The following is a 105,371-nucleotide window of genomic DNA, read 5'->3' as shown; positions in this document are numbered from 1 at the left end:
CCCCTGGGTTTGATAATCAGATAAGATCTTACAGATCACATGGTGGTAGCTCGTGTCTTCACACGGGAGGATTTCAAGACTCAGACTTGGTAAAGTATAGCAAAGTTTTAGAAGAGAAAAAAGGAAGGAACACCCTCAAGGAAGAGAGTGGGTCCCTTTGGAGAAGAGCAACAACTCATGTCCAGGTTTTATTGGGGTAGGAGGGAGACTGTTAAATCCCACCTCAGTATCACCTCTGGGCTTTGGATTGTCAGACTGCATTAGCTAACAACCTAGGGGCAGCTCTTGGTCATGCTGGCCTGGCTGACAGGACCCAATTCGCACTGGTTTTATAGAATTCATGGTTGTACTCTGTTCTTATCCTGCTTTCCTAGGTCTGGGAATCTCTGGTCTGTTTTTTGTTAGGGTCTTGCTGAAGATGTTTTGACAAATTACACCCTTTTGAGCAAACATTCTGTTTTTCCTCTGAATTTATCTATCTTCCTGCTGTTTTAAGAGGAATCTTATACAGCTGACATTAAGCAAGGATACGGAAACAGCTATCTTGTCAGATCTTGGGGCACTACTGAGGCAGCACTGTTGATAATTTGCTCTGTACTATTATTTTTTGGAGGTGGTGGGGATTGAGCTCAGGGAAGGTGCTCTACCACTGAGCTACAGCCCCAACCTGTACTTATTTTCTTAAACTCCTGAGCCATTGCTCATGTCTAACTGCTATCTAACAGGTTCAACCCCAGTATCAGGATAAAAAGTATTACATATGCCAGCAAGCATGTGTCACACAACTTCCATGCAAATTGAAGAGGTTAAAGGAGTCAACTCTTTGCCCATGAAAAAAGTGAGTCCCCAATAACATGAACAAGGTGCAGTTAATCACATCTCAGTCTTCAGGCTCAACATCTAGTGCCCCCTTCCTTTATAGGAAATGGAATTGGCTAAAAACTCACTCACACACAATGGGGGAGCAAGGGAAGTGCAGTGTCAATGGCCCAGGCCAATAGGATCTCACTATGCTGACAGCTGTCTTACCAACAGCCCTCAGCCAATGACTGGAAAAAAAGTGTTAAGATTTCTACTGGCACACTAAGGTTAGCAACCCCACACACAGGACTATCCCAAACAGTAGTTCTGTTTTAAATGTTTTTATTGAAATGACAATGAAATAAAAAAGAACAGTGACCATTTTAATCAAACTCTTGCTTTACAAATATAAAAATATAACCAAAACTTCAAACCATTTCTTTTATACATTTCCTATAAACAATATCAGAAAAATTCTCAAAGCCAACCTATAAATGGTACTTGTATACCATGACATGAATACAGTAAACAAAAGTTCTTGTCCTTTGTTATGTTTTGTGGTGCTGGGGATTGAACTGAGGGCCTCACGCATGCTGGGCAAGTGCTCTACAACCAAGCTCCATTCCCAGCCAAAGGTTTGTTTTTAAACACATTGATTCTTCCCTCAATAGAACAGTATAACACAACATTTTATTTTTGGATACTGGGGATTGAAACCAAGGATGCTTTGCTACTGAGCTACATACCCAGTTTTTTATTTTTTTAATTTCAAAACAGGGTCTCACTAAGTTGCTCACTATATTGCTGAAGCTGGCTTCAAACCTTTGATCCTTCTGCCTCGGCCTTCCAAGTCACTGAGATTACAGGTGTGAATTTACACCTGGCTGTTAACACACTTTCCCAATTTACCTCTATTCTTAACAATTCCTAGGATTAAAAAGTATACCTAAGCTGGCTTAATTTAGACTTGTAGGTCTTAGTTTCTTTTCACAAAACAGGATTGATAATTATGAGCTAATATTAAAATGCATCTTATGGGGTTGGTAATATAACTCAGTGTTACAGTGCTTGGTTGAGGCCCTGGGTTCAAACCCCAGCATTTTGCAAGACAAAACAAAACAAAAAAAATGATAGAAATTTAGGGCTAGGGATGTAGCTCAGTAATAGAGCACTTGCATAACATGAGCAAAGCCCTGGGTTCAGTCCCCAGCACAGAAAGGGTAAAAAAATAAAAGCATGGCTCAAGTCAAATCACAGTATTATTCATTGGTTCTCATTACACATATCTTTTCTTTTTCTTTCTTTTTCTTTTTTTGGTACTAGGGATTGAATGCAGGGGTGTTTCACCATTGAGTTGTATCTCTGATCCTTTCAATTTTTTATTTTGTGACAGGGTCTTGCTAAGTTGCTGAGGCTAGCCTTGAACTTGCAAACCTGCTTCAGCCTCCAGATTGACTGGGAATCTGCGTGGCTCATTATATAATTAAATAACAAAAACAAACCCCTTGAAATGAGTCTTACCCAAACAATAAGTGATGTGAAAACAAGTGAAATAAGTATGGGAACATCAAATCTTACATTACAGAAGCTGACTTATATTATAGTCAAAACCCACTAAGTCATTTTTGGCAATGCAACCAATTCTCTGCAGCAGTCTTAGCAATCAGCACACATTGTTCCAAACATACTAGTAAAAACATTAAGTTTGAGGAACTAAAATATGGAAAAGCTACTCCAAGAATTTTATCTCAAGTGACTGAGTAGGTAGCTGAAAAAGCTGAGGACATAAGTGTCACATCATTTAAGAAAGGAAACTGTAAGCTGACGGTTATAATGTAGAAATTGTAATTAAAATCTTTGAAATATACTGTTAATAGTACAAATTATGGACAGAATTGTGCCATTTTAAGCATTGCCTACTTTTTTTTAAAGAGGAAAAAAATGTAAATGCTTAAAATGGCATAATTTCCTCCTCACTGAAGTGGAAAAAGGAAATTTCACTTTCCTCCAAAGGGATGTCAATACTAAATAAGACTTCAAACAAAAACTAAAACTAAACTAAAAAGTTCCTCCCCTCTACATCTTGGATTACTCATTAAAAATAAGATGGCATAAATTGTGGTTATACAATTGCAAACCTGGGACATAGTAAGCACTCAAAAATATGCCTGTTAATCAAGAGCTTAAAACCTATCCAGTATTTAGTATGAAGATCATTGGAATGCAATGAAGGAGTGTGGTAAGAAATTATGTATCAGAAGATCTTAATCAGTGCCCACATCCTCTTCTAAGGCTTAAGAGGAACAAACCAAATTTTAATCCCCCTAGTTCTAGGTCCACCAGGATCCAAGTTTTAGTTGGTGTTTGTGCCGTATGAACTAGATCTCTTACATCCCGAGGTCAATAACACAGCCAATTTAAATCAAAGGTTTTGCTCACTAGATTCTGGTGCACAGATGACTGGCTCAGGCATTTGTATTGGGAAAAAGTGACCAAGACTTTCTAGGTCGAAGTTTGAGTTACAAAGTACAGTAACTGGCCTTGAATCAGATGACTTTAATTCAAACACTCCTTAAAACTGACAGCATGTTTCAATCACCACCCTCCTGGTATTGCAATAGCTAACATCTGAAATGTTGTCTTTTAGATGCCAAAGTAATCATGGAAAGTGAGCTGGGTCAACCCATCTGCATCCCTCAACGTGAAGGATCAACTGAAGGACTCTTAACCAGTAAAACTATACTACATTAGAAATAGGCTAACATAAATCAGAGGGACAAGACTGTTAACTCCTGAGGGAAGAGGACTATTCACAAGATTAGTGGCTTTTTCAAAGGAAATGACTTGTCACTCTTGGTCAGGGAGACTGGTGCTCTCCTATTACAAAGCATGAGCACAGGTATAGTCACTACTTCACAACCATGTGAAGATTTGAAATGACTCCAATTAAATAAATGTGAATATTTACAATTCCTCAGCCACTCTTGGCCCAATCAGGTCTAAATAGGGAAGAATATGACATATCTTTGACCACTCCATATTCAGAAGACCAGCCTTGTGATCAGTACCATAAAAATATAGGAACTAATCAGAAGTTCATTTCTACCTATCAAAAACTTACCAAACCTTTTAAAATTTGGTACTTTTCTCTTATCCTGACAAAATTTTTCTTCTACCCTGCCCCTAGAGTTCAGCTGATTTCAATTATTCAAAAAAAAATTTTTTTTTAAAGGCTTTTGTCACTTGCTAAAACCAAGTTTCCATCTCTATGGATACAAACTCAAGTTAGTTGAGATAACTTTGCAAACTAAGACTTCATAACCTAATAGTATTACCATGGCTCTAAGGATAATTAAAAAACAATTTCACAATACTACAAATAATCAATAATCCCACTGTATGAAGAAACAATACTACATGAGCTCTATCTAAAAGGGTCCTATGACTTTGCTAACCTAGCTAATTTTAATGGTTTCCCATATGTTTAAAGTCTGTTGTTACTAAGACCTAGATGGCTGTAAAGCATACTGGTGAGTTAATATCCTAAGAGTCCTCAGTAAGAGAACTCAGTAAAATGTGGTACAGGAATTGCACCCTGGACTCAGACAAATATAGTTCCCAAAAGTAATGAAACATCCTCATCACAAATATCCTAATGGGTTTGGAGTATGTGCCCCAAAATGGTATTGGAACAAGGGTCCCATAAACCCAACTGATCTAAACTGCCACTGTTTTAACATTCACCAGCCTAAAGGAGGGAAAGAACAATCCTCAACTTAAGAGATTTTGAAAGTTTAATGAGAAATTAAAAAAAGAATACAAATAGAAGTTTGCTTTCTTTAATGTTGTACAAAAATGCATGAGTAGAATCAAAAGTAAATAAACACTATCACATTTGTTTACACCACTCTCTAGTTCCTCATATGAACTTTACTATTCAAACAATAGAAAGTAGGCGACAATTTAGGGATTGGGAAAGGGATAAAACCAAAAAAAAACTTTACTAAGACATTTATTCTTCTACACTGTGTATAGCTGTGCTCACAGAGACGGCTTCTTTTTCTTCTCCTCTGCTGCAGATATTCAGTTGTATATAAAATTGAACCTGAATTTTAAAAAGAATAATACCTTTATTAAAAACAGTATTAGTTACATCGTTCCCACTTTAGATGATAAGGGAATGTATCAGGATGTTTCTACCCTCCCTTGACATGTTTACCATTTTGTACACCAAGACACATTTCCCCTCACCAGTCATAGCTTCTACATTAAGTGTTGCTGGATATTTATAATGGAAAAAAAAAATTTAAGACTGTATTTGATTATCAAGTTCCTTGGAGGCAGAAAAAGTTTTTCCATGTCCTATATGTCTCTGTATTTGATCACTCAGCACAGTTCCTGCACCTGACAGTAGGATTTTAAATGAACATTTTTCTTTTTTCCATATATCATACTTCAACTTATAACTCATCAAGAGGTCAAAGTGAAGGAACAAAAGGTCAAGTTTGATTAGTGACAAAGTAGACTGATTTCATATTCAGTAAGCTTTCATACAAGGATACAATCACTACTTAAGTTGTTTTTAAACTAACATTTATTCAGTACTTACCTGGCACTGTTCTAAATATCTTATGTATTGCTTCACTTGTTCCTCTCACAACTATGAAGAAGAGACCACCATTCCCATATTCAGATGAAGAAACAGGCAAATAGGTATAAAAGTTTGTCTAAGATCACATTACCAATATTGAGGGTGGAATTCAAATCTAAACACTGATGTAGATTCTATACCCATAATCACAATGGTATTATGCAATTCTTATCTATGATTCTAAAGACTGCAACCAATATAACCTTTTAAAAAATCCATTTCTTTAACAAAATCAACTTATCTGTCTAAAAATTCAAATTCAATGTAAAAAGTTGGAAATGAATCTCATATGCCCCAATTTAAGCCAAATACAGTAAATTCCAAAAAGGAAAGAGATCATACCAAGAGATTCAATTTCCAGTTTTATACAGACAACTCCCTTAATTTACACAGTTGACTTATTTCACCAACTCTTTTTTGAATGAAGCCCTCAAGCTTAACTGTAGAGACTATCAGGTCTCAGGAAGGACAATTACACAAATGTCAGAACATCATGCCAATTGGCTTACGCTTAACACGTGTCCATCTACTGTCTTCGTTTCCTTACACACTAGATTTTGTGAACTGCCCCTTCTCAAGTGGCTCTGAATATTTTAAATTTAACAATTTATATGGATGAATCAAAAATGTTCAACTTTCCATACCTGCTCAACAGCTGAGGGAGACTAGAAATGATGGGTCCATATCCTGGTGCATTGTCATATAACTCAAACAATGGTGCAGCTACCAGTTTATAATTTTTAGGGACTGCAAACAATGCTAAAATAAACAAAACAGGATTCATTTTCTGTAACTTCTCATATAATCGCTGATTCTTTTTCATTTCAAATTAATACACAATTTTAAATCTGAAAAACACTTCTAATTTCTCATTAATACATTTTTGGTTGTGTCTTTTAAGCTAGAGATCAGTCACACATTTCAAAATGATTCTCTTAAGAGATCCATAATATTAACAACACGCACACCTTGATTATAAGTACTGCTCTGGGAGAAAGGAGAAAACAGCCTTAGGGTTATAATTCATTCTGAATCCCATTATAAAACTATTTTAAGAAATGGAATCATTCCTTGTTAAATCACATGACAGGCCTAAAAAAAATTTTTTTTTTTCCTGCGGTGCTGGGGATTGAACCCAGGGACTTCTACCAACTGAGCTATAGACCCAAGATTTTTTGTTTTTTGATAGAACCTCTCTCAATGTTTTCACAATAGGAAAATCAATAACAAGAGCTGAATAATTATTAAAAATACCATAATCTGCAGGGTACAGTGATGCTGACCTTAAACCCAAAGGCTTTGGTGGCTGAGATCAGAAGTTCAAGGTGAATCTCAGCAATTTAGTGAGGACCTAAGCAACTTAGTGAGACCATATCTCAAAATAAAAAATAAAAATGGCTGGGGATGTGGCTCAGTAGTAAATTGTCCCTGGGTTAAATCTTTAGCACCCACCACCCAAAGAAAAATACTACTAAAACCTGGCATATTAGGCTCTAAATTTACATTTCCCTCAGTACCATGACTGGCATAATTAAGAGAAAGTAAAGTCTGCATGAACATCATGCTACGTGTTTTTGGTTTTACAATAAATCAGAAAAACCCAACTAAACACAAATAGAAATCTTGAAAACATTCTGCAAGTGTTTAGATACATGCCTTCAAAAACAAAATAATTTACCTTTCTCTTGAAGTTGAACCAGAAACAACTTCTTATGTTCCTTAGGCTTCGTAATGTGTGCTGGAATATATGGATACTAAAATAACAAATGAGAGTAATTTGTAGTTTTCAAGACTGACAATTCTTTCTACCTCCCTGCCTTTCATTATCAATTTCTCACATTTCAGACACTAAGGTCAACTATGAACCCTTCTCAGACTAAGTTCCTTGCATTCTGAACACATTTTTAATTTAACATGTCTCCATTATTTGCATTTATTCCTTTATGTTTACTTCCCAATACAGTGTAAACTGATGATAGAATACTACTTTCTAGTTTTCCATTCACTGGGACCAATACCTAACAGATGTACTAGTAAATGTTTTCATACATATAAAATAACAAGTTGTAAATCAGTCAACCATTCAAGGCAACTAAATATGTAGTCACAGAATTTATGGCCGTGAGAAATTTACAATATGATGAAGTTATTTTAGTGTCATTACTGTTTTAAAATATCATTACAAGGTTAAATGCTCTAGAATCTTACATGGAACATGTTTACTATGGTAAAAGTTTAAATATAGCCTGTGAGGTATTTGATGAGATGCTGTGTGTTCCTTCCCACAACAACCCTCCCAGCTACACATACATAGCACATGAGCACATGCTTCAGAATCACTAGATTACCAGGTAAGTAAAGGTCTGCCCGTTGGACAAAGTATAATTGCCTGGTAAAATGGAGACAATATTTTAGATGATTTAAAGGGATAAAAAGAATCAGAGAAGGAAACTACTATTCAAGAATGAGTAATTTTAGGGATGGGGGCATAGCCCAGTGGTAGACTGCCTGACCAGCATATGCGAGGGCCTAGGTTCAATCCATTAAAAAAAAAAAAAAAAAAAAATCCGACATAAAGAACCAAAAAAAAAGATGGGATTTCCTCCCCCAACCCTACGATGTATATTTTATTAAAACCTCTGCTATGTCTTCCCACAATACATTCAGAAATCTATTTTGCTTCTGGAGTTGTATTTGAAGGCAAGAGAATGAAAAGTGCTCAAAATAGACCTAAAGGGAAGGTGGGATAAAAGCAGAAGCTGCCAAAAGGAGGTATTATCATCATCTACATTTTATATAGGAACTTCTACTAAAAAAGACCAAGAACTTTCCCAAGATTACTCTGCTAAATAGTGAACCAAAATTCAACAGCATCTGTTCAACCCTTATCTAATTATAAAAGTCTATGTTGCTTCTCATTGTGTCACTCACTGGCACCTAACCAGAATTCAGGTTAGGTTCGTTATACATCACAGCCATCCCTAAAGTAAATGATTTGAGGCAATGCCCAAGGCTTTGGAGGTCCGCTACACTATCATGAAAACTAGACACATTAGCAGCAGAAGGACAAACACATTAGCAAAGAGCTGAGAAGTAACTTAAATAGCACATACTGGGGCAGAGGGGAACACCAGTGGTTTACATAGAACAAAATCTCCCAAACCATGACCAAACTAAAGTGAGTGCCATTACCTTAATTTTGCCCCTTAGATGCTGCAAGTTTAAGTCTTTCTTCTATAGTCCTAGATTTAATATCTAATCCAATTACACTCTACATGAAAAGACTGTAGGGAGCAGATGTTATAACTTCTTCCCACTGAGGCCTAACTAAAATTCCAGGTTCACGAAATAGTCATACAATCCTGTTGTATCTGATACTGCCAGGGTTTCAGCAGAGGGAATGTTCTAGGACAAGGGTAGGGGAGATGGATGAGGGTATTCAGAAAGCAGCCTAGAAAGCACTTTCAATTAGATCAAAGAATGTTCAGAAAACAAAAAAAACCAGTGAAGAATAATTGCTCTACACATTTTATTCTTTCCACATTTTTCATTGGTGCATTACAGTTGTACATAATGATGGGATTAGTTTGCTCTATGTATTTTTGAACCAGAAACTTTGCTATTTCTGTATGGAATTATAGCCAGGACACAGATGTATTCATGGCAATTCTCAGGCAATGTGCACAAGCACTGGCTCCATGCTCTGTGACCTCCTATCCCTCTGCTACACAAGGCAGTCAAATGGAAGAGGACAGACTCATTTTTCATTTGGCCAATGTTTTGTATAATACTTGACCTAGAACATTCTGTCATGCAAAGAAGCTATCTGCCAAAAGAAATCAAGATCCAACTTAAGATGTTCCCTCCCTAGCCAAAGTAGGAAAATCTAAGCATCAATAACAGTATCAATCATTACAATAGATCAAAATACATCAAATATATTAAAATCTTAAGGTCATACTGACACTTCAAAAGGTTGCTGAAACACATTTAAAAAAAATTTTTTTTTAGTTGTAGATGGACACAATATCTTTATTTTTTTAATGTGGTGCTGAGAATCAAACCCAGTGCCTTACGTATGCTAGGCAAGCACCACTGAGTCACAACCCCAGCCCCTGAAACATGCTTTCTGTGCCCAATATGACAGTATCTCATTCTTCCTTAGATTTCAGGAAAGCTGTGTTTGGAAGTGTTGGAAAATTCCCTGCTTGCTGCTATTGTTCTGCTCCCTGTTTTTCAGTGTCTGAGCTCTTCCAAAGCCTGGAACATCTCTCAACTCATGCCAAGACCCAACATGAATGTGCAAGGGAAGGGAGTTAACGTTAACTCTCACCCAATGGGGAGAGAGATCTCTGGCCTTTTATCTTTCTTTTCCTTCTTTCTTTGTGTGTAAACCAAAACTTTATTTGCTCATTTCTTGCATTTGAAGTACTCTTTAAAGACATCCTTGACCTGAGATTCTTTGCCATAGTCCTTAACCACTACAAAACTGCAATCAGCCACTTTAAGAGATTTGCCTTCTCAGTCAATTTGACAGAAGCCTACCTATTCCCCTAGTTTCTTGTTCTCATTTACCTTTATCAGGCTGACATTACGCTCAGCACAAAGGGCCTCCGAGAATTTGACATACATAGGCTCATTACAGTTGGATGCAAGCACACAAAGATGGGCTTGTGGCTTGTCTAAGGCTCTGGCAGCTTTGCAAATTCCATGTGAAAGGCCTTCATGGATGAAGGCAGTATTCAGTATTGATGTCCATTATACCTCCAGCTATAATGCCTTCCCCGACCATGGAAGTAGGTTATGGGTAAAGCCAATCTTGAATGTGCCTGAGTCTCTATAGGACTCATCAGCAGCAGGGAAAGTGTCTACCCTCCATATTTCTGATGGGCAATTATGAAGTACATTCCACATGGCTGCTGATAGTCCTTAGCAGGATTCATTTGGCTGCCCTCAGTTGTAATAAAATCAATAATGTTGGGTCAACAGCCAGCAAAAACTGACGGCTTTAGTCCCCTCCCCCCCCTTTTTTTTTAAAAAAACTTCTGCAGTTGCTACTCTCCCTCTCCTCATTTCTGCTTCCTATGATCACTTCCCAGAACTATTTGCACCCAAGTCTATATCTTTATTTTGAAGAAAGTCATCTTTGGAGGATGCTAAATAATGAACTCATTCTTCTGAAAACTGGTAAGTAAAAGCAGCAACTATTCTTTCTTATACAAATTATAGACCTCTTTATAAATAAAAAGAAATTTCTCTTTACATAAGCATTACAACCCTAATGAATTCACAGATCCAGGAAATTATCAATGAGCTAAACTTATTTACCAGCCTCTAAGATGACACCCAGTGATCTCTGTCTCCTGACAGTGACACCTTGGGGAGTCCTCTCCCAATATGTAGAGTGTGCTCAATAACATACATCAGAATCAGTGGAATTCCACTGTAAAATAAGGTATAACAAACTGTAAGCTTCCTCTGTGGGCACTTTCACTGTCACTCACCATCTCTTGAATTACAAGCTCTGAGGAAGCCAGTTGCCGTACTGGCAGTTATCCTTTGGAGATGTTCTTAAACAGGGAACTGAGGGAAGCCTTGGGTCAACAGCCAGCAAAAACTGAAGTCTTTAGTCTAAAAGCCCAGAAGGAACTGAGCAGTCAATTACATGAGAGCTTGGGATCAGAGCCTATCTCAGTTTAATCTTGTGATGCAGTTCCGGTTGCCAATTTAACTTCATGAGACCCTGAGCCAGAACTACCCAGTAAGACCCAGATGCATAATCCTGGGAAACTGAGATAATACGTTTCTATTGTTAAGTCCACTAAATTTTGAGGTATAGGTTGAGTATGCCTTATCAGAAATGCTTAGATCAAAAGTACTTCAGATTTTTCAGATTTTTGGAATACCATTAAAGACTTTACCAGTTGAATATACCTATTTAAAAAATCCAAACTTCGGGGCTGGGGAGATAGCTCAGTTGGTAGAGTGCTTTGCCTTGCAAGCACAAGGCCCTGGGTTTGATCCCCAGCACCACAAAAAAAAAAAAAAAAAAAAATCCAAAATTCTAAAATCTAAAACGTTTTGAGTGTCATGTCAACCATAGCATCCTGGACTTAAATGTTTGGATCAGGAATGCTCAACCTGTAATCTGTTAAACAGCAATAAATAAATAATAATTTATCACCAGTGATAAGCCTTGTTGCTACCTCTTCTCCCCACAATAAGCCTGAATTCAATCTTTTGATCAAATTATCAATTTATAGGACATATAGGAGAAAGAATTACATGCTCAATGATAAAAGGTGGATGCAATGAGCAAAGGAAACATTAAGACTTTAAATAGCCTGTTTTCATTAACGAATTACAAGGAAAAGAGATGAACAACCTGCAGGTGTTAAAAAAGAAAAAACTATGCTAATTGGAACAAATATAAAATAAAATAGAAATAATCAGAAGAAGTAAAAATAGTGTCTACATATTTGATATTATAAAACTATTTCTCATTTTTTAGTATAATAATGGTAGTATCATGGTTATATTTAACAGGTCCTTACCTTTTATGATTCAAACCGAAATATTTACAAGTGAATTAGCTAGGATTTGCCTCATAATTATCTAGGTGAGGGCAGGGGGACTGGGGCAACAGGAGGAGAGAGCTGATGAAAATATGTTTGACCATGAGTTGCTGGTAAAGGTGAATGGCAGTAACAGAATTCATGTATTACTAGTCTCTGTACTTTTGTAAACTTAAAATTTCTTCCTATAAAAGAAAAAAATATGTGGCTTTGTCCTTTGTTAACTAAATAAAGGAGGGGAGAAAAGAAATTTCAAGTCAAATAGTACTTTGATAATTTTTTAGATGTCTAGAATTTAATCAGCTTTTTTGTTTCTCCAAATGCCCAGCAAATATAACTGAACACTGACCTGAGGAGGTTCAAAATTTGGCCTCCACCAGTTACCAATGCAGTCATCAATGACCCAATCTTGCAGGACTCCATCTTGACGACCCAGTATCTGTCAAAAGAAATGATACAGCTAGTAAACTAAATATACGTACTCATGAACACCCTTCTTTGATGAAGAGACTATTTCTGGCAGCAATCCTAGTAGAGACATACAGCTAGTTAATGTGTCTTCCTTATGTACTTCCTCTCTATAATTCCTTGTTTATTATTAACCATGTCACTCTGCCCAAGGTATACACTGTTAGTTCAGAATTAGCATTCTAGTATCAACATAATGTTATAGGCCAACAAACCTGTTGCTGTGCCCTGGCTATACACAGAAAACCCAAGGTCATCAATGACATCAACCAGTAATAGAACAGTTTCTCTAGAATCAACAGAGCTTCTATAAATCTCTACCTAACCAAGTTACAGAAATATTTTCAAAATACACAATTTTCATTTTTATTATTCTGTAACATTAAACTTAATTTGATCGAAATTGTAATCTCCACATTTTCAATGGTCAAAAATGGTTCTAGGGCTGCGGATATAGCTCAGTTGGTAGAGTGCTTGCCTAGTTGCCTAGCTATATTCCCAGCACCACCAAAAAAAAAAAAAAAAAAAAAAAAAAAAAAAAAAAGGTTCTATAAGGGTTCTATAAGATTTATAGTAAGAAAGGGAAGTACCTGTCCCGCTTCACCTATTCCCACTGGCTACAACATTCAACTCAGCTGTTTTTTTTCTCTGTTGCCTGTATATTTTAAATATACTGTTTAGACTTATAGGAAACTTGCAAAGATAGTTCAGAGACTTCCCATGTGCTCTATACCCAGTTTCTCCTATTGTTAACTAATAAACCAATACCAATACATAATTACCAAGTGAAATCCATACTTCATTCAGAAATCCTTAGTTTTTTCATCTAATGTCCTTTCTGAGTCCTAAGATCCCATTTAAGATATCACAGTATATTTGGTTCATCATTTCTCCTAAGGCTCCTTCTAGACTTTGCCAGATTTTCAGACTTTCCTTGTTTTTGATGATCCTGACAATTCTGAAGTGTACTGGTCAGCTTATGTAGAATGTCTCTCAATTAGACTAAGGTTATGGATCTTTGGGAGAAGACCACAGAGGCAAAGTGCCACTCTTAACCACCACATCACGGGTACGTGCTATTAACACCACTTATCACTAATGCTAACCTTGATCATCTGGTTGAGGTAGTGTCTGTCAGAGTTCTCCAATGTAAAGTTAAATTTTTAAAAACATTCTTTTATGACCATTTCTTCATTACTTTTCATTTTTATTTTATTTGGGTGAAGGGGCTAGAGATTGAACCCAGGGGTGCTTAACCAATGAGCTACATCCCCAGCCCTTTTTATTTCTGTTTTGAAATAGGGTCTCACTAAGTTGCCGAGACTGGCTTTGAACTTGTGATTTTCCTGCCTCAGCCTCCAGAGCTGCTAGGATTATAGGCATACACCACCACATGGGGCTTACTTTTCAATTTTAAAAACCTAAAAGAACCCTATTATCTCCCTCCATTATACAAGAGAATTTAGGTATTAAAACCATATCACCCACTCATACTTTTCCTCCCTACATCCTATCCTCTCATTATCAATAAATTAATATACCTAGGTAGATCAATCACAAGAGTGATTAGTAAAAGACAATTATAGTTCCTTACTTGTACAACTATTTTTATCAGAGTTGATAACTGACTTCATTTACTATCGCTACATTCATTCCCACATTAAGAGCTCAAATTTCTTTTCAATTTAAGCATCAAATTACACTATCAACTGCACTTTTTCAGAGATGATCTGTTCCAATCTGTACTAGATGCACTCAGCCCTGCTTCACAGCAGGAGTTTTAGGGCTTCCCTTGGCCTTTCTCCTACAAAGCTGGATGTTCTCTAATATTCTGAATCCTATATCTTCAGTCTTAGTTTCTCTTTCATTTTGGTAGTAAAAACCCTCTGTAGTTTCCTAAGCAAAGGTAAACAGAATAGCTTTTGAAACTCTGCATGTCTGGAAATAACTATTTACCCACACCCTTGACTTATAATAGTTAAGACAGGAAATTCTAGGATGGAAATAACATTCTCTCAGAACTATGAAAGCATGCTCTAGTATCTTTTGGCTTCCAGTATTCTTTGTGGGCAGTCTGATGCCATTTCTGATTTTGATGCTTGTACTTAATGTGTCTGGCTGTCCAGCCACTCCCCTCCATTTTTGGAAGCTTTGAGAACCTTCTGTCATCATTGATCTAAATTTTCAAAATGATGTACCTTTGGATGATTTTTATAAATACTCCTCATAGAGGGCAGCCAGGAGGTCTTTTCAGACTCAAAACTTACGTGCTTTGGGCTTGGGACACTGTCTCAAATTATGCTTTGCTAATTCTTATTTCTCAGTTCTATATATCTATTGTTATATTGGTCACTTTAGAATGAACCCAAATTTTATTTTTTTCTCATCTACATCCTTTTTATCTTTTTTCTTTCACTTTCCAATAGCATGAACTAACTTTTAATGAACCACTGAGCTTTTCTGTCCTAACATTTTTAAAAATATTCATGAGGTTTTATTTGGGGTTGATTAAAGTCTTTTTTTAAACAACCTTTGTCTCATAGATGCAACATCTCTTATTGCACCACAAAAACTAATCAGTTTTGTCACAATTTTCCACTTGAATTCCATTTTTTTAAAAAATGTATGTATGTAAGTAGTTTTGTAGTACTAGAGATGAAGTCCAGGGCCCTGCTCATGCCAAGCAAGCACTCTGCCAATGAGCTACAGCTCCAAACCCCCTTTTGCTTCTTTTTTTCTCTCTTTCTTGTTAAAAATCTTTTCCCACAAGCCTCGCATACTTGGTTATCTGCTCACAAATAAGGGTAAAGCATTAAGAGGTTTAATTGACACCTCTGGGTGAAGGAATGGCAGGGCTATGCTATTTCTTTAGGAAGACCCCCAAACAGCATCACTTGGAAATTTTCCTTGGAATGGTCACTCTCTCTAGAAACAAAATCTTCAGCCTTCTGCCTGGGTTTATAAGCCTAATTATTAACATTCCATCAGCTGGCAGAAGACTTTTTGTATAGTTCTCTGATCCAATCTATACTAGATGCTCTGAGCCCTGCTTCAGTGTTGGAGACCAGAGTCACATTATTCAACATGGAAACTTCTCCTTATCTCCTAAATCTTTTTATTGATAGGCATTCTCTGATTCAATTGCTACACAGAATCAATCCCCAGCCACACTGCCTAATTGTACAGAGAGAGAAAGACCATCTAGGTATATAAATACATCTTATATAAACTTTCAACCTGTCTAGCTTTCAACCCATTAAGGTATCCACCTTGAAAAATAACCTGACACCTCTAACTCCTCAGACTGGTGTTCTTCAGTCCTGGATTCTACTCTGCCCTCCTTCTGGGCTGAGGATTCTGCTAAGTCAATTATGATTTGCCCTTCTGCTCTCCAGCTTCTCCAAAGATGTTGTAATCTTACATTGTCTCATTTTGCATTCCTTCAATTCTATTGGATTTATATATTTTTAAAGATATCCCTTTCCTATCTTTTTGGTGGGGTTTTCAGAAGAAGCAGAGGTACACAGACAGATTCAATCTACCATATATAGATAAGTTCAAGCACAGGAAATTAAGTTATAATGCCCTTAAAAACTACTAGGAAAAACAAACCAGTAAGTTGATCGTGACAAAGTAAAGTTCTCCTTTACTTTTCTGTGCATCAAAGGTTTTGCAGAAGGTATGGATTGATTTTGCTATTTAGAGGAAGACTGAATGTTAAAAATAAAAAAAATTAATAATGAAAACAATCTACAGTCTCAAAATTCTTCAGTATCTACATATGTGAATTCAACTATGAAGAGGCAGACATTAGAATGATTTTAAAAAGCACAATTTGGGGAAAATTTAAAAGATATATACACACACATACTATATAAAATTATTCAAATTTTAAAGACTTATTTTGGAACAAAACTATGTCCATTCAAATCTCCAGCTCCACTACACACTAGTTGTACAATAGCAAGTAAACTATTCAAACTATCTGTATCCCAGTATCCTTAAAATAGGATTAGTAATAATAGTACCTACTTCCCAGAGCTGCTGAGATGATTAAAGGAGCTACTGCATGTAAAGCATCTAGAACACTGTTCAGCACAGTTAGTTCTAGGTAAATGCTGGGATTTTATTTATCATTATTGTTACATCAACACCTCAATTTTTAAAATATTAAGATAAACTTTAGGTGTAAGTTCAACTTTCAGAAAATAAACATATACTAACACTCGGGTTTAAGCTGTATTTATTGAGAACTATGTATTCAAAATAAACATCCTTCTCATAAGACAAGACAAAACCTAATTATATGTAAGTTGATGGTATTCAGATGGACAATTAAACTGTCAAAGTGGTTAAACAGAAAAATACCTCTGTCATTAAGCGTTTCAGTCCTTCAACTTCATCTTCTCCTGGGTTAAGTTCACCACCTGGTCTGTATAAAGGTTAAGAATTTCAGCTTTCAACTTAATACAATTTGGGGATAACAAGAATATAATAGTAATTATTTATCTCTGTGTCACATAAGGCACTCGGAACAAACAAATGTCAAAAGCAGAGGTAAGAACATTCTGGAAAGTCGAATTCGTAATGTTAATTCACTTAACTCACCAGAATAACAGTATATAGTGCTGGTTTTAAACAGAAAAAAATATAGAAAACAGTATAAACATAAAGGTAACTACTGAACACCAATTCATCCCAATATTCTCTCTAAAACCTATTTCATAATGGAGTCTAGAAATGCCCAGAAAGCAATAGATCACATTCTTTTGATCTGGACATTTTTCAAGAATTTCAATCTAAATTTCTAAGAACTCTCTTTTTGGTATAATCAATCAAAAAGCTGTGGGCCAAGTAAACATCAAAAGATTTATGAGATCAAATGACTGTATTAAAATGAGACTAGAAAACATCATTCTAAGAAAGAAATAACATCAATTGCTCTTAGTAATGCTATAGTGACATCTGGAAACTGAGCTTGAACTAGTCTGTTTCATGGGGTTTCCATCATTAACATCAACAATATATAGAAATGTGCAGATTTCTGGTTAGAAAAATAAATGAACACTGCCCTGGAGAAAGCACATGTGGTTATTTTCTTTCAAAAGACTACACTAAACAGTGTTTATTGAAATGAATAAATGACTAAGGATTAAAACTGTTGCATAAAACATCCAACCTATTAAAAGTTATCTTGCTGTTAATTCAAACACCACTTACAATTTGAAGAAAGTTGTTCCCAGCTGTAGCAGTAACACATGGGGTAGCCGGTGCTCATGTACAATCAAAACCCCTTCTACAGTCCTTCTCATTCCAATTTTATCAAATTCCTCCCTCATGCGCTGAAATCTGGCTGCAACAGAGCTGTCCTTCTCATAGAGAGGCTCTTTTGTACCAAAAGTATAATTGGTAAGAGGGTACCTGCAATCCAAAAATAAACATCTAGTTCGAGAACTGATAACCATAATTTGCCATAACAGATACCAACTACATCATAATAAAACATGATCAAAAGTATATCTACTGTGCTCAGAGACATAGGTTTTGTCCAAAGTTACATAACCAACTAATGAAACAGCAGAGAATAGAATATTGCTCTTTGAAGTTTTGAAGTCAGAGAACCATTATGATCAAGTGGCTACTCCACATATGAACTTTCAAGCATAGATAATGCTATTCTAAGATCCTTAAATGCTCAGAGAGTAGTTATCAGAAATTGATAATACTTTGGTTTCAGATCATGGCTGCTATACCAATAATTGCCATTCCTCTAATGCTCTAATCATAAATTTTATTAATTATAGAATTTTTCCTAGATACTGAGCATTTCTCTAATTATTTTCCATTTCTCCCAGTCAACTATCCTCAGATTTTTCTAGCACCAAAACCTTTTCCATATCAATTTCCCTATGTTCTTTTCTTTCCTCTCTAAACCTACTGAGAAGTCTTCTTAGCCTTCTGCAATTATACTGTTCAGTCTCCTTATTCTTTCCCTCTTTGAATCTTCTACCCATTGTATCTAATCTGAAAACGCTCTTCCTTTATCAAGAACTCAAAATATGGCTTATACTGTTGAAGACAGCTGTCATCTTACCTAGTACAGACCAAATTTTTCCTTAAAGAGTTAAAACTCCACATGTATATCTTATCACAAACCACCTTGGAATACCTTGATTATAAAATACGTTTTTTATAAAAATGTCTTGGCCACATTTGACTATTCCCAAGTTTATTCATTCTATCAAAAATCCTTGACATTAATAGTCAACTATAAACCCAATCCACTCAGCTGTCCTTTTAGTTTTTTGGGTTTTTTTTGTTTTGTTTTGTTTTTGTTTTTTGTTTTTTAAGGGAAATGAGCCCAGGGGCACTTTATCACTGAGCTCCATCCCCAGCTTTTTTTTATTATTATTTTGAGACAGGGTCTCACTAAGTTGGTGAGGTTGGCCTCAAATTTGTGATCCTCTTACCCTCTAGGGTAACTAGGATTATGGGCATGTGCCAATGGGCCTAGCCACTCAGCTATTCTTGAAAAGGAAAATCAAATTTACCAAAACAAAAAGTTACCTTAATTCCAGAAGCCAAATTCTAGGCAAAAATGAAGTAGCTTTAAAATATCAAAAATATGCCACTCCCAGTTTGCACTAAAGATTATAAGGAACTTTTTCCAGTAGACCCAATGATAAATCTAACACTGTCAATATTATCAGGAACAGTTATCTCACACAGCTCCATGTCAGGTAATTTTTTTTAAAAATACTTCACATTTAGTTCTCACAAGCTGAATTAGAAGAATAACACATCTCTATTGAAAGAGCCAGCTCCCATATCAAGAAGGAGATGTCATCTAGATGAAATGTTAGAATTTTCAGCTATAAAATCAAAGTGCAGCCCAGATACACACTATCTACTATAAGCATCATAAAACAGGAGCTGGCTACATCTTCCTTAACACTCTTTATTCTGTATTAGGCACACTGTCTGGTACAAAGTAAGCATTCACACAGTATTTCATAAATGAAAATATCCTGGGGAGAGGGGATGTTTTCAATTGAATAGATCTTTACTCAGCCAGGAGAATTGATGTTTAAAACACAAGGATTCTTTCTAAATATAGCATTTTTACAAAAGGAAAAGTATTGTAAATCAATCCATAACCTTTTTTTTTAAAAAATATACTGAGGATTTAACCCAGGGGCACTTTACCACTGGGCTACATCCTCAGTCCTTTTTATTTTTTGAGACAGGGTCTTTCAATCTACTCATAACTCTACTGGAGCAAAAATTAAAACATTCTGTTCAAAGCACCAATTCTACATAATGGTCTGTTGCAAACTGATCCAGTAATCAAGTAATCAATGCAAAAAAAACCAAAACCCCAAGTGGGTCCTAGTTCACATGACTGAAAGTAACCCAGAAGCTGTGCCTTCGTACTTTTTTAAAAGAACACTTGTCTTCTCCATTTCATAGGAATCTTATGAGAACTTTTAACGTGTCATCCAATTAAAGTGTCACTACATGTTAATGTAAGAGCTAAGAAGGTTTTAACTTGTATACACAACTATCAACTAATTCCAAATTTTACTAACTTTTTTTTTTGGGTGCTGGGGATCGAACCCAGGGCCTTGTGCTTGCAAGGCAAGCACTCTACCGACTGAGCTATCTCCTCAGCCCTAAACCTAACATTTTTATTATCTAAATTTCCAAACCAGCAACTGTTTTGCCAAACAATAAAAAACATCTTTTCCATTTCAAGACACTTGTTTTTAGGAGGCAGAGGTTCTCTCACAGAGAAACACCTATATTGTTTGGTAAGAAAATCAGCAAATCCTTGCACTTTTAAAACACAAGCCAGCATAAACTGGTTACTTTCCTCCATTTCGGTCAGCACCACACTGCCTCAAAACCAAACTCTAAAAATCAACCATAAAAAGCATACTGACCGCTGGGCATGGCACATGCTTGTAATCACAGCAGCTGGAGAGGCTGAGGCAAGAGAATCTTGAGTTCAAAGTCAGCCTCAGCAACTTATCAAGGTCCTAAGTAACTTAGTGAGACCCTGTCTCTAAATGAAATATAAAAAGGGTCGGGAGGTGGCTCAGTGGTTAAGAGCCCCTGGGTTCAATTCCTTACACCAAAAAAAAAAAAAAAACATACAATTTCTTGAGCAAGACACACCTCAAATGCCAATTACTTGTACAGCAAGATTATTTTTGAAAATGATCTTGAAATGCAAATGTTTGCTTAAAGAGAAGAGTGTGCTAAAAATAAAACAGCCCACCATGTGTTCTCTGGGGCAACACTCTGATTCCTTCCACTATCTAAAAGTCCACAACCGCACCAGCGACTCACAAACTGAGGCCTACTGGTGCCGAGGATGCTGTTGCTGGGTTAGACAAGACATGGGAATGCACAGGGCAGGCCAGGTATCCCGAGCAGATAAATAAAAGGAGGTGTATTCGTAAGGCGAAATACTATACAGCACTTAGAAGGAAAAAAAAAAAAAATTAGACTTTTGCATACAGGTCCATCTCGAAATCTTACTATGTTAAAGTGAAAACTGCAACAAGGATGCTGTTACACCATTCGTTTCCAATAAAACATACAAAGCAATACCCTGCACGTGATGTGAAAGTATAAACACTGAACCGGAAGGATAAAAGCCACATTTGAAGCTGGTTACTTCTGGAGAGGTGAGGGGAAAAAAATGAGTTCAAAGCAAACTTCGATTTCACCCAGAATGACTGCATACAGAGGAAAGGGAACAAGCCCTGTTTTCAAATGAAGGAAAACTCTTCTAAGTAGGGCTCTAAGCACCTGGAACGCTGAGCCCAGGAAGGGGCCTGAGGGTAGAGGAAAGTGGCATCCCCGAGCGGGCGTCCGGGCGGTGGGGAGGCGTGGAGCCCGCCGACCCGCTGAAGGCGCGCGGGAAGGAGAAACGTCTTTCCGAGCGCTCCCAAGGGCAGGGATGCCGGCCAAGGCCGCGCCGCACTTACAGGTTGATGGTGCGCTCCAGGGTGAGGGGCTTCGTCTGCTGGATATACTTGTTGCCGAACTGGGTAACCCCCCGGGGCCAGCCCGTCTGTGAACGATTGGGTGGAACCACCGACATGCTGGCGAGCTCCGGAAATGGCGGGGAGAAGAAAGCAGGAGTCAGGGGAGACTTTCCCCGTGAGGGCAGCGGTTATCGGAGTCCCGCTCAGCAGCCGCCGCCCGCCATTAACAAATGAGCGCAATAGAAGGCGAACGCACGCCGGAAGTGAATCCGGGCTCTCTGGCGGAGGGAAGTAGAGAGGCGGAGACCTTCCAGGCCGAGTGCCACTGAGCCAATCGCTGACGAGATAGTCGCAGTATCTGAAGCTCCCATTGGCAAATTAGATTGTGGGTTCCACCTCCTCATATTTTGGTGCCTCCCATTGGGTAGCGCTGGGGATCGCGGGGGCATTCTGGGAATTGTAGTTTCCGGAACGAAGTAGCTACTTCATCGATGTGGCGTGGTTCTTAAGCCGTGTGAGATGAATGGAAAGCGGCCTGCGGAGTCCGGCCCGGCTCGGGTGGGGAAGAAGGGAAAGAAGGAGGTGATAGCAGAGTTTTCCGACGCTGTCACCGAGGAAACCTTGAAGAAGCAGGTGGCTGAGGCCTGGAGCCGTAGGACGCCGTTCAGTCACGGTAACCGGTTCTGGGCGGGGGGGAATCGCCGCGCAGGGGTCCGGAAGCCTCTGTAAAGGTGCCGGGCCACCGGGAAAGAGGTATGCGGAGGACTTCGGTCACCTCCGACCCTCCTGCCTCAGCTGCTGCTCCTTGTCATTTTAAATGTAGTGTGAAGTGAGAATCTGAAAAGAAAAAGCGTAGGCCGGAGAGTGTCGGGAAGTAGACACGCCAATTGATAGTTGAGTTCTGGAATCCGAGATTTCCGAGTTAGGAGCCTCCCTGACGGTGCGTCGTTGGGCAGTGGATCTTTTTTTAAGCTTTAGTGCCTTTTCTTTCTTTCTTTCTTTCTTTCTTTCTTTCTTTCTTTCTTTCTTTCTTTCTTTCTTCTTTTTTAATAAAAAGGAGCGATTAATAGTATTTCTTTATAATAGTATTTATTATACTATCAGTAATAAATAGTATTTATTAATAGTATTTATTTCGGGAAGATGTCGAATGGCAATAATAGACCAATGCATGCTCGCATCATAAATGTTTCCCCAAGGACCAGTAAACATGTGGACAGATGTTCTAATGGCTTCCGTGATGTTTCCTGCAAGGGCTATGCTCGATCGTCCCTTGATAATTTAGCCAGAGCATGTGCTGTGAGCTGCCAGAGAGGGGACACCTGAGCTCACTTGTTTTGACGAGTTGGGATACTGAGAAGAAAATGATAGCTTAGTATTTAAAGTGCAGGGTTTGGACACTGACAGACTTCGCAATCCCCCTCATCTGTAAGATCGGGATCGGGATACTTTCCCCAGACATGTCGAGGTTAAATGAGATAATAATGCATGAGCAGCCCCACCGAGCCAGGCACCTGTAGGAGGAGGTGGTGGTGGTTAGGGTTGGAGGAACAGTCATCTAGCCTGCCAGAGATAGTGGGTACAATGTTGGAATAGAAATCAAGAAATCAGAAGTTATGCCTGAACTGATTGGTTTTTAAAAAGTAACTTCCTACCACAGTAACTTGGGGAAGGGATGGCAGGATTGAAGAGAAATTACCAGCCAGTGTTGCTCTCATTGTTCTATTGTAATTTTAGATTTTGGGGGAGAGAATCAGGAATCTAAAATATGTTCAATAATCATTATACTGAAAAACTAAAATTTTAAAAAGCAGGAACTTTGATTTAATGACATCACCTATGTTTATCTTAAGGACTAGTATTTTAAGCATTGTCTTTAAAAGGTATCATTGAGACAGGCATAGTGGCACAGACCTGTAATCCCAGCAACCTGGGAGGCTGAGGAAGGAGGATTGAAAGTTTCGGACCAGCCTCAGCAACTTTGGGAGACCCTCTCTCAAAGTAAAAACTAAACAAGGGCTGGGATGTGCCTCAGTTGTTAAGCACCCCTGGATTTAATTCCTGGCACCCAAAAAAAGGGAAGGAAGAAAAGAAAGGACAGAGCTTATAATCTTCCTTCCATCCCCCATCTTAGATATTAAGAATCAGGTCCCCTAAAAATTCATGACCCACCCCCTTTTATATTCTCCCTGCTATGTTACTTGGGGGTCAAAAATACAAAAGAAAAGAAAGCCATGGAAAATATTTTCCTTCCAACAGAAGCCATTGCCATGGACATGGACCCCTTTCTACATTGTGTGATACCAAACTTCATCCAAAATCAAGACTTCTTGGAAGGGCTTCAGAAGGAACTTTTGAATTTGGACTTCCATGAAAAGTATAACGATTTATATAAGTTCCAGCAGGTATTTATTCTTTGCTCACATTAGCTCTTCCACCTCAGAAATTTATTATCTGTAAAATCATTCAATACCCTTTAAGACTTGAGGTTAGATTGGATTTGCCTTGATAGGGGTGGAGTGGGGAGCAGTCCTTACCTTCCTGTCGTTAAAAGGCATCCCTTTATTTAACATAGTCTTACTTAGTGTTAATACCTGGGTGTCAGGTGCTATAATCATAACGGAGATTTTGACATTGTCTGCTGTGTAAAACATTTTAGTCTAAAATAATAGGGGTGATAGTGACAGAGATCTTGACAGAGATCTTGACAGAGTCAAGAATAGTCTAAATACATGCCAGTATAAATACATATGCCAGTAAGTTCATTATAAGCAAAAGCATGAATTATATATTTGGGATTGGTATAGTAAAGGGAGTTGTGCATTAAAAGTTAATAACCATTTAAGATTTTGCATTCATGTCTTTGTTTTAGGTGTGCTTTTTGTGTTGCAGTATACCCTGCATTATACTCTGTCCAGTTAAATCCATTCCTTTTTGGTGGGCAATTTAATTTGACAGAAAAGAGTATCTCAAAATCAAGACTGTTTTTTCTACTCTTAGAAGTTACAGCCCAGACTAGTATAGAAATATGCCATTGGTTTCCCCAGTTTGGGAGATATCTTTCATTACAGGGAATGTATCACTGTTGGTATCCTTTAGGAAAGCCTCAATGTCATCAGGGCCAAAGTGTTCAAAAAATAGATGAGAAAGATGAAAAATAACTTTGTTTTCTTTGCAAATTCCTTTTGATTTTATCTGGGATAAGAATAAATAATGGCTTTCTGTTGTTTTTATTATTTTACACTAGAAGTGTCTGGTCAGTCAGCTGGCAGTATTCTGCCCCACCTCAGTCTGCCTTTGGACCTCATACATATGATTGAATTAACCAGGATAAATACATGAATGATCAGACTCTTAAATCAGAAAATCTAATGAAAATTAAACTTTTTTTCTATACTAAGATTACTCAGATTAATGAAAAACCAGTTGTCTTCCTTTATAAGGCCTCATACTTCTGTCCAAAACTGAACTTCTGATCTTCTCTGCCTACATCTCCATTTCCCCATCTCAGTTGATCTGCAGTTTGATCTTTCTAATAGTTAAAACCAAAAATGAGTCATCTTTGATTCCTTTCTCACCCTTCATTTCCATTCCATCAGGGAAATTTTTCTGTCTTTACCATCAAACTATATTCAGAAGAAAAAACACTTCTTACCACTTGCACTGCAAGTAGCCAACCCTGATCCAACTTCTTTGTCTCTTACCAGGATCTTTCTATTAATGTGTAAACCAGCCTTCTGCCTCATTTACTTATACATACCAGCTATTGTGTTCTTTTGAAATGTAAACTGGCCCAAGAGATTGAAAAATATATGTTCACAAAAACTTGTTCACAGATGTTCATAAGCAGCATTATTTATAAAAAAATTATTTATAAAAAAAGCCAAAAAGTGGAAAAAACTCAGATGTTCATCAACTGATGAATGGATAAACAGTAGTTTGTTCATTCCATGGAATATTATTCAACTATAAAAAGGGATCCACTGCTGCAACATGGTTGAACCTTGAAAACATTTTATTAAAAGAAGCCAGACAAATTCCTCTTACATGTGGTATCCAGAATAGGAAAATATATCTACAGAGACAGGTACAAGATTTCATTTTTGAGTGTTAAATTCTGGACCTTGATTGATGGTTACTCCACATCTTTAATACATATGCTGAAACCATTTGATTTACACACTTTCAAATGGTTAAAATGGTAAGTTTTATGTGAATTTTATCTAAAAATGAATAATGTAAGTGGAATCATGTTACTCCTTTGCTTTAAAACTCCAGTGGTTCCTCATTTCTTTGAATAAAAACCAAATGACATAAATTGGCTCCAAGGCCCCCATTATGTTTTTTGCCTCATCTACTACTGCTCCCCTCCCACTCTGTTTTAATCCACAGTATCCTTGCAGCATCTTGCTTTGCCTCACTAAAACCTACCCTGGTCCCCTTATTTATAATCGCAAACCTTTCCTCATTCAGCACTCCCCACTCCTCTTTCCCACCTTTATACCAATGATGTGCCCTTTATTTACCTTGTCTGTCTACCTCAACAAACATATGAACTTCTCTGTGATAACTACTTGTTTATTGAATGAATGAGATACAGACAGGCCAAAGTAACTTGCCCAAGTTAGAACTGCCAGATGGAAGGGCCACGTCGCCAAGCCTAGGCAGTCTGGTTTCCGAGTCCAGGCTCTTAGCCACAATGCTCTGCTGCCAGATCCTCACTAAACTGCTCTTCTCTTTGTGTCTAATAACAAAGAAATCCTTGTTTTCTTCTTTCATGATCAAGTCTGATGATTTGAAGAAGAGAAAAGAGCCTCATATCTCAGCAGTAAGGTAAACAAATAATCATGTTTGTTGGATGCCAATTATGTGTGAGGCAGAGTAGTAAGTGCTTTAAATGTTGTGTTGGATAATCTTTGTTTACATTATTATCCCATTTTGTACAGGAGGAAACAGACTGAGTAATTAAACAACTTCTTCAAAGCTCCCCAGCTAAAACAGCTAGAATACAAACACAAGCCTGTGATTGATTCTTAAGCCCAAATTCTTGGGCATGCACAAAGGTGTGGAAGGGCCACTGGGGATCAAACTCAAGGCTTTCTATATGCTAGAAAAACATTCCACCATTGAGCCCAAGGCCCAAATTCTTAATGATAAAATGTTTAACTTTGTTAGTAACTGGAGATACCATTTTTCCACACTGTAGCTTTTGAAATACTGAAAACAAAACCCCATTGTTGACAGTGTAGATACCTTTGTACACTGCTGCAATCTTTTTTTAGAAGATGATTTGGAAAGTTGTATCAAAACCTTTAAAAGTATTCAGATCTTTTTGTAGAGTAATTCTATTTATAAGAATTTATTGCAGAATAATTAAGGATATGCTCAAAGACTACATATAAGATTATTATATTATTCATTATAGTAAAAACTCAGATTTAAGTAGTTACTTGCGGAGATAAGGGTACAAAACATACCTTATACAGATATAAGAATGTGTGTGTGTTTATTTATTTTTTACATTTTAACATCTCAGATCCAATGTCTCACATAATCACTGTTTTGTCCTAGTTTAATTGGCAACATATTTTCTTAGGGATATATAAAATAATACTTCTTAAAATCAAAGGCATCTTAGATTCACAGAAATACACTTTCTTTTCCTTGGCATACTAGGGCTTGAACCCAGGGGTTCTCTACCATTGAGCTGCATCCTTGGTCCCATTTGTTTTTTATTTCGAGATAGGATCTTCCTGAGCTGCCTAGGCTGACCTTGAATGTACAATTCTTCTACCTCAGTCTTCTGAGGAGCTGGGATTATAGGCATGTACCACTCCACCCAGCTGAGATACACTTGTGTCAAGAAGAAAAAAAAAAAAAAAAAGTATATATTGGAGTCTTGTATTTTTAAAAAAGATGCACACATATACTTGGATATCCACGTGTACAGAATTAAGAGAAGAATGGAGTGTTTAACTAGTGAGATTAGGTTGTTTTGGGCTAGTACTTTACCCCTGAGCTATATCCCCAGACCTTTTTTATTGTTTGTTGTCTTCCTAAATTGCTGAGACTGGCCTTGATCTTGCGATACTCCTGCGTCAGCCTCCGGAATCACTGGGATTAATGGCATGTACCATGATACCCAACTAGATTTTTTTAAATAGGTTTTTGGGGGTTGTTTTGTTTTGTTTTGTTTTACTTCTATAGGATTTTTTCCTATATCAAGCACATGTTGCTTTGGGATAGCTGTTTATGATCTATCTGGTATGAACTATTTTTTTCTCCTCTACTCTGAAACACTTTCAAATATGGTGCCAACCTATATAGGTTATTTCTTCTGAATCTCCCCCCCCTTTTGCAGTACTGGGGATTGAACCCAAGGGTGCTCTCACTGAGCTACATCCACAGCCCTGTTTTATTTTTTATTTTGAGACAGGGTCTTGCTCAATTGCTGAGGCTTGACCTCAAGTGTGATGTTTCTGCTTCAGCCTCCTGGTTCCCTGGGATCACAGATGTACATCACCATGCCCAGCCTGTTTCTTCTAAATCTTAAACACAATGTTTCATATTTGTGTAGACTTTTTTCCACCCAAAGAGAGACTGTCTCATCTCATTAGTTCATAGCACCTGTCTGGTAATTATTTAAACTGAGACTTAGTTATATTCCATACCTAAAGGTTAACAGCCAAAGAGTGTGAGAGCCAGAATTCCTTGATCATTACTAAGAGTTGATCTTTTCATTTCCCATTTGAGTTCTAGGACTTCTCTCATCAGTACTATTGACAAATGCTAATGATGACCATGACATAAACATGTCCCTATGACAAATCATAGAGTAGAAAAGCCTTTTATGGAATAAATTGGTGGAAATGTATGTTATCAGTAAAAAAAAAAGTTTTAAAGCTTTAATGATTTTAATTGTTTAAAGTATCAAGACTTTGCAGAAATGTTTATCACACAGATTGCCTGAATCATAGTTCAACAGCTTGTGATCTTGACCTGCCCATTTTTTATAATGCAGGTACATTAAAATTTACAGAACACTTGTGACTGAACTAACCAAGCACAATATTATATAGAATATTTTTGTTTAAGTAATATATAATATAAAATGGTATTTAATAATGAAATCTTAACTAAATATCTACCTGGAGACTTGATATTTAGTTGTGAACATTTGTGCATTTGAACCAGGATAATCCAAAAAATATTTATCAAGTATCTTTCTATGCCTATTCAAACTAATGTAAATCCTTTAAAAATGTTTTGGGGCTGGGGTTGTGGCTCACAGGTAGAGTGCTTGCCTAGCACATGTGAAGCACTGGGTTCCCCCCTCAGCACCACATAAAAATAAATAAATAAAATAAAGGTATTGTGAAAAACTAAAAACTTTTTCAAAAAATGTTTTTAACTCATTAAAGTTAACATAATTTCACAGCCAAATGAGTTATAAATTGTATTAAAGAAATTTCTTTAGAGAACCAATTTAGCCAGTAAATGAAAGTGTGCACCATCTTATATTGGTATCCTGTTAGCATCAGAACTTCAATGAAGAACTTTATTTATTATTATATAGTTAGTGTAGTACTCATTGTTAATTTGACTTAAAGTCATGATCTACAACAGTATTACCCAAGGGTTCATTAAATGGTGGTGCTAGTATTAGTGTTTGTGATATTGCTGTTATAACAGGAAATTATATATATATATGTGTCTGTGTGTATATATATATACACACAAATTATATATATACATATATATATATATATATGTACATATATTTGGTACTGGGGACTGAACCACAGGCCTTGTGTATGATAGGAAATATATATTTGATCTTAGTCCCCATTCCGGGCACCAAGCTCCTAATGGAGCTTCTTTTTTTTTTTTTTTTTAAACAAATCCCTTTCAACCATATTTGAGTTTATGTTGATAAGGTGACCTTTGAAAAGCCCAAAAGCTGGGGAGGAACCTAGTTATCAAGGAAGCCAACTGTGTGATTGGGCAATTGAAACTTTTAGCCTAATCATCCCTCTTTTCTTGAAAGGAAGAAGGGATGGCACTTTGTTGTGTTAATCAGCAAAGTCTTCACAAAATTTTCCAACTTGAAGGGGTTTCAGTACTAAAAACATGGAGGTACTGCAAAGGTAGTATCCTGGGGAGGACGTGGAACTTTCTGCTCCTTCCCCAGTCCTTTGCTCTATGGTTCGCTTCCATCTGGCTGTTCTGAGTTGCTTGCTTTATAATGAATTAGTAATACAGTAAGTAAACTGTAGCAAATGGTCAATATTGAGGAGAGTTGTAGGGACCTCTGATTTATAGCTAGCTACAGGCACTTGGAATTGGTATCTGAAGTTGTGTGTCAGTCCTGTGGGACTCAGTCCTTAACCTGTGCTAACCTCTTATAGATAATATCAGAATTGAACTGAATTGTAGGTCACCCAGCTGGTTTCAGAGAATCAGTCAGTATGGGGAGAAAACCAAACGTGTTTGGTGTTGGCAGTAAAATGTATGAAGAAAAACTGTTGAGGACAGGTGTGTACCAAAAAAAGAAAAACAGTTGAGTTTTTCATTTTATTGCTGAAAAACATGTCTGAAAATCAGTAATTAGAATGGAGCAGTGCTGTGATAAGTTGATATGACAAAGGTCCAAGTGCTGCCATTGAAGGACATACTTTAAGAGGAGGAAATTTTGGGAAGAAAGAAATGAGACTTTAGAGCAAAAATGTGCTATAGTAGGTAGAGATTTACATTTATTTCTCTGGGAATATTAAACTGTACAAGTTTAAACTGAGAAACATTTCTCAGAATGTCTTCAGCGAAATAAGAACGGATCTATTTAAAATCTGACCTCCAGGAAAGGAGTTGTGGCATGGATCCTCTTCAAGTCCACACTCTGGCATAACAAGTTATTTTTGTTTATACTTCTAGGAAACTTCTGTTTGAAGATTTCCGGACCTGGCTTTCTGACATTTCTAAAATTGACCTGGAATCAACTATTGACATGTCCTGTGCTAAATATGAATTTACTGGTAAGGAAGATAAAGTCCTGATGTCTGTAAGATTTAAAGGCTTTAATTCCACCTGGATGGAAGGATAGCAGAATACTAACCTAAAATGCCCCTGTATAACGTCAGGATCTTCCTGAATAAGGACCCGGCCCACATACAGAAATAGCCACCATGTTGGAGGGGGTAAAGCTGTTGTTCTCTTTGGAAATATGATGAAAGCTATTGACCATATTTTCAGGAAGAAAAAAATTCTCATAATGCACATATACACACAAACCTTGCTGGCAGTTTCATGAAATTCAAAGGTAATAGTATAAATTCTGTTCTTAGACTTCCTAAGAAACAACTCTCTCCCTCAGTGCTCTTTCTCCTCTTTATTTTCAAAATAAAAGGTGAATGCCATGATAGTCCCTGTCACCTCCCTGCCCCCTCTTCTGTTCAGAGGCATTCATTATCACCAGTTTGAGGTACATTCTTTCAGTTCTCTTTGAGGGCATATAAATGTACTTTTGAATACAAGTTTAGCTTTTAATGGTATTTTCTTTTTTTAACTTAGTAATACATATGAAGAGACAGGTCATATACCATTATTTTATTAATTAATTAATATATTTTTTTATGGTACTAGCAATTAAACACAGGACCTCACATATGCTAAACAAGTGCTCTGCAACTGAGCTATAGCCCCAGCCCTTTTCATTTTGAGATAGGGTTTTGCTATGTTGCCTGTGCTGGCCTTAAACTTTATGATCCTCCTATCTTGGCCTCCCAAGTAGATAGTATTACCAGTGTGTGCCACTCCGCCTGGCCATTGATATTAATATTTTTTTCCTTTTTTTTTTTTTTTTTTTTTTTGTGGTGCTAGGGATTGAACCCAGAGCCTTGTGATTGCAAAACAAGCACTCTACTAACTGAGCTGTATTCCCAGCCCTTCCTTTTTATTTTCAGGTAATTTTGAAATTAAAGAAAAATGGCAAGCACAGTTCAAATAATTTTTTTCTTGTTTTACTTGAAAGTAGGTCATAGTCATAATGGTCCATAACCCCTGAATACTCAGTAATTCCTATAACAAATATGTTCTCCAACATGATAGTAATAAATCATCAAAATCAGGAAATGAACATTTGTACATTGTTCCCATCTAATCCATAGGCCCTGTTCACATTTCATCATTTGTTCCTTGATAGCAAAAGAATCCAGTCAGGGGTTGCACATTGTACTTCCTTGTTGTGTCTTTTTAGGCTCTATCAGTCTAGAACAGAAGTTCTCAGTCTTTCCTGGACTTTCCAAATCTTGAAGCTTTTGAAGATTTACAGATGAGTTATTTTGTTAACACTTTCCTCAGTTCGGATTTGTCTGAAGTTTTCTCAGGATTGGATTCAGTACTGAATTCAGTCCGTACAGCTTAGGCAGGAATATTATTAATGCTGTGTTCTTGTCACTGTATCCTATGGTAGTACACAGTTTCTGAGTGTCACATTATTAGTGATATTAACTTTGATTACTTGATTAAAGTTTCTTTTTTTTGGGGGGGGGGGTACTGGGAATTGAACCCAGGGCCTTGTCCTTGTGAGGCTAGCACTGTACCAACTGAGCTATATCCCCAGCCCCAAGGTTTCTTAAGAATAGGTTTGGCCACAGTTGTTTTTCTCTTCAACAGTGTATGTTTTGAGGAGAGATACTTTAAGATTAGGTTATTATCTCTTTTCTCACCAAACTTTGATTCGCTCTTTTAGTAGTGTCTTGCTAAATTAGTGCTGTGAAGGTTGCCAAATGTTCATTTTATGATACAATCATTTCTTCTATGTTTATAGTTGTCATTTTACTGTAAAGAAAATCTTTCTCCCTATTTTTAATGGTTTACTTATTTATATTGGTATGGATTATGTAATGGGTTATTATCAATTACCGTTATTGTGTTGATGCTTATATCATCCTTGATCAAGGAAAGTATCTTCAGACTGACTTCCATCTCCTTTCCTTAGTCCCCATCATTCTTTCATTTCTTACTTTCTGCAAAGTAAGATTTTCCATGCTAATATTACTGATGCCCAAGTCCTAAAACAACCTAGGGTCAACCATTCTTCCAAAGAGCCTTGGTTCCTTTTAGTGAAGAATGATACTTAAAAATCAAGATCTGGACTGTAGGTGTCCTTGCCACTATGGTGCATTGTTCCCAATCCCTTCCATTGCAAAGAATAGCCCATACATGTATGCATATCAGGACACACATGGATGCATACACGTACATTTATTTACATTTGTATGTCTTTCTATACTTATGTGTCTATATAGATAGAGGAGACTGAATTCACATTGATTCCTCCAGTTTCAGTGGAACATCCCAGTGTTTCTTCTAGATTTCTTCTTTCCCATATTTATAATTCCCTTCTTACACAGTGAGAAGCCAGGTTCTCATTATCTTCAATTTATTTATTTATTGGAACAATCACTTCCTGTTTATATGATCTCATCCCCTGAAGCCTTTTCTTCCCTTCTCATCCCACATAGATACCTCGCTAACGCTAAAAGCCCATCAAATGGCAAATTTAGATTAAGGAGTTAATGTGAACCAGTACCAAAAGATCTGTATATAGTTTTTAAAAATCTTTTAGGTGTTGATAGACGTTTATTTATATGTGGTGGTGAGAGTTGAACCCAGTGCCCCACACATACTAGGCAAGCCTCTACCACTGAGCCATGACCCCAGCCCTCATATAGTGTTTTATTAAAGTGTTCTTCATAATAGCCAAGAAGAAGAAACAGCTTAATTAACAAATAGGAAACTAATTAAAAGTGGAAGAAGAGGACCTGGGGTTGTGGCTCAGTGGTAGAGCACTTGCCTGTCATGTGTGAGGCACTGGGTTCGATTCTCAGCACCACATAAAAAAAATGATGAAACAAAGGTCCATAACATCTAAAAAAAAAAAAAAAAAAAAAAAGTGGAAGAAGGTAAATCCTATGTAGATTATGTGCAGCCATTAGAAGTGATATCAGATGTATGTGTTGATGTGGAAAAATTCTTGCCATGTAATAAAAAATGTAGGCCACACACAACCACTGTAGGATACCATTTTTTTAAAAAAAGTAAATTGCACACATTTAAGAAAAATACTGGAAGAATACATATAAAAATACTGTGTGTGCACTTTTCAGTGTTTATAGAGTTTCTATACTGTCAGTTTTATTTTTATACTTACAAAAGGGAAGAAATATCATTTTAAAGGCAGAGGACATTTAAAACTGCAGCTAGCATTAAAGATGAATGTCAGGTGGACTGATAGTCAATACATAGTAAAATGGCAGCTGCTCATTGTCTACAGGGATCTGAAGTGTGCATTCAACTATTGCAGATGCCCTACTCTGCCATGATGATGAGTTGGAGGGGCGTCGAATTGCCTTCATTTTGTACCTCGTTCCTTCCTGGGACAGGAGCTTGGGGGGCACCCTGGACCTGTACAATATTGATGGTAAGATAAGTACTTGCTCATCACTACCAGTGACCACTTCTAAATTGAACCCAGTTGATTCAGCACCAGCATTCTTACATACAATGTGTGTCTTCCCTAAAGGGCATGGAAGCCATTCATTACAGTGACTGCCTCAGGAGGAATTAATGCCAGCCCTGACAACCTCCTCTTGAAATTATACTTAAAATGATCATTACTCTGAAAGAAAATTAGAATTAATTTAAGGTGAGAAATAGATCCTGCTTCTGATACTATGGAAGGATAGAAAGCACACACAGCCACCTGTGGCTGGTCTATGTGATAGGTCATCAGGGATTTTTTTTGAATGATCGTCACCATAGGTTGACACCAGGAAATTTTCAGAACCTTCCCCAGCCCTTATCAATAGCAGATGGGTGATGCAGTAAGAATACATGTCACATAGCAGAACTAGCAAGCATGAGTGAAACAGATGGAGGGGGTAATCTTTCAAAATCTGAAAGATTTATAAATGTAGCTACTTTTAGAAATTTGAGGACGAGGCAGCCTGGGGATGGTTGATGATAATGAACCACCTTTGTGGATGTGTTCTCTCCTGGTGCAGAACACTTTCAGCCGAAGCAGATTGTCAAGTCTCTTATCCCTTCATGGAACAAACTGGTTTTCTTTGAAGTGTCTCCAGTGTCCTTTCACCAGGTAAAGATCGTAAGCCACAAACTACATAGAGTACTAAGGATCATGCTTTTTCGTCACCTGTTATCTAAATGTGACAGCTTCCTGTTGGACTTAATAGCTGACCAGGTTGTTTCAGTACCTAGCTTGAAGGATCCTCAGATGAATATGCCTTAGCTGGTGCCCTCTTTCCTCATCCTTTGCCCTGATGTGCTGCTGGTCTTTTCCTTTCAGGTGTCTGAAGTTCTCTCTGAAGAAAAGTCGCGTTTGTCTATAAGTGGCTGGTTTCATGGCCCTTCATTGACCAGGCCTCCCAACTACTTTGAACCACTCATTCCTCGAAACCCTCACATCCCACAAGACGTAAGGATAAATTATTGGAATTCTAATCTTGGAGCTATAGTATATGATTGGTCTTTCTGATTTTAAAATGAGCTCCTCCTGATTTTGAAACTAGGTTTTAGGCTTGCCCCTTCCACTTTTTTAAAATAGCGTGTATATGTGTGCATATAGTGTGGTGGATTGAACCCAGGGCATTGTACATGCTAGGCAAGCAGTCTTATCACTGAACTATATCTCCAGCCCTTTGTACTTAATGTTCAGACAGTGTCTCACTAATTTGCCCAAGTTGGCTTTGAACTTGGGATCCTCCTGCCTTAGCCTCCTAAGTAGCTGGGATTGCATGTGTGTGCCACTGTGCCTCACTGTTTAATGGGAGAAACTTATAAAGTGAAGATTTGCATGTATCTTACTAATGTGAAATAATGTGAAAACAAATGCTGCAGGAATAATTAACTCATCTTTTGCACCTGTGACTTCTCTGAAAGCATGAAATTTTATACGAGTGGATCAACCCTACTTACCTTGACATGGATTACCAAGCTCAGATTCAAGAAGAATTTGAAGAACGATCTGAAATTCTCCTGAAGGAGTTTCTTAAGGTAGGTCAGCCACTGAGCTACATCCCTCACCCTTTTTTGATCTTGAGACAAGATATTGCTAAGTTGCCCAGGCTGGCCTCAAATTTGTGATCCTTCTGCCTCGGCCTCCCAAGTAGTTGGGATTGTAGGCATATACCATTGCACTCAGTCCTGTTTTGTATATCTTGTTTGGTATACAGTCTTACTTGAATGGGTAAATAGACAAAATACCAAAACAGTGATGTTGAACATTGGTATAAGTCATAGGTCTAGTGGGTTGAATCTCCCCAGTTCCCTAACCTTAATGATCCAGACGCACAAAAAACTTCTGCCCTGAAAAGGAGTTGTATCTAGTTGCCTTTCTATTCAGTTGATGAATATGGTGCTTATTATTATTTTGATAACAGATTACTAATTATAGTTGATAAACACTTACTAATGAATGTTCAACAATGATGAGGCAGCTTCTAATAGTGGAAGGAGATCTGAAGTTAGAAAACTATAATCATGTCCTGGTTCTAGTTTTACTAACCTGAGCAAATCACTAAATCTGTCTGTATATCTATTTTATCTTTAATTATACTGGGATAATACCTGCCTTGCATTTCTTGCAGAGTTATTGTGAGGGCCCATGAGATAATGTGTTGATAAGGTGCTTCACAGTTGACATGGGTCCTATAGAGCTGTACTCCCCAAAGGAGCTTCTCCTCCATGACAAGGGGAAGAAGGATTTTACATTCTCTTGCACATAGCTTTCTCTCATTTCTCTCTCTCTCTTTCTTCCTTCTCTCTCTGTCAGATTCTAATAGATGACTTTAGAAGATTATGGAATTTGAGAAGAATTATAGTAAATAAATTTGTTTAACCCTATTTAATTGAGCTTACTTAAACATGCTGTCCTTTATCTTTTATATGTTTACAGCTGATAGGATTCCCTGGGAAATTGCATTAAACAAAGAAATTTAAAGTTTCTCATGGATATTTTAGTATATTAATGAACTTTTTGTATTGTACTTGTTTTTTTAAAATTTAGAAAGCTTATTGAATGAGGCAATAGCTGAGCCTGTATTATGATCTTCATTTTATAAATCTAGGAATTTGAGAGGTTTAGCAATTTGACATAGATATGGGAAATGGCCCAAATTGGCACTCTAGTTGTTTAGCTAAAACAAATGATAATTTATCCAGTTTTGGCCCTGTCTTTACCACAGTAGTAGGGGATCTTGTGTGAAAAAGGTGATTCAGATGGACCCCTTAGGAATACACCAGGCCAATGTTCTGCAGACCTGTGACACCTGCCACAGACTAGTGCAGGATCACAGGAAGAATTGCTAACTACTGCTTTATTACTTATTTTCCAGACAGAGAAATTTGCAAAGGTCTGTGAGGCCTTGGAGAAAGGAGATGTGGAATGGAGTAGCCGTGGTCCCCCTAACAAAAGGTAGAACCCATCCTCTGGGATATTTGCATCTGCATTCAGCACCTACTTTTCTTTTGTCTGCACAGCTCACTTCCAACAATAGGACCTTTGCTCTAACAACCTTTTGTTCCAAGGAGTATCCATTTTGTTAGGGCCATCCAGACCTTAACAAAATGTCGCCATTGTAATAACTTTGTTTTAGTATGCTTTGCGAAGGTTTGGGGGAGAGATTAAAAAGCCGATGATCAACTTTTATTCCATGAGTAATTTTACAAGTGGAACTTGATGAACTTACCATTGCTGCTTTTCAGGTTTTATGAGAAAGCTGAGGAGAGTAAGCTCCCTGATATACTGAAGGATTGTATGGGGTTATTTCGCTCCGAGGCTCTGTTCTTGCTGCTCTCCAACTTCACAGGCCTGAAGCTTCACTTCTTGGCCCCTTCAGAAGAAGAGACTGAGGACAAAAAAGAGGAAGAAGCAAGCTGTGCTGCTGATAGCACTGAAGAAGGGACGAGCCAGAGCTCCTCAGAGCCTGAAAACAATCAGGCAGCCATCAAGAGCAGCAGCCAACAGAGCAGTGGACAGACAGACCCAGTGCCAGCAGAAGATGAAGCAAAGAAAGGTGAGCTGCTGTTAGGATTTGTGTAGGAATGATTGGCATGTGGGATAGTGAACTGGAGACCCTCCCTAAGTGTGGGCAGCATCGCCCAATAGGATGGTGGCTTGGATGGAATAAAAGTTGGAAGAACAAGGAAGCAGATGCAGATAGAAGCTCCTCTCTTCTTGAACGGATTCTTGATTGAAACAGGTTCTTGATTGCTACTTCGATCTCTGAGGATATTGAATTCTCGCTTCTTTATTCTTCCAAAGCAGACTCTGCCAGTGATTCTCCAAGGAGCTTCCAAAATCCTTGGTCTCAGACTAGGGTAGCACTGTTGATCCTTCTTCTTCTGGGGCTTCTGGGCTGCTGGTTCTTCCAGCTCTTCAGCTGCAGACAGCCCTTTTGAACTATCCAGCTTCTGGTTGTGTAAGCCATTCTAATAAATCCCCTCTTATAATCATACATCCTATTGATTCTGTTCCTCTAGAGAACCCTGAATAATACAAGCCTAAAAGGATTTTGGGTGAATGTCAGTGAAGCATCAAGGATTAAAACAACAATAACAACAACAACAAAACTTTTCTTCTGTTCCTTTTTGGTTTCATTTTTATGGGGACCTGCAACTTGGAAGAAAATCTGTATGAGGAACAAAAAGATACTTTATTTTGTTATTGAGCACCTACTGTATGTAGGACCTTAGGCTAAAACTTGAGTAGGGAATATAAAAATGAGTGAGAAAGATCAGTTTATAGAGTTTACCTGAACAAAGCTAGTTTGTTTTTAAGTAAAAGGTATAAAATTGCTTTTTATATAATGGCAGTATTTTTGGCATAGTTAGGGCATGACTAGTCAGATAACTAAAACCAATAAAAACCTGATAATTTTAAGGGCATTTTATTTCCGTAATCTGACAGTGCTGGGGACTTGAACCCGGGCCTCCAGCATGCGAGGCAGGCACTCTACGAGATGGGCTACATCGCCAGCACAAAGGGCATTTTAAATATAAAACACATGTCAATTTCAGAATGTTGAAAATAATAATCACCTAAAGGTGGCCACTGTTAACATTCATAATATGTTCCAGTCTTTTTTTTCCTTTGTAGGTATATACACATGTATTGGGGATGTGTATAATGGGATTATACCATATATATTGTAATCTTTTTTCACTCATAGTATTTCATAAACCTATTTCTTATATTACATCTTTATTTATTTTATTTTTGGGGAGGTACTGGAGATTGAACCTAGGGGCACTTTACCACTGAGCTACACCACCATTCTTTTTTATTTTTTATTTTCAGAAAGGGTCTCACTGAGTTGCTGAGGGTCTCACTAAATTGCAGAGGCTGGCCTCAAACTCGAGATCTTCCTGACTTAGCCTCCCCAGTCAGTGATCACAAGTGTGCACCTGGCTTGTTACATCCTTTATAGCAATATAATTGGTGTGCTCATTCCCATTAGGAGACTTCACCTCCCCCAACCAAAGCAACTTTACATACAAATATCTACTATCCAGCACTGCATGTCTGTTATTGTATTTCATTTTAAGAATGCACAGCTAAAAGATTTGAAAATCACTGCTATATAATTAATGACTGCAAGGAATTTCATCACCTGAATTAACCAGTCCTACATAGGCATGTAAATTGTTTCCAGTTCTTCACTATTGTTATTTCTTAAAACAGCTTCTTAAAAGTACAAGTTGTTGGTTGCAGTGGTGCATGACTTGTGAAACTGAGGCAGGAGGATTGCAGGTTCAAGGACAGCTTCAGTAACTTAGTGAAATCCTGACTCAAAATAAAAAATTAGGACGGACTAGAGATGGACCTCAGTGGTAGAGCACCCCTGGATTCAATCCCTAGTACCAACAAAAAAAAAACAAGTGCTACATCAAAAGCTGCTCAAAGTTTTAAATCAACTGGCAAATTGCCCTCCCCCAAACTTTAATCAATCTGCCCTCTTACCAGCATGATACTTTCCTTCTTTCTGGAAAACTAATTATGTGTTTTCTTTTTCAACTCTACTTATTATGTTGGTGAAATGGAATATGCCTTTCATTGATTGATGGCATATTTGTAAATTTTCCTTATAGTTATTATTTGATTTTCTTTTATGATTAGGGCTTTTCGTCATTTTCTTACGTTGTGAAAAAATGTCATGCATAGGAGCATTGACCCTCTGTCCTGTTGTAATAGTTTGCTTTTTTAAGTTTTGTTCAACTTGTTTTAAACTTTTTTCCTCCATGCTGGGGCTTGAACCTAGGGCTTTCTTGTGTACTAGGCAAGCAAGCACTATACCTCTGAACTCCATTCCCAGCCCACAAGCTTTATGAGATGTGTTAGTAATCAGATCCGTCTCTACCTTTCATGGCTTCTGCTTTTTGTGGTGACAGGCTGAGAAATCTCTTCCCTACTTCAAGATTAGATAAAATAATACCCAGGCTTTATTTACTTATTTATTTAACATGTAAATCTTTACTCTGTCTGAAATTTATTATTGAGAAATTGAAATTCAATCACCTTGTAATTTCTGACAGTCGTTTGTAGGACTAGATGGTGAAACACAGCATTGGTGGCTCATGCCCAGAATCCCAGCTACTCAGAAGGCTGAGGCAATAGAATCACAAGTTTAAGGCCAGCCTGGGCAACTTAGCAAGACCCTATTTCAAAATTTTAGTCAATTTTTTCAAAACCAATTTTAGTCACTGGGAAGATAACTAGTGGTAGAGCACTCTGGGTTTCAATTCCCAGTGCCCCCAAAAAAGGTTTTTGAATAAATAAAAATAAAAGAACTGGGGGCATAGCGCAATGATAGAGCACTTGCTTAGTGTATACAAGGCTGTGGGCTCAATCCCCAGTACTGCGTAAATTTTTTTTTAATTAAAAAAAAAAAAAAACTGGTGGAGCAGTATATCAGCTGAAGGTTTATGGGAATGGTTTCCTCTTAGTACCATACATAATTTTCATTGCCTTGCAATCTAACATATCAGAGTTATTTAAAAAATGTCCTGGCCCTTCTTTTGTTTTTTTCTTAGAATCAAGTGTCCCCACATGCCAGGGAGAACTGAGGCGTTGGAAGACTGGTCATTACACTTTAATCCATGACAACAGCAAGACAGAATTTGCCTTGGACTTACTTTTCTACTGTGGCTGTGAAGGTAAGAGGGAGGAAGGAAAGCAATGAACTGTTTATTAGAGGAACAGTCTCTCCTGAGTGACCCTCTCTGGCTGAACAAATTCGGATGATTTACTGTGGCCAAGATCTTAGATCACAGGATCTTAACAGTTCAAAGGGTTGTTGGAGGTCATGAATTTCCCGTCTCCCATGTCAAAGTAGATTCTACCTGTGACTAGAGAATGGGGAGATGGACCGTACCATAATTTTACTCCAAAGCTCCCTGCCTTGCTTCACAGATTGAATTGCCCTTCAGTTATATTTAATTTAATTCTCTCTTAATTTTCTTACTCAATGTTGATCAAAGTAGGCCTTCATTCCAGTTCAACTGACTTGGGAAAGTAGGCATGTAGAGGAAAAGGAACCCCTGAAAAGTGGATGATAAACTCAAGCTTCGGGGTCTTGAGCCGGTGACTGCTAAGTCCCAGACTCCTCACTTTTCAGCAGGTGATGTGACTCTTGTAACCAGAGCTCTCTGAGTGTTGTTTTCCCCTTCTCAGGCTGGGAACCAGAATATGGTGGCTTTACCTCCTACATTGCCAAAGGTGAAGATGAAGAGGTAAGTTGTTTCTAATAGCAGACTCATTTTCAGTTCTTGAGAACACTTTCATTCTCCATAGACCTAATCTTTATGACCTCTGCAGTGTCTTTAGCTGATAAATCCATGTTGACCTGCCTGGCAGTGGTTCTAAATTCTATAAGCAAATATTCAGCACACAATAAAGATGCTAAGCATTTCTTCTACCCAAGAAATTCCAAATTAAGACGTTGTCCTGCTTTCCCCTAAGTCTTTCAGTGTATTAGGTACAAATGCATTAGGTATATTCTTTCTGGGTCTGTACTAGGGAATAGAGCTTCTTGGAAAATGCCTTGACAACCAGAGAAAAGTTCACCTCCTGGAAAGGATCTTTCAAAGGGCCCCCTATCCCCAGCTTAGGTTCTTGACGTGGAAACCATGTATTCCATGGTGAACTGTAATGAGAATGTGCTCTGTGTTCTGATGTGACTTTGTATTTGCCTATTTCAGCTGCTAACGGTGAATCCAGAAAACAATTCTTTGGCATTGGTCTACAGAGATAGAGAGACTCTGAAATTTGTCAAGCATATTAACCACCGAAGCCTAGAACAAAAGAAAACCTTCCCAAACAGAACTGGTTTCTGGGACTTTTCATTTGTCTATTATGAATAACAGGAGTGGGCAAGGCCAAACAAAAAAGTGACCATCGATACTGGGAAAGTTAGGCACGGAATGAGGGAGAGGTACATGGTGGCCTGTTTGCTAGTGGGTGTTCTTTGGGGGATTGTTTTTGGCAGTGCTGAGGCTCAAATCTGGGACCTCTTACATGCCAGGCAAGTGCTCCACCACCAAGCCACATCCCTAGCCCATCTGCTAGCATTTTAGAACTATTTTTCCTTTAATAGGACTCATGATTTGTCCTCAACCTAGACCTTGAGCTTGGAGCTATGTACATATCTTTTAATTTCAAAAAGGGTTTTTAATTTTGTTTCACATTGAATTCTCAATTTCCACAGTGACTGCTTCAATAATTTTTTTTCTAACTTGTGATTTTCATTATTTTTATTGTAAAATTATGTAACCAATTTTAGTCACTTAACCATTTTTAATTGTACAGCTCAGTGGGATTAAGTGCATCACTGCCATCCGTATCCAAAACTCTTCCATCTTCCCAAACTGAAATGCTATACCATTGAACAGTAGCTCCTCACTCTTCCCTACCCCATGCCCTGCCATCCTACTTTCTATTAATATACTCATGTCCCTCAGATGAGGAATCATGGAGCATTTGTCCTCTTGTGATTGGCTTATTCACTTAGTGTAGAGTCCTTGATACATTAGTGTTTCTTTTTTACTCGTGATTGCAGATCCCAAGCTTCCCAGTTACACTGGCCTAGAAAATCACAGAAGCTTATTTCATGTTAAGTCTTAGAGTTCTGATAGCGTGAGTCATTATACTCTCCACTGTCTGTGGGCTGTTCCACTGTGATTCACAGACCAGGTGGACTTAGGTGTGTAGTGCTGCTTCCTTGGAAAAGGTTCAACCTAAAACCACAGAGCTGCAAGAAACATGTGACTGGTAAAGAGGACAGGGTGCTTACTGCCAGATGTAGTTATTTCCAGGTACCCTTTGCCTTCCCACCTTGACGTTGTGGCTTCTGTATAATTATAATCTAGCTTCACAGGTGGCTTTCATTTTCCTACAGTATTTAGGTACCATAGAACTAGTTGCCTGTTTTTCCTTTAAGAGAATCAGAGCTAAAAGCTACATGGGAATGTCAGGAGGCTGTCCATTTCACATTTTCTCCTCAGCTGCTCCGGAGGGTTCTATTGTGTGTGTGTGTGTGTGCATGCACACGCGCACACAGGTGGATGAATGATGCTGTTCTCCATCTCTAGTGTTTCCCTCTGTTTCCTTTTCTTTTTCACCTATTTCTTACTATTGCAATAGTTTTTAGTGTGGGTTTTGCTAACTAGTAGGAAAAGCATTGGACCCTTATGTCTCAACCACTTCTCTTTCATTTCCTGAGTACTGATTCTTTTCTGAAGTTTGCAATTAAATAAAGAAAATGAGTTTCACTTTCTTTTAGGTTGATGGTTTCTATTTTTTACACATCCCAATCAGTAAAGCACATTTTATTGTGTTTCTATTAAATGGGTATTTAAGTTTTATACATGTAGTAGTATTAGTTTTAAAACAATATTATGTTATAAAACAAATGCTAGTTTTTAAATGATAAAAGTATCTAGGGTTTTAGTATTGTCTTCCCACACCCACATGCTGAATGAACCATTTTACACACATACCATTTTATTTTTTACTTTTTTTTTTTAATTCATTGTACACAAATGGGGTACAACTTTTCATTTCTCTGGTTGTACACAACGTAAAGTCACACTGTTTGTGTAATCATACACATACATAAGGTAAGATGTTTGTCTCATTCCATTATCTTTCCGTCCACACGCCCTCTCCTCACCCCTCATTTCCCTCTACACAATCCAACGTTCCTCCAATCTTCCCTTAGACCTGCTGCCCCACCGTTACACACATACTATTTTAGAGACCACAATCTTTTAACCACAGTGTAGTGATGTTCAAGTGGGATTGAAAATACTTTGGTACTAATGGCTAATTTTGAAGCTTGCCTTTTCTAAGTTCCTGGGGCCTGAAGGTCATCTGTACTATTACTACTTTCACTCACTTGCTTTCTGAAGTGCTTTCACGAGCAGGCAGGGTAAGGTTATAGTTAACAGCTTCACTCAGGGGCTTAAGCAAGACCCAGGGAAAGGTGCTGGGTAGGTGAGACCATCTGTGTGCCACACTTTGGAAATGGTGTGAGACTCCTGGCTTTCGTTGCTGTCTAAGGCCACCCAACTTTTCCAGTTCTGAAAACTGGATCTAAATCTCAGATAATACTCACATGAAAATGTGCTTATTTCTCTTTTATCTCATTGTGCTTATAGTCAACATAACAGACTCTTTAACACTACAAAACTACAAAAACAAATTTGGGTGTCTTAAGGGAAGAGAATCCCTAAGGGCCTAACCCTGACATTGCTGTCAGTTCCTATGTCTACAGTGTACAGGACTGTCAAGGAGAAGGTAATTTGCAGGTTGCTTTTCTGTCCTGATGATGCGGTGATTAAGAAGCTGCTTTCCTCAACAGTCAGGCACCAAATGGTGATGTTTCAGGACAGATTGCATATACGATGGTGGTCCCCTAGATTACCATAGACATGACAGATTGCTGTCGCCTAGGGAAACCATGGCTTCTGTTGCAAAGCCTTGCTCACGTCTGGTGATGCTGCTGTAAACATGCCCATGTTGCCAGTTGTATAAAAGCGTACAGCACATATGTACAGTATAGTATGTAATATTTGATGATAAATAAATGACTATTTTTACTGGTGTATTTATTACTCTTTTTATCATTAGGATGTGCTTCTATTTAAAAAAAAAAAAAAAAAGAATTCACTATAATTCTCAGGTGGATCCCTGAGAAGGTATTCCAGAAGACATTGCTGTCCTTGAGTGTTAGTGCACCTGGACACTTCACAGATGCGCAGGTGGAGGAGAGTGACTGATGATCATGACCGTGTGGAGGTCTAAGCTAATGTGTTTATGTCTTAGAAGTAAAAAATAAGTAGAAACTAATAGAAAAAAATCTTATAGAATAAGGATATAAGGAAAGTATTTTGCTGGATGTGGTGGCATAGGTTTGTAATCTCAGTTTCTCAGGAGAATGAGGCAGGGGTATCACAGGTTCAAGGCGAGCATCAGCAACTTAGATCTTGTCTCTAAATAAAAAAAAATTTTAAAGGGCTCAAGATGTAGCTCAGTGATAAGAGTACTCCTGGGTTCAATCCCCTGCTCCACGAAAAGAAAAATATTGTTTACATCTATACAATGTTTGTATTTGCAGCTAAGACCAAAAGTTAAAATCAAAAGCTTATGAAGGGAAAAAAATTATAGTAAGCTAAGATTAAGTTATTAAGGAAAAATAAAAAGTATTTTTAACATGCTATTCAAGTTTACAGCCTAGAAGCACTGTGGGTTATACCATATAGCATAGGTGTATTGTAGACTAGATCATCTAGGTTTGTGCATGATATTTGTACAATGAAGAAATTGCCTCAACTTATGACTGTACTTCTTTCTGGTTCCCTATTATGTTTTAGGGCCTGGAACCAATGTTGACAACTATTAAATAGCAAAAGAATTAAAACTGGACACTTCATCCCCCCGCCCAAGTATGGGGGATTGACCTCAGCGCCTCACACATGCTAGGCAAGCACTCTGGCGCTGAGCTACATCTCCAGCCCTTTTTTAAATTTCAAGACAGGCTCTCACTTAGTTGCCCAGGCTGGCTTTGAACTTGTGATCCTCCTGCCTGAGCCTCCCAAGTAACTGGGATTACAGACCTGCACCACCATGCCCAGAAAGCAGGTGGGGTATCTTTTTCTTACCTCTTTCAGGTAAATCTGTGATGTTCATCCCTATGATATATGGCATTTTTTTGTTAACTCTAATAGTGAACCTCCAATTCTTAGAATTCCCTTTAGTATAAAGGAAGATTTTTTTTTTCCCCAAGAGAATAGCCTTATATTTTTTTCAGATTATATAATGATGTTCATTGTAAAGAATTAAAACCACATGTAAAAATATAAACTCAAGGTCACCTGAAATCCTCCCAGCTTATGACAGCCACTGGTAGCTTTGTAAGATACCAGCAAGGCCACGCTGAACCACATTTCCCAGAAGTCCCTTCCCTATTTTCAGTTAGTGAGAGCCACAAACTGCAAGTCTGCAGGTCAAATGACAGCCTTTTAGCAGCTCACACACATTGTTGCTCCCCTTGTTGGCATGAATCAGCATCCTTCAGCTTCTGACAAAGGGTCTGTTTCTGGAAGATGCCCCTCAACACCAGGGTCTGAGGCAACAAGAACTGACAGGCTTCAGCCTGTCCTCATAGGCTCCAGCTCATGTCTGGGGGATCTAGCTTGTTCTCCCCAACTTTACGTCCTGACTACCTGCTCTGTGGGCTTCAGGCAGCAGCATCTGATGGGCAGAGAGCAGCAACAGATTACATCACTACCTCCCGCAGTTAAGGTCGAATCCCTTTTATATGTTAACTGTCCTTGAAACTGGGAATATTTTTATGAAGCTATTATTGTGAACATACTCAAATTTCTTTTAACAGGAAGAAAAATGTTTAAGGATAACCCTATAAATAATCTAATAATGGTCCCTAATTTTAAGGATGTGGAAATAAAGCCTGGAAGAAAAAAAAAAAGACCATTAAATTTTGAATGATATGTCTGCTACTCAAAGTGCACCTCTCAAACTCCACTGAATGTTGGTATTTCCCACAGAATACAAGAAAAAAGTCCAACCTGGGGCTACCTCTCCTAGACCTGTACCTCGTTAACACCATTACAACTTAATACCACTAAAACTAAGTGAGAAAATACAAACCGTGTTTAAAAGGTCCTTCTGATAGCAGATCCAGGGATGGGATATCACAGGGATAGCCTGCCTGGACAAGGACAGCCCAGTCTCATGAAAACCCCGTCCACACAGACAGTGGAAAAACTACTTGAGGATTATCCGTGTGACATCATTTTTAGGAAAAAACAGAGCTCTGTACCATACAAATAAAAAGACAACTCTGGAGCCAGAGCATGTAGTATGGCAGACACAAAATGCCAAACATCAGACAGCAACAGGTGCTTGCACTTCAATTTCAAAGTGAAATCAAATTTAGTTCTGTGATCACAGATCTCTGCACTGGCAGATCTGAAACATAACAATCTGAAGATCATTTTTGTAAAGTATCTCTAAGGCTGCATAATAATGGTAAAGTTCCTGGTGTGGTTTCCGAGGCTTGTGACAGACTTCCTAAGCACAGACAAGCCCATGGACAGCAGCAGCCGCATCTCTGCTCAGCTTTGGCTAAACACTGGTGAGGAGGAAGCTGATTAAGATGCAGGCCCTGTTCTTACTTAATAGGGGCTTAAGATTTTACATGCAATGTAATAAGAGCTAAAGAATAGACAGTGGGACAGGCAAGGTCTCCTGAGCAAATAACACGTGAGCTGAGCCTTGCTGTATGAGATAGGCAGGTATGGGGGCAACACTAAAAGCCCACGCTCTGCTTAAAATATGGAGCACTGGAGCTTGGGGGAGAGGTGATTCTTTTTAAAGGGATGCTTGCAAAAGACTAAAAACTTCTCCCAGATACCAGAATCCTCAAAATCAGTTTTTAAATGAAGGTTCTGTTCACTTAGAGCTTCGATGAAATTCGGCACTCAGATGCTGTCATGATGGGAAGAAGGGCAACAAGCAGTAACCAGTTAACTCCTTTCTAATAGTTAATGTTCTCTAAGCTGAACAGGGTGATTTCTAAGAAGAAAAAGGTAATTGAGTGTTTCATGAATGTTTTCATCTTACCCAGTCTTCACTTGCTTGGGAAGTTCAGAGTACTAGAAAGGACCATGACTGTAGTCTCAAAACTCCATACCATGACTTACCCAGCTGTGGGACCCCATAGGGGCATTCTACCTTCTGAGGCTTCAAGGCTTTGGCATGAAATAGAAGCATTTGTAACCTACCAAGGACCTGGCATGTCTTGCTGCAGGCCACCCTCTTCAAGCCTTGTCACAAATATTTTTAGGTCTCAGAAAGTTTTTTGGCTAAGAATGACCTTTGATGAGGTTATCCTATTAGATTCATAAAATAGGAATGATACCACATAATTTAACACTAGCACTAATTAAAGATTTTACCCTCCAACAGTTTAAGGTAGGGCTGGGGATGTAGCTCAGTGGTAGAGTGCTTGCCTAGCATGCATGAAGCCCTGGGTTCAATCCCCAGTACTGCACAAACAAAAACAAAAAAGTATGTTAGACTATGATTAGAAGAGAAAACAGACTCAGTGTAACTTTAGTATGGCTACTAATTCTGTGACCCTGGCAAGTAATTAATCTCTGCTGCTCAGATTCCTTATCTTTGAGGCAGACGCTACTTTACTACTTAAGGGATATTGAAAATAAGATAGTATGAGTGGAAATTTCTAGCTTATAAAATTGAAAATGCAAAACAAAGTGATTATAGGGCATAGTCTCATAAAATCGGGACTTTATAAAGCCTACATTTCAGATAGAGGAGAGAGAATCCTAAGGGCCAAATGAAGAAAACTAGTAAAATTAGCTTACACCAACCTCAAGGAGAAGATCCAATTCCCCTCCTCACTTATAAATGCTATTAAGATGTGAAAACTGATTATTGTTACAAGAATTAAGCCAGTCCAGAAATTACCTCGGGCCAAAATTTTACCTCCTGGGAAGGGACTGTCCCTTGGCACATGGACTTTCTCCTCATAAGCTGAACTGCACTTCCTGGCCTCCTTGCAGCTGTGGCCAAGTTACCCAGCAGAATGTGAGTGCAATGCTGCTGTTTCCAGACCAAAGCTTCTAACAGGAGGAGGCATGTCTCCTCCTCACTCTCCCTTTTCTACTGGTGTGATGGGCTGACAGATCTGGCTCCATGAGAATGTTGTAGGCCAGACTCTAAGGGAAATGACTAAACAGACTCCATTTTGCTCTGAGACTCCATGTTATGCAGGAAATAAGCTTCTCCCATGGGAACACCCTGCCTCTGTGTCCATCATCAGTTACTTGATGTGACATGTTAATAATATACAATGGTAACTCCTATGTAGTAAAGAATTGCTCTCTTTTGATTCCTATTGCTCTTAACCAATGTACCATGTACACAGTAATTGTGTGGATGTTAGCAACCATTCTTTAGTTTGTACCTAGGTAAGGGTCATTTTGACCCACTTCCCCTTCTGTTGATGATCTCATGATATTAGTTTGTAATTTTGAATCATAGCAACAGACACTTATGATTGATGTGATTTTTGGTATAAGAACCCCTACAACCCTGTGGTCGGGGCTGTTCTCCCAATAGCCATGGTTTTGGGGCATTGTGTGAGACAGTCAGCTGGCCAGCTTAATAAAGACTCTCAAATTTGGACTTCTCAGTGGTGATCGGTCTGTTATTAAATTGTGCCCCATAACACTGGCTTGGATAGAAAACACTACAAGGTCCTAGGACAGCCCTTGTCAAATATGGCTCCACACGAGAGAAGGAAGCCTCTGAAGCCCAAGGGCCTCCATTGTGAACAAGAAAAGTGACCTAAATCAGTTTCCTTTGGTTTCTATACAGAAATCCCCAAATAATGAGTCATAAATTTTGAGATCTGTTAGAGTAGCATTAACCCAACTAACAGATCACCCAAAATTGATTCTTCTTTAATACAGATTTGTTCTTTATTTTCACCTTTGTGTGATTAAAAAGAAGGCCCACAAATTGAATATCTACATTTTTTCTTTTTCTCCACAAAATACAAGTGATTTAAGAAATTCTGATATTATTTTACACTCAGTCAACAACCAAGTCCACTACCTTTTAATTTTAATGAAAAAGTAGATAATCTATTTGAAAATTACAAATTCAATTACAATTTCAAGGGGAAAAAAAACATGTATTTATACACTGACTTAACATGAACAAAAACTGGGACTTTCAAGTCCTGACATTTAAAATGTACTCACAATTCTTCATAGTTCTAACAAGTAACGCTAATCTAAAAACAGAAAGGAGGTACAGTTCTCAAGATCAGTGCCTTTTCTTAGCCTGTATAACTCACCAAGGCTGTTTTCATCATTAGCACCCTGGTTCACCAGGATGTGATCCAAAGCATACCCGCCTAGATTTTTAGAGAAAAACCTTTGTCCAGAAACTTCTTCCCTGTTTCCTCCTCTCTATGAGGGAGCTGTCCCCACCCGCATGATTCTGAACAGTGTGTTGATATTGTTGCTTCGAATAGCATCCCGACAAGCAGAGATCACCTGGTTCTTTGGTTTTCCAACTGTATGAAAAGAAATAATGTCAGTATGTCCCAAGAATAGTAAAAGTGAAATTATCAAGTACAGGTTAGTTTTAAAACAACATAAAATTAGGGTAGAAAAGAGCTACATATGCAAATTTTACTAATTTATGCTTACTACTCCCTAAAAAAGTAATCTTGGCGAGGGAATTTACCACAAAACAAACTTAAGAGACCATCTCAAATCTACAAACCAAAAGTACATTTTATAGAAATGAATCTAAGCTCACATCCATCCAGCAAAGATTATAAAGGTGTCAAAGCACTGGCCCCAAATAGAATTCAGATATAAATCTAGCTATATTTCTGCTTCCTTTGGTATGCCCTATTGTTCTTTCTAAACTTTTAAGTTGGATGTGTAACTCATTAATTTTCAGTCTCTCTGTTTCCAATTGGGCCTTTGAGTCTCCATGGTCCTCTGAGGTATAAATGCTAGGTTTTTCCTTAGAGGAAGCAGCAAGACCTTTGAAAAGGAGTTGAAGGATTCTTTCCCTTTGGACGACCGAGGCAAACAGTAGACTGACTGACAGAAGCTCAAGAGATGAGGTCACCTTTGGAGCATTAAAGGTATACTACTTCAGGCCCCAAAATGAGTTAGGGAAAGCTACCAGCATCTTTACTGATCCTCGCCCCCCAAATTACAAATTACAGTGCTAGGAGAAAAGACTTACCACGCAGACGCCCTGCTCTTTGAATCGCTTGATTTACTGCTTTAAGATTTCCTAGCAGTTCTGTGTGATTATTACAGCGAATTTTATATCCATTTAACAAGTCTTTATTAAGATCATAGAGTTCCATATACCGATTCTTCATTGTTTTCCTGTAAAAATCAAGACAGTTTAATATCTTTGTATCTTAATAAGCCAGGCCTAGGAAACCCCTACAGGGCTGGGGATGCAGCTGCAGCTCAGTGGTAGAGGCCCCCAGCATGCTTGAGGCCTCAGTGTTTGAGCCCCAATACCACAAAAAAAAGGAACACTTGTAAATGTCTTAGTTACATTTAAAAAAGAGAGAAGACACATTTCTGGCTATATTTTCATTAAAATGAGGTAGCTAATAAAGTTTGCTATGAAAACATTGAGAAGTTTCCATCAAAATATCCTATTTCTTTCAAATAAACAGAAGACAAGTGGTCTTTCTTGGTGACTGGTCCATGGTTGTTTTGGATTTAGAAATTTAAGAATTACTGAGCCCACTGTGTTGGGGAGTAGGGAAAAGGGTCTAGGTGATAGGCTGTCTTTCAGGATCTGATTAATATTCATTAGATACAAGTGACCTACTCTTAATATTGTTAGGTAGCAGATTCAGCTTCATATTTTATCAACATTTTATAAAAACATCAAAACCACAATGAAATATTACCATATAAAAATTATGAAAATATAAAAATTTTAAAATATGAAATGTTGGCAAAAATGTGCAGCAACTAGAATTCTGATGCACTGCTAATAGAGTTAAGTCTGGAAACTTATTTGGCACTTTCTTATGAACGTAAACATATGCTTATTACATAACCTATCGATCTGCCCCAAAAAAGTGAAAATACATGTTTGCGAAAACCTGGATGCTGATGTGTTACAGCAGCTTTCCTGACAGTTAGTCTGGAAAGAACCCAAATGTCCAGGGGCTGGTGAATGGATGAACACATTTCCACACACCCATAAAAAGGAAAGGACTGTTGTGTGATTTTTTTTTTTTTTTTTTTTTAATACTGGGGATTGAAGCCAAAGGTGCTTTACCACTGAGCCACCTACCAGCCCTTTTTGCTGTTCTGAGACAGCGTCTTTTGGGGTTGCTCAGGGCCTCTAGAAATCACTGAGGCAGGCCTCGAATTTACAATCCCCCGCCCGGGGATGTGGTTCAGTGGTTAAGTTGCACTGGATTCACTTCCTGGTACCAAAAAAAAGATAGTGTTCATAAATACACAAAGAAAATCATAATAGAAAATACAACATTCAAGAAAGATGGGTATTACAATTACAAGAAAGGAGGAGAAAATAGTTAGGCTTAGCACAACATGGGGAAAATATGCCACAAGAATTTTTTAAATGAAGAAAAAAATGTAATAGGAAATATCCAATATCTGCATAAAAAAAAAAAAAAGAAAAGAAAAGAAAAACAAAGCACTCTGAAAGACAAGAAACTTGATCTGAACAAATATAAAGACAAACTATTGGACCACCGGGCTGGGCTGTGGCTCAGTGGTAGAGCGCTTGCCTAGCATGTGTGAGGCACTGGGTTCAATCCTCAGCACCACATAAAAATAAATAAAAAACAAAGGCCCACTGACAACTAAAGAAATCTTTAAAAAAAGACAAACTACCATACATTTGTACCTAACAAGACCTCACTGTAATGATGTCAGTTCTTCCTAAATTACTAAATGTAATTTTAAAAATACCTACTTTTTCCTCTGGTACCTCAAAAATTGAAGTTAGTTGGAAATAATAAACAAATGAAGTAGCTGGGAGAACCGTGAAAAAGAACAGGAGGAGTAAAAGGGGAGGTGAGGGCTACCTTGCTAATCCAGGTCAAAAGTCACAAAACATCCATAAATAAAAGAACGGTACTGTCCTGATGGTTGCCAAGAAATGGAGCGAGAGGCGAATGGGAAGTTACTGTTTAATGGGAATGGCAGAGATAGATGGTGGTGGTGCTCACACAACATTATGACTACATTTAACACCGGTAATGTACATTTAAAATTGCTTAATATGATAAATCTTATATTGTATATTTTACCACCATCAAATATTGTTTTAAATACAAGAATGGTACTGTCAAGCAGGGAAAACGTACACTCATACATTGCTGGTGGGGTTGCAAATTAGTGCAGCCACTGTGGAAAGCAGCATGGAGATTCCTTAGAAAACCTGGAATGGACCCACCATTTGACCCAGCTATCCCACTCCTTGGCCCTATACCCAAAGGACTTAAAATCAGCATACTACAGTAATGCAGTGGCATCAATGTTTATAGCAGCTCAATTCACAATAGCTAGATTGTGGAACAAACCTAGATGTCCTTCAATAGATGAATGGATAAAGAAAGTGTGGTATAGATACACAGTGGAATATTATTCAGTCATAAAGAAGAATAATATTATGGCATTTGCAGGTATATGGATGGAGCTGGAGAATATCTTGCCAAGTGAAATAAGCCAATCCCAAAAAACCAAAGGCTGAATGATTTCTCTAATTAGTGGCTGATGATACATAACGGGGGCAGGGGGAGGTAAGGGAAGAATGGAAGAAGGATGTTGTATAGACAGAAATGAGGGATGGGGAAGGTGGGGGAAGGAGAAATAATAGAATCAGACAAACATCATTACCCTATGTACATGTATGAAGACACAAATGGTGTGCCTCTACTTCGTGTACATCCAGAGAAATGATAGTTATACTCCATTTGTGTACAATGAATTAAAAAAAGAATGGTACTGTCCAATGAAGAGCCAAGATAGACCAATGAAATAGTACAAAAAATCCAGAAACAGAGCAAACTGCATACATAAATAACAACTCAATAAAATACAGCATCTCAAGTCAGTGAGAAAACAATGGACTTAAAGAAGTGGTGCTGGGCTGGGGACACAGCTCAGGGCAGAGTGCTGGTCCAGCGTGCTGGAGGTCCTGGTTTGATCCCCCCAGCACTGTTAAAAACATTTTTTTAAAAAGTGGTACTGACAAAATATAATAGTCATTTGGAAAGAGAGAACTGGATGTATTACTTAAATTGAACACCAGGATAAACTCCAGCTGGAAGAGAGACTCAAATATAGAAAAAAGAAAACAGAAATAATAAAAGAAAACAAGAACTACTCTGTAACTTGGGAGTGAAGAAAACTTTTCTAACTACAATTCAAAATGTAGATGGATTAAGGAAACGACTGACTACATTAAATTTTTTAAAAGCTTAATGTGGAGCTGGGTCTGGTGACCACACATGTAATGCCAGTGGCTCAGGAGGCTGAGGCGGGAGGATCCTGAGTTCAAAGCCAGCCTCAGCAACTTAGTGAGTCGCTAAGCACCTCAGTGAGAATCTATCTCTAAATAAAATACAAAAAAGGGCTGGGGATGTGGCTGAGTGGTCAAGTGCCCCTGAGTTCAATCCCCAATACTGAAAAAAATAAAATAAAAAAGCTTAATGTGGCAAAACCAAAAATAAAACAAAAAATTTTAAAATCTACATAAATGAAAAATACAAATGACAAAATAGGGAAAATATATGTAACTCATATCACAGATAAAGAATAAATATACTTAATATATAAATAGGCCCTTAAAACACTTAAGAGATGATTAATAGTGCTCATAATGTAGGACTCTCACAAATCAATAGTAAAAAAAAAAAAAATCCCTAATAACCACATTTTTTTTAAATGGGGCTACTCAGGAGACTGAGGCAGAAAGATCACAAGTTTGAGGCCAGGCTAAGAGACCTGTCTCTCAATTTAGCGAGACCCTATCTCAAAATAAAATGAGATGGGCTGAAGTGTAGTTCAATGGTAGAGCACTTGCCTAGCATGTCTGAGGTCCTGGGTTCAATAACACCAAAAAAAAAAAAAAAAAAAAAGAAAAGAAAAAAAGTTAGGGATTTGAATAGACATTTATCCAAAACAAACCAACAAATACAGTGTATGAAAAGATTATCAACATCATTAGTCATCATTGAAAAATACAAATTAAAACCACAATGAGATATCACTTCACATCTTTCAGGATGACAATTACTAAAAAGCAAAAGTGAAGCTGGGTGCAGTTCAATGGTAGAGCACCTTCCTAGCATGTGCAAATCCGGGTTTGATCCAGAGCATTGTGCCCGTGTGTGCTCATGGGCACGCGTGCGTGTACATACACACAAAGTGAGGACGTGGAGAATCTGAAAACCCTTGCACACACTGCTGGGGGGTGAGTGATGCAAAATGGTGCAGCTGCTATGGAAAACAGTGGAAGTTCCCAAAAATTAAAAATGGAAACAATATGATCTACTGCCCCCTCCCATGTTCACTGCAGTACCAATCACAATAGCAGAAGCGGAAACAACCTGGATGCTCCTGGGTGGATGAGTAAACAATGGACTATGATTAGGCCTTTAAAAAGAAGAGAAGTCTGTATTATGCAACAATGTGACTGGAATCTTGAGGACACAAGACACAGTCACAGAAAGACAAAAGCTACAAGAATCCACTTATATGAGGGATCTATAACGTAGTCAAATCCATAGAATCAAAGAGAGGAATGGTTTTGCCACTAAGAGGAGGAAAGGGGGTTACTGAGCAATGTGCATAGTTTCAGTTAAGCGGATGAATAAGTCCTGGGGATCTGCTGTGCACGCCTGCACCTAGGGTCAGCAATAATGTACTGAACACTTAAAACTGTGTTGAGGGTAGATCTCATTTTAGCTATTCTTACTACAATAAGTCAAAATTTTTAAATAAAAACTAAAATTAAGAGGCCATTTCTTACCCACTGGATTGGTAAAAAACCTATGAGTTTACCAAAAATACTCCACTGGCAAGACTGAAGAGAAACAGGCAATCTTGAATGCTATTGGTTGGAATGCAAAATGATATAACACCTATGCAGGAGAACTGGGCGTATCTTGCAAAATTCTGTATATATTTACCACAACTATGCTGCCCCCACCCCCAGTACCGGGGATTGAACCCAGAGGCACTTTACCACCAAGCCACATTCCTTGTCCTTTTTACTTTTTACTCAGCCTCCTGAGTAGCTGGTATTATAAGCATGTACCACAGCACCTAGCTATTCCCATTTTTGTAGGACTTTTCCCCTAAGATACATTAACAAAAATATGAAAAGATTTATGTAATAAAGCTATTATTTACAGCATTGTCTATAGCAGCACAAGAACAATTCAACTATATAGGGAATTGACTAAAAAAATTCACAGAATGAAATACTGTACAGTTATTAAAAATGAAGTATTCTTTATACACTGTTTTGGAGAGATATCAAGATATATCATGAAATATAAAAAGAAAGGTGGAAAAAGAGTATGTAACATGTTGATTTATCTAAGAAATAAAGTGATGTGTGTTTGTACATCTACATATTTATGTATTTAAGTTTCTAATTGGCCATACAGAAAAGGAGGGAATGAATTGAAGGTCACAGGAATAAAAAGCTAGACTTTTCTGCATGTGCTTTCTTTTAGATCTGACTGTGAAAGTATATGAAGGTTTTAATGAATATGTAATAAAAATAAACCAAAAAGGAAAGAAATGTCAATTCCCTAAAACTGAAATCAAAACAAAACAAAGGAAACTAACTGTATATCAAGTTTGTAGTATGACTAAACATACAGGAATTATTTCAAATCTTTTTTTTTTTTTTTTTTTTTTTTTTTTTTTGCGGTGCTGGGGATTGAACCCAGGGCCTTGTGCTTGTGAGGCAAGCACTCTACCAACTGAGCTATATCCCCAGCCCTTCAAATCATTTTAAAGTACAATAACTTGACTGAAACTCCCCACTGGGATACACCCTAAAGACCACAGAACTACCAAAAGGCTGGGGATTGAACTCGGGGCAAGCACATGTTCGATCACTGAGCTACACCACCATCCTCAAAAAAAAGTCTTGAACTGTTTTCAGCAATTACGTTGTTGATGATGATAATCATATTCTTAAATGTGTGTGTGCTATAAGACTAAGCAAACAGGGCTGGAGTTGTGGTTCAGTGGTAGAGCGCTTGCCTTGCAGGTGTGAGGTGCTGGGTTCGATTCTCAGCACCACATGTAAATAAATGAATAAAATAAAGGTCTATCAATATCTAAAAAATATTTTAAAAAAAGATTAAGCAAATTAACAGTTGATACTGACTGGAGCCATGATCTTCAATTTAAGAGAGAAGAGATACAATTACAAAGTCAAAGTTAAGTAAAAGCCTGGATTCATAAATCTGAAATGGAAACAGTATGAACTCGCACATATATTCCTTGCTCTACTGAAAAGGCCCAATAACCAACCCATCAGCAATGAGTACTTCTTGTGCTCAAACTATCATCTCTTAATACAATTTCCCACTAAAAAGCAATAAAAACCCTTACAGAAATGGCTGATTTTAGATTTAGATAAGGAAATGTACCAAACAAGCCAAAAACATCTTGCCCTACATGAAAACAAAGAACTAACAAAACTAATGGGACTATGTTCAAAGAAGACTGCAACCAACCCACAGAGGCTTCTCCTGGCCAGAGAGAAGGTAATTCAGCCATCAAAAAGAATAATAACTAGCAGGGTGTGGTGGCCCACGCCTGCAATCCCAGTGGTTCCGGTGCCAAGGTAGGAGGATCACAAGTTCAAAGCCGATCTCAGAGATTCAGGGAGATGCTAAACAACTCAGTGAGACTCTGTCTCTAAATAAAATACAAAACAGGGCTGGGGATGTGACTCAGTGGTCAAATTCAATCCCTGAATTCAATCCCCAAAAAGAATAATGACTGAAATACATAAAATATGTTACAACAATAAGTTCATAAGGATTTAAAATCTCATTGATCACCTTAGAGGATGCTGAGGAACTGACTCACGAAAGTTGATAAATTACCTGTCTGACCTAACTAGACTGACACTATTTTGCTAACCCCAAAAGAAATAATGGATCTAGGCCATGATCATCAATGGCTGATAACATCACAAAAAGAGACAACCAGAACTTTGGTGCTTCCTCATGAAGTACGAAGCACCACTCAGGAATTACCTCGACAAAAACAACCTGAATCTGATTGAACCTCTAGCTCTTACTACAGTTCTAACCAACAGGGGACAGAAGAAAACACCAAACGTTACCATGAGGATACAACCAGCAAAGTCCAAAATGGGGAACTACAGGAGGGGTAGAAAGAAAGAGAAAGCATGAGCAATCAGATGTGGAACATCTGGATTTGAACAAACCAACTTAAAACACAAACACTTATGAAACTAGAGAAATTTAAACACTGGATATTTTGTAACATTAAGAAATTGTTTTATATTTTTCCAAGTAAGCTAATGGTATTGGGGATTTTTTATACATTTTTCAAGGCTCACTGTCTGACATGTTTGTTACTGAAATTATACAAGGTCCAGAAGTGAGTTTTAGAGATTGAAAAAAAGAACAGCCATGAGTTGGTAACTACTGAGGTGAGGTGGGGGTATGAAGGAAACAATCATTCAACCTACTTTTGTGTGTTGGAGATTTCAACTCAATACAATTATTTAAAAAATCATTTACTTCTGAACAAGACCATTTTAATTATTTGCTAATAATTCGGGCCTTTCAGGAAAGAAGCACAAGTAATATCCTGGTTGAACTCTCTAAAACAGACACACAAACCTCATCTATTACTCATTAGCTATTCTATTGAATTTGCTTCAATATATTTCATTGCCAAGATGAATTTTACATCTTAGCAAGCAAGAAGCTAAACCTGCATGGTTGGTTTTTTTTTTAACTCTTTAATTGTACAATGTTACACATTCAGAAAAATTTAGAGAACAAAAGCTTGTTAACCAGATCAAGAAACAGGATGTTGCCAGCATCCCAAAAGCTTCCCAATTTTGTTCTTTCCAAACAGTTTCTCCTCCCCTAGAAGAAAATACTATATTATACAATAAGATAGAGCTACCTCTCTCTTTCTCCCCTCCTTCTCCAGCTTCCTTTGTTTTCACAGTGCTGGGGATCAACCCAGGGACCTCATGGCATGCTAGGCAAGCGCTCTACCTCTCAGCTGCATCCCCGAGTCCCTCGTGATCATCCTATCACATATGCTTCCCAAGAAATACAGTTTAGTTTTGTCCTTTTCCAAATAATGTAAATGGAAGCACCAGGCATGGTGCTCTATACCTGTAATCCCTGTGACTCAGAAGAATAAGCAGGAGAATCATTAAGTTCAAGGCCAACTTCAGTGGCTTTGCAAGACCCTATCTCAAAAATTCTTTAAAAATTTCAGAAAGGGGGCTGACGATGCAGCTCAATGGTAGAATTGCCCCTGGGTTAAATCCCCATTATCCCCTGCTTTAAAAAAACAGCACTTTGTACATGTTCTTTAAGCCGCCTTTCAATCTTCATGTCTATAAGATCTGTCCATGTTCTGTATCAGGGACATTCACAAATTCTCACCCCTCTACTGTATCAATATATCATATTCATCCATTGTATTGTTAAGGCTGGTTTGGACTGTTTCCACGTTGGGATTTGCTATAGTTGGATAATTTGTGTCCCCAAAAGGTTTGTGCTGGAAGTTTTAGTGCCCAGTATGGCGATGTTAAGAGCTGATGACCTTCACTGAGTGATACAAGGTCATTAGGTCATTAGAGGTGCTACCCTCAGAAGGGTCTAGTGGCTCTCGTGGAACCCTGGTTAGCTCTCTTGAGAGGGTTGTTATAAAACAGCAACACTGGCCCCTCCCTGGTCTCTCTGGCTTCCTGTCCCTCCACGTGATCACTCATTCCTGCAGGCACTCCTGCCCTGGTGCCATCTGCCATTAGGTGACATAGCCAGGGAGGCTCTCCTCAGAATCACTGCAATACTAAGTGGACTTTTAGCCTCCAAAACTGTGAACTAAATCAACCTCTTTTCTTTATACACTACCCAGCCTCAGGTGTTTTTTGAAAGCAATGGAAAATGGACTAATATAGGATTCTCAAACCTTTATGAATAGCCTTGTACAAATATCCTAGTTTACATGTGCACGAGTTTCTCTAGGCTATGTACTAGAAGCAGAATTGCTGACTCACAGGGCTTACTCATTTTCAACTTTACCAATAATGCCAAGTTATTTTCTAAAGGCACTGTATCAATTTAGACTCCCCCAGTAGCATCTGAGAGCTGCTATTCCATTTGCACATTTATCTTGCACCTGTTCCAGCCAAGGTGAATACCCACATGTTCCTCATCAGACGAGCATCCTCAGCTCGGACCAGCAAACTTCGGATCAGATTGGAATTATCAGCCATGTCAGCACTGAGCTTCTGGTGTACTGAATGATATTCATCCACCTGGAGACATGAAATTAAAAAGGCATCACAGACTCCTTGAAAACTAGGCATGCTGAGAACACCTTACCCACGTGCAGAGGGTCTTTTCTTTCCCCTGTTAACTCATATCATTTTCAAATACTATTTATAAAAAATACTTCCTATTACTTCATCTCTTCTCCAACAAAAGAATTAGTCTTTGCAGCCTCCAGTATGACACTCCAGGTTGGTCCTTACCATGTTTTAGCACTGAGGTCTAGCAACATACACGTTAACATTTAAGGGATTTAAAGTGAAAATGGTTTTATACTTTGGGGCCAATCACAAGCCTCCTTAATTTGCTTTTTTTTTTTTTCTTTTTTTTTTTTAGTTGGCAATGGACATTTATTTTATTTATTTGTATGCAGTGCTGAGAATTGAACCCAGTGCCTCACACATGCTAGGCAAGCACTCTGCCACTGAGCCACAACCCAGCAGTGCTTTTTGGGGTTTTGTAAAGCAATAAACTGAAGACCAAAGAAGATACAACCAGATAAGATGAAGGGCTAGCAGAAGAGGATGTTAATATAATGTATATTTTTAAAAGTATCCCCCTAAACCAAAGAAAAAAAGTGGGGGAGTCGAGAGATAACCACCTACTTTTATAAAAGAAATCCTTTAAAGTCTACAATACTAGTTCAAGTTTTTACAGAAGTTATTTAGAACATGATTATCACATAAGCACATCTGTAGTCTCATTCATCTCCTAAGAGAAACATTTCAAACCAGGAGACACCACATTATCTCAGATGCAGCCACCAGGCACCCTCACCTTAACCAGCACTTTTCGTAATTCCTCAAAGTAGGCAGGAAAATCTGCTTCTACCTGAAGGTCTTCAACAGCAAAAAATGAAGCCATGGACTGGATGATATCACCAGCTAAGTCAATATCGTCAGTATTTACTGTGATCTATCCGGGAAAGAAACAGGCCAGGTTAGCATCCTCAGACATCGGTACCTGAATTTCTCCATATTTAACACAATTACTCAATTAATGTATGTATATTGAGCAACGAATGAAATAAGGTTTATTAACCCTCCAGGAAATTATGAACATTTTTTATTTCCTGTGGGTAACTAAAAGGTTGATCCTCTAGCCTTATAAAGTAAGTGACAAAACTATACAAAGACTGAAAAATGCTTTTATGTACCTCCATAATCCTAACCCTGCCCAAATTGTACATGGAAAGGGTGAAGGAAAGGAAAGGAAAGGAGACAGAGAACCACTCCTAGATTATACCCCAGTGTCTACAATGATACTAACAGACTATGTTGCAACACTAGGTTTTGTGATCTTGGCACTGATATCACCCACCGTGCTTTGCACCAAAGAGTTAAACAGCACATGAGAAATCTATGGACATCCTTGACATTAAACAGTACCTCTCCACTAGGTTTTATTTTTATGTAGAGATGGCCACCATTTCTTAATGATGTGAAACACACTTGAAATGGAGCATTCTGAATGTTAGTGTCTTCTGGTAACAGAAAGTTCTGGTTGAGCCATATAGCAATCTGAAAAATGAACAAAATGAAATAAACTTCAATTTTTACAGTCATTACACAGAAGGAAGATGTCTCCCTCAGTTAAAAAAAAAAAAAAGTTATACCTCACCCTCACCGAGAGAACACTAACCACAATTCCTTTTCCCTCCTCATACGTGTTCGTTCTCTCTCTCCCTCTCGCCCCCTCTCCCTCTCTCCCTCTCGCCCCCTCTCCCTCCCTCCCCCTCCCTCCCTCTCGCCCCCCCTCCCTCCCCCCCTCCCTCCCCCTCTTCCCCTCTCTCCCTCCCTCGCTCTCTCCCTCCCCCTTTCTCTCTCTCGCTACCAGGGATTGAATCCAGGGGTACTTAACCACTGAGCCACATCCCCAGCCCTTTATATTTTATTTAGAGACAGGGTCTCACTCAGTTGCTTAGGGCCTCACTAAGTTGCTGAGGCTGGCTTTGAACTCACAAGAGTGCTTCAGTCTCCCGAGCCGTTGGGATTACAGGCGTGCACCCCTGCATCCAGCTCTCACACGTTCTTAAGTAACATTCATGATTTTGTCTGACCCCACAGAAGACATGATTTTACAATATTTTCTACTTAGACAAAATCTTACATCCAATGTACAAATGACTAAAGTACAATGTTAATTCTGTTTACACAACAGCTCTTCTGTAGGTGTAACTTTGACAATCTAATCAGCCTAAAATCATTCCATTGTATTCTTTTCTATTTTGTGTGTGTGGTGCTGGGGATCAAACCCAGGGCCTTGTGCTTACAAGGCAAGCACTCTACCAACTGAGTTATCTCCCCAGCCCCCATTGCATTCTTAAAAAAAAAAAAAAAAACTTTAAATGAAGTATAGACACGCACATGCCACAGACACAAGGAAACTGCCAAAAAAAAACCAGCCTCAGCAACATGGAGGTGCTAAGCAACTCAGTGAGACCCCGTCTCTAAATAAAATACAAAATGGAGATGTGGCTCAGTGGTCAAATGCCCCTGAGTTCAATCCCCAGCACCAACACCACCCCCTGAAAAGAAAAGAGGCCTCTCAAAAAAAAAAAAAAAAAAGAAAGTATCCCTGTTTGGTGTGGGAGGGGTGGGGGGGAATAACAGAACAAATCAAAAACTATTACCCTAGGTAAATGTATGATTACAAAAACGGTATGCCTCTACTTCATGTACAAACAGAGAAACAAGATGTATCCCATTTGTTTACAATAAAAACGAATTAAAAAAAATACTTTACAGTGGTTTGCAACACAGGTTCCATGTCAGAACCCCTTGATGCCTTTGGAGGGGGTCCACCTATAGAGTTTTTGATTCCACAGGCAAGGCAGGGACCTGAGAATCCATGTAATTAAAAAGCCTCCCCAAGAATTCCAGCCAAGGTTAAAGTCCACTGATTATTAGTCCTTTCAAGTTAATGAGGCACTGCCCTACCAATCATGAACCCTCAGGGGTTCACCTATAGATAAGGAACTTGAGGCTCAGGTTGGTGAGGGGAACTTCCCAAGATCGTTTAAAATTTAATTAGTAAGGTGGCATTAAACCCAAAAAACGCTCCCAGTTCCAAGTCCCACTCTCCATCTTCTGTTGTTATTTGTTTTATTTTATCTTTTGTTTGTTTGAAGATACAGGGTCTCACTATGTTGCCCAGGCTGGCCCCGAACTCGTGGGCTCAAGTGATCCTCCTGCCTCAGCCTCCCTCAGCCTCCCCAGTAGCTGGGACTACAGGCGCACACCACCACATCCAGTTTGTCCCTTTCCAACTTGGTATAGGTTCCTCTTGAAACCCTAAGTCAAGACAAACACACTAAGACCATAACAAAAGAAAGGCAGAAATTAAGAACTGGTAAGAATTCACTTATAATTAAGGATGACTCAAATAATATATTTTTTCCAAGTGAAAGAAGATATTTTAGCAATATTTTTATTACAGGTTATAAGCCAAACTACACTGCATAATTCTTTCAAGTCATGTTTGCTGCTACCAACATAATATATTCATATAATTTTTCCCTTTCTACAAAGTAATACCTAAGGGATTCTAAAGTGCAAAGGTATTTGAAGAAAAGCACAAGTTACTTACCCTCTGTGCCCGTTCGGCAATGATAAAGTTAACGTAACTGAGGGGTTCACTGGCATTGTCCGGGCTGGTTAGCGCATACATAGAGAATCGAGGGAGCTGTCTTGTCAATTCAAATACATGGAACTGGGTGCTATGGCCAACCAAAGGAACACAAGAGAAGTGTTTACTGCAGTGTTATTCAAAGCACAAAGTCCAGAAAGTAAGGTCACCACATTACTGAGCCACACAACCAGCCACAATTGAATATATGTATAAAATGTTAGGGGTTGCAGATGTAGCTCAGGGGTAAAGTGCTTCCTTAGCATGCGTAAGGCCCTGGGTTCAGTTCCCAGCACTTTCCTGATTTGGAAAGATTGTAAATTAGGGAAATAAAAGGTTGTGGGAAACACTAACTGGCGGTTGGAACCACCAAATGTCTTCTCTGGCCCCAGAGAACCCCTGCATAATGGAAAACCTTGCCCTCCTCTAAGCGCACCATGGAAATGAACTATGATTTGTAAAGGGTCACCTGCTTCTGTAACCCACAAAGGTTTTCAAGTGCAGATCCACAGGGACATCCTTGGGAGGTGTAACTGGGACACGGATGGAGCTGGAAAGGTTGTGAACACTGGGATGTACCACATGGCTTTCACCTACAAAAATTCCCTCTGCAAAAATCAATACTGCTCGGACGATGGTGTCTGCAGGGAAGAGAGAGAACAGCAGCTCAAGCACTATCCCACAATGGCACCAGCACCTACAAGCACAGCTGCCAATACTGCCTCACCATTTGAAGTGGAAATGCACAATTCCACATGAGCAGCTTGCTTCTCAGTCCCCAGCTTGACGGACAGGGCAGTGTGGAGCTTGGTGTTGGCGGGGATTATGCCTCTTTGCCCATCAGACTCATTCAGTGGACTGCTCAGTTCAGCCTGGAAAACACCCACCTGCTCATTCACTAAAACAGTGAACTAATGTCCATTAAATAATATGGCTACTCGGTTTCAAAAGACAGACTCCCCATCATCTTACTCATCTGAGTCTGCAGGATCAGAGAACTCATCTCATTAGCATGCGTCTTGCTCCACCTGGCCCCATGGGACAATACCCATGCCCCTCCCCCTTTCTGTGGTTATGGTCCCCTGCATCTCACTGTATCTTCTACATTCTTTTCATGTCTTTAAAATTGACAGGGGCTGGTAGTGTAGCTCAGTGGTAGAGCACATGCATATACAAAGCTCTAGGTTCAACCCCCAGCACCCCTGCTGCAAAAACAAAAAAAACAAAAAAAACAAAAAAAAACTGACTTGATATACCAAATTCAAATAAAATAATACATGACAGAACAAACTGAAGTCCCACTCCCCAGCTCATCTTCCAAGTTAGTCTGGTGTATACACACACACACATATTTTTTAGTTGTCAATTTCTGTATTGCTTTATAAAATGATAAAAGAAACACTCTATACATATTGTTTTTGCTTTTTTTCACTTACTAATACCACAGATACCCTTCCATATCAGTCCAGATATATTTACTTCATTTTTTGAGCAGCTATTAATTGCCCAACATATACTTCCTATCATTGATGAGCATTTAAGTTGCTTCCAGCTATTCATCATGACAACTAGTGTTACAGTAAATGTCTCTAAACACTCAAGCAAATGTTTCTACAGTTTAGCTGCCTGAAAGTAGAATTTCTAGATCAACATACTTGGCCTCCTTATTCTGGCCTTGGCAGAGAGGCTGACGCAATCTGCACTTCTGCAGACAGGCAGGGGAGAGCACATCTTGGCCAGCGCTGACTCATCATTCTCCACACCTGCCAATCCACCTGGTCAGTCTCATGGCTTCAGACTGTTTCCCCTGCACAGCAGGCCCTACCTTGGTGTTTTCCTCGTAGTTTCGGAGTTCCAGCAAAAGATTCTGCTTTTTTTGACTCAGCTCTCGGATCAGGTCCTGCTCTACACTGGTGTCCATGAGGTTTCCCCTCATCTCAGCTGTGCCTGGCAGGTAGCCACGGACTGAAGAGAGGGAAAAACACTAACTAGACTGAGGACCACCCCAGGTAGGGCCACATCTACTTTGAGATCATCAGTTGGTTGTTCTTAAAAACCAAAACCCATCTCACCCCAATTAGAATGGCGATTATGAAGAACACAAGCAACAATAGATGTTGGCAAGGATGTGGGGAAAAAGGTACACTCACATGTTGCTGGTGGGGTTGCAAATTAGTGCAGCCACTCTGGAAAGCAGTGTGGAGATTCCTCAGAAAGCTTAGAATGGAACCACCATTTGACCCAGCTATCCCACTCCTTGGCCTATACCCAAAGGACTTAAAATCAGCATACTACAGAGATACAGCCACATCAATGTTCATAGTTGCTCAATTCACTGTAGCCAGATTGTGGAACCAACCTAGATGCCCTTCAGTTGATGAATGGATAAAGAAACTGTGGCATATATACAATGGAATATTACTCCGCCATGAAGAATGATAAAATTATGGCATTTACAGGCAAATGGATGAAATTGGAGAATATCATGCTAAGTGAGATAAGCCAATCTCAAAAAACTGAAGGACGAATGATCTCGCTTTTAAGCGGATGAGGACATATAAGCGGGGGTAGGAGGGGTAAGCGTTAGGGTTAGGGTTAGGTTTAGGGTTAGGGATAATGAGGGTGGTAAGAATGGAGGAAGGAAGGACTTTATAGAGGGAAAAGAGGGGTGGGGGAAGGGAAAAAAACCAGAATGAATCAAACAATATTGCCCTATGTAAATTTATGATTTTTAATTAAAATAAATAAATAATAAAAAAAATAGAAAAAAAAAACCCCAGGGCTGGGGTTGTAGTTCAGTGGGAGAGTGCTTGCCACCAAGTATGAGGGACTGGGTTTGATCCTTAGAATCACATATAAATAAATAAATTTAATTTAAAAACATGTGTCCATCTAAAACTAAAAAAAATAAAATAAAATAAAAAAACGAAAATTTCATCTTCCCAACTGATGTGAATTTATAACTCAGCATAAATACTTTAGGATGGAATTTCCTGGCATTTTGACCCAAGCAAATTGAAAAACTGACTCTTCAAGAATTTTTCTCATCCCAACGTACTTTCCCCTTCCACTGAGCAGCAGATTAACTGTACGTGGCCATCCATCCGGTAGTCCCCCTCCACCACACCAGCAATGGCAGAAGAGAAGTTGTCCTTAAAGATGACCTCCCCAGTTCGGTCACTTCGAGCATCAACCTAAAAATAAAACAGGAACTTTAAAAGTCACTTATGCTATAGTTTGAAAATACCACCATCGGCAGCAGGAATTTTTTTAAATAAAACCAAGCTTTAGAGGTCATTCAGTCAAGAGGTCTTTAAAGTGCTCCACAAAGCTATGACTTCTCCACAACAGCAGGGGCCAGTTTTGCAGCCATTCTGTGCTGGGTCTCGTGTGAAGATCAATAACCAGAACACGAGGAGAAGAGGACCTATACCTCACAGGGTCGTAGGGGCCTGAAAGAACCAGCACACGTAAGCACCTGAACAGGGCCTGGCAGACAGAGGTACGTGAGAAATGTTAACTTGCTATAAAAATTCTACCTTCGTGAATGTGAGTGTATAAAACACAGTTGGATCCGAAGTGTAAACAGCACCAAACTTGCCCGATCTTTCACCAAACCACCTTTTGCAGTATCTGTGAAGCGTCCCTTTCCACACACGAACTGCTCAGACCACTCTATCCTGAGTCTCCATTTCCCAGAAACACAACAAATAAATAACTGACTGATCAGAAGCAAAGGCATCTCAAGAACAATAAGAACTCGCTTGAAATGATGACTGAAGCCCAGGTAAGGACACAGCGGTCACCAACAAAAGGCTAGTACAAAATCGGGCAGAGCAACCATTTCAATGACAATGCCATTCGCTATTTTTGTCTTTTAATATGCATCCTTCTGGGGAAAACTGTGCAATCAAAAAATTATTTAGTTCACAGGCTATCACTTGCCTAGGGTATATATCCATTTACTTCTTTTTCTTTATTTCCTTTTTTTTTTTTTTTTTTTTTTTAGTGGTACCTGGAACTGAACCCAGGGACTTGCACACATGCTAGGCAAGGGACACATGCTAGGTGCTCTACCTACAGTCCTTTGTACCGTATTTTGAGACAAGGTCTAGCAAAGTTTCTGAAGCTGACCTTGAACTTGTGAACCTCTTGCCTCAGTCTCCCAAATAGCTGGGATCACACGTGTGTGCCACCGTGTCCAGCTTACCTGTGTCATTTCTAACAACATCATGTAAGCCGGAAGATCATGATCACCAAAGCCTGGGAGGAAGCTTTACCAAAGCTCTGCACACATTAACATACCCTCCAACGGGCTGAACTGAACTTCTTTCCTGTGAAGCTTATCTAACAGCCCCTGGCACTGCATCTCCACAGTACTGAGCAAACAAGAGGGTTTGGGACTGAGAAGGACAACAAATAAGTATTTCTGAGGACAGTCTCCTCTTCTGCTTATCCAACATGGAAGTTTTCCCCTGAAGGAGAGGACAGACCTCCAACTCAACAAATGACCTACTAAAGACAAAGTTAACTGGCTAGTAACGCTTATTTAGTATCTTTACACCTACATTCATAAGTTGCAACTGTATATTTTCCTTTTCAAGCCTATTTGTGTTAAGTGTAGATAATCAGTTTTGCCTCTTACATAATGATTTCATAATTATCTTTTTCTTATGCTCTGGAACAGGTTATATAATAGAAAATCCTTAAAATCTGAAAGCACTTAACTATAAAACTCTAGGTTCAGAGTTGTATTTAGAAGTAACTTCTATTAATTCTCAAGTCTAATTAGTTCTGTAATTCTTGAATCAACCATAATAATTCATATTCTCCCAGAATATAGTACATTTCTATGGTCTTAATGTTTCTGTCTCCCCAAAATTTGCCTGCCCTCATGCCTGGGATCAGTGCCTTCATGAGTCCCTTAAAAGACCCCTACCCCTTCCACCAAGTGAGGCTACAGTAAGAAGATAAGCAACCATGAGGAAACAGCCCTGCCAGACACCAGATCTGCCAGAACCCTGACCTTGGACATCCAGCATCCTCAGTTGTGTGAAATAAGCTTCCGATTTTTACAAGCCACCCAGTCTATAGAATTTTAGTGTAACAGCCCAAATGAACTAAGACATCCATTTTGTGGACTTTCAAATTTCTTAATAAACAACTACACAGTCTTCGCTTATAATTTTGAATACCCACACCAAATACAAACCCAAGAAGAGGAGCAGGATCCAACCTAATAACGTTTTAGAACCTGTTCTTTATAAAACACAAAAGGAAGGCTAGAGGTGCTTGCCAAAAGTAAAGAGAAAGCGTAGAAAAAAAAGACAGGAATTAACTGATCCCCTCCAAGCAATCCAACACTGACAGAGAAGAAAGCAAGGGCAAGCCGTATCCATGGAGACCTGGCAGCTACTGAGACAGTTTCCAACAAGACAATCTTGATTTGCCAAAAGACTAAGAAATTCTGATTTGAAGTTAAAAAAAGGGAAGAAAGAAAAGAGATTTTGCTTTGAAGTTGTTATAGCTGGGAAAACATTATGCTAACCTGATTCTTCCCATTATTTCTAAATTTTCAGAGAGTTTTAAAGATTTATTAGGAAAGAGCTATTCAGACAGTTTATTACTTCATTATTAAAATTCCTGCCCCACCCCCCCACACACACACTGGTCTATATCTACAAGCAACCTGATTGATGGATTCTCATTCCTTCAAAAAAGATATTTAGAAAGAGTCCCCCTGGAAATATTTTTCTCAAGCAGGGCTTACAAGGCTAAAAGGATACTCACTCTATAGCAGAAAGAAAAGTGTGAAAAGATTAGGGGATTAAATCTGAAAACACAGCTAAGGAACTCAGGGTTGTTTCCACGATACAGTTCTAAGTCACGTAGCTATTATCACAAACAATTATTACTCTGAACTACACACAAACTCATTTATACTCACCTTCCCATTGGACCAACCAGTTATCAGTTCACACACTCCATCAGAATTAAGATCAAAAGCATGAATACTCATGGCATGATTTTTGGACTGAAAGAGAATTCCAATAATTAGTACAGAAGTCTCTCAATACTGAAAGCATGAGTGTATGAACAGCAGAAGATGAATTTACTTTTATTCTCCAGTATCGAGCTGTTTTGTCATAAACTCCAACTGTGCCATTGGAAAGGGCATAACCAAATCGACTGCCATACATGGGACACAGAGAGGTGATTATCTGCAAAAATAACACATAAAAACACATCTTTTGTTAAGGTTCAATTTAATACTAAGTATAGTTTTTGAAACTGTATGCCACTGGGTGCAGTGGTGCACACCTGTAACCCAAGAGGCTGAGGCAGGAGGATCCAAGTTCAAAGTCAGCCTCAGCAATTTAGTGTGGTCCTAAGAAACTTATCAAGATCCTGTCCCAAAAGTATACAAGATCTAGAATACAAGCCAGGTGTGGTAGTGCACATCTGTAACCCAAGCTACCTAGGAGGCTGACGCAAATCACAAGTTGGATGCCAGCCTCAACAACTTAGCAAGACCCTATCTCAAAATAAAAAATAAAAAGGCCTGGAAGAGTAGCCTCAGTGCCCTGGGTTCAATCCCTAGTACCAAAAAATAAAAAAAGACTATGTACAATAGATATGCTGGTTCAAAATATTTTAATGATTATGCCAGTTTTCTTATACTATCCTATAGTCTAAATTTTAAAAATAATCATAATCAATGATTGACTAATTTTTATGTTTATACTTTTCTTTCCATGGCATAATTTATTGTTTGCTTGCTGTAAAATAAAGCATGATCCTTTCAAAACAGAAAACCTAAGTGGGTTTGTATAGTATGTAACAATATAGAGAATGCATAGATTATACAGAAATAGTTATAGGACTATAACAAGGATTTAACACCCTTAAAAGGATAAAATTTTAGATACTAGACAAAATTATCCTTGAAAGTTAAAGCCAAAGACTAATGATATCTATGATCCTGCAGATCTATTTTCTAATTCTGGCCCTAATACAAGAGATATTAAGAAATAAACTGTACAAAGGGGAGAATAGTTATGTAATTTCCTTTACACCTACAGCTTTTCTACAAAACCACCCACTCCACTTAGCTCTGAATATAAAGTGCTGTGTAGGATTCCAGAATTACTTAGCTCAAGGCATTCTCCTGGCAATACTCAGTTCTGTTCAACTGCCAAATGAATCATGATTTTGCTGATCTGGGAAAAGATATTTGAACTACAAGCAAAATCAAACCAAGAGGACAGGAAATTGGCTATGCAAATGAACAATTTTATAAAGTCCATATTTTCATAAATTTAGCCCCAGATTGCACAGATCCTTTAGTCTTTCCTTGGTTCATTTGCTTCTTTTTTCTGTGGACTACAGGACAACAAGTGCCCCCTAATCCCTAGCTGTTTCATGGTTTCCTCTCCTAGGATTTAGGGAAAAGGTGTTTCGAAGAATTATACCCTCCTCACATCTAATATGGGCAAACAACAGAAACCCTAAAGGAAAAAAAAAAAAAAATCTGATTTCTACCAAGTGGGAAAAGATTTACTATAAATTAGAATGAAAAAGACACAAAAATGTAGGACACGGCACCTTCAGGGCAACGATTCTCAAGCTGTTTTCTCCGAGGCTCAGGGAGGGTGGAAGGCTGAGAATTCCTTCAGAGCCTAATGATCACTAAGGACCCGCCCTCTGGAAAAGCACAGTGAGCACATGTTCATACCCCAGGAGCCCTGCGCTGGCACACCTGTCCACACCACTGCTTGAAGCACTCTTTTCTCTCCTTCATTCCTTCTCTGTCCACAGCTATCAGTTTATATTTTAATAACTGTGATTATATAAAAAATATATAGTAAGACTAAGTAAGTTTTTATCCTAAACCCCTCTGGATTGTCAGAAGATGCCCCAGCACCCACTTCTGATGTTATGTTTGATTGTGCTGCTCTATCTGGCCCAAAATTAGCATGGCACCTCTTACCTCTGTTTCTGTCATTTCTGCCACAATCTCATCTTCTTTAAATACTCGGATGTCAAAATCCTCAGATCCAACAAGAAGCTGAAGTGAGGGGAAATCATATACATTTAGCTCAGTCAATGAACACAGCAAAATTTCCATAAATAAAACAAAAATTGTGTGATACTTTGCTACTACCACCACCCACGAGTTCCAATCCTCTAATAATCTAATGCTCAAAAGATCCCCTCTAACGGGAGGGTTGAGAATCAACAGATTCAGTCAATGAAGAAATGTGGCTTTCTAGATTTTATCTTATGTGTGGGATGCACACCTTGCAAGACGTGTTCTTTCACTGTGTACTTCAAGATGCTCCCTAGTCCAGAAACCTTCCCTGCTCGCAGAAGGAGGGCCTGTTTCAAACACCAGAGCCTGGTGTCCATGGACAAGAGGACCAAGTTAGTGCCCCAAACAGCTCTCCACAGATACTGACTGCTCGAGAAGCTAATTTTGAGTAATTATTAGAATAATTTCAAAAGTTAAGAGACAATCTCTAAAACTTTTAGATTACTGAAAGAGTGGGCCAAAATTGAAAACTACTTATTAATATGATTTCAGAATATCAGAAGCAATTTACAAGATTATACATATGACAGATATCCCTTCAACTGTTTTGCTTTCTCTCCTCTCTCCTGTGTTTTTGAAACTCCCTTGATCAACTGCCTTGATCTTTGTATTAGATGTACTGTTCAATCTAATTGACAAGTGATTTATTGTTCAAAAGAGAGGAAAGAGACAAATGAGGCCATAAGCTCATCACTCAGGTAAGAGAGCTGCAAAATCAGCCACGGGAACTAATACTTCTCTTGACATTAATGTCACTGTTAGGGGCAGCTTACTGAGCGTAACATACAAAATGGCATCTTCGTCCCCACATACCTCTTTCTTCCCATCACCATCAAAGTCACACAAGGCCAAGGAATGAACGTTATCTCCAGTAACCTGAAAATTAAACCAAAAATCATTAAACCATCTTTATAAAAATTCAACCAAATATATTAGCAAGATGAAGAAGAGGATTATACAAAACACCAATGAATAATTCAAATTACTCGGACCCTTTTTTTAAGGTACAGAATTATAAATATTACTCTATTTTGTTTTATTACTCAGTACAGTCGGTGGTTAAATAAAATTAAAACTAAAAATACTTAAGAATGCCAAAAAAAATGTTTAGTTCTTCATACCGTCCAAAAGAGATCATTTCCTTCATGATCAAAACCCTGCAGAGCACAGTTTCCACCAATAATGGCAAGAGGAGAGGAAATGTCTCCCAATGTCCCCAGCACAATGGCATTTGCCCCATCTGCTACCTAAGAAGATAAGAAAAGAAATATAATCTTAGATACAATGGCGTATAGGTACACTGGAGGTAATGTAGGTAATGTACACCTGTTTTTATTTGGATACTCAAATTCCTATGTCATCATTTGTGAGACTCCATAGAGAATCCACACAAAGATTGAATCCCCCAAGGAAAAAGGGATTCTGCCAGCTGACTGCCTTCAGACTTGAGCTTCAACATCAGCTCTTTTTTGGGTCTCTAGCCTGCTGGCCCACCCTGCAGATTTTGGACTTGCCAGCCTCCATATCAGTCAAGCCAATTTCTTAAAATACCCCCACCCCCTTATGCATACATCCTCTGGGTTCTGTTTCTCTGAAGAACCTGATGTATAGTCCTAAACTCCATTTCAGTCCTGAACAAAAAGGTGTTTGTGCCCTTAAAACAGGTAAGGATTCTTACAAAGACAAATAAAGCATTATGTATTAAAGAAAAAAATCGATTGGCTGGATTTTATCAAAATTGAAAACTTTTGCTCATCAAAAGACACCAACCTACTAGAATGAACCACAGGCTGAGAGAAAATGTTTCTTATATGTAAATCTGACAAGGAATTTATATCCAGTATATTCAAAGAATATTTACAAATCAATAATAAAGTGGAAAACTACCAATAAGAAATAGGTACAAGACTTCCACCCTTGATAAAAGACAAATAAATAGGAATGAGCACAAGGAAAGCTACTGTGCATCCCTGGTCACCAGGGACATGCAAAATAAAACTACGGGAAGACACCACCTCACACCTACAGAAATGACGAGAATTAGAAAGCGTGGTAACACCAAATGTTGACAAAGAGCATGGAGCAGCTGGAACTCGAAGCTGCTGGAGGAGTGTTGAACGTACAGCCTCTCTGGAAAAGAGCTTGGCAGCTTCTTATAAAACTATTCACACATCTACCATACAGCCACGCAGCAATTCTACTCTGAGGTATCCAGCCAAGACAAACTAAGACATGAATACAAAACAGATCTATATGAGAACATTTATAGCAATTTTACTCAAAATTTTCCCGCCCAAAACAACTCAAATGTTCATCACACTTTATCACCAAGAGAATGGATGAACAAACTGAGATGTTCCCACAAAACAATACACCATCGTTACTGGGCAATAAAAAAGAACTGCTATCTTATGTAATAGTATGGACAACTCTCATAGGTATGTTGAGTGAAGAAGACAGAGACCAGAGCACATTCTATATATTCCATGTGTATGAGTTCAAAACAGGGAAGTCTAACCTAAGCTGAAAGAAATCAAAACAGTGATTTTCTAGGAGAAACAGGAATTGACCGGAATGGGGCACAACAATATTTTCTAAGTGATAGAATGTTCTATATTTTTATCAGGGATGTTGGTTCCAGGGATCAAAATTCATTGAACTTAAGGATTATGCATTTCACTGTATGTACAGCTTACCTTCATAAAAAATATTAAAAAGGCATTTGCATTTCGAGGAACTTATCCTTAGAAAACAATCATAAAAGTGACAATATATATGCTTATCTTGGTAATATTTATAACAGAGAAACAATGAAAATAACATAAATGTTCAGTAATAATATACTGGTGAAATAAATTATATATATTAACATAATTAAATACTTTAGAATCAATAAGAATGATATATAGACATATAGTTAACTTCATATAAAGATGTTTCTAATATATCAGTGAAAGAAAAGACTACTTGTCAAAAAAAAAAAAAAAAGGTTACATGTGATAGCCAGGGAGTGGACTGCCTATTAACTCATGAATGGATCAAATATGGCATATACAGAAATACCAGGAAAAGCATGATTTCAAGATAAATATGGTATATACATACAATGAAATATTATTCTTCCATAAAAAGGAATGAAGTACTGAGAGATGGTACAATGTGTATCAACCTGGAAAACAGCATACTAAGATAAAGAGGCCAATCATAAAAGACCACATCTTATATGATTTCATATTTATGAAATGTGTAGAATAGGTAAATCTCCAGAGTCAGAAAACATTATTGGTTGCCTAAGGTTAGCAAGTCAAAGGAAAATGGGGAGTACCTACTAATGGGTATGGAGTTTCTTTTGGAGGCAATAAAAATGTATAAAATTGCTGGGCATGGTGGCACACACATGGAATCTCATATATTCAGGAGTCTGAGGCAGGAGGATTGTAAGTTCAAGGCCAACCTGAGTGACTGAGCAAGACCCTGTCTCAAAATAAAATTTAAAAAAGGAGTCAGGAGCTAGTTCAGTGATAGAGCACTTACTAGCATGTACAAGGCCTGGGTTCGATCTCCAGATGACAACTGATTGTGGTGATGGAGTAAAACTCTCCATAAACTAAAAACCAATTAATTTTACGTATTAAATAGGTAAATTATCTGGTATGTGAATTACATTTTAATAAAGTTGTTATAGGAAAAATAGAGTAAAAGGCTGCACGTATATAGTATAATCCCATTTTGTAAAAAAAAAAAGTTTACTTACATAAACTTAGCAAAAATATCTGGATAAACAAAGCTAAATGCTATTTCTAGATGAAAAAACTATGGGGATTTTTTTCTTTTGGTTTCCCTATATTTCCTATAACAATTAGAATTATTTGGGTATTGAAATCGTAGCAGCCTGTAGATGGCAGACTACAGCCAGGGTTTCTCCTACAAACTACTGTACTAAAACTTCAATGCAAGGCCACCAGGAAACCCACTGGATGGGTTCTACTCCTGGCTGAATTCTCAATGGATCTTGACAGATAGTGCTGCCACCAATGTACCTCTAGAGAACACTGAGTGTCACCAAGTGATTCCAGCCATGACCAAACAGGTAAGTTCCAAGTACAGAAAGATGTAAGCGGGAAACTCCCTGTGTTGTTAACTACACTAAAACAGTCACATCATAAACACACCAAAATAAATGTGTGATCTCCTTCAAGCATAAAAAAATGTTGGGCATTAATGGGTAATTGGAATTTTATGGTTGTAAAGGGCATACTTGCCTCTCTGTAGAACAAATCTGAATTATTATAGACATCGTAAGCCAAAAGATTCGTCTGCGTCCCCACCAAAAGAGCATCACAGCCAAGCTCAGGGCTCAGCAGTCCTGCAGTCAGGCAGCTGACTGCCTGGTTAATGTTGAGAAGAGAAACATCAGACTCCTGGGGGCTCTGGAGGGCTCGGGACGCACTGAAGTTCTGGCTCCGTGTATGAGGATTGTGAATAAAAACCTAAAACACCAAAATCACCAAATTAATGTCATACCTTTAAAAAACTAGGTTATTAACAGATATCACAAAACTTAAGACACTTGTACACAGTTCCGCACATGGCCAACCTTGGGTCATTAAGAACTATGGAAATGGAGGTTCTGGGTCTTGTAAAGAATAAGGTAAGGCGAGGCTCACACCGCTCACAGGGCAGGACCCACAGCACTCTCACAATCCAGCCCTTCCTCATCCACCCAGGCAGCTGCATCCAGCGTCCCAAAAAAATCACAGACAGCAGAATGAACACTTCCTTTAGTATATTTTTTCCGAACACCTAATAACTTTACTTTCTAGTCCTTGCAACAATCTAATAGTTTGAAAATGTTTTACAAACTTAAATTGTCAAAGAAATCAAACTTCTTGAAGACTTTTCATTGTCTATACTAGCAAGTCAGAATTAATTTGCCCAAAGATATTAAATCTGACAGTTTCAATTGTCATAAATATAATCATTTGAGTGACTATATAAGTCATTCAACTTCCTTGGGTTTCATCTCTGAAAAGGAGTTTTGGGGTAGGAAAAAAAATGCATCATCAGGAGGGGTAATACTGCTCTCAACTGGGTTTGGGATGGAAGGGTGTTAAGTATTAGAATGTCTTGTCACCAGGCATGGTGGCACATGCCTATAAGCCCAGCAACTCAGAAGTCAGAGACAGGAGAATCACAAGTTCAAGGCCAGCCTCCGCAACTTAGTGAGATCCTGTTTCAAAATAAAAAATACTGAGGATGTAGCTCAATGGTAAAGTGCTCCTGGGTTCATGTCCCAGTACCAACACAAAACAAAACAAATCAAAAAACAACTGTGGCCTCCAAAGGGCCACAAACAAAAATAGATAAACCGTATGAATGTAGTATTAAAATTTCATTGGAGAGCTGGCTGAGGTGGCACACATCTGAAATCCCAGCAGCTTGGAAGGCTAAAGGAGGATCAAAGCCAACCTCAACAATGGCGAGGCGCTTAGCAACTCAGTGAGACCCTGTCTCTGAATAAAACAAAAAATAGGGCTGGGATGTGGCTCAGTGGTAGAGTGTCCCTGAGTTCAATCCCCTGTACTCACCCCCTAAAAAAATTTTTAAAAATTCATTGAGGAAATTTTCAATGTGTTACAAAAGCTACACGTGGGCCAATACAACAAAAGGATGGGAACCACTGCACTAGAAACCTTTAGGCTTTTCTGGTTGTCCAATCCATTAATTTAAAATGAATATTTAATTCCTTTGATATAAATTTAAACAATATTAATTTTAAATTATTATCTATACCTAGTAGCACATTCAACAAAAAATAATTCTCAAAAGAATTACTAGAAACATGTAGAAAACACATGCAGCTACTGAATAGTACCTTCATGTTCTCATTTGGGTGATTCTTTACAATATGCTTTTGTAAACACTAACGGAACCTGATCCTCACACCAACCCCTAATTTACAGACAAGGTCAGAGGGGAGAAGGCCCTTCCCAAGGTCTCAAGACTGTAAGTGACAGTGAAAACACGAAGCCTGGTGCACTCCAGACCCCAAGCTCCAGCCACATCGCACTTCCTTTTATAAGAGTTCTGAACACAAGAATCCATGCAGGTTTCTAGTGACTAGAGATGCTGAAAAAGAATTTATGGGCTCCACAGTCTTTGGGGTTGTTGTTGTTGTCCACAGTCTTTGGGGTTGTTGTTGTTGTTGTTGTTGTTGTTGTTTTGGTAGTAGAAACTAAACCCAGGGGTGCTTCACCACTGAGCCACATCCCCAAGCCTTTTTTATATTTTATTTAGAGACAGGGTCTCGCTGAGTTGCTTAGGGCCTTGCTCAGTTGCTGAGGCTGGCTTTGAACTCATGATCCTCCTACCTCAACCTCCCAAGCAGCTGGGGTTACAGGCATACACCACCACGCCCAACTCCCTCATTCTTTTTTTTTTTTTTTTTTAGAAGTTGATACACCTTTATTTTATTCATTTATTTATATGTGGTGCTGAGAATCGAACCCAGTGCCTCCCACATGCTAGGCAAGCACTCTACCACTGAGCCATAACGCCAGCTCCCCTCATTCATTATTAACCAGAAATGGAAGGAGTGGGATTTTTGCCAAGAGTCAACAGGAATCCCAGGAGTCAGACTCCTTTCCTGTTCCCCTCTTGCTGTTCTCTGCACACACAAATAAGAATATCCAGGGAGACCTACTTGTCCCTTCGAACAGGAAAAAGCCAAGCTCAGTCACATGACAAATGGACAAGAGTCCAAAAGGACTGGCTGAAGTTCATCATTTGTTCTAGCTGAGGGGTTTAGAAAGGTAAATTAACTGATCCTCCGTACCACCACCACCAGCTCCATGGTAAGGGAAAATATATTCCCAGAGGAAAAACACTAAGTTCATATTGCAAAAAACCCATCCTTAAAATATCCCTGGTCAGGTGTCATGGCACATGCCTATAATCCCAGCTACTAGGGAGGCTAAAACAGGAGGAGCTTAAGTTCAAGGCCAGGCTAGATAACATAGTGAGACTCTGTCTCATAAAAACAAACATTTTTTTAAAATAAATAAATAAAATATACTTGCTTGGGCCAAGATATGACAAAGTTCTGTTTCTAGAGATGAAGGCCCTACTACTCAGAGTAGGCCTTAGTCTTACCAGGAATGTTTGTTTTTAAAGAATATATTTACATGTTATGTGAATCACAAGATATCACCAATTATTTTTTAAGTCTCAAGATAAAAGACTAGAACTATTCCGATTTGTTCTAAAAACAAAGTATTTAATTACACAGAGCACCAGATCCTCTGTTTGCCATCCTCAGAAACAGTCCTAGAATCAAGCGTTCCTGCCTCCCACTCTAGGTCACAGTTTAATGTGAGGGCTTCCACAGAACCTCTGCCTGGTTCCCTGCTCCCACTCCTACGCCCACCTCCCTGCATCCCCCCATACATCCTCCACACACCAGTCAGAGTCCCTTCATCTAAAACATAAAGCAAATGCTATCGCCTGCTTTACTGAAACCCTCAGTGGCTTCCCCACATACTCAGTTAAAAACCTAAGTGTTTACAGTGCCCTGGAGGCTGACCCTACATGATCTGGACCCCAGCTGCCTCATGGCCCCATCATTCCTTCCCATGCCCTCAACCTCCTTGCATTCTGGAACACACCAAAGCCGCTGCACTTGCTACTCCCTCTGCCTGCAAGGCACTTGCTCCACATATGCAGAGCCTGTCTCCTTATCTCCTTCAAATCTCTGATCGAATGTTATGAGAGGCCTGACTGACCACTCCTTTTTCCTCCTGTGGACACACATGCACACACATAATTTCTAGTAAAGGGCTCCAAAGGCATGAAACTTGTCTGTCACATTAACCACTGCATCTGAAAAGCTAAAAACAGTGCCAGGCATGACAAGTCTTCAAATTCAGGGTTGTGCACCTATAGCACGATCAATATACATTTCTTTTGGGGATCTGTCTGTGCCTTCTAACAACTAACATTGTCATGTACAGACCCTGCACTAAGTACTTTACTCCATTATACTACTTAATGGAAGTGAATTGCTACTCTTCATGATATCCAAAGGCATATCATATGACATAACAAAACATATGTGTTGTGAAAACTATAAATCATTACATGAATGTTAGCTGTAAAATGCACGCTGGGTCAGAGAACAGGCACTGTAATCTCATTTCACCAATTTTCAGTTGAGTGGCTTCAGGCGCTGCTTTGAACCTCTCTGAACTATTTCTAATCAGCAAGGTAGAAATCACAATAAGAAAATAACAGCTAACAATTAGTGACCACTTCCTGTATGACAAGTGCTTTACATGTATTAACTTCTCTACTACTCATGACCCTAAATTACTACAAAGTACCTTGCCAAAGGTCAGGAAATAGTTAATGGAGCCAGGATCCACACCTGTGCTATGCTACTGCCCTTGACCTTGTAGCAAAGAAGATGAAGTAATTAATGTAATAAGGTTTTGTTCTTGTGAGAAGTTATTACCCCTGGTGACACTGTATTTCATGCATTTGATCTCTGTCTGCAGTCCTTCTACATTTTAAGCTTTCTTAAAGTAAGGATTCCAATTTCATCTCTCAATCTAGCATAACAGAGGTGTTCAGAAGTCTGATGAATGTTAACTGACCATGTCTATTTTGTACAACATCTGGCACATAATCAAGCACATACTGCTTAGTGAATATATGATGGGGGAATCCCTGGCTGTACCTGGTCAAGGATCAAAAGTGCAATTTGAGGGTTGGAGATAAAGTTCAATGGTAGAGAGCCTGCCAATGACAAGAGAGGCCCTGAGTTCCATCTCCAGGGCCACACACACACAAAGAGCAATTAGATCTAATTCAGGGATACCTATAGGCTTTTCTCTTTCTTCTCCTACCACCGCCTGTAAAGAGGCAGTGTGAGAGTGCAAGGAGTTCGAGCGACCGGCAGAGGCTCTGGGCTGGATTCCGGGGTGAGGTAACACAGCTTATCCTGGCCAAGCCCCTTTCCTTCTGGAGACTTCCTTTCCCTAAGCTCCTTTTCCGACCAGGGACGCCCCAAAGTCCTGGCAATCAGAAAACGCTCAGAACACCCTACTCCTCTTGGCAGGATGGACAAGCACCCTAGGACTACGACAGGTTGCCAGGCAACCCGGGGCGGGGCCGGCGCGAGGGGCGGGTCGCAGGGGCGCGGCCTCGGAGGTCGTGGGGCGCCGGCCCGGGGCTCGGAGCGGGTGGGAGCCGTTACCTTGCCCGCTTGGGTGGCGGCCGCCAGGCACGGGTGAGTCCCGTCGAAGCGCCCTACGGCCACCATGCGGGGGCTGATTTTGTGGCGCAGTTTCAGGGTGAACACGGGCAGCAGCATGATGGCGGTGGCGGCTCGGGGACGTGGGGCGCGGGGACAAGAGCCGCCCGGCCCCGGTTGCCTGGGGCCGGACACGAAAGGGCCCCGGAACCCACCTCGCACGCCCCGCCGCCCGCTCCTGCGGCTGCGCGCACCCGCCCCGCTGCTTCTGCGCCTGTGCAGGCACCGCCCCGCCCCGTGTGCGGCTGCGCGGTGGTTCGCGCGGGGACGGCCGAGAGCGGTTCTGGCAGGGGAGCTGTCACGTCTTCTGCGGCTGTAACTTGTCTGCGTCACCCAGGTGCCTGCGGTGGCCGCGTCTGAGCCAGTGCACCCCCGCAGGCGTCCCCGTCCAGCATCACCAGGCTGTACCCCTGCAGACCCTGCACATTGCCGCCCTGTCCAAAGGGCCTTCGCTTAGCTGTGGCATCAGACCAGAGCAGTTGTCTGCACTAAGTCTTCCAGTCCTCTCAAAAAGAGAAAACAGTTTTAAACTCTCACATTAAATAGTCCCTGACAGTGGATATAACCTTATTTAGAAAAACGATCTTTGCAGATGTAATTAAGTTGAAGAGCTGGATTCGAATGAGCCCTGAACTCAATGATGTGTGTCCTTACAGAAACAAGAGGAAACACCCAGGTGCGGTGTTGCACACCTGGAATCACAGCGACTAGGAAGGCTGAGGCAGGAGGATAGCAAGTCTGAGGCCAGCCTCAGCAACTTAGGCCCTAAGCAACTTAATGAGACCCTACCTCAAAACAAAACAAAAAAAAAAAAAAAAAAAAAAAAAAAAAAAACAAGTACAATAAAATAAAAAGGGCTGGGGGTGTGATTTAGTGGTAGAGTGCCCCTGGGTCAAATTTTTTAAAAGGGGTTGAGGGGCAAAGGCAAAGCTTGGCATTATGCTATTAGAAACCAATGAATTAAGCCAGAGGGTACCCTAGCGACTCAGGAGGCTTAGGTAGGAGGATGGTTTGTTCAAGGTCAGCCTCAGCAACTTAGGGAGACCCTGTCTCAATAGAAAAAAATAAAAATAAGAACAGGTGGGAATGTAGCTCAGTGGTAGAGTACCCTCTGGTTAAATCCTCAGGACCACCAAAGAAAGAGAGAAACCAAAGCATAAAGGTACCAGAAGCTTTGAAGAGAGGAGGGAGTATTCTTCATGGCCCAATTGACATCCTGATTTCAGATTTCTGGTCTACAGAACTGGAGAGAATAATTTTCTGTTCTGTCAAGGGGTGGGAGAACTTTTAAGACTTTTTTAAATGCAAACATGCAAAATTGGAAAGTTGTGGCCATTCATTCAACAACTATTTTTTTTCTGGCACTCTTCCAGACAATAAATAACAGTAAACCAAAGACAAATCTGCTATCCTGAAACTGACATACTAGTCAGGGGAGACCAGCACAAAACAAGAAATACACAGTACATCATTTGGCAGTAAGTACCATTGAGAACTTTAGGAAGAGGGAATACAGGTTCATGGAGAATGCAATTTTAAATAACGTGGCAGGGAGAGACTTCACTGAGAAGGTGACATTTTGGCAAGGACTTAAAGGAAACAACAGCCTCAATGGAGCATGTTCCAGCAGGGAAAGTTCAGGTGCAAACGCCCTGAAAGCTCACTCTAGCTGCCTCTAGAAATAGGCAGAAGGGGAGATTGATGAGAAGAGCAGCCACCACCAGAGGACCTACGAAGGAGCAGCCAACAAGGAAGCGGAACCTGAAGCGTTGTGTCTGAGCAGCTGAGTGAAGAGCAGTCAGCCAGAAGAAGGGAAATAACAAACTGGCAGGTGCAGTCCTTAAAGATGCAGGTAAGTCTTTAAAGATGAGTCCTTAAATATTCTTGTATTTTATATTTGTATTTTATAATTGTAGTTATACAATGAACATCTTTTTTAAAGCCTGTTGGTATGTCTGTGGTTAGTTGCAACCTCTCTTGGAGATAATGTAAAAGGACCAAATTTGAGGGTCATGATGAAATGCAAGTCCTGAAACAGTGGCCTCTGAGTTCACTCAGCCCCTTATGGCCCCAATGCTACTCCCTCATCTGTCCAGACCCCACTCTCCTGTGGCTGCTCCCTGACCAGCCCTGTAATGCACATTGCCTTGGGTTTGTCTACCTGTCCTGGGCCATCAGATCTTAATGCTTTCTGACTATTTTTCTCTTCAGTCCATAAGCTTTACCTCCAAAAAGTGGTCAGGTCACTGAACCCACTCCACTGTGCTAACTGCTTATCACAGGTTGATTGATCACCACCTCTGCCAGGAATAGCTTGAAAGAATTGAATCTCTACGAGAGATCATTTTAGACGGTTCATTTTTCCTGGCAAACATTTATTGGGGGTTTCCTTGTTCTAGACAGTGATCAAGGCCCAGGGATACAGTGGTGAGCAAGAAAAACAAATCCATCCCCTCATGGAGTCTGGATCCTGTAGGAGATAGGGAGCAACAGACATTAAACATGAAAGCAAATAAGGTCATTTCATCTGGCCATGAGACAGATGTGATGGGGTTCACAAAGATTGCTCAAAAATGTGATGTTTGAACTAAGAGCTTTATGATACAAAAGGGGCAACTGTTACAAGAGTGGCAGAAGACATTCCAGACAGAAGACACAGGGCCAAGGGCCAGGGCGGGCGTGTTTAAAGATGAGAAGAAAAGCAGGAACCCAGTGTGGGAGAAAGAGGTTAGCAGGGCCCAGATCACCCAGCCCTGGTGGACCAGCCCACGCAGCCCGGGTTTACTCTTTGGCAGGCAGACAAGTGCATAACCACTGGCTTTCCATATAAGGCTGGTCTTGGCCTCCATCCAGCTGGAAACCTCGCTTGCTCCACGTACTGCCCTGGTGGTCTGTGACTTTGCGATTGCTCTTTCTAACAGGACGGTACCTTCATTAGCATCAGCATCGCTAACACTTACCAACCATTTTCTAGCTGCCATTCTAAGTGCTTTATGTGGATCATTTCACTTAATTCTACCACAACCCTTTGAGGTAGGTACTGTTGTTAGTCCATTTTATAGATGATGAAACTTTAGCACCATCCCCTCCTCTTGCTCTCTTCCTCTCACATTCTCTTGCTCATTCTCCCTCTCATTCCAGTATTGGGGATTGAACCCAAGGGCACTTTACCACTGAACTATATTCTCTTTCCTATTTATTTAGAGACAGGGGCTTACTAAGTTGTTGAGGCTGGCCTCAGACTTGCAATCCTCCTGCCTCAGCCTCGTAAGTCACTGGGATTACTGGTGTGCACCACTGTGCCTGGAATCAACTTCTCTATACGTCTTCACTGGGTTCCTATTTTCTTTTTTTTTTTTTTTTCAATTTATTTTTATTTTAAACAAATGGGATATGTCTTATTTCTCTGTACATGAAGTAGAGGCGTACCATTTGTGTAATCATACATTTACATAGGGTAATAATTTTTTATTCATTCTGTTATTTTTTTCCTTCCCCCCTCCCCTCCCACCCCTCTTTTCCCTCTACACAGTCCCTCCTTCCTCCATTCTTTCTAGCCTCCCACCCCCCCATTATGTATCATCATCCGCTTATCAGCGAGATCATTTGTCCTTTGGTTTTTTTTAGATTGGCTTATCTCACTTAGCATGATATTCTCCAGTTTCATCCATTTGCCTGCAAATGCCATAATTTTATTATTCTTTATGGCTGAGTAATATTCCATTGTATATATACCACAGTTTCTTTATCCATTCATCAATTAAAGGGCATCTAGGTTGGTTCCACAATCTGGCTATTGTGAATCGAGCAGCTATGAACATTGATGTGGCTATATCTCTGTAGTATGCTGATTTTAAGTCCTTTGGGTATAGGCCAAGGAGTGGGATAGCTGGGTCAAATGGAGGGTCCATTCCAGGTTTTCTAAGGAATCTCCACACTGCTTTCCAGAGTGGCTGCACTAATTTGCAACCCCATCAGCAATGTATGAGTGTGCCTTTTCCCCAAATCCTCGCATTGGCTTTATTTTCAACCAAAGAAATCCAAGCTCTTTAACAGATTATACAAGGGTCTCCAAAATATTCTGACCACCTTGAATCTCTGCAACCTCATCTTTTGCTTTTTCCCTCAAATCCTGTCCCTCAGATGCTGTTTCTAGACTCTGCTCCCATCGTGTCTTCTGCCTCGAATGGCTTTCCCCATCCCTTCCTCTTTGAAGCTTGGTTTGGCCATCACCATTCCAGGGAGCCATGTCTGGCGGCCTGTCACTGCCATTCCTGTACTTAGGAGGCAGCCCCACCTCCTGTGTGGCTCCATCAGATCTCCAGCAGTCACATCGTCTGTTACACTGATCAGATTTGAGTTTTTGGAGCACAACTCCAATTAGGATCAGGAAGTCTCCCAGAAGGACAGGGAAACTCCCAGCCTCTCTGCCAAACACCGATCCAGGCAGGGGACTTAGAGGTTTTCCTTCAAGGAGAAGGACCCAGAGTTGACCCTCTCCTGCCAGGAGTCCTGGAGTCTTCTCTGCCTCCCATGGCCCACCAGGAATTACTGGCTCTTCAGAGGGGACACCAGTCAACCTTGGGACAGTGCGAGCTGGGGCTCTTGAGGACACAGGACTTGCAGGGGGAACAGAGCTGGCAGTGGGCCCTGGGGGAAGGTGGTGTTGTTGAAGAGCAGCACACAACCTGGGGGCCCCGTGGCACGCAGACGTGCACACATTCATGCTCCCTCAGTCACCAGTGGAAACTTAGGTCCACCATTGAACCCTGACACTCATGTTTATTGAGCACCTTCTCTGTACTAGCGACTGGGCACAAGCCAACTCACTAATCCTCATAGCTGCTCTCAGAGGAAGACACCTTACCATCCTCATTTTACAAGAGAGGAAACTGAATCACAAGAGGCTCTATAACCTAAACCCAAAGTCATACAGCTGGCAAGTGGCAGGACCAGGATGGCAAACCCAGGCAGCTGGACTCCAGAGTCGGAGCCCCTGACCACTGCACCACACTGCCCAGTAGTGAACTTCCCTGAGCTCTTGGGTCCTTGTCTAGAAAAGAGAAATATCAGCTGCACCACTTCTGAGGAGCAGTGTGGGGAGAACTAGGTGCACTAATGAAAGGGCTGAAAGCAATGCCTGGCCCTTAATAACGGCCCCCATGAGTGGGGCTGCCTGGGGCTGGGTGGGGTCACTGGGGTGGGACACTTGATGTCTTTTTTCTTTTTTTAGCAGGTGGAATTGGCCCAGTTTTCTTTCAGTCCTGGGATTGGAAAACCAGACTAGCTAGTCAAGTTCTAATGGGTTGGGTCAGGACCAAACTTTTGAATCCTGATTTGCTGGGAAGGGGAGGGACCTAGCTGGCCTGTGGCGTGGTGGACACGCCCTCTCCTCACCTGAGTTTACAAAGCAGCCCCGCTAGAGGGTGTGCAGGTGTTAAGAACAGACCTGCTCAGGACTTGCCATAAAGGCCTGGTCTTGATTCTGTCTTGGAGGGAGGTTGGGCGGGATGCCCGCAGGACTGGAGGTCTCCAACAGTCACAGGCGCACTGGGGCTTGAGAAGGGCTCCTTTAAGTCACAGGCTTACTTCTGAGGGAAGACAGCTGGAGAAGGACTTTGTTGTTGTTGTTCTTTTTAGATATATAGGACAGTGGAGTGTATTTTGACCCATTATACATATGTGGAGTGTGACTTATTCTAATTAGGATCCCATTTTTGTGGTTGTACAGGATATGGAGTGGCACTAGTTGTGTATTCACACGAGAGCATAGTAAAGTTACGTCCAATTCACTCTACCGTCTTTCCCATTCCCTTTCCTCCTTCTTCCCTTTTGTCTAATCCAATGAACTTCTCTTCTCCTCTCACCCACCCCTTATTTTGTGTTAGCATCCATCTATCAGACAGAACATTCAGCCTTTGGTTTTGGGGATTGGTTTATTTCACTTAGCATGATAGTCTCCAGATCCTTCCATTTACTGGCAAATGCCATAATTTCATTCTTCTTTATGGCTGAGTAATATTCCATTGTGTATACATACCACTTTTTCTTTATCCATCCGTCCATTGAAGGACACCTAGGTTGGTTCCATAGCTTGGCTATTGTGAGTTGAGCTGTTATAAACATTGATGTGACCGTGTCACTCTAATATGCTGATCTTAAGTCCTTTGGGTATATGACAAGGAGCCGGGTAGCTAGATCAAATGGTGGTTGCATTCCAAGTTTTCTGAGGAATTGGAGAAGGACTTTTGCCTTTCTCTTTATGCACTGTAGCACTTGCTGTTTTCACAGCAGACTTGTCTCACTTTTATGAAGAAGAGGGGGGAAAAAAAAGAAACAGTAAAATAACAGCTTCAGGGCGGAGGCTGTCTGTGGATGATTTTAGGATCCAGAGCTGCATCCTCTTTCCATCTGCATGGCTCCAGAGCCTGCCTATGAAAGACTGCAGTTTTGGGTTCCCCCGACTCTTTAAGGGACGTGGCCATGAGGACCCCTCCCCAATCCATGGAGGAATGATGGGGGGACCGCCCAATCAGAGCAGGCTGCACAGGGCCAGGCTGAGAGGATGTTTTGTCTGACTGCCTGCAGGAGCAGCCCTCCTGGGCAGCCCGCCCATCCATCTTCCATTGCCTGCCTCCTTCTAGAACTCCTGGTAGCTCTGCGATTGGCTGCTGTGGCCGTGGGCTGAGGCTGACTATGTCAACGTCTTCTCTCAGCTCGTTTCACGCATGTCCAAAATTAGGATAAAGTATCGCGTGTCAGAGTCACTTGGCAGCATGTCATATGTAAAAATATAGAGAGAGACAATAGACGGGGGCAGGGGGGCTACCTACAATAATAATAAGTGACATTTGTTGAGTGCTTACTATGTGCCAGTCTGTGAAATTCTTAATTTGAATTATTATCTCATTTAACCCTCAACCCTTGAGGTGGGTAATATTGTCCCCACCACAGATGCAGAAACTAGTTTCAACCCCAAGCTCTCTCTAGTCCCTGTGTTATAGTCAGGGTGTCCAGTTGGGGTCCAGGTCCTTGGTGTCCCAAAGACTTGAGCAAGACACACACAAGTAAGAGGCAAAGTACATATTTATTGACAGTGAAGGTGAAGGTTGGGTAGAGCCAAGTGGGCCCACAAGAGAGAGGAGCTCAAGCCTTCATGTCTGGAAATCAGTGACTTAAATGCTGAGCTGTGAGGCTTTTCTTCCCTATATGCACCTGATTGAAGACCCTGCCCCATTTCCCCCACTGGTTCCCTTGTGATATCTGATTAAACTATTGCCCACTTTTCCCCCATTGGTCATTTTGAAATACCAAAACTGGTGGGGGTTGTCATGGTAACCATAGGACTTATCATAAATAAGGACATGATTGTCACCCTACCTCCGCCATCTTGGTATCCCCGAACACCTAACACCTGCACATCCCATGAAACTGGTAGGAAATGCCATCAAAGTCAGTGTTGGATATTCCCATACCCCACTCCAGAGACCCATCAGAACCAGAAAGGCCTACTGGTTCCCGAAAAGGCAGGTGGCCTCTGACCCCAGTCTCTTAGTGATGGCTGCTGATATCCTGGTTCATGCTCCCAGTGGCCTCTTGTTATGGAAGATTCTCTGATGCTTCATGGGCTTGGAGCTCCTTGGAGGGCCATACATCCAGCATCCAGGGCCCCATCCCTTGAAGCATCAGGTGGCCCTCCTCTAACGATTCTTGCCACATTCCCAGGTGTTAAGACATTAGGGCTGGGGATGTAGCTTAATGGTGGAGCACTTGCCTTGTGTGCATGAGGCTCTGGGTTCAATTCAACCCCAGCACAAAAAAACAAAAAAATTCTTGCAGCTTAAGTCTGAATGATCTCTCTTAGGAAGAGATGCTGAAAGTTATACTCCTCATTTTCAATACCTTTTTGTATGATAAAGGGTTACTAAAGCTCCCTAGAGGACCAAAGAGCTGTAGTTTTGAACTTGCATTTTTTTTTTTAATTTGCTGGTTGTATATTCTCCATTCGCCTCTCCAGATCCATTTCTCCTTCCTCTGTCCTGGTCTGTGCAGGCAGATCAACTCTAAAGGGGTATGAGGGAATTTGGGGGAGGTGATAAAAATGTTAGATAATTTGATTGTGGTGATTATTATGTAGATGTATACCTTTATGATATCTAAACTCATCAAACTGGGCTCAGGGTGTAGCACAGTGGTAGAACCCTTTCCTACAAAAATTCACCAAACTAAATACTTAAAATAAGTGTATTTTTATTATACATAAGTTAAGACTCAGAAAAAGTTGATTTTTTAGATTTTTTTTAAATCAACAAGTGTAGAGAGCAGTGACAGAGGATGGGAGAACAGTGACTGAGATGATGGTCACTGATGACCTCATGGCTGTGGCATGCCTGGTGCCTGGGAATGTTTCTGTGCAAGGGCACAGGATGCCCAGTTGCTGTGGCAATGCCCTGCCTAAGGAGGCTCTGTCCAAAAGTCTTACTTTGACATTGATCTCAGGCACATAGCTCCCAGGGACAGAGGAATTCTCATGTTAGACAACCAGAATGTTTCACCAGCTCTGCTGCTCCTGAGCCTGTCCACTTAACAGTAACTTTAAATAATGAACTTTCTTGAGAGCAACATAAACCTCTAAATATTGCACTTTGCAGTTGTGGATTGCAACTGTGGAAAAGCTGCATAGATGTTTCTCACTTTCCTGAATACAAAGAATACTGCTTGCATAGTCTTTAACCTGATAATGAGACATATATAAATAAAGATTATGATCTCGCTGATAAGCGAATGATGACACATAATGGGGGGTGGGAGGGGTTAGGGTTAGGGTTAGGGTTAGGGAGGGGGGCAAGAATGGAGGAAGGAAGGACTGTATAGAGTGAAAAGAGGGGCGGGAGGGGTGGGGGGAAGGGAAAAAATAACAGAATGAATCAAACAACGTTACCCTATGTAAATTTATGATTACACAAATGGTATGCCTTGACTCCATGTTCAGAGAAACAACATGTATCCCATTTGTTTACAATAAAAAAAAATGGGAAGATGGTAAAAAAAAAAAAAAAGGTTGCTGACATAATTGTTTAGATCTGCTTCTCTCATCGAGAGCAGGACCCCACCTGATCCCAGAGGTATATTCACAGTGTGCATGTACGAGTCTTTATTTTTCCAAACCCCCACTGCCCCTGGCCAGAACCGCAAGTTTGACTGCGCTGAACATGGCAAACTAGAATATGTCAGTCCCATATATTTAATCTTCCAATGGCTTCCTGTTATATATGGAATAAAATTCAAACTTCTAAATTGGCCTGTGGAGCTCTCGTGTCTGTGAACCATCCCTACACATCATTGGCTCTCTCACCCCTGGGCCTTTGCACTTACGGTTCTGTCCACCTGGAAGACCCTGCCTCAGGTCTCTCCAAGCCTGGCTGCTGTGTGTCAGGACATAACAAAATTGTTACAGAGTGGAGCTCCCTCTGCAAGAAATGCTCAGGTGTAATCAGAACCCGGCACCTTCCACAGTCCCTCGCACTTTGTGGGTGCTCTGTAAGTACTTGGTGAAGGAATGATTGCCTCTTCAAATAAATCAATATTTGTATCTTGAATGACTCACCTGACAGGAGCTGCTACTCCTGTCCACCTAGCATCCAAGTTCTGTCCACCTGGCATCTTCTGCCACCAGATTTTTTTTCAAGTCTGACTCCTTTGTCAGTCGGACCTCAGCTCAAGCCACCCCTTCTCAGAGAGGCCTGCCCTGCACTCCCCGTCCAGTCACATCACCCTGCCTCATGGACCCCAGCCTGTAGCATTGGCCTCCCTGACTTCTCACTGAAACTTGCAAGCTACGTGGGTTTGTTCTAATGAGACTTGAGCAGTGGTACCTCTTTCTTCCTCTTGTTTTGCACCATTTACCACCCAGTAAGTGACATGACGGCCACGAGACCACAGTGGAGATCCTGGGCGACATGGCTGACCAGAGACTCCCAAACAAAGAAGGGAAGGCACTGAAGAGTGGGACGCTGCCTGGCCAAGGATTGTTGCCACATGGTTCACTCAGCAAAGACATGTTTTGATTAATTTTTTGTCCATGCTGTTATTCTTCCCATTATTTCCTGCCATTTGGCAGGAGTTTCTGATTTTGAAATGCCCATATGATTTATGTAAGTTGTGATTTTTTTTTTTTTTTTGAATTTACAAACCTACTCTCCTTAATCTTTTTGTTATGATCTATGAAAAACTCCTGCTTTCATCTGCACCGGCCAAACCCACAGTAGTAAACGGTATTGGTGGGAGGTGTGACCAAGGTGTGCTGACAATGACGAATCTGCTCTGCCAGGACAACGAGTTGCCAAGGACTCTTCAAATGATTTTGAAATGAGAGGAGGCCACAGTGAGATGCAGCTAGCCCAGAGGAGGAGCGAGGAACCAGCCTCTGGCCCACCCCACCCCCAGCTGAGATCAAAGGGGCTCGCTGGAATCCGCTCCAGTTTCCAAGGAGGGTGCTCTTTATAAACCCCTGGAGCCACTGGGTGTGGCCAGCATCAGACGCTGGCTAAGACCTGACTCAGCTTTACTAACTATCTGCTTGGGTGCGAAGCCAACCTCTGGGGCACCTGCTCTGGAAGGTCTGAGTTTTTCTACTTTGGTCTGAATTCCCATAACAGAGCAGTAGATGGCTTTGTGGACCCGAGCATCATATCTCTAGGGACATGGAAGACTAGGGGAAGTTCCAAGTTCTATCTCTGCATTCATGACCTTCCCAAGTAGGACGGGGCGGGAGAGATCCCCAGCCCAGGCTCCTGCCCAAGGCAAGCATCACCATCTAACTTCCATCTGAGTACTTCCTGTGACTGGGTGGCTTAATTCACAGGGAGGCTGTTCCGAGGAATCATAGTTCTCAAAACTCTCAAATTCATATTGAGCCACACATCAGCTCTCTGTAGAAATAAATGGACTTTATCACTCTTCCATGTTAGCTCTTCAGGAATTCAGAGATGTCTCATCTTCCCTCCAAGTCCCCGTTAGGCTGAACACCTCCAAGCCACCCCTTCAGGGATTCCTGAGGTGGATGGAATTCCTATTCGTTTACCCTTTTTTCTTTTTTTGCAGTACTGATTGAACCCAGGGATGCTCTACCTCCGAGCTACATCCTCAGACCTTTTTATTTGTTTATTTTATTTTGAGACAGGGTCTTACTGAATTGCCTGGGCTGGCCTCAAACGTCTGATCTTCCTGCCTCAGCCTCTCAAGTAGCTGGGATTATAGGTGTGTGCCACCATGTCAGGCTTAGTGTTTTTTTTGTTTGTTTTGGTTTGGTTTTTGGGTGCTGCTTTAAGGGGTCTGCTCTGAGAAGAACGGAACTGAGAGGCAGATATGAACAGATTGCAAATCTCGCCCCTCTTCTCCCTTCTGCCTGTCTCACACTCCCCCAAAGTGCGCGTGAGATGAAGACACCTGCGTAACACAAAGAACGAGGGCGCACGGCAGCCATGGAACTCTCCACCCAAGGACACCCAGGAACAAAGATGGGTGGGGCAGGCGCTGGGGACTGAACCCACGGCTTTGCAAGATCGGCACATGTGCCACACTGAGCCACACTCCCCGCCTAGTGCTCCTTTTTAAAAGAATAGACAAAACCAACTGGCTGAGGTGCTTGTGGGTCTTTGCAGGACCCAAGAGACTTGCTTACCAGGGACTGTAAAAAAACAAGAATAAGAAAGGATAAGACTTAGAATAGCAACGCAGAGCAAGGCGGCCACAAGCGAGAGCCATGATCATTTATTATGAGCTGAATTATGTCTCCCTCCTTCCCCTGGGGGGGGGGGAGGTAAGTGTGTTGAAGTCCTGAGTCTCAGTCCCTCTCAGTGTGAGCTTGTGTGGAGATAGGGTCTTTACATAGATAGCCAAGGTAAAAGTGGTCTTGCCAGGTACAGTGGCACACGCCTGCAATCCCAGCAACTTGGGAGGCTGAGGCAGGAGAATCACAAGTTTGAGGCCAACCTCAGCAACATAGGGAGGCCCTAAGCAACTTAGCAAGACCCTATCTCAAGATAAGAAATAAAAAGGGCTAGGAATGTGGCTCAGTGATAGAGTGCCTCTGGGTTCAATCCCTAGTACCAAAAAGATAAAAAAATAAAAGAGGTCTTTATGCATCATAATCAAATTCACAGTCCCATATGACCTGTGTCCTTATGAAAGGGAGAAGTGGGGACACACACAGGGAGAACATCTCTTGAAGATGGAGGCAGAGATCAGAGCTATGCTTCTACACGTCATGGAACGCCAAAGATTGCCAGCAAACCAGGAGAAACTGGGGAGGAGACGTGGAGCAGATTCCCACAGCTGTGGGCAGGAACCAGCCCCGCACACACTTTGAGCCTGCACGTGTAGCCTCCAGAACTGAGAAAGTAGTTTCCGTGTTGAAGCCACTCAGCCTGTGCTTTGCTATGGTGGCCCTGGAGAATTGACACACTGCCCCTAAGCCTACAGGCAAATGGGAGGTTTGTCTCCGGAGCCCAGTGAGGTGGGGCCTGGCTGGGGCTGTACTCACAGTGGCCGCTGTGCAAGGAGGGAACTGGGCAGTAAAGACCTCGACCTCCTGTCCTCCAGCCCTCCAGCTTCCCGCACTGCCTAAGCCAGTGGGCAAGAGAGGCAGGTGATGCCGGCAGAGAATGTGCCTCACCTGGGGCTGATGGCCCCACTTCTCTCATCTATCTATGGGAGTCCCTGGCTGATAGAGGAGGAAGAGAACGCAGAAGCTCCTGATCCAACCTTTTTATTGGGCCCCTGGGGAAACCGAGTCCCATAGAGGGATGTGGCAATGTGGCCCATCAAGCACAGAATCCAGACTAAAATTCAGCACTCTTGACTCCAGAACACTCTGAACGTCAGGGCTGCTGTGCCTTACATCGTTGCCTCCTCTTGTCACTCACCCGCACTCACCTCTTTGGCACAGTGCCTTTAAAAAGTATTTAATTATTATTTGAATAGGGAATGCTTTGTATGAGATTAAAAGGTATAAAGTTACATATATAAAGACGTGGAGAAATAGGAACCCTCCTGCATTGCTGGCGGGACTGTAAAGTGTTACAGTCACTGAGAGATGAGCCTTAAAAAAATTAAACAGAATTACCATATGATCCAGAAATTTCATTCCTAGGTATATTTATCCAAGAGAATTGAAAGCAGGGACTCACATGCTATTGTCGATAGTCATAACAGCATTACTTACAATAGCCAAAAAGTGTCAGCAACACTGTCCATCAACAGGTGGAGAAATGAAATGCGGTATGTGCATATGATGAAATATTATTCAGCCATAAATAACGAAAGAAGTACTGACACATACTACAACCTTGAAGACATGTTGCTAAGTGAAATATGTCAGGTGCAAAAAGAACAAATATGTATGACTTTACTTATGTATGATACCTAGTCAAATTTATAGAGACATACAATAACAATCATCAAGGGACAGGGTGTGGGAGAGGAATGGAGAGTTATTGCTTAATGGGTTCAAAAATTCTGTTCGGAGCTGAGTGTGGTGGTACAAGCCTGTAATCTCAGCGACTTGGGAGGCTGAGGCAGGAGGATCACAAGTTCGAAGCCAGCCTCAGCAACGGCAAGGTGCTAAGCAACTCAGTGAGACCCTGTCTCTAAATAAAATACAAAAAATAGGGCTGGGGATGTGATTCAGTGGCCGAGTGACCCTGAGTTCAATCCCTGGTACCAAAAAAAAAGATTCTGGTTTGGGATGGTGAAAAAGTTCTAAAAATAGGGGTGTTGCTCACACAAATGTGTGGGTTAATGCCACGGAATTGAGTACTTTAAAATGGCTAAAAGGATAAAATTCATGACAACGTATATTCTATCAGAATTTTTTAAAAGGTGTATTTTCTGAAAAATCAAATAATAAAAGGAAGGAAACCACCCTCCCATCTCCTGTCCTTGATACCAACATCCCCTCCCTGTGGATCCCTCTGGGGCCGATTCCACAGTCTCCTTCCCCAGAGGCTGTTTTTCTTCCTGGGAGTGGTTTTCTTCTCACTGACTTGCAGGTAGTCCATAAACGGAGGCACGCAAGACACCCAGTGCTGTGTTTCACTTTTTTTCACTTAATATGCTTTAGGGAGTATCTCGCTTTCTTATACTCCCTCCCTGGGATTCCTGCACCAAGCCTTGAACTGTTCCACAACATTGGAGGGTGACAACATCTGCATTGTAATAAGACGTAACATCTTAACCCCAAGAGTGAAGCGGGAATGGGAGAATTCTAGACCCCTGCCTAGGGTGTACCACACGAGGAAAGACTCGGGAGGAATGCAGTCTCTTCAGCCGGAAGGATCAAAATGTATGGAGTCCACACATGGAGACGGACCTGGGGTAGATGCGGGTATAACAATGGCCAACAGCTGTATCACTCTCATCCGGGGTAGCCAGTGTCTAAGCACTACAGGCGTATTAATTTTTTTACTCTTCACAACCGCTTGCTGATGTAGGTGCTGTTATTAATTGCCCCCATTTTACAGGCCAGGCTGCAGGGCATGAAGAGTTAAGTAATTTGCCTGAGATCTAATGAATGACAGAACTGGGATGGAGCCCACACAGTGGGGCTCTAGGGCCTTGCTCCTGCTCGCCATACGGTGCTGCCTCTGGGGCACACAAACATTCACGGAAGGTCCTGCCAGGAGGGCTTCCTACGATAGGGATATAATGAGGCCTGTAGACAAGGAGGAGTTTATAGCAGCAACAGGAGCACAATTCACCCTGGGACAAAGCGGAGACGTGATCCATGTTATAAGGGGAACATATAGAATGTTTTGGAAATCAGAGGAGGAATGGCACAGAATGCTGGAATGTCATGCAGAGGAAGTGACATTTAAGTGTGAAGGGAACCTATGTTTAGGGAGCAGCAATCCCATGTATGCTGCCTGAGATGCCGAATCCTCCCAACAGCCTTGCTTTATCCCCAACTCACAGATGTAAGAGATTCACTGAGGCTTCCAAGGATGCATTAAAGTGGTGGAGCTAGGCTCCCTCCTCCCTGGCTCCTCCAGCTCAGGGCCAGGGCCTCCCAGAGGTGAGATCCAGCCGCAGGCCTGGTGGGGTCCTCCCCATGCTGGTGGCATCAGCCTTCCTCCAGCAGGAAGCCTGGGATCCTCAGCTGGCTTGGTGGGAATCGCCATCCTTGGCAGGAGCACCCAAGCCAATTAACAAGCAGAAGCTCTTTGAAGATGAAATTGTCCATAAAAAGGGCTGGTTCCCACAGTCCAGCAGCCAGGCAGGGACGGTTTGGGGAGAGGATTGTGGTGACAGTAATGAAGGAGCAGGTAGGCGTTCCTGGGCGGAGAATCCTTGACCAAGGATGCTTAGCTTCCAGGCCCTTCCAGAAATGTCTTTCTTTAGTCCAGAGCAGGCCACAACCAAGGGCAAAACTTTGTAAACTTCAGTGTGAATGAATCTCTCCTGAATTTTGCTATGATTACATTCTGTCTGTTCCAAAATTTACATTGTCTCTTCCTTAAAGTGACTCACTTAAAAATGATTCATCCTGCCTCTCAGCGCCTCGGGAGGATCACAAGTTTGAGGCACACCTGGGCAACATGGCGAGACCCTGTCTCAAGGTCTAACACAAAGGGCTGGGGGTGCAGCACAGCGGTAGAACATTACTGGGTTAACACCAGGACTGCAGATTTTAATTAGTTTATTTACCCTAAGCACAAAATTTCTGAAAATTATAACTTCAATGTTCTGTGTATTTCTTTCTCATAAACATTAGAATAAACTAAAACTACTAAAACCATGAAAATGGAAGTTTTTCTGTGGACCATCTACAAGTCTCTTCCTTTTGGAACTCCAGGCTGAAACCGGTCTGAAAATCTGGATGGGGTCCTCCTTCCCCCAGTGTTGAAGATTAAACACCCGAGAAATGCCGAGGCAAGAGCAAAAAGTAAATTTTATTTAAGAAAAGAGAGAGAGAGAGAGAGAGAGAGAGAGAGAGAGAGAGAGACCTCCAGAGAGGAGGGCGTCCATAGCAGGTGCCTGAGGAAGAGAGAGGAGTGTCTTGCCCCTTTGTAGATTTTAGGTTTCCTTTCTTCTCATGTCCCCTCCTCTTATCTTGCCTACATGACCAAAAGTGACCAAAAGAGCAGGAAGAGAGCTGCCGAGGGGGTGATTGCTTGTGTTGGAAAGTGTGATCCCTCCCTCCCCAGAAGTCGTTAGCACCCAGGTGATGGGGATACAATCTATCCACTTGCCTTTCTTTGACAATCAGCTCCCTGTCCTTTGCCCTGGTCTAGCTTCTCTTCACCTTGCCCCATGACCTTGGGCACCTCCCTTTTCTTTCTCTGGCCTCAGTTTCCCCATCCCTGGTTCCTTGCAGCTCTTCACAGCAGGTTGGTGAAATGCAGATACAAGCCTGCTGCAATCCCAGCCCTGCCTTTCCCTGCAGGAGACCTCAGGCAAGTTACTTTGGCCCATCTCTGCGTCACTTGCACCATCTATAACTGGAGCCGACGTGGCGGGGCTGCTGGGGGGCGTACCGTCTTCTCTAAGGGCTTTCCTGGCCGTTCGACTACGTCTACCACTGATCGCCTGCTCCCACAACTCTGTGTCCTTTTCTGCAGAGCATTTATTACCTTCTAAGAAGCTATACCATCAGTTCGTTGATTATGTCTACTCTCTTTCCTCCTGCCCTCCCTCAGAATGCACGAGAGCAAGGATATTCACCAGCTTTGTTCACTGATGGAGCCCAAGCGCTTGGGTAGAAGGTTGCCCTGGTCTGAAGGGGGTTGGAAATTAACATATTCATAAGCTATGTTGTAGTGTTATTTCTGCACCTGCCAGATGTGTTTTGTTTTTGTTGTGTTTGTTTTGTTTTTGATAATAGGTGTTTAACCCAGGGGGCACTTAACCACCAAGCCACATCCCCAGCCCTTTTTATTTTTTATTTTGAGACAGGGTCTCACTGAGTGGTTGAAGCTGGCTCTCAACTTGCAATCCTCCCATCTCAGACAGGCGTGGTCCACCGAGCCTGGCTAGTGCTGTATTTTGAAGTATCGGGTCTATTGGGGAATAGTCTCTGATTTACAGGGAAGCTGGTCTTTTGGGCTTCTTAGAAGTACTAATGGCACATCAAAGGAAATGAAATTATCATAAAAATCGATGCCTTTCAGCAAGTCAGGAATGTGGGTGGGGATGCTGCCTTGTGGGCTTTGAAAGCCAGGCGTGGGGTCTGGGGAGTGTCCCAAATGTCACCTGCAGGCTGGGATTTCCCCTGTCCTGCTAGGTTGGGAACGGATAGCTGCTTTTACTGAACACCTGCTAAGTACTAGGGGCATGCTACAGATTAGCTCATTTATTCCTCAAAACAGCTACGTACAGTGGGCAGAATTTTGCCTTTTTTCTGATGAGAAGAGACGGATGGAAAGTGACTTTCCAGTGGTCACCCAGTGACTGATTAATAGCAGTGTCTGGGCTGCAGCCCTGACTTGTTGGGCCCTAGGTTTCCCCCTCTACCCTCTACGTCCCTACATACCCTAGTCTTGCTGCTCTCAGACTCTTTCTCCCACACCTTAAGTTTAGGCTTCCCCGAAACAGGGCAGAAATGGGCTTCTTCAGATGATAATTATATATATTTATTCACCACAGAGAGATGCTCAGGGCACCACTTGAAAGCCAGACTTTATTTTCTTACCCCAAAAGGATGTCCTACCTCATCTACTGGGCTGGCCTCCAGGAAACGTTGACTCTTTCCAGAGGGATCAAAGGAGTCTCCCGAGGGATCCTAGGAAGCTGCAGGTCCACAGGCCTCCCTCCCACAGCAGCTGTGCAGCTGCGGTTCTCCCCGCATGCCACTCAGTAGAAGGTCATCACACTCTGGACTCTCGTGTGATGCTTATATAAAATATTCAGCAAGTACCACCAGCCCAGTGGATCCATTAGCTCATGCAGGACAGAAATCAGCCATGGCTAGCAAGAGAGGGTTAAGAAGAATTATTTTTTGCATTGATTAACATAGCAGGGTGCCTGCTCCACAGGAAGAGTGGCAAGGAAATCAAGGGGTAAACACCCTACATACATTGGGGGCTAGAAAGTAACATATTCATAACATGTTGCAGTGTTATTACTGCACCTGCCCAAAACGTTGTATATGGTTTGAAATGTGCCTAAGGTGCACACCCCCCAACCTGTAGCATGCAAATGCATGCTAATGAGGGTCAGAGTTACTCTGGGGCAAGGAGTTGGGGTCAGATGTGCTTGCTCTGGCTTGATGCTTTTTTGTTGTTTGTCTTAAACAAGGGACACAGTGAGGGAAGGTGCTCCTGCCATTTATCTCAAGCACAGAGATGCAGATCTTTTCTTTCAACAGTCACCAATTTAAACTTAACCCTGTCCTTCTGCCTCACAAGGAGACACAGAAAGGAAATAGTGGGCTGGGCTGAAACTCACTGCAGAGCGCTTGCCTAACATGTGTGAGGCACTGGGTTTGATCCTTAGCACCACATAAAAATAAGCAAATAAAATGAAGGCATTTGTCCATCTACAACAGCAAAAAATAAATAAAAATAAAAATAACTAGAATAGTTGCCTCTGGGAAGAGGAGTGCCTAACTGGGTCAGGGAAAGCGGGAGATCATTTTTTGACCCTCCCTTTTAGTTCTCTTTGAATTTTGAAACCTATGACTATAGTGTCTATTCAAAAATAAATAGAAAAAAAATTTTGGTGGTGCTGGGGATTGCTAGTAGGCCTTATGCATACTAGTTTGGTGGTAGTTTGCCCTACCACCAAACTCCACCCTTAACCCCTTAGAAAGTAATGTTGGTTCAAAGCCAGCCTCAGCAACTTAGCCAGACCCTGAGCAACTAAGACAGACCCTGTCTGAAAATGAAAAAATAAAAATTGACTGGGGATGTGACTCAGGGATCAAAGACCCCTGGGTTCAATCCGAGTACAAAAAAAAAAAAAAATTCATGTTAAAAAAATAAAGATGATCCCAATGTATGTTTGGGGAGAGGGGAAGGTTACACAGTAATTTGTTTACTATAAGCTAGTTTTTATGTTTTTACAAATGTATGTGTGTATGTCACTGATAATAGGACACATTCCAACATCATGGGCCTCCTGACCAGAAGCCATAAGAAAACAACATCATTTCTGTTGTATCACTGCCAAAACTGCAGAACCTGCGTGAGGACACATTGTGTGATCATGAGGACACAGGGGACAAACCTCGAGCGGCACTCTGCAAAATAATTAGTCTCTTCAAAATGCCAAGAAGATGAAGAAAAAGAAGGATGGGGAAATTTCAGATGAAAAGAAAAAAGAATCACATGACAGCTGAATGTAATTGTGTGGTCCTGGATTCCATCCTGGGTCAGGAAAAAAATTGGTAGGCAGGACATTAGTAAGACAGTTGTTGAAATTTGAATAACATCTGTAGACTAGATAAAAGTTAAATATCAACGTTAAATATCTGGGTATTGTGAATTTTATTGTGGCTGTGTAAATAATATCCTCATTTGCAGGAAATACATAATGAAATATGTATTGAAATAATAATGAAATACATAATTTAGTAGTAAAGGAGCAACTTACTCTCAAATAGTTCAAAGGGAAAATAGATTTATATATATAAATATGCATCAAAACCAATATAGAGATATATCTCTCTCTATATATGTATGTATGCATTATATGTGTGTGTGCATATATCCACATATACATGCTGAGCATCCTTAATCCAGTATCTAAAATCCAAACTACTCCAAAATCTGAAACTTTTTGAGTGCCAGCCTGACCCCACAGTGGAAAACCCCACACTTTGGCCTCTCGGGATGGTTCATCATCAAGATGCAGGTACGCTAAGAATATTTCATACAGTTGCCTTCAGACTGTGTATGAGGTTTCGAGTTTAGTCTTGGATCCCATCCCCCAAACAGTTCGTTACAAAAGTATTTCCCCAAAACCCAAAATCAGAGGTACTTCGGTCCCAGGCATTTCAGGTAAGGGATACTCAGTCTGCACAAAGACAGCAACAGGAGAGAAAAGAGAGAAGGGGAAAGCAGACCGGCACATTGCACATCCAAGTAAAGGGTGTGTTCCGTTTCTTTCCACTATTGCTGCAACTTTTCTTTAAGTTCGAAATTAATTAAAAAACAGTAGAAAGGCATCAGGCAAAATGTTACTTGTGCTTATTTCTACACTTAATTATCATCAAGTTTTGTTTTGTTTTGTTTTGTTTTTTGCTTCTGTATCTTCCTCTTAATTTTCTTCCTAATTTTCCTTTTATAAAAGCAATACAAATATATGATAAAATAATAATAATCCAGATGCTGGACTGGGGGTATAACTCAGTAGGGGAGCTCATGCTTAGCATGGAAGGAGCCCTAGGTTCAGTCCTCTGCACCAAAAATAATGATAATAATAACAATCCCAATGCTAAAAATGTTTCTCCATAGCTGAATGCTGTGGCATGCACCTGTAGCTCCAGCTATTCCAGAGGCTGAGGTGGGATCACTTGAGGCCAGAAGTGTGAGGCCAGCCTGGGCAACAGAGAAAGACCCTGGCTCAAAAACCAGAATAAGGCTGGCTGGGGATATAGCTCAGTTGGTAGGATGCTTGCCTTGCAAGCACAAGGCCCTGGGTTCAATCCCCAGCACCGCAAAAAAAAAAAAAAAAAAAAACAAAAACAGAAGTTCCTACAGATCAAGTCTTCCTCCCAGCTCAGCCCAACTACAAGTGCCTGGGCCTGTAGAGCTAAGTAACAGCATCTGGTCCCGGGCCTCCTGGCAGACGGTGGCAAGACTGTCCTCCCCAGTCCCCTTCCACATATGTTGGCTTCCTGATACACACGATCTGTACCTTGTTTTTCTCCAGTTAACATGCTACCTTCATGATCCTTCTATAAAGCGACCTCGTGTTTTTATGAGCATTGAGTTGACATGTTGTGATACATTGATTCCATTCCTATTGTCGTGAACATGTAGCACTCTTCCAAGATCACAGTGAATGCCACCCACTTCTTGGTGCACAATGATCATACATCAACATACAGGATCATTCCCCACAGGCAGAGCTGCTTGGTGAAGGCATGAGCACCTCTCCCCTTCGGGAGCATCTGTCTGAGCATGCCCGCTTCCCCACAGCCTACCCACGTGGCGCCAGTCACACTTTTGGACCTCTGCCTATCTCACAGATTTTTTAAATGCTCTCTGTTTGTCATTTTAATTTGCATTTATATTATTGTAAGTGTAGACCAGTATCTTATCATGTGCTCTGAAAGGCATTGGTGTAAGTTTTCCCCGCTCTGTGATCCCTTCCTGCTCTGACATGAACCCAGCTCTCCCCAGGAGAGATCCTCGGCATTCACCCCTCCCTGGGCCCCTGTGGGTGCAGAAGGAAAGAATTCGTGTCTTCTGGTACCTTTGGACCACCATGGGTCTCATCACAGCGAGGACTCCAGCCTTCTTTCAGGTTTTCTAGCTATAAACTCAAACATGATCATTAACCACAGTTGCTGGGTCGGTGACTCAGCCCAGGCCCAGACAGCCTCCCTATCCCATGACAGGCCTATCCTCAGACTTTACAGGGTGCCTGCCTGCCCACCCCTAGGAATCAGAACTTCTTAGTTCCTCCACATTTCTGTTTTGATGGGAACAGAATGTTTCATTCATCAGGAGGCCCTGAAAGGCTCTTTTGTGCTTCCTGGAATCTGCTCAATCTTCTCTGAAAGATTGAACAAAAGCTGGAGTCCGAGAACCCTGGAGGTCAGGCCCTGGCTGATGAGCTGTGGGCTCCTTGCTCATTAGTGTGCAAATGCATGCAGCTCGGGCTCGGGCTCCTCCCACACAGCTCTGTGCAGATGGTGACCTGACTATTAATTTTACGGCGGGATGTTTTTACCCCTCCAGCATCTGCAAGGAGAGCTCTACAGCCATGAGGTTTTCGTACTTGGCCTTGTGGCTGAGATAGATCACTTCTTGGCTGCCAGTCATTGTCTTGAGCATCCTTACATAAGCACAGAGTCCGGGCTTTGGAACCAGATAAAATGAGGTCCAAACCCTCGGTCTGCACTTGCCTGGCTGGGTGATCGTGGCAGATGACCTATGTTAGCCAGTCCTCTCATCCCAAAATATGAATTTACAATAGTACCCACTTTGCAAGTGAGGTGCTGGTGTCTTGGAGTGCAGAAGAAGTACAGAGAGGATATTTTGTGACCACAAAAAAGCAGAATTGGAAATGATTCACTAGCCAGACTTTTCCTCTAAGAAGCCAAGAAAATAACCACTGAACTTGGAGAAAACAAAAATGCAGTTGAATCCAAACCTTTGCTTTTGGGTTGAAACTCAGAAATTTCTCATTGTGTTGTTACCCTCAAGGTAAAAACAAAACAAAACAAAATCAAAACTCTAGCCCTGCTCCTCAGGCTCTGTGTGATTTGGCTCCTATCCAGCTCCTGACCGCTAATCCACCCCTTGGCCTTGGGCTCTGGGCCCTGGCCAGCGTGGACATTGCTCAGGTCTGTGAACACTTAGACCTCCCTCGCCGCCCCCTCCAGCCTCTGACCCTGGAAGCTTCCTCTTACCTGGAACGCCCTCCCATCCAACCCCACCCTGACTAACCCCTGCTCTGTGTACAAGTGTCAGCTTAAAGAGGACTCTTAGAATGAGAGAGGGGCTCCAGAAGGCCTGTGCGGGGACTCCCTGCAAGTTCCATCTTGTGAAGACACACTGCCTGTGTCGTTTCTGACTCCCTGTCCATTTTCCTTGATGGACCCCAAGCACTACGAGGCTATGTCCCTGAGCTGGCACGATGACTGGCACATAGAAGGGTCTCGCTGAGCACCTGAGGTGGGAAGGAAGGAGGCCAGAAGGGAGGAAGGAGAAGGCAGGCAGATAGGGAAGCAATGGTGGCAGATGTTTCATAAGCTCCCTGGATCCCCACAGCACAGGTCAGACACCTGTTCGTAACTCCCCTGGGTCAGGCCCCCTGGACATAAGGATAGGATGGGGCATATCCGATGGTGGCACTTTAAAGAACAACTTCTTAGCAATCCCCTTCTGAGCTTCCTGGGTTCTTAGCTCTTCTGCTTTAGGAAGTTTCAAAGTCATTTTCAAACCCTGATTACTCCCCACACTATGGACCCAGGCAGCAGCAGACTTGGCTCCAACAAGTTGCAAATTAGGAAACTGAGCCCCACAGTTAGAAGCTTGTCTGAGCCTGCACGAAAAATCAGACTGGAAGTCTCTTTCTTCCTCAGGAAGCCACCACAGGGAGCAAGAACTGAAAGCTGACAATACTTTGGGCCTCAGTTTATCTACATGAGTGAGCGATTCCCTGCTGTGGGGTCACCTGATTCTCTATTGTGCATTTACTCAGCAATTTTTTTTTAAATTGGGGATTTTTACATAAAAATTCAGATTTAGGGACTCTCTTGAAATATCAAAAACTGGCAATGCTGGACTCAGTTTCCATTTCCATAAGTCTAAGACCGGCTGGAGTGGAATAGTAGTTGCCTCTTTTACACATTTTATCCCGCTTCCCACAGTCCCCACTGCTCCATTTAGACCTGTTAAACTCGTAGGCATTCCACCACAACTCTGTAAGTACCTCTTCACCTCTTCTCCTATAGTTACTAAACCTGATCACCTACACGGGTTTCTCAAAAAAAAAAAAAAAAAAAATGCTGTTTCCAGCCACAGGGTCCTTGCATATGCTGTTTGTGCCATCTGAAAGGGTCCCTTCCATTTTCTAAGTCAGGTTCCCCTTCCTATGCTTGTAGTTATCTTCCACGTCTCCCACACAGTTTGAAACTATTCATGAACGTGGGCGAGGACTAGCTGGTTTTGATTGTTGTATCTGCAGCATGCATCCCAGAACCTGGCACATCTTAGGAAACTGGTGAACACTGTGGAATGAACACATGACAGGGTCTCTGCCAGGCTTGTGGGCATCCATTCAAGGAGGCGTGCCCAGCACCCGATCTTTCTCAGTTTGGTTAGAGGATGCCACTTTCCCAGCCTCCTGGTGGGATTCCTCCTGCACGTGTCCGTAGGCATATTTCCCTTTCCCAGGGGCCTAGGATGAAAGGTGAGTAAAGACGCTAGGGCATTTGC

The 105,371-nt window shown here is 40.5% G+C and overlaps 3 protein-coding genes across 8 annotated transcripts; 1 reads left to right on the top strand and 2 right to left on the bottom strand.

Annotated features, from left to right (window-relative positions):
- Positions 1–4,626: 4,626 nt before the first annotated feature.
- NUDT21 (nudix hydrolase 21) lies at positions 4,627–21,730 on the bottom strand. Its single transcript, XM_079117940.1, has 7 exons — positions 21,492–21,730; positions 17,716–17,916; positions 16,864–16,927; positions 12,377–12,466; positions 7,131–7,206; positions 6,097–6,211; positions 4,627–4,906 (listed from the first exon to the last, which is right to left on the bottom strand). Exons 1-7 carry the CDS (start codon positions 21,605–21,607, stop codon positions 4,885–4,887), a joined length of 684 nt encoding a protein of 227 aa, XP_078974066.1. The 5' UTR covers positions 21,608–21,730; the 3' UTR covers positions 4,627–4,884.
- Positions 21,731–21,888: 158 nt separating this feature from the next.
- On the top strand, positions 21,889–42,251 carry OGFOD1 (2-oxoglutarate and iron dependent oxygenase domain containing 1). Of its 6 annotated transcripts, none has more exons than XM_079117911.1 (13): positions 21,889–22,164; positions 23,751–23,896; positions 26,278–26,324; positions 30,423–30,523; positions 33,856–33,972; positions 34,556–34,647; positions 34,858–34,986; positions 35,451–35,564; positions 36,905–36,984; positions 37,275–37,585; positions 40,602–40,724; positions 41,242–41,300; positions 41,769–42,251. In XM_079117911.1, the coding sequence occupies exons 1-13, from the start codon at positions 22,011–22,013 to the stop codon at positions 41,928–41,930; spliced, it is 1,635 nt and encodes a 544-aa protein (XP_078974037.1). In that variant the 5' UTR covers positions 21,889–22,010; the 3' UTR covers positions 41,931–42,251. The 6 variants fall into 6 exon arrangements, with proteins under 6 accessions (XP_078974037.1, XP_078974041.1, XP_078974040.1 ...); XM_079117913.1 differs by lacking the exon at positions 21,889–22,164 and adding an exon at positions 22,181–22,431; XM_079117912.1 differs by lacking the exon at positions 35,451–35,564 and having other exon boundaries at positions 21,966–22,164.
- Positions 42,252–49,717: 7,466 nt separating this feature from the next.
- BBS2 (Bardet-Biedl syndrome 2) lies at positions 49,718–81,454 on the bottom strand. Its single transcript, XM_079117884.1, has 17 exons — positions 81,205–81,454; positions 76,210–76,441; positions 73,073–73,194; positions 72,765–72,827; positions 71,850–71,927; positions 69,976–70,080; positions 69,807–69,893; positions 66,918–67,053; positions 65,685–65,824; positions 64,587–64,731; positions 64,329–64,500; positions 63,821–63,950; positions 61,621–61,752; positions 61,010–61,147; positions 60,107–60,219; positions 50,887–51,035; positions 49,718–50,197 (listed from the first exon to the last, which is right to left on the bottom strand). The coding sequence occupies exons 1-17, from the start codon at positions 81,319–81,321 to the stop codon at positions 50,091–50,093; spliced, it is 2,166 nt and encodes a 721-aa protein (XP_078974010.1). The 5' UTR covers positions 81,322–81,454; the 3' UTR covers positions 49,718–50,090.
- Between the last annotated feature and the right edge of the window lie 23,917 nt (positions 81,455–105,371).

Source organism: Sciurus vulgaris (genome assembly GCF_902686455.1).
Source record: "Sciurus vulgaris genome assembly, chromosome: 17".
Lineage (NCBI taxonomy): Eukaryota > Metazoa > Chordata > Mammalia > Rodentia > Sciuridae > Sciurus > Sciurus vulgaris.
Note: the sequence above shows the minus strand (reverse complement) of the source record. Positions and strands in the feature narration are given on the sequence as shown.

Bases quoted from the DNA above. Each gene is read 5' to 3' on its own strand.
- NUDT21 (XM_079117940.1), bottom strand. From the start codon at position 21,607: ATGTCGGTGGTTCCACCCAATCGTTCACAGACGGGCTGGCCCCGGGGG. The intron at 7,207-12,376 runs GTCAGTGTTCAG...TTGTTATTTTAG, and splicing joins CAAATTTTGAACCTCCTCAG to TATCCATATATTCCAGCACA. The intron at 6,212-7,130 runs GTAAATTATTTT...TGTTTATTTTAG, and splicing joins GGTTCAACTTCAAGAGAAAG to CATTGTTTGCAGTCCCTAAA.
- OGFOD1 (XM_079117911.1), top strand. From the start codon at position 22,011: ATGAATGGAAAGCGGCCTGCGGAGTCCGGCCCGGCTCGGGTGGGGAAG. The intron at 22,165-23,750 runs GTAACCGGTTCT...TCCTTCCAACAG, and splicing joins TAGGACGCCGTTCAGTCACG to AAGCCATTGCCATGGACATG. The intron at 37,586-40,601 runs GTGAGCTGCTGT...TTTTTTTCTTAG, and splicing joins AGAAGATGAAGCAAAGAAAG to AATCAAGTGTCCCCACATGC.
- BBS2 (XM_079117884.1), bottom strand. From the start codon at position 81,321: ATGCTGCTGCCCGTGTTCACCCTGAAACTGCGCCACAAAATCAGCCCC. The intron at 69,894-69,975 runs GTAAATTCATCT...ATTCTCTTTCAG, and splicing joins CTCGATACTGGAGAATAAAA to TCCAAAAATCATGCCATGAG. The intron at 60,220-61,009 runs GTGAGGGTGCCT...TCATGTCTCCAG, and splicing joins TACGAAAAGTGCTGGTTAAG to GTGGATGAATATCATTCAGT.